The 139,093-nt window shown below is 32.2% G+C and overlaps 8 protein-coding genes, 4 long non-coding RNA genes, 1 other non-coding gene and 1 pseudogene across 29 annotated transcripts; 5 read left to right on the forward strand and 9 right to left on the reverse strand.

Moving 5' to 3' along the window:
- The first annotated feature begins 9,054 nt into the window (after positions 1 to 9,054).
- Positions 9,055 to 11,928, forward strand: LOC146900784 (uncharacterized). Its single transcript, XR_015022296.1, has 3 exons — positions 9,055 to 9,804; positions 10,134 to 10,388; positions 10,623 to 11,928. It is a non-coding gene; the product is annotated as an uncharacterized LOC146900784 (long non-coding RNA).
- A 19,536-nt stretch (positions 11,929 to 31,464) lies between these two features.
- Positions 31,465 to 32,608, reverse strand: LOC146900785 (tRNA-methyltransferase non-catalytic subunit trm6MTase subunit). The gene has a single exon (XM_085734823.1). The coding sequence runs from the start codon at positions 32,376 to 32,378 to the stop codon at positions 31,653 to 31,655; it is 726 nt and encodes a 241-aa protein (XP_085590949.1). The 5' UTR covers positions 32,379 to 32,608; the 3' UTR covers positions 31,465 to 31,652.
- Positions 32,609 to 51,746: 19,138 nt separating this feature from the next.
- Positions 51,747 to 56,573, reverse strand: LOC146900786 (uncharacterized; annotated as a pseudogene).
- On the forward strand, positions 56,460 to 62,579 carry LPPEPSILON2 (Phosphatidic acid phosphatase (PAP2) family protein). 2 transcript variants are annotated; one of them, XM_085739420.1, is made up of 6 exons: positions 56,460 to 56,549; positions 57,775 to 57,972; positions 58,811 to 59,161; positions 60,350 to 60,572; positions 61,438 to 61,511; positions 62,208 to 62,579. In XM_085739420.1, the coding sequence occupies exons 3-6, from the start codon at positions 58,832 to 58,834 to the stop codon at positions 62,430 to 62,432; spliced, it is 852 nt and encodes a 283-aa protein (XP_085595546.1). In that variant the 5' UTR covers positions 56,460 to 56,549; positions 57,775 to 57,972; positions 58,811 to 58,831; the 3' UTR covers positions 62,433 to 62,579. The 2 variants fall into 2 exon arrangements, with proteins under 2 accessions (XP_085595546.1, XP_085595545.1); XM_085739419.1 differs by lacking the exon at positions 57,775 to 57,972.
- Positions 62,208 to 67,047, reverse strand: LOC146900788 (uncharacterized). Its single transcript, XR_015024231.1, has 2 exons — positions 66,909 to 67,047; positions 62,208 to 62,699 (listed from the first exon to the last, which is right to left on the reverse strand). It is a non-coding gene; the product is annotated as an uncharacterized LOC146900788 (long non-coding RNA).
- Positions 64,594 to 67,309, forward strand: LOC146900789 (lipid phosphate phosphatase epsilon 1, chloroplastic-like). The gene is made up of 4 exons (XM_085739418.1): positions 64,594 to 65,040; positions 65,347 to 65,569; positions 65,967 to 66,034; positions 66,903 to 67,309. The coding sequence occupies exons 1-4, from the start codon at positions 64,696 to 64,698 to the stop codon at positions 67,137 to 67,139; spliced, it is 873 nt and encodes a 290-aa protein (XP_085595544.1). The 5' UTR covers positions 64,594 to 64,695; the 3' UTR covers positions 67,140 to 67,309.
- LOC146900790 (GTP-binding protein Era-like protein) lies at positions 67,102 to 72,232 on the reverse strand. 2 transcript variants are annotated; one of them, XR_015024230.1, is made up of 10 exons: positions 71,809 to 72,232; positions 70,423 to 70,568; positions 69,705 to 69,845; positions 69,523 to 69,636; positions 69,319 to 69,444; positions 68,334 to 68,432; positions 68,038 to 68,139; positions 67,765 to 67,845; positions 67,509 to 67,646; positions 67,102 to 67,419 (listed from the first exon to the last, which is right to left on the reverse strand). XR_015024230.1 is itself a non-coding variant. In XM_085739417.1 (10 exons), exons 1-9 carry the CDS (start codon positions 72,161 to 72,163, stop codon positions 67,560 to 67,562), a joined length of 1,251 nt encoding a protein of 416 aa, XP_085595543.1. In that variant the 5' UTR covers positions 72,164 to 72,232; the 3' UTR covers positions 67,102 to 67,419; positions 67,518 to 67,559. The 2 variants fall into 2 exon arrangements, 1 of the variants encoding a protein (XP_085595543.1); XM_085739417.1 differs by having other exon boundaries at positions 67,518 to 67,646.
- Positions 72,233 to 75,275: 3,043 nt separating this feature from the next.
- Positions 75,276 to 79,279, reverse strand: LOC146900791 (uncharacterized). 6 transcript variants are annotated; one of them, XM_085733280.1, is made up of 5 exons: positions 79,103 to 79,265; positions 78,660 to 78,724; positions 77,746 to 78,468; positions 76,921 to 77,361; positions 75,276 to 75,805 (listed from the first exon to the last, which is right to left on the reverse strand). In XM_085733280.1, exons 3-5 carry the CDS (start codon positions 78,464 to 78,466, stop codon positions 75,627 to 75,629), a joined length of 1,341 nt encoding a protein of 446 aa, XP_085589406.1. In that variant the 5' UTR covers positions 78,467 to 78,468; positions 78,660 to 78,724; positions 79,103 to 79,265; the 3' UTR covers positions 75,276 to 75,626. The 6 variants fall into 6 exon arrangements, with proteins under 6 accessions (XP_085589406.1, XP_085589403.1, XP_085589404.1 ...); XM_085733277.1 differs by having other exon boundaries at positions 78,997 to 79,124; XM_085733278.1 differs by lacking the exon at positions 79,103 to 79,265 and adding an exon at positions 78,868 to 79,081.
- A 4,807-nt stretch (positions 79,280 to 84,086) lies between these two features.
- LOC146900792 (uncharacterized) lies at positions 84,087 to 84,727 on the reverse strand. The gene has a single exon (XM_085733897.1). It carries the CDS (start codon positions 84,591 to 84,593, stop codon positions 84,222 to 84,224), a length of 372 nt encoding a protein of 123 aa, XP_085590023.1. The 5' UTR covers positions 84,594 to 84,727; the 3' UTR covers positions 84,087 to 84,221.
- Positions 84,728 to 86,710: 1,983 nt separating this feature from the next.
- LOC146900793 (Chaperone DnaJ-domain superfamily protein) lies at positions 86,711 to 93,229 on the reverse strand. Its single transcript, XM_085731366.1, has 8 exons — positions 92,689 to 93,229; positions 88,918 to 92,302; positions 88,770 to 88,842; positions 88,572 to 88,663; positions 88,419 to 88,484; positions 88,241 to 88,330; positions 87,776 to 87,952; positions 86,711 to 87,030 (listed from the first exon to the last, which is right to left on the reverse strand). The coding sequence occupies exons 1-8, from the start codon at positions 93,057 to 93,059 to the stop codon at positions 86,995 to 86,997; spliced, it is 4,290 nt and encodes a 1,429-aa protein (XP_085587492.1). The 5' UTR covers positions 93,060 to 93,229; the 3' UTR covers positions 86,711 to 86,994.
- Positions 93,230 to 102,207: 8,978 nt separating this feature from the next.
- TRNAE-UUC (transfer RNA glutamic acid (anticodon UUC)) lies at positions 102,208 to 102,279 on the forward strand. The gene has a single exon. It is a non-coding gene; the product is annotated as a tRNA-Glu (tRNA).
- Positions 102,280 to 103,131: 852 nt separating this feature from the next.
- LOC146900795 (uncharacterized) lies at positions 103,132 to 104,094 on the reverse strand. The gene has a single exon (XM_085736979.1). The coding sequence runs from the start codon at positions 104,092 to 104,094 to the stop codon at positions 103,132 to 103,134; it is 963 nt and encodes a 320-aa protein (XP_085593105.1).
- Positions 104,095 to 113,524: 9,430 nt separating this feature from the next.
- On the reverse strand, positions 113,525 to 113,981 carry LOC146900796 (uncharacterized). The gene is made up of 2 exons (XR_015023589.1): positions 113,869 to 113,981; positions 113,525 to 113,747 (listed from the first exon to the last, which is right to left on the reverse strand). It is a non-coding gene; the product is annotated as an uncharacterized LOC146900796 (long non-coding RNA).
- Positions 113,982 to 129,420: 15,439 nt separating this feature from the next.
- On the forward strand, positions 129,421 to 134,966 carry LOC146900797 (uncharacterized). 10 transcript variants are annotated; one of them, XR_015021708.1, is made up of 8 exons: positions 129,421 to 130,282; positions 130,915 to 131,019; positions 131,154 to 131,344; positions 131,449 to 131,637; positions 131,720 to 131,892; positions 132,862 to 132,892; positions 133,833 to 134,045; positions 134,276 to 134,966. It is a non-coding gene; the product is annotated as an uncharacterized LOC146900797 (long non-coding RNA). The 10 variants fall into 10 exon arrangements; XR_015021706.1 differs by having other exon boundaries at positions 129,422 to 131,019; positions 131,154 to 131,216; positions 131,297 to 131,344; XR_015021703.1 differs by having other exon boundaries at positions 129,421 to 131,019.
- Positions 134,967 to 139,093: the final 4,127 nt, after the last annotated feature.

The raw sequence follows: 139,093 nt of genomic DNA on the forward strand, positions 1-139,093 counted from the left end.
ACCCAAAATTAATGTCGCCGTAATGCAATCATTAAAAAAAATATTATATTTTGCTTAATAGCTAAGACATGGGTTCAAAATTTTTCAAAAAAAAAAAAAGATATGGGTTCAAATTTGATTGGTTAAGTTACATGTCGTTGTTTTATGTAATTATCCTCTAAAATCTATTATAAATTAGACCCTTTGGCCAACACATTCTTCACACCACAACTTCTGTTTTGTAGTTGTCTTTCATATTCCTCTCTTTTTCTTTGCGTAATTTTCGTATTAGTAAAAAAAAATACAAAATGTGATACAAGAATCAATGGTCAAAACAAATCGTAAATCAGACGTAATTAAACAACACGATATGGTATTAATTCCCTTAACAAAAAGAATTAAACATTATTAATTTCCATATCAATATGGTATTGATTTCCTTTAACAAAAACAAATGAAAACGTATTACTTAATGGCAGAGCTACAAATGAAAACGTATTACTTTTTTTTTTGACAGTCGAAAACGTATTACTTAATGGCAGAGCTAGGAAATCATATATCACGGGAGATTATTAGATAGAATTTAGAAATCATAATTGGCCAAACTAAAAAATTAAACGCTACTTGATTTACTTAACAAAAAGAAATAAAAATGTTTTGTCAAAAACAAAAGAAATAAAAATGTATTTCTTAATGGCAACGCTAAAAAATCATAATAATTGGTAAAATTAAATATTGTGATTTTACAAAATTACCCCGTAAAATATACTATAAATTAGACCTTTGGGTTAGCAAATTTTTCACATCACAATAACTTTTCATTTGGTTAGTTTTTTTTATACATCTTCTTCGTACCTCTTTACAATCCAAATGTTTTCGGTTGTGGTTTGTAAAAGATATTAAGAGAGAAATTAACCTATATATCTTCTTCGTACCTCTTTACAATCTAAATGGTTTGACTGTGGTTTTTGAGAGATAATAACAAGGACATACTATGTTACTCATTATAAATTGTTTTCATGGATAATAAGGTTTTTGACACGATTAGTTAGTTTTGTTTTATGATGTAGGTTAATCTTAATTTACTTTTTAGCTGTCTCTATTGTACAATTTTATATATCGAATTTGAATTTCTCAAGGATTGTTTTTTTTTTTTTTTGATTGATTTGATTTTTTTTATATATATAAATCAACTTAGTAGTGTTACTTGAATTGCTCATTTTTTACCGATATATATATATATATATATATATATATATATATATATATATATATATATATATATATATATATATAGCAATGATTTGGAGTAAGTCTAAAGACTTACTCTTGGAGACAATGGATCCTAACTCTATATAATATATTCCCTCAAAAAAACTCTATATAATATATATAATCATATTTGATATAAAAATTATCCTTCGTATTAAAGGTATTGCTTTAAACCACATCTCTATCTCTATCTCTATTTTAAACGTTTCCCTTAATTTTTTTTTTTTGATAGTACATGTGTCATGCCGAAATTATAAGGTGCATTTAATGTTTTTCTATTTACACAAGAAAATGTAATATCCTGGAATTCTAAGGTGCATTTAATGTTTTTGTGTTCAATTGGTACACATCATGTGATTTGTGCAAGACTTATGTAATTGACATGATTATGCAAGTTGACTAAAAGGTTTATAATGACAAAAAGAATAAATGGAATATTTTATTCAAATTATTTTTTCTATTTAATATAGTTTGATGTGACTTTCTTTTTTCCTATATAAATATAGTTTGTCAGTCTCAAGATTTTCACATCATTCAGAATTCTTACGAAAATTTTGAAATTATTCTCAAAATCTTATTGAAACACTTTTCTTCTTAACATTTTTTTATCACTCTAATTTTAAAAATTGATTCGATTTATGATATTACTCCACTACAGGTTGTATATATCTATGTATTTTGTTCAAATTCACATATTCACCTTATGATACTCTCAAGTTCTAACGGCTTATGACATGGATACCATACATCTAACCATGGAGATTTTGAAATGTTTATGTGCCAAGAGAAAATTAGAAAATGTAAATACATTTTTTTTAGAGAATGTCGATTTGTTGGATTTTTTTCATTTGTAATATATGTGAATATTTGGTTCCATATTCTATTATGATTTCGCCTTTAGATCGTTGGTCAATTATGTTTGAATATTTTTGTGAGATTTTGCAATGGTTGTGTTCGATTCCCATTTATACTTATTTCATGACAGATTTTGAATTTTTGAGTTATTTTCTTTTGGTTGTCATTGTAACACTAAGATCAAACATTTTTCTATCCACGATCTATTGTTTAATTTATTCATATTTTGATGTGTATATATACAAGCCCATGGTTTGTAATCATTTTATATATAATCAATTCATTTTTTAGACATAATTCAAAAGTACCTAATTTAGAGTGATTTTATTTGCCAATATACGACGAGTGTGACTGGGTGAGTGCTCTCAAGTTGAGATTGAACTGTTCTATAATATGATCTTAATTTATTTCTCCTAGAAACATTTATTCATTTTATATTTTTATAATTTAATAGAGAATAATTAATACACTCCAACGGTATATTTCTACAAATAAGTAAGAGTAAATTACACTACCCTCTCCTCAAAGATGCTTGAATTACACCCCCCCTCCCCTCTTATGTTAAAATATAAACTCCCCTTCCTTGAAAAATAAAATTTACACTCCCCTCCCCTATAAGATGCTTGAATTACAACTCCCTCCCTTAATAATTAAATATGTACTACACTTTAATCTATTTTAACATAAATAAATATTTGTATAATATATATTAATTTTGAATCACCATTTAAAAAATATAATTTGTTTCTTTATAATCTAAATGTCAATAACAATTAAATTTAAATATTTTGTTGTTAATTTTATAATTTAGAGTATAAAATTCACTTTTAAATAATCATACTTAATCGACTTTAGTAATTATTAACATAATTTTATTTTATTTTGGGTTGTTTCATATTTTTTTTGACAAAAGGGTTGTTTCATATTTTATAATAGGGTTTAAAATTATATGCTAATGAAATTGTGAATAAAAAATAGAGAAAGATATGTATTCAAAATTTGATTATATTGAAATGAACCCGCAATGCTATTTTTCTTTTAAGTGTGTTAGATTATTTTTTTGTTAGACTATTAAAAATAAAAAATAAAATATTGAGGGACTAAAGCATAGATTTTAACATAAAAGAGGAGGGGACTGTAATTCAAGCTTCTCTCAAGGGAGGGGAGTGAAATATTTTCTAATATCTTTTGAATAAGAGGGGAGGGAAGTGTATATTTTAACATAAGAGGGGAGAGGAGTGTAATTCAAGCATCTTTGAGGGGAGGGGAGTGTACTTTACTCAATAAGTAAACCAATCAAATTTTATAACATCGTCACATTTTAACACTTAAACCAATTACAATGTAGCATATGACATCTTTTATCTAATAATTCAATCAGATTACGTTGTTTTGTTTATTTGCATCATATTTTTTATTTAATCAAATTGCACTTTACTTATACCGTTTATCTACATATGCTTTATGTTTCTTCAATCATTTCATCTTCCTATTTCTCTTCTTTATAGCGTTGTCAAACTTTAAAAAAATTATCATGGTACCAAGATCTGATAACATCTCTTATATCAACCCAATCAAAGTTGGTTCCACCCTATTTTTCCTCATGGTGCCTATAAATAATGCTACAACTGAATTCTTTAAATATTGCATTTTTTTTTGGTTCTTAATTCCTCTGAGTTTCCATTATATTAAAAACCATCATTTTATATTCAATCATCTCTCTATTTTTTCAGACTATGTCTCTTTTTTGTTTAATTTTCTTCTTTTTTAGCAAGGAGTGAAATATGTTGGTTGTTCTTCGACCAATTATTTTTTAGTTTTGACTAAATTTTATTCTATTTTTTTTCCAGTTATGTAGATTCATTCAAAAATAGAAGCACAGGACTATAAGGATTGAAGTTCAACACTATAAATAATATTCTTTTTAAGGGCACCGCAAATATTTTAGAGTTGTATGTTTTACGAAACTAATTTAAGTTGTATAACATCTCAGAAATATATGTATATGTATACGTATACATACAAAGTTGTATATTATAGATGAATGCATACGTTGTAGAGTTGTATATATCTAATCGGACAACAAAATATTGAATGCCTTTGGCATTAATTTTTTTTTTGGGTGTTCAAAGAACTCTGAATCTACATATTTAAGGAGTTAAAGAAGGAAAAGGTCTATTCTGAGTAACTTTGGTGTTGCTGCAAATCTTGGATCTTATCGGACAAAATTTTTTTTGACAAATTTTGCTTTTATTTTAATTAGGCAATGTTTTGATTTGCATCAATTTGTTTTAATTTTGATTAGGCAATCATTAAACTGTGATTAATGAATAGTTACAAAATCAACCCACGAAATTTTTCTTTACGACATAAATTATATCTTTTCATGATTAATGAAACAATCAAGTAAGACAATTGGCTTTGATGCGTAAATGATAGCTCTTAATCTAATGACAAATTAACATGTGTCATTTTTATGTTGTTGAGCCAATCATAGTGCCTCATTTTGGTTTTATTACATCATTTTTTTTTCCAATTTGCTTCAAATAATATTTTACTTATACTATTAACCATATGTACCTCATGTTTCTTCAATCATTTCATTTGCATATTTCTCTTTCATAAAGTGTTGTAATGACATCAAGATCTGATAACATCTCTGAGATCAATCCAGTGAAGGAATCATAGAGCATATTCGTTCAAATTGTTCGTAATCCGTTCGTGATGTCAATCATGACACACCTGTTTACTTGAGAAATATTCAAATGAATAGCTCTTAAAATGAATATACATGTCAATCTATTTATAAATTAGGCATGATCCACAAACGATTACACGGACATAAATTTTATAAGGGTCCTGCTAACCGGTGCACCTGGGGCACTGATTAAGCATACCATAAATGAGAATTATTACCATAAAAGGAAACTGTTTTTGACTTTATTATAAATTAATTACACAATATCAATGCATTAACTACTATATAATTTCCTTTTTCATATCCTTAACCAGTGCCCCGGGGGCACCGGTTAGCATTTCCCATTTTATAATTGTCTACAATGATATTCATTGTGCCATTTTTCATAAGGAAAGTAAATAATTACGGGTCTTATTATCAAAACATATAAGGCAAAAGGTATTGGACCCATTTCCATTCTCATGTAAATTATTTGTCAACGACAATAACAAGAATATTTGTGAGATTTGGGAAGCTATGCGTGAGAAATTTATGGATTTCAAATAAATAAAATATCTTTGTTTTTTTTTTTTTGCATCAAAATACATATACCAAATACCGATATATTTTTAACAAAAAATACCAAAATATTAATGTGCACTCCACCATTCGTAAGGCTTAAATGCATGTTAAAAAACAAGGTCAAACATAGACACATTATGTTCTAACAGGTTGGTTGATGGTGGTTTTATATAAGGCGATTTATGTTCGTTTATTTCTTAAGAAGAAAGAAAGAAATTTAAAAGGAAGAAACAGATATGAAAAAGGAATTCGAACATGAGAGAAGATGAGGAAACAAGGTATTATGTGTTTTATTCGCAGGAGTATATGGAATAATGGGAGTTGTTGGTAATATTATAAGTTTGTTGAAGAAGTTGGATATTTCTAAGTAATTATTTTACAAAAAAAATAGATTCAATTAAAAAAAATCCACATAATTTTAAATGTCTAATGAACATATATTTTGTCAACTCAGATTTCCATCAGATTAAAAAAATCAGCTTTCCATTATCACTTGCCACCAAAGACCGAAAGTAAATGAATTTGAAATAAGAGTGGTTGAATGAAAAGATTCACGTGGAAGAGAATGATATCCAAAAACTATATTTTAAGCAAACAAATTAAACAAATGACATCTAAAAATTAAAGAAAAAATAGTTCATCATAAGTTTGTGACTTTCGAGAGATCCTACGTCAAGTTTGATCATCATATTAGACTAAGAGAATCAACACAAATGATTTTGACACCACATTTTCACCCTAAAATTAAGGCATTAGATATATGGATGATGAAAACGAACAAAGAAAAATTGGTATGAAAGTGAACAATATGAACATTACAAATGGTATGAAAGCGAATGACTTCCAATGACGAAAATTCAAGATAAAAAATCAAACAAATTACATCCAAAATTTAACAAAACAGTTTATCATATTTTTGGGACTTCCATAGAAGCCTAAATGAGGTTGGATAGTCATATTAGACCAATAGCAACCACACAAGTGAGATTGACACCAAATATTCATCCAAAGCCTGAAGGCACTGGGTATATGAGATATCACACTAATATGTTATCCGAAGTATACTCTTGCATCAACTATGTAGAACGTTAACTTATACTTGACACATTAAAATCATTTAATTAAGTATGTGACTATATGCATCCTCTTATTATGTGACATAATCATATAAAGTCAAACAGAGACACAACGTGTTCAAAAAGGTGAGTTGATGTTGATTTCATAGAGGAGGTTTATGTACCTTTATTTCATGAGAATAGAGACCGGAAATTAGAAGAAACATAAAGTACTTGCAAAAAACACAATAAGGGATACTAGGGTTAAGTATCGTATTCTAGGGTTTAGATTGATTATTGGATGCTTTGAGAATGCTCTCAAGGGTGGTATTTATAGCCTACTATGGGCTTGGGTTTCGTTTGCTTGGTTCCCAAGCAACAGTGGTATTTGTGTATTTTACGCATTTTCTAGAGGTTTCTAGAAGCTAAGAAGGGTGGCGCCCTAAGGTGAGCGCACTTAGGCCTCAGGAGCCCTTCTGGAGGGCGCCTGAGCCATTCTAGAGGGCTTAGAGCCTTTCTGGAGGGTTTTTAAGTCTTTAGGAATATTATGACGGTTCACAGTCCCCCAAGCACGATCTCGGGACAAGGCGAAGTGATGAAAATATGGGACTGGCCCTTCTGGAAGGCACCAAGTCTTTAGGAAAGTATTGACAGTTCACAGCCCCCCAAGCACGAATCTTGGGACAAGGCGAAGTGATGAAAATATGGGACTGGCCCTTCTGGAGGGCACCAAGTCTTTAGGAAAGTATTGACGGTTCACATAATGAATACGAAAAAGAAATTTGAACATGAGAGAAATGATAAAGAAAAAATGTAGTGTGTACTTTTTCTATGAGATTGTTAAAGGAGTAAGAGATTTCTTGGTAACTATTTTACCAAAAAATTATACTTAATTAAAAAAATGTCACATCATTTTAAAATATTTACTAAATATGTATTTTGTCAACTTAGTATAACAACATAGACATTTTTTCATTGTCACATGTCACCAAAGACCAAAATTGAATTAAAAATAGCATTAAAGAGAAAGACATCCAAAAACTAAATTTTTAGATAAAAAAAAACCAAACAAATGGCATCCGAACATTACTAAAATAGTTCGTCATAATGCTAAGACTTAGACTACAAAGGGAGACTACATATGTAGCATACACTGAGTTGGATCATCATATTAGGTTAAAGGCAATCACGCAAGTGAGATTGACACCATATCTTAACTTAAAATGTCAAATAAGCATTTATTGTTCAACTCAGCATAAAACATCTACAATTTTCTATTTCCAGATCCAGCCAAAGATCAAAATTGAAATGTTTTGAAATAATAGAGGTTGAATAAAAAAAATAGCACATCCAAGAAATAAAATTTAAGACATAAATTGACACCACTCTAATTCACCAAAAAATCTTAAGGCATTATGTATATGAGTCTTCTCACTTATATTTTTCTCACCATCTAATCTTGAATCCAATATAGAATATAAACTCACATATGACACATTAGCATATCTCTCTCAACTGTGGGACGCTTCGCATTTGTGATTTGTTGACATAGACAAGTAATATCATATTGGATCACTACATGGTAAAACACGTGGGTTGATGGTGGTTTCATGGATGAAGGTTTATGTTTATTTCTTACAAGAAAGGAGAGAAAACAAATTATAAATAGAATGAAGGTGAAAAAAGAATTTTAAGAAGAAAGAAATGATAAGAAAAATTATACTCATTTAAAAAAAACATTACATAATTGTAAATGTCTAATAAACATGTATTTTGTCAACTCAACATAACATTCATGCAATTTTCCATTGTCACATGCACTAAAGACAAAAAAATAAAGGAATTTGAAATAATAAATCCAAAAACTAAAAAAACAGTTCATCATAATGTTGTGACTTCTGGTTGATTCTACATTGAATTTGATCATCACATTAGACGAACAGAAACCACAAAAGTGAGATTGACATCACATCTCCACACTAAACCTTAAGGCATTAGGTATATGAGTTCAACGGTTACTCTTGCAGCCAATGCGAAACTTAACTCACACTTAACACATTAACATTTATTCCTTAAGTACGAGACTCTTTGCATCTGCGGTCTACCATCATGAACCAATGCTACTTCCCCACAAAGTTGAATCGGGTTATGATATCGTCGTCGGACCTTCTAAGGGAATCAACATTGGTATGGGTCGATTTATTGGATAAAGAGCAACCATGCAAGTGTAAGAGTTTGTTCAACTTCCACTGTTCTATTCAATGTTAGACCGTAACTGTCACTTGATAAATCACAACATATTCTCGCCTCAAGTACGGAGAAATTCTAGCCCGTGCTTGGCACGGGTCCACATACTAGTTTTATAGATTTAAGAGAGCTCTGATACTTTTATTTGATGAACCAATTGGCGGTATTAAAAGGCTTTAACATGCCACAACATCACTCTATCTCATCTAAAACAAACGACAACTATATTCAAAGTACAATCACATCACATTTGTGCTTAAAAGCTTTAAAGGCTATAATATGAATTTCTTATCCAATTAAACCTTTTGTCAAAGTGGTTTCTATTTCTCTTAAAAAGGATGCTCAATCACAAGATAGAAGATCACGTGCTGATCAAACTCACGGTTGGAAAAATTGGTCCTCTAGTCTTGGATTTTACAACACTTTGAGGAAATCGGGGTAGAGATGAAAAACAACACTCACGTAGTCACGTGACATGTTGTTTGCTTCAACAAAGGTCTATCTATCACAGATCCTTAGAGAGCGTCAGAGCGCATATAGATCGCATCTTAACTATTGATTGTCTCTTCTATTTGTATTAGGCGCACCCAACGACGAACCCATAAACTTTAAGTAGTAGTGTAGCAAACATATAGAACACACACGCGCGCGCGCACACACACATTGAACGATTGACTCGAAAGCATGAGAAAATCTCTTTCTGTTACACTGTGACATTGTCTCATCTCCTGAACCGTTTCCTAATTCTGGAGTCGTTGAAGCTGAAGGGACATCTGAGAGCAGCGAAGCATGATCTTATTCCTGAAGGTTGGGGAGTTCACACGACGCCATGGATTCATGAGATTTCTATGAACAATACAGCTCTTGAGTCTCTCAATTTATACTTGACAGAAGTTGATGTCAGAGTTGACGACTTGTTGCTTTTAGCCATATTTTGCCACCAACTTGGTGTCCGTGAAGATTACTGATGAAAGTTGTGATATCTATGATCTTCATGACTTTTCCACAATGTAACCGCTCTAGGAGATTTTTTTGGTGGCAAATACACTAAGGAACCTCAAGAATACACTACTGTATCTAGATGCAGAGGGTCATTTTATGTTGATCCGAAGGTGCCGAAATTTGAAAGATATACACGTAAGTTCCTGAAAACCTTTGCTCGTTGAAATTTCATTATTTAAATATTGATCGTTCATAAGTGGTTTAACTTGTTGATAATTAATTAAGGGCAACTTTTATTTTCACTCTTTTACACGAGCTTTACGTATTAACTTTATGGCATCATAGTTGCGTATAAAAAAACTAGCATTTCCCCAACATATAAAACACACTGCAAATGCGCACGAGAGCGTACGCGCGCGCGCGCGCACACACACATTGAACAGTTGACTCGAAAGCAAGATAAAATCTCTTTATGTTACACCGCGACATCGTCTCGTCTCCTGAACCTTTTTCTAATTTTGTAGTCGTTGAAGCCGAAGGGACAACCGAGAGCAGAGAAGTATGATCTGATTCCTGAAGGTGTCACGTGACGCCATAGATTTATGAGATTTTTGAGTATTCTCATTGTCTCAACAATCTTCGCTTTCGGCGTATGATTGTTAAAGATTCCAATCTTGGGCTTCTTGCTAAATCGTGTGGTCCATTCTTCAATCTCTTAATTTTGATATGTGCCACGGATTTTCAACTTGTGGTCTTGACTTCATTGCTCCTTGTTGTAGGTAAATTTGAAGTCTACTTTTATAGTTTTCGTTAAATGTCTTCTTGAGCTTCTTTTGAATTCTCCAAGCATGTGATGTACATAATTGTGAGCCAGGAACGCTCTCTGCCACCTAATTTCACAGGATTACTCCAGTTATGCAAGAAAATAATGACATTGGTTGACATGCAAATATTTACATTGTCTGCAGTTATTGGTTAATGTGGCTCTAACCGTAAATTTTGGGTTTTGGCAGGAATTTAAGAGTTTTGCTTTTGGAGAAAAGCGAAATTGTTTAGAATAAGGACCACGATGAATGGCTACAAGAGCTTGCTATGAATAATACAACTCTTGAGTCTCTCAATTTATATTTGACAGAAGTTAATGTCAGAGTTGACGACCTCCTGTTTTTAGCCTTATTTTGCCCTGACTTTGTGTCCGTGAAGATTATTGATGAAAGTTGTGATATCTATGATCTTCATTACTTTTCCACAATGCAACTGCTCTGGAAGAATTTTTTATGGCAAATATGGTAAGGAACCTAAAGAATACATAGTTATATCATTACCGGAAAAGTTATGCCAATTAGGTCTACCAATAATTGGAAAGGAAGTATTGCCGATAGTGTTCCCATATGCAGCTGCACTGGAAAAAAATTAGGTCTCATCTCTTCCTTGTATCTAGATGCAGAGGGTCATTGTACGTTGATCCGAAGGTGCAGAAACTTGAAAAATATACAAGTTCCTGAAAAACTTCGCTTGTTGAAATTTCATTATTTAAATATGGGTAGTGTTAACTGTGCCCTTAGGGCACATGTTAACTGTGCCCTTAAGAAACCTAAAAGAAGAAATTTTCTCTAAAATTTTGTGCATTTAAATGATAAAAAAGTTAAATATTAAATGCAATGCACACATTCCAATAAGTTTTTTCCTATATTTGAATCATTAACTTGTGCTTTGAGGGCACAAGTTAACATTTCCCTTTAAATATTAATCATTCATAACTGGTTTAGCTTGTTGATAATTAATTAAGGGCAATTTTTCTTTTCACTTTTTTACATGAGCTTTCTATATTCACTTTATGGCATCATAGTTGCGTACAAAAAAACTAGCATTTCCTCAACATATAAAACATGCATGCAAATGCGTGCGCAAGCGTGCACAGACGCACACACAAATATAAAAAAACACACACACAAAGACAAACACATTGAACGGTTAACTTGAAAGCAAGATTTATTTGATCTTGATCTTATATTTGATATACACTTTGGAGAAATTTTGTGTTTAGCTCTTTCTATATTTGACGTATGTATGGAAAAGATAAATCAAGGATTTAGAATATTTATTGTACGGTTTCATTTAGGTATAATTTTTTTGTTCATTATTGGTTCAAATGGATTAGAACAAATGAAACATATATTATTGTAAACTAGAAGTTTATAAATCATGTTTCAAATGCTGATTCTTCAGTATATTATACAATCTTTGTAGGATTGCTCAAATAATAATTTTTCTTGACCATTTATGATATAGTTCGCAAAGAAAAACTAGATTATTGAAGACTCTTGAAGAGCTAATGTATTGTTACATGGATGAACAAAGTTACACATTGATATTGCATTATATTCCCACAAGTTTCTTAAAAATTTATTGAGTTTTAAGATATCAATCTAAATGGATATCATGTTGAGAGAAAAAAAATGAGATGTTAAATATATCTACATTACGAGACATACTACGGAGAAAATAAGTGTACGGAAAAACTTACTTGTTTTTTCTTTGATTTGTACTACACTTATGTTAATGCAATTGAAATACGTTGGATTTGAAATATTTATTTGGATTTGAAAAATTATTATTTAAATAAGACTTTGTTCATCAATAAACTTATATAGCAAATGTTTTAAAGTGATTTGATATGGACAAATCTAGTTGATTGTGTCCTAGAATTATTGTGATGTCACTTGATATGAGCAAAGATCATGTTCTCAAGTTAATGATGAACAACTTGAATTGATTATGAACTACGGTATCTAGTTCAAATGAGGATACTAATTTGTTTATCTAATTATATATCATGATATTTTATTTTTGTCAATATTGTTAAACATATATATTGGGATAAAGTCAAGCATACAATTTATATCTTAGAGAAACAAGAATATCACCCCGACCATTTGGAAATGTTAGCACTACATTAAGGAAGTGTAAAATGCTCTTTATTAAGGATTATGATTTTACACATACAAGAAACTTGTGGTTTTCTTAAGGGGTAGGGGTGGGAATAGACCAGGCTAGGCCATGATTTGATAGGCCTGAGTCTGGCCTACAAAGATTTTTACAAGCCTGAGTTTGGCCTATGGCCTTTCGTAGGCCTATTTTTTGGGTCTGGCCTGGCCTATTAAAAGTCTGGCCTTGCCTGAAAGCCTATTATTAAAGTCATTACATAAATCATTTTATCTACTTTTAAATAGGTCAAATCGGTCTTAAAGCCTATTTCACTGTAAGGCTTGTATATCATTATAAAGCCTTAAAAGTCTATTTCGCTATAAGGCCTTAAAGCCTATTTAAAAAATTCATTATTTGAGTTTTTTTTTTCTTTATTGTTATGTTTAACCTAAATTATATTTTAATATAAATAAAAAATAATTTTTAATAATATGCATAAATAGGACGGCTTATCAGGCTCCGCAAGCTTTTTTTATAGGCTAAGTCTGACCTATTTACTTAAATAGGTTATTTCAAAAGCTTAAGCCTAGACTTTTTCATAAACAAGCAAGGTCAGGTCAGGCCGTAGGCCCCTGTTGGCCGGCCTGGTCTATTCGCAACCCTATTAAGGAGGCTCTTGCAACATCTCAATATGAATATCTTAAACACCGCTAATTTGGAGATGAGTATGAAGATAGACCGGGTCTTTTTACAAAGTCACCGCCAAATAAATTTTTTGAGTAACTGGCTAGTACAAAAGATTATTTTACTTTATTCGTCTCATATATAATTGTCTTCACGAGGGAGAGAGATAATGTATTATGGAATCATTTTTTCCTTATCATTGGTTTTATCCCATTGGATTTTTTTGGTAAGGTTTTTGTGGTAAAATTTTCAAATTTGTCTTTTAGTTCCTATAAACTTTCTTATATTTTTGGTTCTCCAATATTTTTTGTCACCACTTTTAATCTTCAATTTTAAGTCATATCATGCGTGCCCTTCGTATTTTTGAATGGGTTTTAAGGAATGTATAGAATATTAGAAGAATTTCTCCCAAAGCAATTTAGAATTTTTTAACAAAACATAAATTAAATATTCCTTAAAAAAACATAAATTAAATATCAATTTTTAAGTACAAAAACATAAAAATTCATATTTAATCATCCCCTGATACAAAATTTTAAACTTTTGAAAGGGAATATTCCACAATCTACTAAACACTACTAAAATAAAATCAGAATTTTCACATGTTGACCTAAAAGTATAAATAAAATTGGCTACAAAAGAGATTTGGAGGAACAAAAATTAAAGAAAAAAGTTAGAGAAACTAAAAATAAAATTTGATAAGCAGGCTAAAACCTTATTTAACTCTAAAAAATGTAAAAATGTAGCATATAAAGGACAAACTAAGAATCGTACCAAAACAAAGGACAAATGAAGAAAATATAAAAACAGTTATATATTTAGGAATAGAGATGGTATCACAAATAGGAGTATTCGCAATGCAGTTTGGTTCTGTTTTGATGCTAAATAAAAGTCATTAAATCCGTAAGATAAAAAAAATGTTATTTGACTTGGTTAGCTTATTTACGAGACAACACATAATTTAAAAAACATGCCGACAATTTTAATTATATTAGCTGCAATGATTAACTACTTTGCATCGATAGCAATTAACTCCAAATACCATTAAGGTGCATAAACAAAAGGAGCAACGATTAATATTTAACTCCAACTAGACTTTTGACCCGTGCATCGCACGGGTCTATTAAAAAATTTAAGAATTTGATGAAGATACAATATTAAGACTAAAATCATTCTAATATGTCTTTTGAGAGCATTTACAAACAAACAAAAGTATGAAATTTTATATGATTAGTATTTCAAAAGAAAACTTTTTAAATTGAAATAATACATTAATAAAAGTAATTTTGAAAATAATACATTAATAAAAGTAATTTTGAAATATTCACTAATTAGAACTTTATTAATTCCCTAAAAAAAAGAACTTTATTAATAATGTTCAAACTCAGCATCTTGATATTGTATTTGGCGTTTGTCAAAATACAAGATAAATTGATGCAATTTTTAATAAATTAACGACCAAGAAAAAAATTGACGTAATTTTTAAAACAAATTCGATCACAAAACTGTATGTGATTATGCTTAAAAAATTATTGTTTCCATTTATACAAAAATTATATATATATATATATATATATATATATATATATATATATTTTAATTTTTTTTGAAAGAATGTATATATTTCATTTATACAAAAATTATATATATATATATATATATATATATATATATATATATATATATATTTTAATTTTTTTTGAAAGAATGTATATATTTTAACGAAACCCGTGCAACGCACGGGTTATATACCTAGTATATACATGTATTCTAAACTATATTTTGCTTTCATGTCATCTCACAAATGTCCCCTTTCTAACTTATTTTTCATAAGCATTCACCATGTGGCTCTCTCTTTTCTTTTTTTTACCTTTTTTCATCTATTTACTAAATATTTACTTATATTCATTCTTATATTTATTATGTAACTTGCCAATTAAGCTTTGTAACTTTTCACCATCCATTCTTACATCAATTCTAGTACATGTGGCTCTTTTTTTCTTTGATTTTTTCATTTACCAGTTACAAGCCTCAATTTATTATATAACTTCCGTTTAATTTGGGGAAAATAAGTGCTAACTCATTCCTTTCAAAAAAAAAAAAAAAAAAACTACAAACACATTGACTGCCACTTTATATTAAAATTGTAATGGCTTCCTCTTTCAAAAAATAAGAAATAAAATTGTAATTAAAGGTGAGGATCCCTTTTAATGTTTTAAAAAAAAAAACTACCAAAACATTGAGTGCCGCTCTATAAATAAATTGTAATGAAAGGTGAAGAGATGCATCCCTTTTAATGTTCTACTCTCTAACTTATTCAGAGTTCAACCATTTAAAATTCTTCTTGGCCTCTCAATTCAACAATAGTATAAAAAGGTCGGGTGAATTAGAATATAGATGTGCCTCTTGTACAACCTTTGTTCATATAGGTGTGTGAAATTTCAGTTAGAGAGTGTTGTGCGTATTGTAGTATTGTAGAAGAAGAATGTGTTTTTTTTTTCTTTCAAATTTGTGTGATCTCATTGTGAACCTTTTTCCCCTTCAAATTCAGCAGGTGAGACAATTGCGTGCATAGTTTATCTTATATAATAAAGCTTAACCCCTATAACTATTTCTAACCTTAATATTTTCCCTCCATTTTTCCCTCCACTTTTCTGAGCCATTGGATCTTGCACATTTAGGCGCCATTCAATTTTAGCCATTGATCATCTTACTTAATTAATGTCAGCCGAATTTGTTATCAAGTTTGCTATAATTTTGGCCAGCCGAATCCTTATTTTTTAACCTAACAAATTTCATTCATATCCTCCTTTTTTTTTTTAATCAAATATTTTCTACACATTTAGGTTTGCAATTATTTAACATAACAAATTCCATCTAAAAAAATACATCGCACCAATTTTATTCCTATCCTCTTGCCTTTTTTTTTATGAAGCAAATATCTTAATTACTAAAGCTTAACCCTTCAAGCTATTGTTGCCCTAATATTTTCCCCCCATTTTTCCCTCCAGTTTTCTGAGCCATTGGATCTTGCACATTTAGGCGCCATTCAATTTAAGCCATTGATCATCTTACTTAATGTCAGCCGAATTTTGTTATCAAGTTTGCTATAATTTTGGCCAGCCGAATCCTTATTTTTTAACCTAACAAATTTCATTCATATCCTCCTTTTTTTTTTTGAATCAAATATTTTCTACACTTTTAGGTTTGCAATTATTTAACATAACAAATTCCATCTAAAAAAAATGCATCGCACCAATTTTATTCATATCCTCTTGCCTTTTTTTTTATGAAGCAAATATTTTCTACCCTAACTTACTAAAGCTTAACCCCTCAAGCTATTGTTGCCCTAATATTTTCCCCACATTTTTCCCTCCACTTTTCTTAGCCATTGGATCTAGCACATTTAGGCACCATTCAATTTTGGCCATTGATCATCTTACTTAATGCCAGCCGAATTTTGTTATCAAGTTTGCTATAATTTTGGCCAGTCGAATCCTTATTTTTTAACCTAACAAATTTCATTCCTATCCTCCTTTTTTTTTAATCAAATATTTTCTACACTTTTCGGTTTGCAATTATTTAACATAACAAATTTCATCTAAAAAAATGCATCGCACCAATTTCATGCCCACCAATTTCATGCCTTTTTTATCCTCATTTATCCTTATTTATTAATTTTATTAGGTCTGCAGCAACTTAACCTAATAATTTTCCTCTAAAATTCTGCATTAGATTAGCAGCAATTTAACCTAACAAATTCCATCTAAAATGCAGCGCACCAATTTAAACTAACATATTCCTTCTAAAATGCAGCAACCCCTAATATTTCTCCTCGCTAATAAGCTTTTTATTCATATCCTGTTGTGTAATCGTTTGTATATATCTATTGTTTTTGTGGACTTTTTTGTTGACAAGTTGTTGTACACTTATTAATGATATTTTTTTTGTTACAATTATTAATGATATATTTGTACTATATTTATAAACAATAGAGGATTTTAGGCTGACTTTTGTTATTCAAACTATACCTTAAACAATTTTGTTTGTTACATTTGAAATTCATAAATATTTATGCTTATAATTTTAATCTATATAAACTTTTTTATATAAAATATCGTTCATAATCTATATGTGTTAGCGTAATAAAAAAACGAAAAAACGGCTATGTGAATGCCCGTCTTTCCACACGTTGACATAATGTAAATCAATATTTTTCGAAATTAAAAATAAATCAAATTATTACGTGGTATATCCTGTGAAAATAAAACTATCACATACCTCCCTAAAAACAAAAGAAACAAAAAACTATTACATTCCTTAAAAAAAACAAAAAAAAAAGAAACTATCACATGCTTGAAAAATTCTATAAAAATCCTAACGAATCTTTTTCATTATAAAGGAACGAATATCTTTATATATATATATATATATATATATATATATATATATATATATATATATATATATATATAATGTTAGATATTCTCCAATCAACCTTAATTAACCCTAATCCCGCCCTTTTTGGCGGGTCTAAATATATTTTTTTTTAAAATTGTTTTGCAAGGAATTGAACCAACTACCCATAACAACACCTTAGAGCTTTTACCACTAGACCACTAACATTTTTATTGAAATATAGTTGCTTCTAAAATGGATATGTAATCTTAAAGGCTTTTTTTTTTTAAGCCACTAACACTCATTTTTATTGTGTTTATTTTCATGTTTGATTAATTTCACATAATTTAATTTATGACTTTTATTCCATGTTCTTTTTTGTTGATGCAAACTAATGTTATAATTTTCTTTTTTGAGATTTTGCATGTCGATCACTCTCAAACATCACTTAATTTCATTGTTTCTATTACTTTGAATGCAACTCTAAAATTAATAATATAGTCGCTTTGATGCTTATATAAGAAACTCTAGAAAACACGTACATCGTACGGGTTAGAGTCTAGTATTTTTAAATTTAGAACCTAAACCGTTCATACTTGATACAGAAATATTGCCTTTGCTTCCGATATCTTTTGCCTATGTGGTGTAATTGGTATTTTATATACTGTGTATTTTATATGTTATTCAATCTGTAGGTTTGAAAGGAGTGCAAATGAGTGGTAGCACATCACATACACTGAATGAGAGGATCATATATAGTGTTTGAGCATAAGCAAATGTTGATCGAGTACAAGGGGTACTTGACTCACCGATCGAACAACCAACTAAAAATTGCAACTTTATGTGAATGTAGACAATTCATTAGATTAAAAAGCCATTCACAATATAAACAAGAGACTCATTTGTTATGTTGGGTTTCTTGGATGGAGTTTAGGAATTAGGTTGCTTCACACTGTTTAGGGGTTAGTGATTGCCGTGTCTTTCAACCAAGAGGATATATATATATATATATATATATATATATATATATATATATATATATATATATATATATATATATATATATATATATATGCTTTTAAAAACATATAGGCAATATTTTAAATTTATTTCTTAACTAAATTTAAATAATACATTTTTACACGGTATTTAATTTAATAGTTTAACTGAGCGACTAAATTTTATATTATAAAAATTTTAACTAGGCGATTGAATTTAGTCTCAATTCAACCTAATTCGTAGCTATAAAAACGATAATATATAAAGATCTAAGTTCAAACTCATAATCTCTAACTTTTGTGATTATAGTTATTAGGCGTACTTAACCAAAATAAAGTAATCAAACTCAAATAGTTAAGGGGTTTCAATTAATAACAATTTGTTCATGCAACTCTTTTAAATTCCATCTGAAATAATTCTTAGTCAACATTACTTCTATCACATACGAACTCTAAATTATTATTATATTCTAGACAACATGTATTTTCCTTAGTTGGATGGTAAGAACTTGACTTTATGACTTTAATAGACATGATTTAAATTTCACATACAAAAGTTGGAAAAAAAAATGGTTGTTCGAATATCATTTCTGTTTAAAATATTATTAGTGTCATTGTTATCAAAAATAATTTTCAAGTGTTCCCCAATATTTTAAAAAGAATCTATACATCCACGAAAACAAACCAACATTATTTTTTTGTATCTTGGATCCCTATAATGTTTTTTAGGATGTGTATGTAATTTACATATGATATTTAAGTTATGCACTTTGATTTTCTAAATTTGTATCCATTTTTTTGTGATGTATCCCTTTGGTACACTCATAAAATTTAAATAGATTGAATATTTTATGCTTTAATTTCTTTTGAAAAAACTATTCTTTTTTTAATATAACAAATATTTGACATTTTCAAAAGTGTTTTTATAAAAGAAAATGTTAACAAGTATCTTTAAAGGATTTGTTAAAATGTCTGAAGAAAAATTTGTCTTGGGAATGATCCATCCAACGCATTGAACAATTAAAAAGTAATTTTTTCTACATAAAATTTATAGGTTATTTCTATTTTAAAACCCTTTCAGAAACATTTTTTTTAAAAATCAAACAATAATTCAATAGACCTATCAAAACTTTAATTTTAAATAAAAAATTATATAAACATTATGATCAAACCCGTGCAACGCACGGGTTATATACCTTGTTTACATCTATCCTTTTGGTTTATACGATTTGTAAAGTTATTCCCTATTTTTAAGGTTTTGGTGAAATATTTTATGGATGTTGGGGTTTGTTATTTTATACAATCTACATTATATAATTTTTTTAGGTTAATTAAAAAATGAAGAAGGAAAACGGACTGAGTGAAAATATAACCAAAAATGGTTATTTTTGGTTGATTGAGTGTTGCTCTAAGTCTGCAGTTTATTTGGTTGGGTGGCAATAAAACCACAAACAAAACTATACACGGTAGAATGAAAAAGTAATTTGAATACATTCAAACTAAATACGATTTCTATCGATTTTTTATTTGGGTTAATTATGTTTGCAGTTTTCTATTAGGTTGAATCGATTTTGGGTTAATCATTAATCACATACCAATGTTTTTAATTTTTATAACAGTTTTATTGTGCTTCTGATGGAGAACGCATTCCGTGTCTTCAACCCAACATTTTCATATTCAACCGGCAAGACTAACTTCTCCAACAATTATTGATGTATGACTTTAGGGGATAAGTAATTAAGAATATTGTCCATGCAAGGATAGCCTAGGACCCCTATTATTTCGTAAGTTCACATTGTTAAGTTATCCTTTTTTTTTTTAAAGGTCATTGTTAAGTTATCTATCTTTCTTTTTTTTTTAAAGTAAAATAGACATCTTGTATATCTGAGGTTGTTAGGCTTAGCTAAATCCTAACGCTAATTAATCGAAGAAATGTTACACTTTCAAAAGTGAATTAAAATGTGATAAAAAGTTACACTTTCAATTTCATACGTACGTAGTAGGTTATTTATGTAATAAGATATCTAATTTTCCTTTATTAATTTACTAATGAGTACAAATATAGTGAAGGATAACTGAAATATAGTGGCAAATTTTATCCCTATGTAAGTATTGTTTAGCATCCCTGTCTAGACCTTTTTTCTAATCGTTATTTAGCATCCCAAGTCCCAACCTTTACACCAATGGAACATTCATGAAATTTTGAGAAAATTATTGAGTGCACTAATTTTCATGATACAACGAATTTTCACGAGCTAAATTGTTTTTGTTAAAGTTTTTTTCTCTCTTGCAAATTATGAAAAAACGTAAATCAAAGAAAATTGATGTATTTAAACCAAATTTTAAACTAATTAAATGCATCAATTTTAATTGACTCACTTTTACTTATATTTTGTAAGGAAAGGAGGATTGATCAATATTAGATAAATTAAGATGCAAGTAAAGGTATTAGTAGTTAAAAAAAGTATATCCTCCGATCACTATTATAAACAAAAATCTATATTTTAAATTCATTCAATTAATGATATATATGATCTTTATTATAGCTTACATACATCATTTAATGAATTAATCTAAAATGTTGATTTTGTCTTGTAATAGTGATAGGGGGTGTAATTAATATTTTAGTATTCTTGTTAACACTAATTTATAATACATGTGAAATTCCGAGTACTCTCTCTTTCTCTCTCTTTTCTTTTCCTCAAAACTCTAACTTTCACCACTTTTTTTTATTTACCGAAGAATGGTGGTTTAAGGTTAATTTTGACTTTGAATCACCCTTTTCAATTTTTTTTTCTTATATCTAAATAAATAATTTCCACATATTTTCAATATTCTTTCGTTTGTTTTTGGGATTTCATCGTCTTAACACGACTTTATTTCTTTTGATCAATTTCCCATTTTTGTACGACATGTTTTTTATTTATCGTCTTAGTTTGATATTTATTTGATTTAGCTTGAAGGCTTAACTTTGATCAAGTGCAGATTAATCAATGACTTTGACGTTGTTAGCGTTGTAAATCCGAAACTATAAGTATTTCGAAGACTTGAATATAGTCATATTTATAGGCATATATATTTAGGAAACAAATCTGATATTTGAAAATTATTTGAAAATGACTGTCGGCTTAGACCAAATTCAATTCAAATTTGAACCTATATAGATGAAATGAAATGGAATAGTAGAGTAATGTAAAGCTAAGGAAACTCCAAGCATGCCACCCGCATGACCAACATCCCTTAATTCATTACATTACAACAATACTAGTAGTATTTATCTTTCTTCACTCTTGCCTTTGTTGTCAGATATTTTTGAATACAAAAGTCCCATGCTTCCTTTGTTTAAGGCCCCACCTTACAGCACGAGCCTAACAAACATTAGAGACAAATATATCAGAGGCATTGAATTGAGAAACCAATCGTCCAAGCTTATTATTTTCATCAAGGCTATATCCTATAGCTAGTTTAATTTACTGAGTTTAGCCCTCTCTAGAACAAATAGTATATGATATGTCCAAATAATGTTTGGTGAATTATTGCTTGATAGTTTTGGTTTGAAAGAGCAAATTAAAGTGATGAATCAACCAAACACTTTTCTTTCATATATACTAATGGGGTTATATACATATCTATAGCTATACCCTAAATTCTCTAGTGCCTTTGCTTTATAAGAAACTTCAATTAACTTATTGGATTAATTAACTTAATCTCCAATTGTTAGTTCAAGGTATGCAATGATTAGTACTTGATACTACGTTCAGCCTTTATGTAATTAGGTCAACAGGCTGAAATTACATGCATGCTAACACAGTACTAGTTAGTACTCCTATAAATTGAACTTTTCTAACCCGCATATATATTGGTTCTTTTTTGTACTGATTCCATGAAAATAGATACTCATTTGGTCAATGGTCACCCTGTAAAAAAAAAGATACTCATTTGTCACAAAAGATATATCATCAACCTTAGGGTTACAGGATTCATGGAAATAATGATACCCTGGTCATAAATAATGATATATACATCATGGAGATCATGTGACAACAAAGTAAGCAAACAACCATATATATATATATATGAAAGTTAATTAATTAAACCTATACATGTAACAAGTATGAACCATTTGTTACTTCTTTTTCCTCCTGTGCCCAATATTATCATGAGATGGGAGTACTTTACTTACTTAATCTATCGTATTTTTCCTGCTAGACTCGTGGTGCTGTGAACATGACAGTCTTTCCTTTTATGTTAAATATAATTGATTTATTGTCCTATTTTGTTTTGTTTTCTTATGTATTTATATATTAATTTTGTTTTCCATTTTCATTGCTGTTTTTTACCAGAAGATATACAGTAATTATATATTTCCTTTTCACTTAAACTACAAAAACACATTGGGACTCGAATGTGCTTTAATAATCATGTTCCAAAGCTTTCCATAAATGGATGATCTGTGACACTGCTGGAAGATAAGCCAGTGTTTTCGTTTGTCATTTAGCTTTCTTTGTTCATGGTGATTCAGGGAAGAAGAGGTGTGTATATCTGGCACTCTGAGTTAATGATTTCTCTTCCTATGATTGGTCACTGTGGGGGGGTCTAGGTATCAACTTCAAAATATAATATGCTTGCAGAATTGGGTATTGAGATATTGTTTTGTAAACTTTATCTCATTGATAAAAGTTTGACGGTACAAGTCTACCATGTGTTAACTCATTGATAAAAGTTTGACCGACAACCTTTTGTGATGGAGTTTAAATTTTATCCGAGATGAAGTTCAAGTCTTATATGGTTGAATGTGGAACGGATGTAAAATGATTGTTAATATCATTTTAATTGATAATAAATTCCTTATTCTCCAATTTTAAAATTTTCATTATGTTGTACCCAAAAAAAAAATCATTATGATAAAAAAATTGTGATATTTGTAGTCTTTGCAAATTATAGGGAAAAAGGTAAAGATGGGAATTTTTGTAGTATTGACACATAAATTTGGATTAGATAATGACAAAGGAAATAAAATATGAACACCCTTTTGTTTGAACCTTAAACATAATCATGACTTGGTTCTGTTTTTATGTGGTTTAATAAAAATAAGTGGGTTTGAGAATATAGAGCTTTGCAAGCAAGTGGGTCCTTAATATAGACATTTTAGAGCAACTTTGGTAGAAGAATGTGTGAAGAAAAAGTATAACACACCCACCTTTGTCCCTCAATTATTTCTATCATTAAATAAATACGTTCCAATTTTGCTTTCTTTAGAAGAAGGACTATAGAAGGTTTTCAACTTTATTGAATAATGAATAATTGAGATTTTTCTTGCAAAAATTCTCCAACCAATGGATAAGAGGAGCTGCTAGATTTGTTTAATGTATAATGCCTTTGTTTCTGCCTTCAATAAAGGAATAGTTTGTTGGTACCCACCACTAAAATATCATTACAACAAATAAACCATATGACTTCTTCTAACTTTCATCATACTCTCATAAGCCTCCTCAAGGTAAATTTAATTGAGGACCGTTGAATGTATATAGAATTGATTTTGATATATTTAAACTATTGTTGGTTTTCCATTTAAAACAATTTTAATTATTTTTCGAAGAAACCAAAATTAAAATATAACAAAGAAATCTTAATATATACAGACGTGCCAAGAAAAACAAGTTAAACAATACAAAAATCAAGCCAAACAATCCACCAAAGTAAAATAAGAACAAAAGACAAATCATAGCCAACACCAAAGGCTAGAAGAAAACCAAAATTCCAAAAGGAAAAAACGGTCACCAAACCAATAGACAAGGATATCTATGATTAAACCCATAATTGAATCCTTCACCGTATATTTAAACCAACCTCAAGATGAAAGTTTGATTTTATCTAGACCAAGATGAACATCGGATTTTACTGGGTGACATAGTTTTTTTGGTGACATTGGTGACATTAGTGCATTTTAGATGAAATAAAATGATTGATGAATAATTAAAATAAATTATTTAAATAAGAGATATAAGAACAATGTCACCAATATCACCAAAAATCATGTCACACAAGTGCTACCAGATGAACATCACACTTCCGAAGCTGAAATATCACATTATTTTTTACTTTTTAAATAGACTGAATAATTGCTAGCCAAATAACATTTTAATTATTTCCCAAAACCCTACATGACATAAAACATGCAATCGATAAGCAATGAAATAAATTCATTCACACATTTATTGTAGCAAAGCTAAACAAACACTCCCTAAAAAAACCTAAACAAACACTAAAAAATAAATGCTTCTCGTGAAATGTTTGTTTACCCTTTTTCATGAAAGTAATTAAAAGTGGCTTTAGAAGTTGAGAATTTTGCATATCCCGTGAGAAAACAAACCCAACATTGAACTACTCCAATAGTGTTTGTTTGTGGAAGTAATCATAACTATCCCATTAAAAAGGAAAAAGAGTAGGAGAAGAAAGTAACAAAAAACATTTTAGAAGGACGGAAAGTTTTGGCTGGATATATATAAACAAATTTATTTATCATCAAGATTATAATGTCGACAGAAAGTATATTAAAGTGTCTTTTCTAAGTTAAATATCATAGCAAAGGACAATTGATCCTACGCTTTTATAATATGATCAACATATAATTTCATAATGATTGGGTTTAATTATCCACACGAGAGACCTTTTGCTTAAAATATCAAATAACAAAGAAATAAATTTTCTAAGTTAAATATCATAGCAAAGGACAATTGATCCTACGCTTTTATAATATGATCAACATATAATTTCATAATGATTGGGTTTAATTATCCACACGAGAGACCTTTTGCTTAAAATATCAAATAACAAAGAAATAAATATTGTGAATTGACAAGACAACTTTAAAAACAAGGCGTGTGGTGACAACTTATTAGAAACAAGATAGATCAATTTTGTAGTTAGCTATGATTTGGTAATACAATGCATAGCAATCCTGTATGAAATGATAGTTGAAGAATGGAATATTGCTATGGTCTATCTTTGGACATTGGGGGTTTCAAATGAGTGATTTTTAGAATATCAAAAGTTCTCATTGCTTATGGATTTATATGAACAATATGCTAAATAAAAAAGTGTATATTTTGAATGATATTTGGAAGAGTTATGCTTCTTCCAAATTTATTGCATTTTCCTAAAAATTATTACAAAAAATATTCTAACTTGTCTAAATTTATTTCGATATAACCATGAATCAAAGGCAAAATGTTTGTTTTGTGTGTCTTCTTCTCTCTCTCAATCTCGGGTGGCTTTTAAGGTACACAAATTGTTAAATTTGTGTACCCATACACAAGTCCATTTGTAACCATTTATTTGTGGATTTAAAATTTAATGGATAGGATTTTGCAAGACATTATAAGATATGGTATATCTTTGATGGTTATGAAATATCAATTTACCTTATGTACCATTTTGAATAACTAAATTATAAAAAAAAAATGATTTTATTCCTATAAAAAAAAGTGATATATTGAAAATTTAATAAAATGTTTTGCTATTTTCTTGTACAAATACAATGATTTATATAACTATATAGAACTAATGAATTTTTTTTTTTTCAAGGTAATAGTTGAAATTTTTGTTATGAAGATGTTGTGAATAAGTTATATTAACTTCTTTCTTTTTTTTTTTTATAAGGGATGTCTTTTAAGGATCATTTTACCATTAGCTCAACAATGCCAGAGTGTACTTTTTTACAAAAGAAAAAAACATATTATATCTCCTCCTTTAAAAAAAACATATTATATCTTTAAACATTTTTTTTAGGGAATATTATATCCTTAAACATTTTTTGTTATTTATAATTATACATTTTTTTTGCAGCCGTCGGCATCCATAGTTCCATACAGTAACAATTAAATTATTTTCTAAATAACTAATTTGCATTATAATACCAAAATATACTAAGGAAATAACAATTTTTTATTATAAAATAAGACGGAGGATGTTTTTGAGGAAATTCTAAACTAAAGATATAAGTTTTTTTTTAGGGCTAAACGAAAGATATAAGTTATTAACGTATTTAATTTTTTTACCATATGTTAAGGAAATGACAAATTTTCCTCAAAAAAAAAAAAAGGAAATGACAAATTACTCACTTTAATCAACAAGAAAAAATCACTCATTCTTCATTATTAAATATAACATTTTATTCTAATTTAATCATTTATAATTCTAAGATATATAGTGTAAATTGATATTTCATAACCAACAAATCTATACTATATCTTATGATCTTCTTGCAAAATCATATCCATTGAATTTTTGAACTCATAAACCTACAGTAGATAATGGACTTGTGTATGGGTACACAAATCTAAACCATTTGTGTACCCTAAATGCCACCCTCAATCTCGTATATTGCAAATGCAAATGGTTTATGCATACATAGATGAATCATCTCTTCATTTCATTTTCATTGGGCATGGGTGAAGAGTCAAGATCCTTTCTATTTCTTGTTCTTTCCATTTTTTGCACTATCTAAGTCTTAGAAATATAAATGCAATGATGTGAAATATGGTAAGTACAATTATTTTTTGTCAAAAAAAAAAAAAAGGTAAGTACAATTATTTAATATACATTTTAAAACTCTTCAAAGCTATAGTAGTGGAGATGAAAAATATAGGGACAAAATAGAGTGAAAGCATTAATATGACTTCTTTCCTAGTTAGTATGCACTGGTGCAAAGATTAATTAAAAAAAATGTTATGAATACTCACTTTTAAACATTTTCTCCAACACTAATTATTTTTTTTGGTGAATTTTATGTGGCCTTTATTTTCTAAAATGTAAGATCTACATGAGTTTAACTTAATATAAAGAGCAAGTAGATAAATGTTAGAAATAGAGTGTGTGTGCACTCATGTTGTCTCTTATATGAATGAGATGTGCAAACCATGATGTGTATTCGGATGAATTAATATGTATTTCAATATTTTTTGTGTTTGTTTTTTCTTTCTTTGATCAACATCTCCTTGTAATTGAGTTGTCGCACCCTCGCATTCTTGTCAAAGTTAACTTCCTTTACCGCTGGAAAAAAACAAACAAAATGTTCTTGTGTAAAATTTTAACCTTGTTAGCATATTTAGACGAAATTCTATATATTCAAAGGTTTTATTAGACATTTTAAAGCGAATAAATGATTGTATCATATGTATTGTTAGAAGAAACATTTGTTTTGTCAAAAAAAAAAAAGAAGAAACATTTGTTATTGACATGTTCCATTTACTGCTTGTTTGTTTTTGCTGTGGTTCAATAATAATCAATATCCAACGCAGTTCAAGATCAAAGTTACAATTTGTAGTTTTTTTTTTTTTTAAATCATCGTCAATTAGCATGTGAGCTCAATTTTTATTTTTATTTTTATTTTTAACCGAACATACTATGTATTAAAGATATATAGTTTAGTTACCACTAGCATTAGTCCCATTAGTATATATAGTTGTAACCTCCCCATAAGTGGGATAACTTTCTCATTTGTAATATTACATTTCACTATCAATAGAACAATTCCATAAGCTTTTCTCTCCTTCATCAATGGATGCCATGTTTTCTAACATGGTATCAGAGCAAATTTGGTATCCTCCTTGAAGGATTTTTCCGCTGCATTTTCTCGAGAAAATCCAATTTTCTCACCATCATTTTGTTTCTTTCCTACTTCTTGTTCTTTTTCTCTCTGTTCACCATTCCTTTCCCGAGAAAATTTCTTCAAATCGCTTCAATTTTCTTTGTTTTCATTTGTGATTTGTTCAATCGATTTGTTCGATTCACATCTCAATTTCATCAGATTCTCGTCCGAATTTGGTTTTTATATTGTTCTAATCAATTTTTTTTCCCAAATCCTAGTGTTCTGCGATTTCGTGTTCTTTCTTTCCAGAACACTGATTCCTCTTCTTTCTGTTTGATTTCCGGTTCAGTTTTCTTGATCAATTCGAATTTATTGTTTGAATTCTTGATTGATCAAAATTTCTGATCTATGACTCATTCGATTGTTTCTTGAGTCTGTTACTATTCTTGCACTTTTGTATCAGATTCTTTGAAGGATAGGTTCTTTGATTCTGTTTTGTGATCCTTCTTTCATCGCCCTCTTTTATTTCCGATCCGTTTTCGGTGTGCCTTGAGTTTTGTGTTGCGATTTGGTTCTTGCTTCTATTGTGCTCACAAGGTGTTTGATGAAAGTCCTCATTGGAAGAATGATTGGTGTTGTGTTCGGTTTGACAGTGCAGGTTGCTTGTTTTGAATGTTTTATGGAGAATTCTTGATTCTGGGAGTTTTAGATGGAGATTCAGTTTTGCTTTCGTGTTCGACAATTTCTACGACTTTGACGGTGGCTGCCGTCGAGATTGTGTGATGTTGTTCATTGTTACGATCAATTATTGTGTGATCTCTGTTGGCTTCTTCTCTTCAAATGTGATTGGTTTTCTGACTTGTTTTCACTCCATGTTGTGGTTAGCATGTGTTCTGTTACTCATTTGGTTCAAAAGTTCTTCCGGTTGCTTAAGAGTTTTGTTGGATTTGTGATAACTCTAGCTTCCCTTATATGTTGCTCTGTTTGGAAGATTAGAAGTTGTATAATCTTTTCTCATGCAAGCTATTTTTTGAAAGTTGTTACTTCTTGTGGTTGTGGAAGTTCTGTCTGGTGTATTGTAGCAAGTGATTTTTGGGATTTGGAAGTTGTTATTCCTTGTTTTTTTGAACCCTGCAACATGTTGTTATCTCCCTAAAGTGACTAGGCACTGAAATGAATTCTATCATGCAATTAATTTGTGGCCTGAGCATTGACTATGTTTTTGGAATAAGGCTCTTGGTCAAAGTTTGTGCTTCACTCGGTAAAGATATGAAGCTTCTTCTATAGCAACTTCACACTCTGATGGTGTTAACTCTGCCACATTAATTGTTGTGTTTATCATCTAGATTGCATTCTATATGCACACTTGGTTGAAGACATAATTTGGGTTGGATTTTCTTTGATGGTTGTGTTGCTTCCGGTTTTGGATCCAATATCACCAAGCTGTGAATTTGGTTCTTGGCAAAATGTCTCTCTATATTGTCTTTTGGCCTATGGTTTGATTGCATCAACATGGTTTGTTTTCTATGGTTTGAAGACACATCACATGGCTATGCATCTCTATTGGCTTGCATTTGTTTTTTTTTTTCTTGTCTCGGCTCGGCATAGGAGGGCATCACTTTTTATCTTTGGAACCTTGGTCTTGTATATGACCTCCTTCCATTGTAGACTATGGCTCTTCCTTGCACTTCCTTTTTTGGATATCATCATTGATTTTGGATATCCTTGTTCTTCTTGTCTTGTGCTTCTATCTTGAGTTCTTGAGAACTCTTGATGGTTAAGCGTTGTGCCTTAATTGGCTTTGTTGATATTGGCTTCTACCGGATGGTGGTTAAGCGTTGCTTGGATGCTTATTCCTTCAATTGGTTCAACCTTGAGTTGTGGTTGCTTCTTGTTGGATAAGCACTTGTTTGATGACTTTTTTTTTCTTTTTTTAGCCGATGTGTTTCCGGCATCTTTCCTTGTATCTCATTTGCTTGATGCATTTCCTTGTATTTTCTCATTTCAAGTTGGAAGTGTTTTGAACACCTTCCAACTTGAGGGGGATTATTAGAGATATATAGTTTAGTTACCACTAGTATTAGTCTCATTAGTATATATAGTTGTAACCTCCCCATAAGTGGGATAACTTTCTCATTTGTAATATTACATTTCACTATCAATAGAACAATTCCATAAGCTTTTCTCTCCTTCATCAATGGATGCCATGTTTTCTAACACTATGCACCATCTTCACAACTATTTGAAGAAGAAAATGAATCTGTCCTAATTAATAGTTAAGACTAAAATTATGGTAATTTAAAACGTGCCCATAGTAAATAAATACCATTAGTAGTTTATTGTCTAAGTAGAATCCAATACATTTTTAAATAACTACAGTAAACTTATTAATCCATTTATTTATTTGAAGAGAATATGCAACATTAAAATAAATATGTATGATCCTATCCAACCACGTAGTTGATACGCTTTCAACCATTCACATGAGTATATTTAGAATACAATTCCATTCCCTTACTTTTACTACAATCGAACAAGCAAACAAGTTCCACATAAAGTTCTGTTTTTTCTCTTTAATATTTACAACAATGGTTATAGAATAAGATCACCATTCATCCAATTCTTTTTGAAAGGATAATTCATATTAATCCCTTCTCATTTTCATCAATTAAACCAGCACCTATTTGTAACCTCAGAACATATTCCCCAGTTTCATTTTTATTCTATTCTAAATATATTTTCTTTAAAGAAACTCACATTCATACATGAAAATAATTACTCCCTCCGTTTCAAAATGAGTGTCGCTTTAGCCAATTGCACACAGATTAAATAATGGAATAAAGTAGTCAAATGTCATAGCAATTTTACCAAATTATTCTAATCAACTATTGGTTTGTTTTTCATTAAAGAAAAAATAATACTTTGGAAGTAGTGTAACATAGTATTAATTGAAGGGTACAATTGAAAAGAAAAAGTTATTATTGCATTGAAAACCGAAAGTGACATTCATTTTAAAACAATTTTTTGGCTAAAGCGACACTTATTTTAAAACGGATGGAGTATATTACAAATTCAAACTCGTAAATCTTCGCAAACACTAAATTTACAACTTTTCACTGAGTTATACTTAAGAAACATAACTTGTTACATTAGATATACACACACAACCCATAATAATAATAATTAAAGCTACAGAAAGTTAATTTAATAGAGTTTCACTCATGGAGAGAGAAACTATAGAATAAAAATGGGGAATTTAAATTTAATATTCTAATATAATATAATATGATATGATTTGGGGAAAATATTAACACTGTACAGTGTACACTGCAGATGAATCAGATAGTACCATACCATAACTCTTCTAGATTAATATTTCTTTTTTTCAAATGGATTTTGATTTTTGAGCGCTTTTTTTTTATTGCGATTTCAAAATCTAAAAGCTACACAGTAGTACTATTGTGAACAACAATGGCGGAAGATTCTTCTCTCAGAAACCTCATTTGCTTTGCAATGAAAGCGTCAATGGCGCGTTGAAACTCCTCATTGCTCAGCTTATCTTGTGGATACAGATTCTCTTTCGAAGTTTCTAGAAGCTTCTCTGTTTCCGATCGCCGGAGCTGTTTTCGTTGCTTCATCTTTCCAGCTTCTCCCTTCCATTTCTCCGACTGACACCGGCGATAGTTTGCAAAATCGGAACATACTCCGGTTTCGCGATCTGGAATCACCGGAGCCGGAACTGTTTCTGAAATAACTTCTTTGTCTTGACACGTCACCTCCGTTGTAACCGACGGAAGATCAACGGAAGCGGAAGGAGGAGGATCTACGGCGGTGGAAGGAGGCTGGATGTCGCGATCTGAAACGGCGATGCGGCAGTTCATTAACTCACGGTAGAGTTTACCGGCACCGGAATGATCTTCGGAGTTTTCGTCGGAGAAACGGCCGGATTGAGCAAAGAGAGCGGCGATGATGACGTTGGAGACGGCGAAGATGAAGAGAGGATTAGCGGCGAGTTTGCGGAAATACTCGGCGGAGATGGAAACGGCGAGAGGGAGGCGCGTGAGAGTCCAGGAAAGAAGGAGAAGGACGATGCAAAGTTCGAAAATGCGAATGGTTTTGGAAATGGCGGCGAAGTGAGTTCGAATCGCGTTTGGTTTAAGTGATTCCATTGAGAGAAAAGCAGTTTGTTTGGGTTTTTTAGGGTTGAGAGTTAAGTTGTTAATTGGTTAAAGATGAAACAGAAATTAAAAGTGAAAGAGTGAGAATAAGTGAGAAGATGCAAACATAACATAACATATATGATGATAGTGTAGTGTTGTGTTATGATGTGATGTATTGTTGCTGTGGGAGAGTCACCACTTTCTCTTATGAGAACCCTCTTTGGCCTTTTATAGACTCTCATACCACCTTTTCTCCTAACACTAATAATAACTCAAAACATGTACACTTGTTTTTTTCTTTTCTTTTCTTTTTCTTCATTCATTCATAACTCCAACTTCAAAATATCCATGCCATAATTCATTATTTTATTTTAATATTTGTATGTAAATATTTATCTCTATATATTATAATTTATTCATTTTCTTCTACATCCTATCAATATTATTTTTCAAGAAAAACTAAATTAGCCTACTAAAATTAGCACCGGAGAGAATCGAACCTGAGACCTCGAGGAAGAGCACAATCTTAGGTCCTAAGGCAATTACCACTAAGTCAACTCAAGTGAGTTTACATCCTATCAATATTATAAAGGTGATTACAATGGTAGAGCAAGTCTTGCATAAACACAACCCTAAATAAAATTTATTTGGACACACACATATAATTTTTTTTTACGGAAGGACACACACATATAACTGATAAAATTTAAAAGAGAAATGATATTAAATGATGTGACTAAATCATTTCTCTTTTAAATTTTCATTCATGTATGTGTGCCTAAATACTTTTTATTTGAGGTTGTGCCCAAGTAAGTATTTCTCACAATGCATGGTAATATAAGTTTGGTTGGGTATGTATACTTCATATCCACTTATTCAATGAAATGTACTATTTTTATAATAAAATAAAGGGAAATGTTAACTAGTGTTACCATAACACTAGTTAAGAATCTTAAATAGTAATTTTTTTAATGAAATTTTGTGTAACTAGTGCATTAGAAATTGCAAATTTTAACATTTTTAAAGAATAATTACTTAATTTAAAATATTTAAAGAGTGTCTCGGAGACACTCGTTAACAAGACCCTAAAATAAATTTAAATGTTATAGGAAACAAAATTTATCTACAAAGTAAAATATCTAACTAAACTCCAAGATACATAACGAGTTTATCTATTTTTTGAAAGCGTGAAATTGAATATCAAATATATGTTGTATGTTTGGTTGCCCAATATATGCATCCGCGAGAAACTAGAGATAAAATATTTTGAGGTAAAAAAAAACTATTTAAAGGGCAATCATCGTGTAACAAGTGATCTTTCGTATGCACAACCAAACATTTAAATTTAAGAGATTTATTTAGAGGTGTATTATTCGAACAAATTTTTGTGAGACATTTTTTCAAATCATAAATTTACAAAAAAAAAATAAAATAGATATTGACAAGGAACTAAAACAATAAAAAGAGAAAGTAAAAATATAATGTAAATATGAGAGAGTGTTATGAATAATATTAATATGATGTGGATGTCCATTTCCCTACGGCTTTCTATGTTCTTTAATTCCTGCGAGTGAATGCATATATTCATTGTTATTGGCACTTAGTCTTATGGTTCTTCATGTACTTGTAACTTACCATATTTGTGTCTTATAAATAGGACTTATATTTCAATGTAAAGAACACACTTGTGAGAAGAATAATACACAAAGCTCTCATCTTCTTCATTTTTGATCTTGTCTTTTTAGTTTATTTCATAACAAAGAAAAAGTTATCACAAATGATTGTACAAATATCATTTTTCATTCGTTTATATGTCAATTGTATTGCACTATCCTGATAACTACATTATACATTTGACATCAAAACATTGTTGTAGGCAAGCAAACTCATCAGTCATCAATCATATCATGTATAATGAGTCATGAATACAACTTAATAATTTAGTCGGTCGAGCGAAGCTTATGAATCACTACATTAATTTACCTCCTAGTAAAAAATGTCATCAAAGAGGAGTTTGGACAATAAGCCGTCATAAGAATGAAGCATTAGCTATTGTATTGCAATTTCATGCTGATTTGAATTGAGTGTGGGCTATTAAAGTGATCAACCTCTAGCTCAAAAATGAGGTTATCAAAACCCAAGTCCTTAATCCAATTTACTCAAAAATTTTATTAGGATATTAATCAATAACTGTTGTTCAGTTTCTGAAGTGCAGCTTCTGAACAGCAGCTTCTGAAGTGCAGCTTCTGAACAGCAGCTTCTGAAGTGCAGCCTCTGAATATCAGCTAGCTTCTGATGTGTAGCTTCTGATGTGTTCAAAAGCTGAGTCTAGTAACAAACTGTGGTTAGCTTGTTAACCAATGTAGTTAGTTTGTTAGAGGAGTTTGTTACAACGTCTAGTTGTATATATACTCACTCATGTGTTGTAAATAGAGAGTGTGTGTGAATCAATAAAAATTTCCATTAGTTTTCTCTCTTTCAGTTTTACAAATAATTCTGTTATTTCTCATCTTGCTTAAAATAGCTTATTCTTCATAAGCACTTTTGCTGCGCAAAGAACATAGTGATTATTCTAACAATTGGCATCGAGAGCCTGGTTGAATCTTGGGAAACACGAGTGAAAGTGAGGTGTGTGTATTGATTTCTCTGTTTTCCTGAGATTTAGCAAGATGAACACAAACGGTTTTGGATCAAATATCTTGATTCTTGATGGCAAGAATTGGGAACGATGGAGCGCTTTGATGAGATCGTTGTTTTGCGCGCAAGATGTGAGTGATCTTGTTCAGAATGGGTTTGAAGAACCTCCTGCAAATGCTACTGATGTGCAGAGAGCTGCATTCAGAGAAAACAAGAAGAAAGATTGCAAGGCTCTGTTCTACATTCAACAGAATGTTGATAATCAGCACTTTGAGAAGATAGCCAAAGCAACAAGATCAAAAGAAACATGAGATATTCTTGATAATTATCACAATGGGGGTGAAAAGGTGAAACAGGTCAAGCTGCAATCATATAGAAGGAAGTATGAAATGATGCAGATGGAAGAAGACCAGAAGGTGAGTGATTACTTCTCAAAGATTATTGAAATCGTGAATTTGATGAAGAACTGTGGTGAAAACATCTCTGATCAGATGGTAGTTGAAAAGGTGTTGAGATCTTTAAGCCCAAAATTTGACTTCATAGTAGTAGCAATCCAAGAAGCAAAGGATGTGAAAACTATGAAGAGTTGCAGAGTTCTCTTGAAGCACATGAACTTCTGGTGATTGATAGAAGTTCTGAAAGATCATCTCAGCAAGCCCTTCAAGCTCAAACAACAAAGAAAGAAGGAAATCACAAGAACTCCAAGAAAGGGAAGGTTAAATCAAACTGGTCCAACAATTCAAAATTCAAGGCTGATAACAAAACTGAATCTTCTAAAAGAGGAGGTTTTGGAAAAAAATCAGAACAAAAAGAAGGATTTTGACAAGAGTAAGGTTCAGTGTTATAATTGTGACAAGTATGGACATTTTGCTGATGAATGTTGGTTCATGAAATATCAGAATACTGAAGAAGCCGATATTGCTCATGGAGGTGACCCTGATGCAGTGTTGTTAATGGCTGCCACATGTGAAGATAGGATGAAAGGTGAAGAGTGGTACCTTGACTCTGGGTGTTCTAATCATATGACAGCTCATAGAGAGTGGTTAACTAATTTTGATGCTAGCAAGAAAACTAGTATCAAACTGGCTGACAACAGGAAGCTTGCATCAGAAGGTAGTGGTAACATAGTGATGAGGAGCAATTTTGGTAGTAAAGTCATAATTGAAGATGTGTTATATGTCCTAGATATGAAGTGTAATCTGATGAGCATAGGTCAACTGGTGGAGAAAGGATTCTCAGTTTCAATGGAGGGTGAATCATTGAAATTGTTTGATCCAAAGAAGAATCTGGTATTAAAATCTACTTTGTCAAAGAACAGAACCTATAGATGCAACATATCAAGCAACATGATGATGTGTATGTCTGCAACTGTCATTGAAGATGCTGAAGCATTGTGGCATTTGAGGTATGGGCACCTAAACTTTAGAAGCATTGGTGAATTGAGTTCTAAAGAGTTAGTGAATGGTTTGCCAAAATTGAATGCCAAGAAATCCATATGTGAAATATGTGTAAAGAGAAAGCAAAGTAGACTACCCTTTGTATCTGATGCACCTAAAAGAGCAAGTGAAGCACTGCAAGTTGTTCATTCAGATATCTGTGGCCCATTTGAGGTACCTACTCTTGGTGGTAGTAAGTACTTCATTACCTTTATTGATGAATTCACAAGAATGATTTGGCTGTTTACTATTAAGCTTAAGAGTGAAGCTTTGGAAACATTCAAAAAATTCAAAGTGTTAGTAGAAAAGGAAAGTGATAAATCTATTAAGATTTTGAGGACAGATGGTGGAGGTGAGTATACCTCAAAGGATTTTGAAGCTTTCTGCACAAGTCAAGGAATTGTTCATGAAGTAACTGCTCCATATACTCCTCAGCATAATGGACTTGCAGAAAGACGAAACATGACTCTGCTAAACATGACCAGAAGCATGTTTAAGCAGAAGAATTTACCACACAAGTTTTGGGGTGAAGCAGTAACTACTGCTGCTTACATTCTAAACAAGTGTCCCACTAAGAAGCTAAATCTGAAGGTGCCAGAAGAAGCTTGGTGTGGAAGGAAGCCCAGTGTTAAACACTTAAAAGTGTTTGGTTCCTTGTGTTATAAGCATGTACCAGATGCTAGAAGAAGCAAGCTAGAAGATAAAAGTGAAATTATGATACTCATAGGGTATCATCCTACTAGTGCATACAAACTGTACAATCCTGTGAATCAGAAGGTTCATTTCAGCAGAGATGTGATAGTGAATGAAGTTGAGAAGTGGAAATGGGAAAATGAACCTGAGTACAACAGTGAAATCCAGCAAAGCTACATATACCCTGATTCAAGTGATAAATCAGAAGGTGAAGATGATCATGAAGTGACTGCAGATGATCAAGAGGAAATCATAGCACCAGCAAGACCTCAATGGAACAGAAATCCACCTGCCAGATTGACTGATTGTGAAGTAACCTCTGATATTGCAGTGAATGATGAAGGTGATTTCATTCACTTTGCATTATTAGCAGATGTTGAACCAGTTAATTACAAAGAAGCTTTGAAAACTGATGTATGGAAAAGAGCTATGGTTGAAGAACTGCAGTCAATTGAGAAGAATCAAACCTGGGAGCTAGTTGACTTGCCAGACAAGAAAAAGAAAATTGATGTCAAATGGGTATTCAAAGTGAAGCTGAACCCTGATGGACAAGTCTCTAAGCACAAAGCAAGATTGGTGGCAAGAGGTTTTCTTCAGAAGCAAGGCATAGACTATAATGAAGTGTTTGCTCCAGTTGCTAGAATTGAAACTGTGAGGTTAGTCACTGCTATTTCTTGTAAGAATGAGTGGTCACTCTACCATTTAGATGTAAAGTCAACATTTCTAAATGGCCCACTGGAAGAGATAGTGTATGTATCACAACCACCAGGTTTTGAAATTGCTGGGAAAGAAAATATGGTGTATAAACTGCACAAAGCTCTATATGGATTAAAACAGGCTCCTAGAGCATGGAATAAGAAGATTGATCAAGTTTTAACCCAAATAGGCTTTGAAAAGTGTTTAGTTGAGTTTGGTGTATATGTTCAGAAACTTTCTGATGGAGGAACTGTTATAATCTGTCTGTATGTTGATGATTTACTTATCATTGGTAGCTCAACATTAGAAATTGAGAAAACTAAGAAGAAACTGAAGCAGGAGTTTGAAATGACTGATCTGGGTGAACTTTAATTCTTCTTAGGAATGGAATTTGTGAAATTGAAAGCTGGGATGGTGATGTATCAGCAGAAATACATTGGTGAATTGCTTGATAAGTTTGAAATGAAAAACTGCAATACAGTTTCAAATCCATCAGAAACAAACTCAAAGCTGGATGAATGCATTGAAGAGGAGAAAGTGAATTCCGCAATGTTCAGGCAAATTGTGGGATCTCTGAGGTATTTGTGTAATAGCAGGCCAGACATATGCTACTCAGTGAGTGTGATCAGCAGGTTCATGCATGATCCAAGGAAATCTCATCTGATAGCAGCAAAGAGGATTCTCAGATACATAAAGGGCACCATAGATTTTGGTTTGTTATTTCCTTATGGAGCTCAAAGCAAAGTGAATGAGCTCATTGGATATTCTGACAGTTATTGGTGTGGAGATCTGACTGATAGGAGGAGCACTTCAAGCTATGTGTTCAAATTCAATGGTGCTGCAATCTCATGGTGCACCAAGAAGCAACCAATCACTGCACTCTCATCATGTGAAGCAGAGTACATAGCTAGAACCTTTGCTACTTGTCAAGCACTTTGGCTGGATTCAGTGATGAAGGAACTTAAGTGTGAAGTGATGAAGCCTTTAACACTAAAGATTGATAACAAACCAGCTATAAATCTTGCTAAGAATCCAATCTCACATGGCAGGAGTAAACATATTGAGATCAGATTCCATTTCATTAGGGAGCAGGTGACTAATGGAATGATTGAGCTGCACTATGCCCCACAGAACTGCAAATTGCTGATGGTTTTACAAAAGCAGTGAAGCTTGACAGATTTGAATTCTTGAGGAAGAAATTAGGTGTTTTTAATATTCAGCAGTTATGATTAAGGGGGAGTATTAGGATATTAATCAATAACTGTTGTTCAGTTTCTGAACAGCAGCTTCTGAAGTGCAACTTCTGAACAACGGCTTCTGAAGTGCAGCCTCTGAACATCAGCTAGCTTTTGATGTGTAGCTTCTGATGTGTTCAAAAGCCGAGTCTAGTAACAAACTGTGGTTAGCTTGTTAACCAAGGTAGTTAGTTTGTTAGAGGAGTTTGTTACAACGTCTAGTTGTATATATACTCACTCATGTGTTGTAAATAGAGAGTGTGTGTGAATCAATAAAAATTTCCATTAGTTTTCTCTCTTTCAGTTTTACAAATAATTCTGTTATTTCTCATCTTGCTTAAAACAGCTTATTCTTCATAAGCACTCTTGCTGCGCAAAGAACATAGTGATTATTCTAATAATTTTGATGTACGAAAATCATTTTCCTTATTTTAAAAAGTAGTGGAGAATTGTAGTACATGATTATGTATCATAAAGATTACAGTGCTATCTTGGTTTTTAAAAATGCGGTAGTTTTAAATATAAATTATAAAAATAAAACTAGGTGTAAAGGTTCCAAAGTCCAAACTATCTAGACATGATCCTTACCCATATCGCATAATGAGCATGGAATTAGTCAAACTGAACAATGTTAATCCCAATTGAAATTAAAAGAGATGGATGTATAACAAACTTGTACTTGTTTAATTATGGCCAAAATATACCTCTCATGGTTTAAGGACTGTTGTCATGTTTTTCTTTAATAATAGAAATCACTTAATCCCACTCCTCACCCGCTGATTGAAATAAAAATGGGGGGTGGTTTGGGAAAAGGGGTAATATGGGAATAAATCTGGCTGATGAAGGCTGGTGGAATATATGATAGTATGGTATTTCACGTGAAGCGATATATTATTGACGGTGCAAACTGCAAAGTATTACAGCTTGGTGCTTTATGTTCCTTTTTAAAGGAAAAACATTCAATTAACAATTTAATTTTGAAGGATATATTGATTCTTGTGAAAGCTAAAAATTATCGCAGAGTTTTTATAAAAGGAAAATGGTTACTGACTAAATTAGTCTTCACAACATTATTTCATCTCCTCTCAATAAAAAATAAAAAACATTATTTCATCTATCAATTAATATAACGCTTTTGGAAAATTACTATATATATGAGTATGCAGTCTTTCTTTTATCCAATTATATCTCCACCCATATACAAGGAGAATTCAATCATGTGATAATTTATCCTCTTAGACCTATGTGTCGATCACACATTTGATATATATTTGGTTTCATTTTATAGGAGTCAAAATTTATTTAAAGATAAAGAATTGATTTTGATATGTTTGCTTGTTTTAGAGTAAAAATAATTGTCTTTAAAATTAATTATACTTAAAAGTTAGGATTCATAGTTTTTTATTTTAAAATTGATTTTTATACACAAATTTATAGTTTAACTCACTTTTACTATACAAATCATTTTTCATTTAACCCAACTTTAGTCAAAATAAATATTACAGAATCAATTCGCTTAAAGCCAAACATACACTTAAATTTTCAAATTGGTCCAAGAGATGCGGTTAATAAGCAAAAGGTTGTAAATGCATTTAACGTGTCGGTGTGCATGTTTGAATTCACAATACTCCTCTTCTCCACAATATAATGTATGTGGATTTTGTGGTTTGTCTCTTTGAAACAAAACCAAAATCAATTTAATGAATTGTTAAAAACGTACATGTCTTGTGTGCATGTTTGGTATCACATTGACTCACCATAATTTCTGAAAATTCGTTGTAATACCAAGAACATTGTCTGTTCGGTCAATTGAGAGTATAGAAATTCAACTCAACCCCATTCCCCTTGTCATGTGGTAACCCTTTATTCATGTAATAACACTGCAAAGCCCAACTAGGAAACATTCCATACTTCCAATGGTTTTGAACTTTCTATGTCATCTCTACCACTAAAACAATCTTCTTTCCCACTTGTCTATAATTAGGCGAATCTATGCTTCAAATCTGATTTCATTCACAGTTTGTAAAATAATAGAGAACGTTTATTTTATGCCGATCAAAAGAATAAATTTTAATCACCATTTTTTCAAGTAAAGTTCACAAGACAAAACATTACTAATAAATTATGGAATCACATTGATAATCCCTATGAAGTAGTTTATGGTACTACATACATTACATACACACGAGACTACAAATAATAGTACTACTAGTGTCTAGTGCTTGAAAATATGTGGATTATAATTTGGAATTAGGGTCCAAAATTTTGAAAGTGCAATGCAGAAATCCGTACATTATTGAACTTTGCTACTAGTACATTGCAAGTTGAAAAATGTGACCTTTTTTGTGGGTTTACAATTTACATCTATGACGTGGCGTTCAAGGGTACCTCAGCAGAAGGGCCCTCATTATTATTATTTTATATATTTTACACATTACCTTTATTTTTTATATTATTACTGTGTCTGTATGTACTGCAATATGTCAGTGCCTGACCATGTCTGTCACAATCTCTAAAATTGTTGGTTTCTTTGTTCGTTGAGTTCCAATATTGAATTTTTTTTTTCTTGTGACCTTGTCATTGTGATTATGTGATTGTGATTTTCCCTCATCACTTTGCCAGTTGCCACTGCACAGCATCAGAACACAATATAAACCACAATCTTTGTATATTTGTCACAATATAAAGTTTTTTTTTTAATCATAATACAAGTTCAATTTTGGTGAACTAATCATAATACAATTAATTTATTGGTTATGCTAACAAATTCCTTAAAAGCATTGTTTAAGTAATTTATATTATGTGATTATAGATAAATTGATTCTATTGAGAAATGAAATATGTCACCTGAGAAATTAGACACATAATTATCAAAAGTGGTGTTCTTTTTCAAGTCCTGGCGTGTGTCAAGTATCAAAAGTCGCTTCAGATTGACATGATGTTTCAAAATTCAAAGGTTTGAATGAATACATAGCAAAATAATTAATGCCCTGAAATCAATTATGAAGTGAAGCTGAAGTTATATAATAAGACTTTGACCATAAACCACGGCACCCATAACAGTACACAAGTTACCTTAATAAATTTTATGTTTGAATAAAAATGAACTATAATTCGCATAATTCATGAATTTCCTTCACCCAATGTATTAAATTTTGCATGTTTGCAAAGATAGTAGAACAAATTTAAAAGAGGCATGCACCCAGCATAGTAAGATGTTGACGCTGTGTAGGTAGGTACTGTGGCTAGTTTTATCCGAACATGTATGAATTTAGAATCAGTACTGTTTTGAATCACTGTTAATCAAGGACACACACCTAATTTACTGTGAAATCAGAGCTGAATAATAATGTGTCGCATGGCAGCTTGCTGTCTTCATTTCTCATCTTGTCCTATTTAAATCTCCTTCCTTCCTTCCTTTGCTAATAGGTAAACAAATAGTTTGCTAATTTAATTTGAACAGAAAAATAATACCATCAGGATCTGTCTTAACTCTTAATTCATTTTCTCCATATATCAAAGAAATATGTAGATCTCTTCTTCTTAATTATTGCAATTTTCTTCTTCACTTTTTAATATTAACATCAATTGACTCTAATGATTTCTCTTATAGTCCCTCCGGCCACATTTATAAGCAAAAAATTACTTTATAGATTCATTGAATATTTAATGTATTTGATATATAAATGTGACTGAATGGAGTGCATAATTAGATCTCTCCCTATGAATTGACCGCAAATTTTATGCACATGTGACAATTAGTCTTATAATAGAAAGATGTTTTTTTGACAAGATTGTATAGAAAAATATTACTAGTAGTTGGTACTCCCTCCGTCGTACAATAGTTGATATGTTTGATATTGTGCACTTTTGACCTAACATATTTTGACCATATTTTTTACTAATATATAAAGATAAATAATATCATATAAGATGTTGTTATATTCGTCTCAATGAATATTTTTAAAATATTAAATTTTCATAATTTTTTCTAATAGAGAATTAAATATATTAAAGATAAAAAATATGCATTGATATGTGTAACACGGTCAACTGTATCACTTAATATGGGACGGAGGGAGTAATTTATTAGAAGTTGAGAAAATGTTAGTATCCGAGAATGAAACATGCACTTTTAATCTTATTTGACATTCACTAATCACGATCTACTCTACCTAAGACTATTAAAATTAGAGAAATCATATTTGTATAGTTACTTTATGACAAATTTAAAAATAATTATTTTTTTTGTAAATGTTAACTTGTGTCTTTAAAGGCACATGTTAAGGAACTCATTATAGAAATATACATATGAAAAGTCGTGCAATCAATCTTAAATGTTAGGGTCTTGCTTGTTGAAGTTGGTTTTGAAGTTGTTTGTAGTTTGTTGTTAGTCTCACATCGCTCAGGTTCCCAGACTGTCGATTGTATAAATATGCTTGAGTACCCTCCTCCTTTGAGTTAGCTTTTAGGATAAGATCCAAGCTTATTTAACATGGTATCATAGATTGGGTTGTGGGAATTGGACCCAGGCTCACGCTAGGCGTGAGGGTGGGTGTTGAAGTTGTTTGTAGTTTGTTATTGAGTTGTGGGAATTTGTTATTGAGTTGTGGGAATTGGACCAAGGCTCACGCTAGGCGTGAGGGTGGGTGTTGAAGTTGTTTGTAGTTTGTTGTTAATCCCACATCGCTCAGGTTCTCGGACTGTCGATACTACAAACACAAACAACTTCAACACCCACCCTCATGCTTGAGTCCCCTCCTCCTTTGAGCTGGCTTTTGAGCTGAGATCCAAGCTTATTTAACATTGCTAACCTGACAATGGTTAAGGAATCTACCGGGAAATGGTTAAGGAATCTACAAATAGAAATTTTGTCTTGGAAATATATCTTCAACACCCACCCTCATGCTTGAGTCCCCTCCTCCTTTGAGCTGGCTTTTGAGATGAGATCCAAGCTTATTTAACATTGCTAACCGGGCAATGGTTAATGAATCTACAAATAGAAATTTTGTCTTAGAAATATAAGATGTTATTTTTTATAAAGTAATGATTACACAACTTTTTCATGAAAACTTACTTGTTTTGGATGCTTAACGATTGCCCTTGGGGCACTGGTTAGCATTCTCCTAAATGTTAACATATGATGTTTTCCAATGTAAAGTTATTCTTTTTGGGTTACTTAACATGTTCCCTTAGGACATAAGTTAACATGACCCTTATTTTTTTTATACTTTGATTGTGTTCTTACTTTCTATCTTTATTGTTTTAGTTTTCATATCAGTAGAGACATTTTGTATATTTTTACTGTTCTGTAAGTTGTCTAAAAAAAAATTAGCCAAAAATTCTTCAAATAACATACATCTTTTTTTTTTGGTAGTGGCCGGAGTTTGAACCAACTGAGCTAAGCTCACGAGGACAAATAATAACATACATCTAAAACTAAGTCTTCAGGTCTACAAATTGTCTTTGATTATTCATTATTTTTGTCCTAGTGTAACCAATATTTTTCTTAACACAACCATCAAGTTGGGTAAGATCTTACCTAATCGACAAACTCTTTCTTAAATGTTCGCATTTTTAGGGTTCAAACTGATCAAGAATCCAATTAAGATGAAAAAAAAACTAGATGTTATTTCATCGTTTTTTTTAGCAAAGATGTTATTTCATCTAAATTGTGTTGGGTATGTAACCTCATATAATTATCCACACGGTATATGGGCGAAAATTAAAGATATACATTTAATCGTAAATCATAATTCCAATTTTTTACTCTCTCCGTCCAATATTAGATGATCTTATTTGACAATATATATATATTATGATCTAACATGCTCTTACCATATTTTTTTATTAATATAAAAAGATAAATAATATCATATAAAATGTCAGATTCATTTCGATTAATATTTTCAAAATACTAAATTTTCATAATTTTTTTAATAGATAATTAAAGATATTAAAAATAAAAAATATGCATTGATATGTGTGACAGAATCAACTGTATCACTTAATATGGAACCGATGGAGTATTTATATTTGTATTATTTGCCGAGTTGGGTAACTTCAACTTGTAACCCAAGTGGGGGCATCAAAGTGGTGGAACATGGCTTAGGATTTTAAAAAAAGAAAAAAAATTATATTTGTATTATTCATCATCCCACATTATCATTAGAGAGCTCACAAATACAAAAGAAAATTGTTGTTGACACATTTGGTTTGACTGAGAAACACATGTAAAAGACGAAAATGCCCCTCGGTAGTTAAGTGCCGAGGAAAAATAAAACCGGCGGCAGTTAACTACCGAGGAAAACCTCGGCAATCAACTGCCGAGGCGTGCTGAACATAAACAGAAGCAGAAACTCAGTTTTCATTTCAGTTTCAAACACCAAAACTTCTCCAATTCCTTCAATTCGTTTTTTGAGCAAAATCAAGTGAATCATCTCCATTTAATCACAAGTAAGTACCTTGACTCATTTTTAATCATAATGTTAGTTTGTGTAGGTTTTTTTTTAAAAAAAAAAATTGGTAGTTTGCATGTGGTTAGGGTTGATGTTGGAATTGAAATTTTGATGATTGCATGTAGTTTATAATTGAATGTAGTTGCTTTAATTGATGTTTGAATGATGTTAGAGTATAATGTGGTTTTGAATGGTTGCAAAAGAACACATTTTGAGTATGTTTGAGACTTTGCACACAAAGTGTTTGATAAAATGCCTCAATGACAATTTTATTGATTATTTAGTTAGTTTAGGTTATGAGAATTATATTGAATGATGTTTAGGTTATTATGGAAATGTTGCACATAAATTATATTGAAATGATGATTATATTGAATGGTTTTAGGTTTAGTTATGTTTATGTTTATGTTTATTGAAATGTGAATGTTTATGTTGAAATGATGATTATAATGATTATATTGAATGTTTATGTTTATATTGAAATGTGAAGGTTATAATGTGAAGGTTATATTGAAATGTGAATAATTATATTGAAATATGAAGGTTTAGTTTAGATTATATTGAAATGATGCACACAAAGTGTTTGATTAGGTTATGGAAATGATGTAAAAAATTTAATTGTTTGTGTAGATATGTCTGAGCAGGACCCGATTGATCCATCTAAGATGATTGGTGGTAGGCGTGCGATGACTCAAAGCCACCGGAAGGAGAGGCAAAGGGGGCACATCCCGAAGAGGGGAAGAGGTCAGAGGGGGGGATGGTTCAGGGACTTCTCAGGCTTCTCAGGCTTCTCAGGCTACACAGCCTGAAGAGTCGCAGGTGGTTGACCTGACCCAGGAGGTGGAGTACCTGAATTATCAGGATCAGGTACACCACGATGTGACTGATGGTGGGTATGACCAAGATCATATATCAGAGCAGCAGCATATACCAGACGATGATGACATTGCAGCAGCGGCTGCCCCAACAGTGTTACCTTTGGAGCCTGCCTTTCCTGGAGGACCGGAAAACATATCTCTGCTGCACTCTTATGCCAAGCATGTGACATTACCGCTTTGGTATAATTCAGATAACATAAGTTTTATTTTTAATTATCTTAAATTATTTTCTTTATATTTTCTTTATTTCAACTTTTATTCTTTTCTTTATGTTTAATTATGATTTAAATTGTTTTTGTTATGTGTCTTTTTAAGTTTTAAGTTTTACATGTGTTATGTCTTAAATTAAAAATACGTGCGACAATTTAAACTTGTGTTTTTTATTTTTTCTTTTGTTAAGTTTTATTTTGTTTTGCTAAATGTTTACATTGTTTAAACTATGTTTTTTTTCTATTATTTCAGGTTCGTGAGGAGCGTGTTGTAAAACCGATTAATCACGGGGCTAAGATTTTGAGTCTCGGATGTCCAAACGAGCATCAGAGATGGTTTTGGGATCCGCTTATGGAGAGCGGGTTACACGATTTGGTTTACATGGGCTACGCCACTGTACCTCATGCTTTGCTGATGACTCTATGCGGGAGGTGGCATCCCGAGACCAGCACTTTTCACATGCCCTTGGGGGAGATGACTGTGACTTTGGATGATGTCGCATGTCTTATGCATCTTCAGATTGAAGGGCGGATGTTGAGCCATCCAAAGAAGATGTTGAGACATGAGGGAGCGGAACTAATGGTGAGGCATTTGGGTGTGTCGCAGACACAGGCAGAGAAAATTTGCGGTACAAAGCATGGTGGGTACATTTGTTATCCGAAGCTGAGGGAATTATATACGAGGTACCTTGATAGGGCTAACAGATTGGCGGATACAGAGGATCCAGAGGAGCTGCAGGAGTTGGAGAGGCTTAGGAAATTTTGTGTGAGGTGTTATCTTTTATATCTTGTAGGATGCTTGTTGTTTGGTGATAGAAGCAACAAACGCATCGAGTTGGTCTATCTGACAACCATAGAGGACGGCTACGCGGGGACGCGTAATTATTCCTGGGGAGGGATGACAATGGCATACCTATACAGCGAGTTAGCTGAGGCCTGTTTGCCCGGAGACAGAGCTCTTGGGGGAAGCGTGACACTGCTCACTGTAAGAAACTTATAAATGTGAACCTTAACTTTTATTTTTTTTGTTATATTTTCGTGCGTAATAATTTATAAATGTGATTTGTTTGGTTTGTGCAGGCATGGTTTTTGGCGCATTTTCCTGGCTTTTTCAGTGTTGATCCCAACACCGACTATATTGAAAACTATCCGGTTGCGGTGAGGTGGAAGCTACAAATGGGTCATGGAGAGGGGCTGACGTATCGCTCCTTGCTTGATCGTATTCAGTTTGATGACGTTACCTGGATCCCGTACAAAGAGCACAGGGAGATCCAGGCATTTGAGGAGGTTTTCTGGTATTCAGGCTGGATTATGTGCGGTGTTTGTAGGGTGTACCGTCACTTGCCCGAGAGGGTTTTGAGGCAGTACAGATACGTCCAGAGCGTCCCTAGACATCCGACGGATGTTGTAGAGCTGCCACCGCCTCAGATTGTGCAGGCATTTGTTGACTTTCGCACTCACACGCTTAAGGAGCCTGATTGGGGTGAGCCGACAAGAGAGCAGACATGACGTATGAGGGAGGGCTATGTGTTATGGTACACTAAGGTGTCTCACCCTCAGATTTTGCCACCTCTTCCAGGAGATCTTCTGAGGCCAGCAAACGAGGAGCAGATCATTGCAGAGCAATGGGAGCGGTACGAGGGGAGAAGCTCGCCTGATACCTATGACATGGTTAGCGGCGCTGGTACCTACGCTGATGCGCAGATGGGTCAGGCGGAGGTCATGAGCCCTCATCAATGGTTTCAGGCCATGGGCCATGTTAGGGAGCAGATCGCGCCGATATTGGCCAGGAGGCGAGGCTAGAGGCCGAGGAGGCCGCAACAGCAGCAGCAGCAGGACCAGGAGTAGTAGTATTTTCTGTTTATGATAAATTTTTAGGACTTGGTGTATATTTCCATGACATTTGTTCGTTCCGTTGTATTTTCATGACATTATTTAGTTGGTTTGTATTTTGATGACATATTATCGTATTTTAAATATAACGGATGTTGGTAATTTCCGTTTATTTGTCGCATCAATCTTGATAATTTATAATGTTGGTTCAAAGGTTGCTTAGTTTTTTATTCGGCATTGAAATAATATGCCTAAAACCTTTAACAGGTTGTGTATCAGCAACAACTTCTGCCATTTCTGGTTTTCAAGACGCATCAGTAGTTTAGTGTCGGGGAAAACCTCGGCACTTACCTGCCGAGAAAAATCTCCGTACTTAACTGCCGAGGAAAACCTCGGTACTTAACTGCAGCCGGATCCATTTTCCTCGGCAGTTAACTGCCGAGGAACATTTTCGTCTTTTACATGTGTTTCTCAACCAAACAACATATGTATACAACAATCTTCAATACAAAATCATACTCGTGATATCTGCGGATAAAAGTTGTAATTGGCGCATATATTTAAACAAATGAATGGGTATGGACTGATTTACCCACTAAATAAATGGGTGTGTTAAGCTAGCTACTCGTACCATAAAGTCGTATATGTGCTCCATAAAAATTCATTAGTAATTCTATTATCAAAATATGATATATTATTTTTTTGAAATAAAAATATGATATATTATTTTTTTGAAATTAAAATATGATATATTATTGTTGATGTATTACGTACTATGTAGTAATATTTATGAACAAATAGTTTTTTTAATTGTTATTTAGTTGATAATAACAACCATTGCGTCAAAAAAAATTACTTATTTTACAAAATTACATTTTTTTTTGACAAATCAAAATTACACTTTATAGACAATTATTGTGTAAAAAAATAATCAATCAATGGGATTAGATGCAGGAAATCACTATTTGTTTCCTTGAATATTTTCTCTTCTTCGCTTTTGTGTACCTTCTCTTATTGTCTTATAAAAAGATTTCTCTTGATATATATTTGTTGTAAACTTATAAGAAAAATTTCAAACATGAGCTTCAATAATAATGATTTTCATGTAAACCAAAATAATAATTATAATAACAGTCATTATAAATATTTAAAAATATTTCAAAAGTTTATAATAAAAATATTTCAACAGTAATTTTTTTGTTTAGAAAATTTAGACCATTTGTAAAGAAACATATAATATTAATTGTGTTTTTGAATATATTTTTTCGGTACAATTTAGGTGACTTGTGTCGGAGACTCTAGAGAGCCTCTTGTTTATACGTATATCAAAATCTTGAGCATTGTTTTGGAGCGAATCAAATGATTCAAATTGTTGAACCAAGAATCAATGAGTTTGTCGGTTGGTTTGATCTAGTTACATTAGAGTCTGGTCAAACTAGTTGACCTATGTAGATATGTTTATGTATTTGTTATCTAGTTCAACCGTGAATGAATGAGCAAATTGAATTAATTAAAACATGACCACATCACTTATTGGTTTGATCTATCATTTGATTTTTAAAATATTGATCTTAAAATACGAGACACAAAGTATTTTTTGTTTTTAAAGAGTCTAGCGGCGAACCTCACACACAAAATATCAATAAATGGAGAATTATAGTTTCTAACCCGCGTCTCAGAATATTAAATGTCGTTACGGTCTTTTACTTACCTAGCGGAAGCTTCAATTAATATCAATATCGATCATGGAAGGTAGTATATCATATATATGTGAAACTTTATCACAATGATCTTGAAAAGGGATTTTGTCTAGAAAGCAGAAGCTTCTTTTTAGTTTTTATGGAATAGACGTGACATTCTTACTTGAAAAGTGTCTATATGGGGGAAAAATAGAACATTTGTAAATGTTGGTATATGATACTTTGTGGTGTTAAAAAAATCTAAACACTAGTCACTAGTCACTACAATGGAATTATCGTGCGGTCTAAATAAGCTTTGAAAAAAGATAACTTTGACTATTGTGTTTCAAATCAGTGATCTTTATTTTAAAGGCTTCATATTCTATTTGCTGCTTTTGTTCTGAAAATGAAAATTATCGTGTTGTTCCTATGGAGGCATGGTAAGGATCATGGGCGTGATATTCTCTCATGTGTAATATCTTAGAAAAATAAATAAAACATGTTTATTGGCTTCACAGCTCTGTTAGATATTCCAACAAAAAAACCTATTTTATAAGATCAAATGACACTATGGTTACAAAATTAGTTTGACACTAAATCTCATCCATTCATCACATTTAATTCAAAGGTTAAAAGCTATCACTAATATAATTCTCCTACACCATTTTCTCTAATTAAAAAAAATCTTTATCATAAATTCATTATCAATCATTTCTTTTTTCTCTATTTTTATTACTTATTATTCTTACTTAGGGTTAAAAAAAAATGCTTATGGTTTATTGAGTCAGTTATCATCACCCATAATTAAATAGATTGCAATAAAAAAGTCACACATTCAATCAAAACAGCAATGGTGAAAGAAAAAGAATCATTTTGGTGTAGCTCTAGTTTATATGCCTAGAAAATATAGAGATTTTAAAGGCTTCCATAGATAAAAAAAGTCTTCATATAGTACTGTTTCTTGAAAGTTCCATAATTTCTAAATTTCTTGATATTTTCATATTATTATGTATCATTCTTCATCATTATCTCTCTCTCAATTGGAAGAGACTTGTCCTCAAGTCAAGATTTTCTTCTTTGCTCTCGAAACAACATCAATAATCTCTTCTGACACGGGATGAAATGTGTCAACTTTAAAAACGTGTGGGACTATCATTTTGGAATCCTTATGCAGTTCAAGAATAAAAGTCATACTAATATCTTCCTAAGGTGCCTTAAGAATTGGACAATCGGTAAAACAAACGTTAAAATGAAAAGTTTTAGAGATTTTATGAAGTCGCCACCAAATTTATTAAATTGGGTATTTGGAAAAACTATTCAAAATAGCTACTTAATTGCAAGAATGATTACTAGATACTCCATCTAATCTTAAATTATAAATAAAAAGTACATTTATTTAGTTCAAATTTAGACCAAATACACATACATTTTTGCTTATACTTAAAACGAAAACCAATATTAAATAATTTTATTGAGTTATCTCATAATGTAGATCCAACTTTAATCATAATCAGTTGAGCTTAATGTCAAAAAGAATTGAATTGGATACTTAACTTATAAATGACAAGATCTTACTTTCACTTCAATTATTTTCTCAGATGAAATCCTCATTATCTAATTACATAGTTATTACAAAGTTCTTCCAATCTTTAGCTATATTACTAATGTAAGACATTCTTGAAACACCTTGTGACGCAATAAAATATACACAAATCAACATAATGGAACCATGCCCTACACCAATGAGAATTAACCCAAAGAATTACTGCTAACCCAATGATAACTGAAACATAAGATGCAACACAGCTCCAATAGAAGGACTCCATATCAATTGCAGTCTGATGTTGCGTTATCGATGCTGGTGGAAATATGGAGGTATGATTGCAGATTATATTGATAACAGATCCACAAAGATCTGAATTACCTCTATAGTTGTTCTCATCAATGTTTGCAAACTGCATTGTGGTTGGAATTGTACCAGAAAATTTGTTGTATGAGACATTGAATATGGCTAAAGACTAAAGAGTATAAATCAGTTAGGTTTTGAGGTATGGCACCACTCAAATTATTGTAAGAAAGGTCTAAACTCTCAATATTGATCAAATTGGAAAAGGTTCCTGGTATCGATCCTGATAATCGATTGCGCGAAAGATTCAAGGCGATAATTTCTCTTAGCTCTCCAATCTCTGGTGGAATGCTACCACTCAAATTATTACTTGATAAATCCAATCCAGTCATTAAGTTCAAGTTATTTCCCTTGTAAGAGAGATAATAATTCTTTGTTCCGAACTCAACTTCTATTGTTTCATAAGATATCATGTATCTATCAACACTGGGATGATTCAAGCTCAAAGAGGAGTTATAGAAATTGTCGAAGGTATTTCCCGGGGCGAACCAAATTTCATCCATTCGAAGAATGAATGCTACTGCAGTATTTTCATAAGACTGAATTTTATCCTTTGAGTCATCATCATACTCAACTGCTGCTGATCCTATTGCAGTAGTTTCATACTCCACCATTCGAAACGATATATTATTAATGCATGAAGGTATTGTTTCATTAATCCAATTATGTGAGAGATCCATAATTTTGACATGTTCTAGTTCACACACAGAGATAGGAATTGGACCTGTTAATTTATTTCCTGCCAGTAAAAGAACTCTAAACTTTGAGAGCCTGTTGATCCACTGTGGAATATTTCCAAAAAAATTGTTGTCCCTCAAGTCAAGTGATGCTAATTGTGTTAGTTGAGACAAAGCATGTGGTATATTACCTTGGAGAGCATTCTTTTGCAAGTATAAGAACTTCATGTATTTGAAGTTATTAAAGCAGTAAGGTAAATTACCTGATAAATTGTTTTCAGAAAGGTCCAAATAGTTAAGGGAAAATAGGTTGCAAATCTCATTTGGGATATCACCTTGTAACTGATTCTTTGACAATGAAAGTACACTTAGTTTTGTGAAGCTTCCATTCCATCTTGGAATCCTGCCAGATATCATATTGTTTGATATGTCCAAGGAATTTAAAGAAGACTTGTTCGACACTCCATCTTCAATTTCTCCACTAAAGGAGTTGTTGTTCAAATACAACCATCTTAATCTTGCTAATTGTAGTTGACTACCTATATTCTGAATTTTCTTGCAGTATTTTCTATGAGCCAAGAGGGAAAATTCCCTGATAGCTTGTTATGAGAAAGGTCAAGTAGCTGTAGCTCATGCTGATAACATAGAAAAGTAGGAAAAGTTCCATTTCTTCTAGAATTTAGAAAGCAATTTTTAAGTTGGAAAACTTTTAATTGAAATGTAGTGTGCCATGATGGATTTTCTTCAGTTTCCACATACAAGTTATTGTTTTTCATTCGTGACAGAAGGAAAACCTCAAGTTTAGAATGATTAGTCAAAGAACTGAATGAGAAAATTCCATCAAAGTTGGTATCAAAGAGAGATAGATATTCAAGAGACTTGAGACTAGTGATGAAAGATGGAATATTTCCCACAAAATTAAGATCCTTCTCTAAACACCATCTAAGTGGGTTTTAAGATCTAACAAACCCAACTTTTCTTTCTCTAAACACCCTTCTAATTCCTTAACAAGAATCAAAACAACAACAACAATATCAAGAAACAAAAGTAATTTTTGACAATAATTCTCTCCATTTAGTTATATTTTACTATATAAGTAAACTTTGTTCTAGATATCCTCTTCTGCTTCCTTTGTGACAAAGTGTGGATCATGTATATACAATACTAATTGGTAAGAGAAATTAGACCAAGTACAATAATTCATGGATTTTTTTACTCTATTATTACCGGCAAATTTGAAATTTCCATACAATTTCACCTAATCAAAATTGTATAATACTTTTTGAGAGTGAGTTAATTATTAGAAAAAAAATACACGTCAATGTTTGGAAGTTTCATTTGCTTGGATTGTTGTGTCACTATCGTGTTTCTTTACTTGTGAGGACATAGACTATAACGAATAGTTTTTTATTTGAGGGAAGACTGTAACGAATAGTTCAATACAAGGTAGAAGTGATGGTAATTAAAGACAACGACAAATACAATTTCATTTGCAAGAAAATCAACCGCACGCTTTCTTTAAGCGTGACCATTTACAATATAGCATCTTGTATTGGGTGTTTAAATGGGGAGAAAATCTTGTGTGGTCCTGGTCCACACAAGTGGTCTTTGGTCACACAAAGAGAAAAAAGAGAAGAGAGAGAAGAGAGAAGAGAGAGAAAATGGAGAAGAGAGAAGAGAAGAGAGAGAAGGAAAAAACTTGTGTGTGTGACCAAACCAAAATTCTTGATCCTGGTCCACACAAGTGTTTCTCTTAAATGGTTAACATCGTTCATTTTGTAGTAATAAGTACAATTTCTTCAACCCGGTACCTAAAAAAATTTACTAAATAGATTCGACAAATAGTTCTATATTATTATATTTCAACAAAATTTATTTATATCATATGATTTAGGGTGCGTTTGTTTCAGCTTTAAAAAAAATAGATTTTGGGTTAAAAGAAGCTAGAGATTTTTTTTAGAGATTTTTAAAAAAATCTAAAACTATTTTCGTTTGCCTACTACCCATAAAAATCTATTTTTTAAAAAAAATGAGTTTTAACATGTACATGTGTTATCTCCTTGTTGTTGAAAAAAAATAGATTTTGAGAAAAGCTAATCCTAATAGCTTTTTATTTTAGGATCAAAATAGATTTTTTTGATAAAATAATTTTTCTAAAAATCCTAAACAAACACTTAAAAATGAAAAAAGTGATTTTTTTAAGGAAAAAAATAGATTTTTTTTGGAAAAAAAGCTTAAACAAACGGAGCCTTATTAAATAGGACTTGCTAAAAGTGATGTGAGATTGGATGCTTTCATAGACACTGTTTTCTATAAACACCTAAATGTTATAATCCCTATTGTAAATAATGAAATTTTACTATTATATTAGTAATTTGTAATTAGTCTATTAATCATTAGTGAGGCGTTAAGTTAGAATAGTATATATAAACACATTAGTTCTTGTAGATTATTTCTCCGTGAAATATAATATTAAATTTTCACATGGCATCCGAGCTCCCGATCTATGGGGCTTTCCTTCCACATAAACCCAAGCCGCCGTCTTTGTGCCTCTTTTGTTGCCTTCATTGCAGTTTCAACCACAAAACGATGTCAAAGCACAGTTCACCGCAGTTCACCGCAGTTCCCGATCTAAAAAAAGTTACTTTTGGATATTTTAATAAGATAAATACATAATTTCCAAATAAAGTTTATACATCCTTCAAAAAAAAAAAGTTTATACTTAAAGTTTTTTAACAAATGTCCTGAAAACACTTGTTAACATTTCTCATTAATATAACATCGGTGACTAAAAAATAATACTATAAGTTTTATAATGACTAAAGATATATTAAACACAAGTTAAAACAACACATTACAAACTTTTATCATATTGAATAGTTTTCTTTTTATATATGATGTTTGGTAGATAAAAAATTATACATCTTATAAATTCTAGTGTTAATTGTTTAAATTGACCCTGTAAAATATGCGATGTCTGAATAACGATCATGTGAAATAAAAAATACATATTCTAACCCTGTAATTTGAGATTCTTCTTATTTTTGACCCTATAACATACACCTGGTTCAAAAAAGTGATCTAGAAATTGAATTTTATCATGATTTTTTTCAGGCATCTTTAGTTTGTGTTAAAACATGGCTTTACACAAAAAAAATAGATTTTTCCGACTATGGACAAATTTATTATGAATTTTTATTCCCCAAATTATGAATTTCATAAACAATTCATAATTAATTCGTATCTCGTTTAAAAATTTCAAAATTTCATGGTGAAGGTTTTTATGATGTTCTAACCATGCCTACAAAATTAGAGAACGAAATTTGACCCATGAGTATACGCTTACTCGAACAAAATTGCAATTTCACACGTTTTGGTTGAAAAATAAAAATAAGTCGAAACGTCTTTGAAATGCTACGAAACTTTGCAAATCCTTTTTATGTATTTCTATAGATGTCTCTGCAAACAATCTTCTAAGTTGGAGTTTTCGTTGTTTTATTTTTTTTATTTTTTGGTGCTTTAAAAATTCATAATTAATTCGTCCTTAGTTGAAAAATTATATTTGTTTTTATGTAAAGTGATATTTTAACGTCCTAAACATGCATGAAACAAAAATCATGAAAAAATTCAACTTATAAGTAGCTTTTTTGGACTTCAACTATATTAGAGGATAAAAAATATTAAGAATCTCAAATTACATGGTTATAATATGGTTATAATATGTGACATGAGGAGTACTACATTGGATAACCCAAGACACGAAAACCACACTTGTCCATTTTTTAATCAATTCAATTCTTGAATAAACTTCTTGGTGCTTTCCTAGCTAGCTCTTTCGAACAGGTAACATACATACCTCACATTCATTTTGATTTTTGTTGTTGCTGGAATTTCTTTGATTCCTTTGGCTGCTGTAATTTTTGGAATTGGTGGATTTGAATTTTGAAATGGAGTTTGGTTTCTTGTTGTTTTGGTGCTCGTATCAGAATTTATGTGGATGTGAATTTATTAGAAATGGACTTGAATGCGGGGTGTTTCCTCTTTGAGTTTCTTGTGCTACGTTTGAGTGGTATTTTGTTGTTTTCTTGTTGAGAGAGATTTCCATTTTTGTGATATGAGAATGAATGAAATGGAAAATTACTGAATTGAATTATTGTAGGAAATCATTCATTTTGAGTATGCTTATTCAATGAGAGGAGATTTTGGTGTATCTGTGCCACTCAAACCAGCTAGCTGCATACATAACATGATAACTTGACATATATGTTTTTTTTTTTCTTTCTATAGGCAAATGTTAATTATCAGTAATTAGCAGTTATGTTGTTTTTACTAGTATTCAATCAGGTGGACTCTCTTGGGAACTTGGGGGTAATAACTAGCAAATTATATAAGAAATAGATTTAAATATGTATTAAGATAGTTCGATTTGATGAAACTAAATCCCAATCTTGTTGAAGCAGCAAAAATATTTGTGAAGCTAGCAAGCAGATAGGCGAGTCCGAGTATGAGCTTATTGATAGCGCTGTATCTTGTACTTGTTTTTTTGCTGTGCTTCATCAACATTGTCACCTCTGTCCTAATGTACTGATTGGGTTGGTTCGTTGTTCATTAAAGAATCCCAGATACAATCGGAATGTAAAATTTTGTTTTTTCGTATAAGTGGATTGTCATCTTTTCCAAACAATTATTACCCTCTATGCATTCTAACAAATGTCAAAGCCATTTGAAAGAATCCCAGATACATATTAAGTGCATGGGTTCGTGCTGAGAACTTGTTTTATTCTATTTAGCCTACAGCTAACCACTGTGTTTTTTCAACCATTTTTTTTAACAACTTTTGTGACAATTTTCTCTTTCATACTCATTATATTTTTACTTTATCTCTCTTTTGTTCTGGTTTTGTGTCAATTCCTCATTTTCTTTGTAAATCAATGATTGTCCCATAAATTATCATTGAAATGGTTGTTCAAATAACACAACTCTTTTTTTAATTCGTTTAACTTTTTAGCGGATCAAACAAATTAGCACATTATCCCCATGTTATTTTATCTTGTGAGACACGAACCAGGTTTTGGTGTGAAAATGCCACCGTCATCAATTCAAGCGTTGTTGTCTTGGACCGCACTATCATCACACGTTAAACAAGTACTACGTTGGATAACCAAAGACACGAAAACCACACTTTCCATTTTTTAATCAATTCGTGAATAAACTTGCTGCTTTCCAATTTCGTATATCAATATCCTATCCTAGCTCTTTCGAACAGGTAACATACCTCACATTCATTTTGATTTCTGTTGTTGCTGGAATTTCTTTGATTCCTTTGTAACCCCTTTTATGCTGTAATTTTTGGTGTGTGATGATTCTGAGAATTGGTGTATTTGAATTTTGTGATTGTAATTGCCCCTTTTGAATTTTAGTTATAAGTAATTATGGTAGTTTAACATGATATGAACTTTAAATCTTCTAATTATAACTCCTCTTGGGAACTTAGGCGTAATGACCAGCAAGTTATATAAGAAATAGATTTAAACATGTATTAAGATAGTTCAATTTGACGAAACTAAATCCCAATCTTGTCGAAGCAGCATAGAAAATTTGTGAAGCTAGCAAGCAGATAGGCGAGTCCGAGTGTGATCTAGATTTATGTAAAACTTTTGAGCTTGTTGACAGCGCTGTATCTTGTACTTGCTTTTTTGTTGTGCTTCATTAACGTTGTCACCTCTGTCCTAATGTACTTATTGGGTTGGTTTGTTGTTCATAAGAGAATCCCAGATACAATCGGAATGTAAAATTTTGTTTATCGTAGTTGTATAAGTGGATTGTCATCGTTTGCAAACAATTATTACAACTAGTTACCTCTTCACTTAGACCCTCTATGTATTCTAACAAGGGTTTATAATATATATCAAAGCCATTTGATTCTTGTTTACTTATTCATGTTATCTTATTTTGATTCTTTTTATTCGAGTTACACATTATAGACTTGCATAGATTAGGTTCAATTGACGGTACACATTTAACTTAAGTGGATGGGTTCATGCTGAGAACTTGTTTTTTTCTATTTACCCTACAGCTAACCACTGTCTTTTTTTATACATCAGGTTCTTTCAAATTCAAACTTTATGCTGCAATCTTTCCACATGACCGCAACAGCCACGCTTTGCTATAATCCATCTAACAATTTTTTGAGGACAAATCAGCCTAAACAAAGATACTTGAAAAACAATTCATTTTCTCCTAGTTTATCTGCTTCAAGATCATTCACTTGTGGGCTTGTTCCTTTCAATCTCTGGGTGAAAAGTGCGATGGATGGATTTGTAAGAACTGCTCAGAGAGATGGAAAGAGTGATGGACATATTGAAGTGCTTGAACAAGAAGCTTTCGTTGATAGGTCATCTGAGTCTGAGCCAAAGTTTTTGTTCCAGGACGTGGAATCAACTCTTAATCGACTGGTCGGTAATCCACTTCCTTCCTAAATTACCACTCCATGTTAGCTTGGCTTCTACTGACCTATATTGTTTTTTCTGCTCATTTATCTTTTTCTATTGTGTGGAATGAGTATAGGATAGAATTTTGATATGTGATTTTATTGAAGAAATAGACTGGAAACTTTTTCTCCATTCAGAATCCAGAGATTCAGATTCATCAATATCCGTTGATGATATAATTATTGCAAAAGAAAGGAGACAAAAAGATTTTAAAACTTGGTTAGCAACAATCATCTGTATCCATTCTTAATAGCTTAAGGGCTTATCACTACCATAAAGTCCAAACTGGTTGAACAACCAGAGTGAATAACTTGGATAACAAACCGACAAGGTTGCTATTTCCCGAGCCTATCCTATCATACAAATCTAAAACCAACTCTAGTGCTTTGGATTTTGGAAGTGGCCTTTTTTTCAATCTTCATATTTAGCTGAATGTAAAGCTATAGAAAATGAGCATACTTTGATATAGTCAAGGACTGCGTTCTGAATATCACCACTCCTATTGAGTTCCCTGTTGTTACTGATATGTTGGAATCATGCACATTTATCTATATTTCTCAAAAAATTTAGCATCATTTGGAAAATGTTCAGGGTGTGGTGTAGACCTACCTCATTTTCCTTCTTGGAGCAATTTCAAATAATTAACAATGTTTTTGAGAATGAGATCATTGCATCCATGATCGTTCTGTTTGCTTCCAAGTGCTGTCGTTTAGTGAAGAAATATACAAAACAAAATCATCCACAAGACAACTCTGCTTTGTCAAAAGAAAAACCATTTGGAACTAAAAAACCAAGTTTAGATTCTTAAGGCGGCATTTGAGTTGCATTATTTTGTTAAATATGTTTCTATAATAATTATGAAAATATCACCGTTATTTTTTATAAGGAAATGATAAAACCATAAATTTGTTATTTTTACCTTTTCTTCACAACTTGAAATAAGAAACAATAATGTAAAGATAAGTTAATATTGTGTAATTGTAAAGGAAAACATATGAATTAAAAAATGACAAACCATAGCTTGCCCATATTAAAACTGAAATTGCAATGAAGTATTTGAGTGCCAACCTTAGGGAGCTGCCATTGTATTATATTAAGTGAACATTAAGGTATGAGGGTGTTTTTATTAACTAACGTTGCTGTTGTTTACAGAGCAAGTGGATAGTAAGTGCCCTCTTTGGTGTTTTTGTTATTTGGAGGCATGATGCAGAAGCCTTATGGTTTGCAGGGGGGTCTGTTTTAAATGCAATGCTTTCTGTTTTACTCAAACAAATACTTAATCAGGAACGACCTTCAACTGTGAAATCTGACCCTGGGATGCCGTCTTCACATTCTCAATCCATCTTCTTTGCGGTCATGTTTACTATCTTGTCAAGTAATTTCTCCCACCTTTTATTTCCATTCAAATGATCGATTACAAAGACAAATTGTCCCTGCTTTGTGATAAGCGCTTGTCTGTCTAAATGCATTATATTATGTATTCTTTAGAAAATGGATAAAGTAATTTTTAAATGAAGTTAACACTAATAAAACAAGACTATGCATTCTGTTCTTTCTTTATGTAGCATATATGCTCCTCATTCTGAAAGCTCAGAAGTTTATGAGAGCATAGATCTGGTGAAAGGAACTGATATTAGTTTGTTGTTTGTAATTGTAAATTATGTGATGTGAAGTGAATCTCTAGCAGTTCCTATATATTAAATCCTATATGGTTAAGAATTGATGTGGATGCTGTCAAAAAATTAATTGATGTGGATAGTTTGAAGTTTGAACTTGGTTGAGCAAACTTAGCGTGTGCTTGTTTTTTGTAAATGATGTCTGTTTTCTTGTTTAATTGCACATTTGTTCTCGTTTTTGTTTTAAAAAAACTAGAAGTTTTAGTTTTTCTTCTACATATCTTTGACAACAGGAAATTGAGTGAAAACAAGGGGAAGTTTTGTAATTAACAGTAAAAACAGACAACATTTTCTTAAACCAAATAGATATTTGACTGTCAATTTTTGCAATTTCGTATGATTTCCATTATCTCTGTTTTGTTTCAACTGTTAAGAATAACCAAATAGTTGCCAGAATATTCATCTAGAAGAATCAACTCAGGGAGAAAAAATTCTTTAGTTAGAACTATGTCTTCTCTCTACTTCATGGAAATGCAGATGTGTTGGATTTCATTCTTATTTTTTCCATAAATACAATAGAATTGCATGACTATATTTTTATATGTTTCTTTGGTGATCATGCAGGTGTTGAATTGTTAAGTATCAATGCACTCACCATTACCAGCAGTTGTTTGGCTTTGGCATTTGGTTCTTATTTTGTAAGTATATAGTATGTCCAATTTAGTTTACTAGTGTATCTTTTTTATTCTCGTATCCTTGGCGTGATACCTTACTCTCTGCTTTTTTGTGTACTTCATGACATTGGTTACCTTAACTTTCCATCATAGTCTTAGTTACTACCTCATCCATTAGGTGCATCATGTTTACATAAATTTGATCTCATACAGGGAGAATATAAAGCTCCCTCTTCACAAGAACTTTGTTACAATAAAAACGTTTGAAATGCTCTAAAATCTATCTAAACATGTATTGTGTTTTGCATTGACACTAAGTGACTAGTATCAGAATCGAACATCTTGATTAACAGTATATCAATAACGATAAACAAACAAAATTATCAATTGTCCCCAAGATATCGCTCAAGTGGTTGAGTGGTGACATCCAAAGGATTTTGAAAAGGAGATTTAGAGTTCAAATCCTAACTACTAACATTATATACTAAAAAACTGTCCTCGTGAGCTTAGCTCAGTTGGTATGGACAATGCATAATATATGCAAGGTCCGGGGTTCAAACCCCGGCCACTACCAAAAAAATATACTAAAAAACTAACATTCGCTTAGTATGGTTCAAGTGGTAGGTGGTGTGGCGGACTCTTAAATATGTTTGTTGTCCATTTAGTGCACATAATATGTTTGCTGAGTCTCTTATTCTCATGCTTATTCTTTGTTTTCAGTCATACCTGCGGGTGTCACAAAAACTTCATACAGTGAGCCAAGTGGTTGTTGGAGCTGTTGTGGGGTCAACTTTCTCTATCTTGTGGTATTGGTTATGGAATGCATTTGTGCTAGATGCTTTTTTATCCTCTTTGTGGGTCAGAATCGTTGTTATTTTGGGGTCTGCAGTACTTTGCTTAGGTTTTCTTTTACATGTGGTTCGCAATTGGCTTAAAGACGAATGAAACTTGATCAAAATGTGTTATATCATCAACATTGTACCATACTGTAAATGTAAGAACTTGGGCCATTTTATTGTTGATCATTGTAAAGTAGAATTTTGACAAAATATATTTTCATCAATTTTTCATTAAGAATGTTTAGATATCAAATGAGTCCTTAACAACTGCTATGCGCTATGCCCACTCCAACATATCACTTCCTCTTTTCAGCAATGTTGTTCTATCCTGAGCTGGAATAATGAGCCTTAATTGTCCTTATAGCATATTAATCTACAATGTAAGCAAATAGGAAGTATTAACACAAAGTACACAAGTCATGTTTTAGCAAGAAAAATGCTAATTTTTACGAAACAAAACCGAAGAATGCACTATGTTAGGTGGTTAAACCCACAACCCTCCTGTATTGTGTGAATTGCCAACTTAAAATTTGGTTGACTTTTTATTAAAAAAAACAACGTTCTTGTGTTCTATTTATTACGCATTCGTAATAAACACCAGCTCTCTAGCAATTTTAGTTCACTGGAAATAAAAAGAGAGCGCTTTGTGTATTTTTGCTTGCGTGTATATTGCTTGCTTTCTCACAAAAATTCGGTACTCTTCCCTTGCTCACTGCATGTGTATTTATAGGCACCAATTGGTCTACTACATACAAAAAAAACTGTCATTCTTTGCATAAGTGTTGATGATATTATGCGATTATTTCCCATTCATTCTTTCCCCATGTTTTCTTCTACCATTAACTTACAATTTGTGAAGTTATATTTCAATTTTCTTGCTTTACATGATCTCAAGTTTGTTTATGCATCAAAAATAAACCAAAGGAAAGACACATGAAGTCTAATAGTTACTATGGCTAGGGTTGTCCGTCTATAAACTTCCTTTTTCTCTGAACATGGTGCTTCACCATTCCTAACATCATGGAATGCATTCAAATATGATATTCGCTACAGCTTATGTCAGATTCAATTTTCGTAATAAATCGAGTTTATTTGATACGAATTTAACATGAATATAACAACAACCAGGAGCATATCACTTTGGAGTCACACTATAAATAGCGGGTCTTTCCCCACACATGATCACCTCACTTATTCACTCATTTGCTACATGTTAACACATTGTCTGGCTTTGACATTGGAGTGCCTTTTGCATTACACCCCCGTTTGGAGGAGCGTACTAACAGAAGCAAGGAATGTCAACAGTTGGAGTGAAGAATACACTGCCTACTTAGGTGGTACACCTCTTGCGCTCAAACAAGAACATTGATGTCCACCGTGAGGCCTTGGTAAAAATTACCTAGGCCTAGAGACTCAAAACATGGCAAGAACTAGAAGAAACCAAGTTCCACAAGAACATTATTGACAAAACAACCCAAGTCATCATAATCATGAATCAATCATCCGCTTAGAAGGACAAGCTCAGATGGACTCAATTCAGACGCCAAAATTCTCTGCTTAGAAGGCGAGTCAGAGGATACACATGACTTGCTTGGACGTCCATGATTAGACGCTAAGATCATAGGATTAGCTCTTAAGTAAGAGTAATTTCATTTCTCTTTTACTTTTCACTTTGACCATAGGATATTACCAGATGATTATCAGAGAATTTGCACACTTATCAAACACATTATGAGATAAATTGTTCTTTTATATATTTTGTTATCATCATAACTTGTTAAGGATCATTGTTCTTCAAACCAGCTTAGTTCTTACATACTCTAGCTCAATACTATTTCGTGTTAAATGTGCAAAACTAAAGTCAAAGTTAGTTAGGACTCAGTCAATTTCTATAAATAGTATCTATATTGTAAAATCCATTCAAGTAATCAATCACAAAATTTGCAGAGCAACGTTTCATAGAAAGCTCTCAAAGCTTCTTGAGCTCGAATGGATTCTTGAACTCTTAACACAAAACATCTTACAATTGATGTAAAAACAATTTAACTTTATCTATTCTATCTTTGATGGTAAAGAATAATTTATACATATATCATTTTGGTGTTATTAATTTAGACATGACAAAAATGCTCAAAGTGCACTAGCTTGTCTTTATCTTGTGAGATGCCATACAGCTTAATTTATGAATATGCGACTTTCATCAGGGATGTCTTGTATAGCAAATAATGACAAATAAACAATTGCATTGGACAGCAACACAAGTCAGAACAAAAGACACCATGGCCACCTACACACAATAGTTTCTATATTTAACTAAAAATTTGAAATTTTTATATTGTGTGCATTGTGAATTTGGTATATCAAGATCAATGAAAATACTAGTCTTTTTATTCTTTTTCCACATGAAAGCAACATCCACCTTTTGCTACAATCCATCTAACAAATTTCTGGGGACAAATCTTCTTAAACAAAGATACATGAAAAATACTTCATGTATTCATCGTTTACCTTCTTCAAGATCATTCACTTGTAGGTTTATTCCTTTCAAACTTTGGGTGGCAAGTTCAATGGATGGATTCATAAGAACTCGATACAGAGACGGAAAGAGTCATGAACATGTCAAAGTGCTTGAACAAGAAGCTTTTGTGGATAGATCATTTGAGTTTCAGGCAAAGCTTTTGTTGCAAGAAGTGGAATCAACTCTTAATCAATTGGTTTGTAATCCATGTCATTCCCAAGTTACAACTACATGTTATCTTGGCTTCTACCGATCTAGATTGTTTTTTCTTAGTACTAAGATTTCAGATTGAAGACATGTCCGATGTCTGACACAAATTAATGGTTGACACCGACACAAGTAGTTACATTCAATTATTCCATTTTCTCAAATTATTACAAGTGTCGACATGTCAGTGTCGTGTCTATATTAGTGCTTCATAGACATGAAGTTAACATTATGGTGTGATGGTCTTTTTATCTTGAAAGTTTTATAGACTAATGAAGGATGCCGTTGTTTACAGAGCAAGTGGATAGTAACTATCCTCTTTGGTGTTTTCATTATTTGGAGGCATGATGCAGAATCATTCTGGTTTGCTGCAGGGTCCATTTTAAATGCAACGTTTTCTATTTCACTCAAACAGATATTGAATCAGAAAAGACCTTCAACCCTAAAATCTGACCCTGGAATGCCATCTTCACATGCTCAATCCATCTTCTTTACTATCATTTTTATCATATTGTCAAGTAATTTCTCTCACCTATGATTTCCATTCAAATTATCAAATTACAAAGACAAATGGTTTTTAGTGTTTTATATCTGCATTTTAAACCAGAATAAATATTTATCTGTAAGTTATTAGCAAAAAATAAAACTATCTGGAAGTATGTGTTCTCACTTGCACCTCTAAAGTGTGCAAGTCACTCTAAAGAGTAAAGTTAATAATATTATTAATAGTTGATGAACAAATTAATGTTGATACTATATGCATATACATAACAAATCACGCATGGTTGAAATATCAACTCTTGATTTTTCCACTTTGATAACTACTTACGTTAGAGGAAATCCTACTTGCAGACGTGCAGTTTTTTCTTTTAAGTAATCATGACCTAATTTTTTGTTTCTTTGATGATGCTGCAGGTGTTGAATTGTTAAGAATAAATGAACTCACCATTAGTGGTCTGGCTTTGGCATTTGGGTCTTATTTAGTAAGCATATAGTATTTCAATTTAGTGTACTAGTACATCCTTTATTACCGTTTCATTTGTAAGGTACCTCACTTTCTTCTATTTTGTGTGATCCATGACAGACAATATTATACTTTTTTTTTTTTTTAGGAAGCTAAATTAGTCCACCCAAATTGACACCGGTGAGAATCGAACCTGAGACTTCAAGGAGGAGCACACTCCCAGATCCCAAGCCAATACCACTAGGCCAACCCAAGTGAGTGACAGACAATATTATACTTAAAAACCCAGATATTTTGGACTAGCGTGTTAGGTGCTCCCTCTTCACAAGAATTTTGTTTCAACAAAAAAGTTGGCAATGCTATAAAAAATCTATTTAAACATGTATTGCGTCTTACATTGATACGGTGTAATTAGTATCACACTTGAATATCTAGATTACCAATATATCTGTACCAATAAACAAACAGCATTATCAATTGAAATTGCTAGCTAAAGTCTAAAATGGCCATTTAAAGGTAAAATCTATAGTTGAAGTCTATATATAATTTCTATTGTAAATGGGTTCAAGTCCGAATTCTTCTTTTGATATGCTTAGTTAATTCAATCGTAAGTGTTTTTCTTTGACCTTGCATGAGATGTACCTCCACTCTAAATAGATAACTATTGTATCTCTAATAACACAAAGTAATCCATATTTGCAATGTAATGTTAAAATGCATGATTTCTGGTAGTTGAAGCTGTTTATAGAAAACCCTTGTTAGATTTATTTGTTATCTAGAGTATGCAGCTTGTTCCTTGTGCCATGACCTGAATCTCTTAATTTTAAGTTTACTGTCACGATATCAAATGTCAAATGTCTTATTCACATACTTATCTATGTTTCCAGTCATACCTTCGGGTGTCGCAAAAACTTCATACAGTGAGCCAGGTCGTTGTTGGAGCAGTTATTGGGTCCATTTGCTCTATCTTGTGGTATTGGCTATGGAATGCTTTTATGCTAGATGCTTGTCTATCCTCTCCGTGGGTCAGAATCGTTGTTGTTTTGGGGACTGCAGGAATTTGGTTAAGTTTTCTTTTACATGTGATTCGCCAATGGCTTAAAGATAAATTAAATGAAACTTGATGAAAGTGTCATACAACATTAGCACTGTATTCTACCATGCTGTGGGGGCTAAAGCATTTTATTTTGATTCATTCAAAATAGAATTTTTACAAATGTCTAGCTATCAAATGAATCCATGACCACCACTATACGTGAAAAGATTTATGAACTCGTTTGAACATTTTGAATCATAATGTGATATCAACCCATACTCGAGACAGTTTGGTGTTCGAATACGATCTTCACTCCTGTTGTAGAGCATTAACAAGATTTGCTTAACAAAATTGATCATTGCACATACCTGCAACGAGAGGAAGGGTGTTAGTGTCCACCAAAATCCGTTTCAGTCTGTGTTTTGATTATTCATAATATGATAGGATCTTAACTTACATAACTTACATAATATGATACAAGACTGGCGAATTTCCCTCACCGTGCTCATCATACAATACCTATTTGACCTCCATAACCAGAGTGCTTAAGAAACCCTTCGTCTTGTCGCCAATTTTCTTTAACCTTTACTTTAATCTGTTCAAAGTTCAAACACCAGTGTTGATGACGATTGTACCACAGTACCAATTGAAGCTCGTGATTAATTTATGAAACAGAAAAATATGGAGATCAAGGTTAAAGTGTAAATAGGCACCTCTAGAAAAACTTTTTTTTGTAGAAAATCTTCAACGTCAAGACGCGCAGCTGTTGCAAGCAGTTTTAAAGTTTTTCCTTCCTGAAAGTAATTGAGCACAACATACATGTAGGTTACTGCTAAATGATATCAAACTCGGTGTTAAATTAACCTTAAAACTAATGCTACAACAAAGCCAGAATCATAATAACATGTTGGCAGTTTTTTCGCTAGCCCGCAATCAATACCATAAGTTCACAAGTAATCAACTGAATTTTGATATAAGTGACATACTTTTCCAATAATGATAATTTTCTGCGAGTTTCTCTCAACCAAAATCTCCACCTGTATAAAATCTTTAGCATTTGGTCGAGCCTTATAGCTTATAACATTCACCTGGAATAATTGGAAACAAGAAAAAACAATTGTGAATGTATCGTATCTATGAAAAGAAAAATAGTTTTTTTTTTTTGACAAAAAATAGTTATTCCTTGAATTTCTTTCTAGCTTTCCTAAACCTTTTGCAGGGTGGGGAGTCGGGAAGTGGCTAAATTAGTAAATCGTAAATAATAAATGAACTTAATGACTACCTGACACACATAGGGGATTTCATTTCGATATTGCAAAAATATCTTCTCTCTAACAATTTCAGCGACAAAAAATCTTTCTGGATGCTCACTCACAGCATCCTGTGAATTCAGGAACAACATTAAGGTAAGCAACTAAGCATTGCATATAAATGAAACCAGTATGCAGAAGCGTAACTAAGATATATTCAGGTGCTTGTAATATTAACAGTTGATGATATCATGTTATAGTGATAGCTGTGGTATGTTCAATAGTAGCATGTCAGTGTTGGTGCAGTGTCTGCACAGACTATTTGTACTATTAGAGCATTAAAGAGTATGTCGTTTCTAATGTACGCTGTCACTTGAAGGCTTTCTTTTTCCAGTTTGACAGTACAGGAAATATAACATTCACAAATCACGATACAGGTGTGATTACACACTGGTTGCAACATGCGCTGAAATCTTTCTCCAGTCTCCACAATAACATTGATGCATCTCATGTCGTTAGGCGGTTAACCATATCACGTATTTACATGCTCAAAGATTGATAAAAAGAATATGAAGCAGTTAGTTTATACTTGATAGACAAATTCAAAAAATACAATATGACTACAAAAAATACAATATGAATACAAAGCAGTTAGTTTCATATCATATCTTTACACAATGAGCAAATTAACTGGTATTGTTAAAATCAAGTAATCAATAGTATGTGTATTTGTGACTGTTGTTCACGTTCATATATCCGGTCTGCTATACCTTATTGAGGTTCACCATAAGCCCAAGGGTACTAGCAAGGTTTGACTAAAGTTCACTCTAAATTTAAACTGTAAAATCAAATGCAATTACTCTTTCCATATTCAGGAGCGTAATAGAAAAATAAATAATCCTTTCGCTGTCTAATGGGCTTCCTTCTTTTATCTCTATATATAAGTGAAATGAGACCGTGATAATGCAACAATGGACATTTAAACAAGGGAAACAAAATTTTTGACTTTAAACATGCCTTTGGATAATAAGCTGGTCCGTTAGGAAGCTTTGAGAGTATCCAGTTCTTGACATCTTCAACCCCATGACCATACTTGGCACTAACTGGAATAACCTCATCAACATCAGTAAATTTTGTATACCACTGCAAACACAGGAAAAATCATGTCTGTACCAGTTGATTAAGTTATAAATACTTAAATACTAATAAATGAATTCCAACCTCAAGTTTCTTTGCAACTTCACCAGGTTTGATAAGATCCTTCTTGTTCATAATCAATAAAGTGGGGGGTTTATCTTTGTGGCCTCCTATGGCTTCTTCCAACACTTCATCAATCTAAAGAAAGAATGCGATTCAGAAAAAAGGAGAAAGAATGCAATAGTCTAGTAAACCAAAAACCATACTTTTTCAGGCGTTTTACATGCATCTACGAGAACCAACACACAATCAGCATTAACTGTAGCGCTGCGAACATTTTGCATCATCATTGAGTCTAACTTGTGCCTTTGTTCTTGTAGAACACCGGGAGTATCATAAAGTACCATCTGCAATAGATTCATAGATCACATAAATGATGATAAAACATAAACGCTGTTGTACATGCATAGCAATGACGGGTTTATTATTAATTCCTCATGAAAAAGAACTATTATAACAATCAAATAGACTCGGTTACCTAGAACCCAATGGTTGAACTAACGAATTTCAAGATGTTAAGAGAATTATTTATCGATTTGAATTTCCACATTCCATTATATTACTGCACAGCATTTTCAATTGAAATATTGATATCAGATCATTAATCTCTAAATGGGCAAGTTAGAATAATAACTAAGAAAAACTGCATCGCATATATAATGTCTTTTTCATGGTTTAGAATTTCTCATGTTGAGATGCTAATAAAACTTTTTGAAATATGGAAAACAATGAACACAATGTCTGGAAGATCACATCTATTTTGGAACAAAATCAATACAAATTATGCGTATCATCATGCATTAGAAATTTGAACTTTGATATTACTCACGGAATGAAGGCACGAAATCAAGAGGCGAGGGGTTCAACATAATACATTTGAAGATAAAATCAAACAGAAGAATAAGGCCGCACTTAATATTAAACCTGATAATCTGAGCCAGAACATATACAAAGAACTCGATGCCTTGTTGTTTGAGGTTTATCTGTAACTATTGACAACTTTTGGCCAACCATTTGGTTTGCCAGTGTACTCTTCCCAACATTTGGTTTACCAAGTAAAGCCACATATCCTGCATAACATTTTGACACACATAATAAGCAATGCAACAAAGGCAAAATCTAGCAACTTCCCCAATCACGCATATAAAAACAGAAAACCTTTGAATTCCAAATCCTACCCCCTTAAAAAACATGAACAAAGAAACCCAACATCTAGCTATATTAGAACAGCAACACGGATCAAAAGTAAAAAATACGGAAAAACGCAAACAGAGAACACGTAATATTTGATCACAGAATTCAGCCAATTGTGCCTACATTTCCGAGTGCAGAGTGTCATGTTTGATTTCAATGAGAGCTTAGTGTATGTTTGGTTTCACTTTTGGGAGAGCCAAAATTGATTCTAGAGATATACAATTGATTTTGACATGTTTGGTTGCTCTTGAGCACTGGACCGTCAACTTCGCAATTCATCACTTCGCCTTGCCCCAAGACTCGTGCTTGGAGGGCTGTGAACCGTCAATATACATTTAAGGGCACAACGCCCTCCAGAAGGGCCCAACTGACCTTGGGCGCGTCCTCCTAAGGGCGCCACCTCAGAAGGCTACTAGAAGCACCTAGAACGCTCTAAACATGACTTAGGGCCCAAGTTGCCTGGGGCCTAAGTCACGGAAATATAAGCCCAAGAAAGGCTATAAATACCCCTCTGAGCATTCTCAAGGCATGACCAAAACAGTTTCTAAACCCTAGTTTTAGATATTGTACTCACTGCAAGTACAACCACAATTGATTTTCCCTTCAAAATTTATTCTGCTTGAAGCTAAGATTTGTAGCTTTTTGATTCTAGAACTAATTTGTACATATAATTTATTGTTCAACTCTCTTTTACATAAATTAATTTACATTCAACTCACTTTTACATAGAATCAATTTTACAGAATCAATTCACTCAAAATTGATTCTTGTCAGTTGTCACCACAGAATCAAACATACACAAAGGGTTTATAGTTTATACGGTACAACTTGTGTTTAAATACTACAACGTCCAGTTTACAACATTGCCCCTAAACCGTACTTACTTATGAATAAACTACGAGCCATATCCAACAGTATAATGTTTGTCAATAGATTCATATAAGTAACGAATATTTTGTTGACTTCAATAAAATACCTAAATGTACATCATATTTTTTTTTTATTTCAGCACCTCAAAAATATTACTAGCAACTAATTTCCACTGCAAAAAAAAAAAAAAAAGTTTGTTTAACGGTAATAGTGTGAATGAATTTGAAAGAAACAGAAAAAACAAACCGCTTTTGTGGTTAGGACCACAATCATAACCGAGTTCTTCAGTTTCATAATCATCGAGCAAGCCCAAATTCCGGTCAGGCTTCATGCTGAGGGATAAGAAGGAACTGTCATCGTCTATTTGTTCATCATCTTCTTCTAGTTCTTGTTGAAGAAGAAAAAGCTCTTGTTTGGTTGGGAATGCTTTGGAGGGAGAGTGTTTGGTTCGCCAACAGAGATGTGGCGTTGATTCGGTTCGGTTACGAAGGAAAATGGTTGGGGTGGTGAATCCAACGGCGAAGAAAGAGTGTTGAATTTGAAATGTGGGAGGAAGAGTTGAAGTTGAAGGTGAAGGTGCACGAAGAAGGAGGTTCTTCATTGTGCCACTACTACACTTCTGTTGTTTATCTAAGATAATGTTTAAATGAATTGAATTAATTTTTTTGACAGCATCGGTTTTTTTAAAAGCGTATTTATCTATTTTCGAAGTCACCGCTTTGTCTTTTTTTTTTTTTTTTACAAAGCTAAAGAAAAATGAGAAAATAAAGAATAATTAAGGTGCGTTTGTCTTAGCTTTAAAAAAAATAGATTTTGTGTTAAAAGAATCTAGAGATCAATTTTTAGAGATTTTAAAAAAAAAATCTGAAGTTATTTTGTTTGCCTACTACCCATAAAAATCCATTTTTTTCAAAAAAAATGAGTTTTAACATGTACATGTGTTACCTCCTTGTTGTTGAAAAAAATAGATTTTGAGAAAAACCAATCCTAATAGCTTTTCATTTTAGGGTCAAAATAGATTTTTTTGATAAAAAGATTTTTCTAAAAATCCTAAACGATTACTTAAAAATGAAAAAAGTGATTTTTTTTAAGAAAAAAATATAATTTTTTTTAAAAAAAATCCAAAACAAACGGGGCCTAAGTGTGAACAAAGTCTTGCACGCAATTTGCAGGATTTGAAACCGACGAAAACTAAAACCATCATAAAATTGTTTAAAATCTCGTAAAATAGATCTATGACTTTTTTTATATTTTAATTTTTTCAAAAACAATCATATAAATGAATTGGACACCACATTTTAACCAAAAACCTTATGTATTAAGTTTATGGATTCTTTCACTTATAAAATGTTCAACATCTATTTTTTCCTTCTCAAAAAAAAAAACATTCTTTTTTTTTTATTCAATGTTGGATTGTTTGCTCACGCTTATATACTAATAGCTAGGAAGCATGTACAACTATTTCCTTCTCAAAGGATGTGAGCAACTTGAACTAACCAATCTTGATGAAGGATATTTTTGATTGCTTGGATCGAAGTAACATATTTGTGAAACTTTAGTGTTTAATCAAGGAGGATATCAACACAATGGAGAGAATCTGCGAAACAAGTAATGTCATGGTAATTCAACTCCTTGGCCAACATAAACCTCTAATAAATAGCATGTAACTCAGCATGAAGAATATAAGATGATCATTGATACGCTTGCAAGTGTACGAGTATATCGATGTAATAAAGAGTATCGAATCCACAAGAACTTGTGACTATTGGGATGGTTTTTCTTCCTAAGTGATAAGAATATGTTTTTGGTTTTGAAAGTTTATGTTTGTTTTGGTTTTGAAAGTATACAAATAAATAAAGTGTCTTGGAATCATGGAGTTCATCATTACAATGTACAATTTTTAGTACCTAATATTTTCTAATGTCATAAAAATCATTGCCTAAAGATGAGGTAACACTCTTAAAAATATCTTTTGTCCTATTGCAAGAACGAAAAGTGTGTCTTATCAACATAACTCCCTATTCTCATGGTTTCTATGTTTGTAAGACACATTGCACCTTATTATCCCTACCATCCCCAACAAAACAAAACAAAGATTATTCTCATGCTTCAAAATCTTTGTCCGACTTCATATTTCCATACACTTTATTGTCTTTCAATAAGAATGTTGTCTTTAATTTAATAACAATGAAGCTAGATTAGGGTTTTGGGTTTTCACAGCAATAGAAAAGGATCATGGAAAGTTCATCATAAGACTACTTTTCTTGATTCAAAGACAAGAGATAACTGTCTCATTAAAGTGATGAGTTTGTTGCTAAAATAAATAAAGAACTTGATGAGAGAGAGAGAGAGCAATGTGAGTATGAAATAAAGGGAGAGAAAGAGTTTTCCCAAAATAGTTCTACAAATATAATTTCTCATATATTTAACCCTAACTATTTCTCATATATTTCAGACAATAGTGTAGTGGAGCAATGTTATTCATAAAGGAAAACTTGGGAATCAGCGACACACAACAAAAGGTTTAGTAGGAGTAATTAAATCTAGGTGCATTAGTAGGATCCTTAACAGTCGGAAGAACCTCTGATGACATTGGTCATCGTTGCACAATCTTCTTAGCCTCAATACTCTTCATCATTGGTGCTATTCTTTCTAATGAGGTATGGTCCAAACTACAGTTTTTATGGTTGGAAGATGTATTTGTGGTGTTGGTTTTTCTCTTTTGATAGCACCGGTATATTCAGTTGAAATTTTTTATACTTCATCAAGAGGTTTCCTAATCTATTTGTCTAAACTTTGTATTGGCACTGGAATCTTATTGTATTATATATCAAACTATTTTTTGGGAAAGTATTTGAGTTTGACGCTTGGTTGAAGATTAATGCTTGGAATTGCAGCTTTTCCTTCCCTTGTTGCAGCTTTTGGTATCTCAACAATACAGAGTCACCAAGGTGGTGAATTATGCAAGTTCTATTGCAAGTTTCAAATACAACACAAGAAGCAGAACTTTGTTTCAAGGATATGAAAATTGCAGTTAGATTAAACGAAAATTGCATTGATGAAAAATTGTTGAAGAAAAACCGACCAAATCGTATAAAAACGAAGAGTCTTATCCAACTGAAGGGATAAAACACGATGCCTCAAAAGTTAAAGAAAAAAAAACTTAACCATGAAATTTTTCCCAATTTCACATCCATAAACACGACGTGTAGAAAGAACATAGAGCTTTCTTCAGTAACGGGATTTGTAAAACTGATCCAAAAATAATGGTATTTGCTACTGCAGCAAAACAAATACTTCATAGATAAAAATAGGGAAATGCTAACTTGTGCCCTTAAGGCACAAGTTTAAAAGCTAAATGTAGAAATTTAATTTTGGAAATCGTACATTCAATGTCTTGAAAGATTAAAAACTTATTTTTTTAATACAAAACACATGTTTTAATTCTTTTTATAGATCCTTAACTTGTGCCCTTAGGGCACAAGTTAACATGACCCATAAAAATATTACAGTCAGCTGCATTTTATTTCAATGAAAAGAGCCATAACCATGCCTGACAAACATGGTTATACTTCCAGAGTTAACAAATTACTTTATCATCAGGGAACCGAGCCAACTGAAATATGACACAAGCACACCAGATTAGAAACCAGAATTCTACCAGGTTGTGCATGCATCATAGCTTGAACAGATTTCATTTATTAAACATCAAATATCGAACTTCTTCTGATGAATTAGAATGCTCGAAGGATCAAGCATAAAGAATATACACGCTCTGTGAAATGTATCGGATGCAAATACTTATTCTGCTCGCAAGAATCGGTAAGAAAAAAACTATATGGTATTTATCTTATCAACGTGGACCATACCATTTTACTAATCAACCATCTAGACTTGCAGTGGAAGGCAAAACAATTTGTACTGAACGGCCCAATATTTATGCACATACTCAAAATGCCGCAAAATTGTAATTGAAGTATGAGATGTATAAGCCACATAGTAGCATGTAAAACTTTTATTCTCCTCTCCTACCATAACTAGGCAAAGTTAGTGTTGGTGGAATATTAGTTGGCTCCGTCATCGTGTTCCGAAACCTCATCATGGTCTGCAGATGTTGATCCTTTACTTGATGGGAGATACGACCATGCTATTGCTGTAGTACCAAGTACAATGGCAGTAGTAATAGAGCCCCAAATCCATTTCTGCCTCCTAGACCTTCTTTGTCTCTCACGCCTTGCCGTCTCTAAACATGACAGAAAATGACATAAATGAGAAAAAGTGGAGCAAAGCAGGCTAAAAATAAACTAGGACATATATTTAAGCAAACAAGGTACCAACAGAAAACAGAATATCGCTTGTGTAAAAATGTCATAGACAACAGCTAATTGCATACCCTAGAGAATTAAAAATCTGTGGATTGACCCACTAAAATTATGTTCAAATCATGATCTAGCCTAACATGATATGTAGATAGGTAAATGGTAAATACTAGTAAGCAAATAAACACTGCTCCTACAAATGTGTTGTTACATGAACCTAAAACAAAGATCAGAAGGAAAAGAGATACGGAAGCCAAAATATTTAGAAAAACAAAATGCATGTTAATGCTCTAAAGAAACTTCAAAATAAAGCACTTGTAAAGAGTCAAAGTCGTTTCAAATGCATACCTTGCGATTATAGTACATGCCATACTTCACTAGTATTATTACCAAGTTCAAATCCACAAAAACTAAACAAAAAATGATAAACGGTTGAAGATATATGGTTTGTCATTTGGTCTATGATTGCAATAAGACTGCGTATAAGTATCAACTTATGAGCTTACATATTAATAATTATTTAATATATCTACATTTCATAATAAATGATGGATTTCAACTTCTTCGAACAATTCCCTCTTTGGTGGAGTTGGGGGTATAGTTTATAGTGGATTTTAAGCCCAATTAACATAGTATATTACATATTATTTACATAATCAAACATTGGCCCTACCCGCGGACAGACAATGCTGATTCTCTAATAATGAAATTACCATACCATCAATTACCATAATCCTGATACTAAGTGCCACCCGGTCTTTATAACTCTTGAACAAGTATGCTTGTGTCATTTTCAATTACCATAATCCTGATACTCAGTGCCACCCGGTGTTTACAACTCTTGAACAAGTATGCTTGTGTCATTTTAAATGCATAATAATGGGAATTTTTGTTGGAAAAGTAAAACGATAAATAAACCCGTCCTAGCTAGGAGATACATAGATGTATTTATGACACATAGAAAACATGAGTGTGTGTGTCTCTATTTATATCGAGTTAAAAGTTGACGAAGATTAAATGCAATTCACATAAATCTCACCTACTGCCTCCTGGTTCCTCTGAGACATCTCTCTATTCATGGTCTCATAGTAATGAAGGCGTTCCAATAGTCGAGAAATCTCAAAGTTCTTTGAGTCTAATTGGGTTTTCATCTCTGTCTCCGCCTCAGCCCTAGCAGTTCCTCTTCCAATGGCGTTTGATATGAACCTAGCAATGTAAACCTGCTGACATAGATCATCTACAGGATCAGAATCCAGCCGCCCACCTTCTGCAATAGCACTAAGATCTGCAGGTAAAACAATTCCAACAGAAGATAACCCTTCTCTGATTCTCTCCCACTGACTTTGCATGCTTTTAATTGATTCTTCAATTTGCTTTCGTTTCTCTATCTCCATCAATAGACTCAACCTTATTTCACGCAATTCAGCATCAACATCACGTAGTCGTAGAGAACCTTGAGTGCCACCATCAGAAGAGAGTTCTACAGGATGTAAATAAAGATCCAAGTAAGCGAATCTATGAGATGAAATACTCCCAAAACATCCAGATATCCTTTTTTCCTTCGCTTTATCATAATTATATGAAATATGCATTGAAACTGATAAATCAATGACAAATTTAGGATATTTGGTTATCAAATCAAAGACAAATTTAGGATATTCTGTTATCAATGCTGCAACAACAGTCATAATTGATACATCCAGAAAATATGAGAAAAACGACAAACAAATTAAAATATGAAAAGCTAAATGGTCCTAACATCATGCCGAATTACAAACTCTATTGAATAAAACATCTGTGGTTTGTCCAAATGCACATGTGCAATTGCAAAGAACTAAAACAGAGTTAACCTGGTTTATTTTACCTTCCCAAGCGTCAAAAAACTCCGCAGCAGTGCTATACTTTGCAGAGCGTTCTGTGCCGGTATTATCCTCTCCATCCGTGTAACTTGTGAAACTCATAGTATCACGTGGATCATAAAAGTCCTCACTCTCACCATCTCTCTCCAAATTCAACGGCACTAGCTTTTCCACATGCTTTCCATTAGGATCACTACTACTTTCATTTTCTCTGTTCTCATGCCCAACATCGCCACCATTGCTGATACTAACTTTGGTATCTTGTACTCCATTATCTTGCTCCTCCTTAAGAGGCTCAGGGTTCACACAAGTAACTTGGAGATCACCAGCCGAACTAGAAACCACAGTATCAGAGCTCTTACCACTAACATTTCCTTCTTCACAAACCTCCTGCTTAGCCTGTACATTGGCCTCCGAGAAACTCTTGAGAAGCCGCGGCCCACGGCGTTTGTGATTGATGATGTAAGGAGAAGGCGGAAACGAGGAAGTTGAATCTTGAAGAGGAGAATCTGGAAGCGGCGTCACCTCAGGAGTGGCATAGAGTGACGGCTTTAATTGAGGTCGAGTAGGCGGCTTCTTTCTAGCAGTTCCAGTTGGTTCACTACTCCTCCTCTCGAGCTTCTTCGAATTAGGAACAGGCACCGAGGTGGAGGCAGATTTTTGACCCGCCCTCGAACCTCCCGGCTCAATTAACCTATCAAATGCTATAGCAGTAAATGTCGGCATAACTGCACAAAAACAAATCAAAATTACACATAAATGTTTAAAAAACGTTTGAGTAAAAATAAATAAGAATCATGCTACACCAAAGCTAATTAAATTTAAATACAATTTTTATCAAAAATCACACATATAACAACAGCAACAATTAATCCATGATTGAATTAAATTTAAATTGACAAAAATTAACATTATATACCTAAACAAATACAAATTGAGGAAACAGAAATATCAGAGAAAACGCATAACCCTAACCGAATACACCTGACAGAAACAAATCATAATTCTGTGATTAATTTCCAACAAAACAGAAGAAGAAAAGGAAAATGAAAACGGAATGCAATTGAAAATGTATCATATTATCATATATTGTATCCAATTGAAATCGGAATCAGTAATTTATGAACCTAAGATGAATTCGTGCGGCAACGAAAGAGAATGAGAATTTGCAATATTAAATAATTTTTTGTTTTGAATTGGGGAATAATAAGAAACGAGAAATGAGGAGAAAAATAAGAAAATGAATAAATAAAAACCTTGTGGTTGCGTGGGGAAGAAGAAGGAGTGGAAAAGGACTAGGAAAAAAGAAGAAGAAGGTGCATAATAATAATATTTGTTTGTGAGCGAAAATGGTTCCCACACCTGTGGAATATAAATCTTCAACAAAACGCAACCACAACAACTATCTCTCTCTTTTATTCCCCACCCTATTTTTTTTTTTTTTTTTTTTTGGGAGGGGAATTTGGTGGCAACCTTCTCCGCTTTTCTTTTAGGTTAGATAGAGAGATCTGTTTTCTCCTCTTCTATTCTATTCTTAGTTTTTTTTTTTTTTATTTATTGTCAGCCAAATATATTTTTATTTTAATTATTTATTTTTAATTATTTATTTATTTTGTTTGATTTTTAATTAGTTGATTCTTAGTTCTTCTTCTTATGTGTGTTGTGTGGCCCGTGGGGGGTGCTCGTGGCATGTATGGGTCAGTCCATATGCCTCACCAAGTGCGTCATTGATACAACAAGGACATAATTGACTTTTTATTTTTTAATCAATTTCAATCCATTTATCATGTGCAACAATATGTATCATATAAATTGACAAAATAGAAATTAATATATATGCAAGTATCGATGTTTGATAAGAGACGGGATTCTGATGTTGAATTATTCACTTATTTATTTTACGAGGTGGATTTTTAGTCAATATTACTCGACAAGAAAATTAGTAAGTAAGTAGTATATGTATAATTATATCATAATATTTGAATTGATTTCTGGCAAATAAAGAAAAAAGGGAGTGTGAAGATGTCTTAGAAAGGACACAAAACAACAATGATAAGGAAGAGTCGTCAGGGGGCACATTTGCACGGGGTCTTCTTACTTTAACATAAAGTCTTCCTTTCATTTCTTGCTTTTCTTGTGATGACTATTTGATTTCATTAGCTGAATTAATCAAAGTTATGCATTTTGTCCAAGTAGCGTAGGTGAAATCCAAGTGTGAATCATATATATATTTTATACCAACCAAAGTGCTGATATCACGGTTGTTAAAACTTAGAAGCAATAGCAATTGGCCGTGTGTCCATATTAGGGGCAAGCATGCCTTAGTAAATCCAAGTAAAGTTTGCAACGAAGAACCTATTTTATCGTTTTAAGATAACTTTTGAGATAATATTTATAGTAAGTACTAAGTAATAGACAAATGATTCTTTAAAAAAAAATATAATAAAGAAATAATATTTGTACAATTATTTCTTAAAACAAAAAATTGTATAATTATTTTAGAGTATTGCTAGCAACACTATCTTTCAACACTTTCTCTAACACTTACTTTTTTTATTCGCTTAAATCATGGTGGGTCTCACACTTTAGAAATGAGTTTCATTAAAAGTGGTGGGTCATACAATAGTTCATCCAATAAGAGAATGAGTGTTGAAGGGAGTGTTGAAAAGAAAGTGTTTCTAACATTCCTCATTATTTCATTAAAGTTTTGGAGACAGCTCTCTTTCTCTTATATTCTCATTGTGCTTTTGCCCTCTTTCTACTCTTGTATTTGTGTCAATACCTATATTATATTTTTTTGTTGCACCATAAGTTGTCTTAAAAAATTATTGTTGTTGAATTGGTGTCAATACCTATATTATATTTTTTGTTACACCATACTCCCTCCAGTCACTAATATAAGCAAAAATTCACTTTTTAGATATCAATAAATTATGTATGTACTATATATATAGACCGCATGCATCATTTAATGAATGAATCTAAAAAGTCAACTTTTGCTTATAATAGTGACCGGAGAGAGTGAGTTATCTTAAAAATGGTTGTTCAAATAGCATATCTTGTAGTAGTAATAAATAGCCTTTGGTTTATTTAAATAAAACAAGAAAGGCTAAATTACCTTTTTGGTCCTCTAACTATTTATTTAATTGGTATCAGATTGGTCCTCTAACTAAAAATTGATTTATTTCGGTCCCTTAAGTTTCTCACCGTTACTACATTTAGTCCTTTCCGTTAAATTTAATTAAAAAAAACATTAGGTTTTATACAATTATCATCTTCATTCAACTTCTTCATCATCTTCCTCATTCACCTTCATCAAAAAAACAGCAAAACAAAAATTTGGAAAATAAAAAAAAATTCTTCATATAACTTGAAATCACTACTCTATAAACACCTAATTTTTCTGCATCTTCTTCCCCTTCGTCAACATCATCTTTATCACATCATTATCATCCTTTTCATCATCATCTTCATCAAATCCCAGCAACCAAATCAACCAAAATCTCAAACCCCCAAACTCAGAATCGAATTTAAGAAGAAACCTCATATCAATTTTGAATTTAATTTGTCTTTCAACAAGGAATCACAATCGAAAAAAGGTTAGCAATTGAGTATAGAATTTGTTTTATGTCATTCAAGCAAAGCAGATTTATCAGATTCAATTTTATCCCTTTTTGTTTTCCCCCCTTTCAGAACCCTAATTTTATGTTGGTAGTGCTCGATTTTGTTGTTGTGGTTAATGGGTTGTTGTGATTGTTTGTTGTAGGGTTTTGTTGTTGTTGTTTGTTCATGTTGCTGAGTTTTGTTCTTGCTATTGTTGATGGCGTTCTTCCTATTTTCCAGAAATTGATGAACCCTAACGTTTTTTAATTAAATTTAATGGAAAGGACTAAATGTAGTAACGGTGAGAAACTTAAGGGACCGAAATAAATCAATTTTTAGTTAGAGGACCAATCTGATACCAATTAAATAGTTAGAGGACCAAAAAGGTAATTTAGCCAACAAGAAAAATACGGTTGTGATATAGTTAGATATTGATTAGAGTTGGTTTGAATGTTTTATATTAGGATATTTAGAAGTTAGTTGTGCTTAGTTGGGGTTAGCACTTAGCACCCTCTCTATTTTGTAGTCTTTCCATTTTCTTTATAAGTACATTATTTGGTCACTATTATAAACAAAAATCAACATTTTAGATTCATTAATTAAATGATGTATGATGTATATAATAAAGATCATATACATCATTAGTTGAATGAATCTAAAATGTAAACTTTTGCTTATAATAGTGATGAGATGATATATAGTTTTGAAAATATAAACACAAAAGTGTGACATTAAATGAGTTTAAATCTTTTTTACATACCCCAAAATATTTATAAAAAAAAATAGTAAAGGAAAAAATAAATGGAGAGTGAAAAAGAAGAGATTTTTTTGTTTGAAGATGCTAAATTAATCCACTTAAACTGACATCAGAGATAATTTAACCTAAAATTTTGAAGAGGAACACACTCTAAAGTCACAAACAAACATCATTAAACCAACCCAAGTGGGTTAATAAGGAGAGAATCTTAACTCGATAAGTTGTTAGTTGCTATATTAGTTAAGTTAGGATCCCTAGATAAAGTGATAATACATACACGTTTGTAATCAATTTTTTCATACTATCGATTCTAAAATCAGTCTTTCTATCATTTTACTTTTTCATTTGTTGGACTCTAACCATGTTTCACGACAACGATAGGATCATAATTTTGTGGAAGTTTTAAAGTATATTTTGTATTAAAATCACAATGACATGTTATAATTATGGGTCAATCTAAACATACATTCAATGTGACTTATTTATAGAAATCAATTATGTGTAGTGAGCAAAATATACTGAGATGGATTTCAGATTGTGAAAGAATAGGTGCATATGATCATCTTCACTGCCACTCTCTCCAAAATACTAATCCTTTGATATTAACAAATCAAAACATGGACGGGAGTGCTAAGAACACTCTATCTAACACTCATTTTTTTATTGTATAAAACTTATGTGGTCTCATACTTTAGAAATGGATAACACAAAGTGATGAGAACCACATGAGTTTCACGCAATAAAATAGCAAGTTTATTGCAAAATAGACATATATTGAAGGTCTCTCTTTGGGTGAAAGTTATTGTAAAATAGATTCCCTACAAAGGATAATCTTGAAAGTCGTGGAGAAGCCTATTTAGAGTTACAATGTGTTAATTGTTGTGGATCATTTGAATTTTCTCAACATTTATTTGTTGAATATGAATTTTTTGATAATGTTTTGGAATTTAATTTTTACTCCCTTCAATTCTAAATACATGTCGCAGTCAATCACTTCATACATGTCAATACATAACTTTGACTGTTAATATATTTAATGAGGAATGCTAGCAACACTCATTTTTCATCACTCTCTCTAACACTCACTCTATTATTGGATAAAATCAATGTATGTCCCACCACTTTATGTGGGTTCAATTTTCAAAGTGTAGACCCACAATTATTTAAACCAATAAAAGAGTAAGTATTAGAGAGGGTGTTTAAAAGAGAGTGTTGCTAGCATTACTCATATTTAATTATCTATAGTATAATATTATAAAATTTTAATATTTTAAAAATGTTTATCGAAACAAATTGAACGACATCTTATATGCTAACTTTTATCTTTATATGTTAGTTAAAATGTATGATCAATGTAAGTTATGTGAATAGCGTACATTAAAAAAATACAACATATGTTTTGGAACGGAGGAAGTAATTGGTTGATGTTAGTAGTACAATGTCAAATACTATGTTGGAACATGCTTAGCCTTTTGGTGGTTTATGTTTTTCTCATAAGGTGCATCATGAAGTGATGCATTTGGATGGCTAGTGCGTGAGCTATTTGAAAAGCTTGAAATATCTTTATCTTGATAAATATCTTTATCTTTTAAGATAAATAACTTGTCTCGAGTAAAATTGTAGAAACTATTAAATCGTAATATTGGCGGTGGCTTAAAATCCATGTCAATGTATTCAAGTTTGAACTTCATCAATAGTGACGCATCATATTATTTGTTTGAGATCATTGGCTTGAGTGTCATATTATATTGCTTTTGGGATCTTTTATGTTTTGGCTTCAGTATCCTTGGCCCTTGGGTAGTTTTTCTTTAATATAATTTATTGGTCTTTTCATAACAAAAACTAATATTTCTCATTTTTCAAAATTGCATAATTAGAAGTTACTTTCATCTTCTCTAGTTTAATCTGTACTTAATTCCATCAAAGAGAGAACGTAATAAAACTAAATTATTAGAAACTGATGAAACCAACATATGAACTTGAGTATGTTTGCAAATGAATCAAATTGATGAATGATATTAATAACAAAGGTACCAATCTTCTACCTCTTTTTAGGGTACTAACAATACCAACAATATTCAGTATACAAAGATTAAATTAATCCAAAGCAATCAAGCTGTATCACTTGTAATAGATAACTGGTTTATTGGAATTCAAATCCCACATGCCTCCTTCCTTAAGATACTCAATATACCTTGCAAATTCAGGCCTAGCTGTTGTTTTCTTTTTCCTACGAAAATCCAAGAAGTTGAGAAGTGGATGACTCTTTTTGTTACTATTACTATTAACCTTCTTTGTGGGGTTTCTTTTTAGGTTTATTTCCCCAAAAGTTGAACCTAGAGTCATTTTTCTTGAAGTATTGGATGCTCTAGTAGGCATGCTTGTACTTCTCTTGAACTCATCATGCAAAAGTGTTGTGGTTGCAGATTCTTTCCCTAGTCTCTCATATCTCCCATTTCCAAGGCCTCTCCGAGTTGTCAAAGATCTAAACATGGCTGAACCTTGAATCCTCTAAACCCTGAACTTTTTTGTGTGAAAGATGAGATTTTGATAGAAATATTAAGTGTGTGAAGAGGTGAAGGGAAAATGGTTGGTGAGAATTGTTGAGGAGTTAAACTTGGAGAAGAATAGCATAATGGATGGCTTTTTATATATGCATATACAAGGTCAAGTTTGGTTTGCTAGTAGTTTGGACCCTAGTGGTCTTTCTATTCTCAATAATTAATATAACATGTTTGAATGATTAGGATATTCCTTACTTATGTTGACTTTATCAACGTTCCTATTATATGCAATGAAATTGTGAGCTATATATTCATTGCCACGAAGGTCCATAAAAAGTTGTATCTTGTTCTTTCCATTTATTTATAAATATGAAAATGACATTTATGTTTTTTTGCTGTATGCCAATCTTGATTTTCTCAGTCAAATTGCCCCCAAGACTCAACAACATTGCCATTGTTTGTATTGCATTCAAATGAAATGACAAATTTATTGAAACATTCGAATAAATTTATGAGAGTGGACCAGATCAGCTGGAACGATGATACAATTCAAATATATAATGTTTTAATGGCTTGGTCTTGATCACTACTACCTGCAATTTGTGAATATTATAAACGACCAAGACCTGTTCATATATTTTTTTAACAAGAATTGTTAATTTTTTTGTTTGACAGAAACTAAGACTTGTTCATGATGACGTTGTAGATTGAAATAGTCAAAATTAAATCCATCTAAATGAGTTTAAGCCTTTAAGGAAAGGTGGACTCATTTATGAAGGTAAACAAAAATGTACGTATTAACCATTCAACTGACCAAAGATGTATAATGATTTTTTTAACTACTTTTTTTTCTTAAAAGGTTTTTAACTACTGCTATAGCTTTCCTTTTCTTTTTTTTTTTTTTTATTGATAAGGAGCAAGTAATATAGCTATTTATGCGACTGCAGACAATTTGTTTTATAAAACTTTCCTGCCACTTATTTGGACCCATTTTTTTTTTTTTTGAAGGAATTTGGACCCATTTTTTATATTGTTGGGTTTTGTGTTTATTCCAGTTCTAAGCTTCACAATTAAAATCTCCAATATCTTCCATGTGATCTATTGAATAATCGAGCTGATAGCAACCAAGTACCTTACCTTGACCACATCCAGTAACACAGATTGGTAGAGACGAATCACACAGAAAACTAAAAGTTACAGTATTGTATGTGTTAGTAATTACTTCTATTCTGTTTCTAAATATTAGATCCTTTTAAGAAATTTTCCTGTATTTCCTTAACAGGACTCCCTTCAAATTTTGAAGTGTATTGATCACTTATTTATCAAAATACTCCTAATTATTTGACATCTTTTGTGTAACTAATAAGTAAGCAGTAAAGACTATATGAACTATGAAGGAAGGATAAATAATTTCTTTTAGAAGTCACTATTGTTGTGTTAGCCAGTAGGATTTTTCAATCAGAAGATTAAAATGACTGTACTTACAAATCTTTATTTAACACTTTTGTCCACTGACAATGCACCCACCAATTAAAGTATCTTGCCAGACCAAATCTGGAACATTTTAAAGTTGTAACAAAACAGCAGGGGACATATCCAAGTGCCTTTGTCTCTGATTAGCACCACAAGTTGACATGCTCATGCACTTTATACTTCATGCCAATCCAATAAAGGTTTTCAACTAACCTCCTAAACGTAACCTGTGTCCACACTCCACTCAAAGGTGCAGTATGAAACTCGACCGAACGATAAGGAAAGGAACCCAACTTGATTTTCTTTGGATGACCCAAAATTCATTCTGAAATGAGTAACCTGGTATGGAGTTGGTTTTTTTTCCTCAAGATCGGCAATTATCTCCTGGAGATTAGGGACCATTTTGAGCACTGTGAAACTATAAACAATTTTAACCTACAAACTATCCACTAACTTATAAACTAGTAGTTCAAACTTATTTTTGCTAAATATGACATATTGTGCAATAACAGTAATCGTTAGTTTATGATTATGAGTTATTAGACATAAACACTAGCAGATGGATGTAGCACCATTCACTCAGCAGTTAGTTAACGTCTCAGTTCAGCAAGGATAAAAAATGGTGGTCGACAATTTTGTCTAACTAAACTATTCGGTAACATCCACAAAGATTACAATATTTCGCGCAGATTGAAATGCAAGTCGGGTCATATATGCTTTCTCTATCTATCTATTTACTTGAATTTCTAGCCTCAAATGGGATTAATATTTTCTTACATTAAATATTTAAGAAATATTATTAGAGAACGTGGGACTATGATAAAATAATTACTGACGTATTCAACTGTGGGTTGCCGAATCCACAAGAGAACTACTAGCTTGAAAAGGGGGACAATTCGGAAACATAACAGGGTGCATTATCTTTCTTCGGAGTTGAATTTGCTCCATGCGTCCTGAAAAAAATGACAAGAAATAATGCCAAAATGAGAGGCAGGTGATAATGGCTAATAAATAAATCTCAGATGTTCAACAACACTGTTTATCATCCGGAAAACCCGTTACAGAGTACTGAAGCAATTGGATTCATATTCAAACTAGACAAGTAATGAGTATACACAAAAACAAGTGGTGTTTTTATCTACCAATAGTCTGAATACAAGGAATGAGTACGGACCAAAGTAGTATTATAATACTCAATCTGCCTGAAATTCATAAAAATATACTATTATAATTCATATTGCAATAATTACGATTTATAAGTTCTCTTAATATTTTTAGAAGGAATGAGTACGGACCAAAGTAGTATTATAATACTTAATCTGCCTGAAATTCATAAAAATATACTATTATAATTCATATTGCAATAATTACGATTTATAAGTTCTCTTAATATTTTTAATTTGAGTTGAATTTTTATATTTTTAGTCGATGCTCCTTGAATGAACATTTATCATTCAAGCTTGGATATGAGGTTTAGAAAAAGGAAGATTAACATGTGTCTGCGCTCTTGGGTCTGCATAGTTTTATAAGCTGATATAATGTGCATGTGCACCTGATAGATTTCAAGTTCTGCAAAAGCATTATGGTTTGCTTTACTGCAGTTAAACTATGATATAAAATAGTACCACAACCAAATTGCGTATGTACATGGTTAAAATAGATCAAAAAAATAAGTGAAAGACGGCATGCCAAACAAACCTTTAAGAGATCAAAAACTTTTTCACATATGTATTTGTGTTGAATACTTGCTCCACGTTGCTGTAATTTGTCGGGATGGACGCAAAGAGTGGCCTTCCTGTAAGCTTTCTTTGCAGCAGCAGAAGTAATAACGTCTGTGAGTGGGATTGGCTGCCACCCGCTGTCAGGCCCAAGGATCTGACAAAGTAGAAAAATCAGAAAAGAAGCTATGTATAGAGTCTTCCCTTAACTAATATTCAGCATAAGAACCCATAAATGTCTCAAACAGGAAAAAATAAAAAGAGGGGACATGAGGGAGTCATGAATATCCGGAATCAGGGTCAAGCAACCAATTGATTAAGATTCATTTGTTGAAGACTAACTCATTGGACCTTTAAATACTGTGAGCATAAGAAGTTGGGGGTAAGGGAAGAGAGGAGAAGCATATGCAAAGTTATTTCAAAATTTCAGCATAGGAACACCTACATATTGCAAGGTTGAAAGTAATGCACGCAGGTTTCCTTCTTTTCCACTTGACCACCTCCTGACTTCAGTATCCAGAGTCTCCGCTAATTTCTGCCAAGAGCAAAAGAATCAACAATCAATGAAGCATGGACAACAACGCAGAAACTTTAAAGAACAAATGTATAGATAGAGATGTTACAGTTCTCTCAGCTTGCTCCTTTTGAGCTTGAAGGTCACGCATGTTCTTTTCTTCCAAAGCTTTTGCCTAATATTTCCATAAAACTCATGTTATGATCATTTTATTACAACTACAATTTACATGTCAAAAATATCACAAGTTTGGAGATCTTACTGCACGGTCAGCTGTTCGACGACACCTCTCCAGTCTAGCTCTACATCTCTGAGCTGATTCGCCTTCTTCTGATCTCCCGGAAAATGAGGAAGCTGAAAGCAAAGACAATAGCTGGTTAGTACTGTATCGAGTGGAAACATTAAAACATTCATTGGCAGTTTATAATAAAGCACAGCAGAGGTGTTACATATCACATACCACCATTAACTGAATACGGATATCTGGAACCGGTGGCAGAGCTGAAGTTACGAAACTGTGAATCCAGCATATCCTGCAACTCCATTCATTAGAAATTCAGTAGGCAATTACGCAATTTAATCACTTACAGAGTTAAGAGGATACTTACCGAGGATGAGCCCTGTCTTCCATCATTTCTGGAAGAAATACCAAATTTATCAGATACAGATCTCTCTAATCTTTCTCTGGACCCAAATGCAGCTCTCTCAACCTTTACTTTTTCCATTGCACGCTCTCGAGCCTCTGCAGTTGCTCTTTCTACAGCAGCGCGTTCTGCCTTCAATCTGGCTTCTGCAGTTGCCTTATCCGTGTACGATTTGTCTCTAGCCTCAGCACAAGCCTTTTCAAGTCTTTCCCTGGCCTCAGCCAGTGCTCTTTGTCGAGCTTCAGCTGTTGCTCTATCAAACGCAGCCCTTTCTGCTCGTTCGCGACCTTCAGCATATGCTCTATCACGAGCCTCAAAAGTTGCTCTATCAACAGCCGCCCTATCTTTTTCTCTTTCCCTTTCCCTCTCAGCCTCCAGCATTGCTCTGTCAACAGCCATTCTATCTTTCTGTCTTTCCCTTTCTCTCTCCAACTCTTCTATCTTTCTGAGACGTTCTTTTTCCAACTCTCTTTCTATTTTTTTCTTTTCATCATCTTTATCTACTGAGGCAGGAGTTTCGCTAACACGCTTCTCTTTACCTTTTGTGGAATGTGCTGCACAAGACCTTTGGGAAGTGTTGTGAACATTTACTTCTTCTTGAACTGCAGTAGGTTCGTCCACTGTTGTGTTCTTTATGTAATCATCACATGTGTTTACTTGGCTTGACGACTTCAGGTTCCTGCTTCCTTCCTGGTTTAGTGCAACATTCACATGATGTTGAATCGTTCTACTCTCACCCAATTCATGACCAATTTTCCTCTCTTGACTTCTAGAATCTAATTCCATTTGAGGGACTGCCTTAGCTTTCTCAGAGCATGCCTGTTCACTGCTAAAACAAAGTTCATCAGTGTTTCTCACGCTACAATCCACATTTCCTGATTGTGTCCCAGAGCCCTCTTCTTTTCCTTGGGACATTTCAAACAATGTTACTTTCCCACTAGCTCTTAATTTTTCAACTCCTACTTCTTCCAATTTCCTTCCACCAGTCTTGCAGTCTGTTCTAGCTTCTCCAATTTTATGATCAGCAACAGGTTCTAGAGATACCCCTGGTTTTTGAATATTTTCCCCATGCAGTGCTTTCCATGTCCCGTTGGTTTCTTTAGCAAACTTCATGCTCGTACCTTCTCTATTCACTTCCATTTGCTCCAAAGCTATATCAAACCCCTCATCTTTTTCACTACTACTAGCAACTTTGGGTGTCTTCTCAGATTGACAGCAATGACCATTCTCATTTGATATACCTAAAGTTCCATCAGATGTTTGGTTTAAAAAACTCTCAGTTTCTTGTTTCATCTGAGCCTCATTTCCACTACGTCTTTCTAGCTCTTCAAGTCTATTTCCTTTTCCGTACTCATCAGAAACCATTCTAAATTTTCCTTTACTTTGATCTTTTACACATGCCTCGTTTTCCCCCCCATCAAATGCCTCTTTAGTTTTTGGCTTGTTCAAACCTGGTTCAAAGTCTTCTTCTCTGAGCCTCTTTTCATTCTCTACTTGCCCATGAGCGTGTTTTGGGCCTTCACCACTTTCTTTGTTTCTAAAATAACCTTTTTGGCTTTTCTCATTTTCTTCACTTTCACATGCCTCTTTGAGTCCACTTCTGTTTTGTATCTGTTGTTTGGAGATGATTTCATTCTCTCTTTTGCAAGTTACATTTTCTTCTGGCTTATCCAGCTTAATAGCTTCATTTGATCTTCCTTTAATTTTCTCAAGCTCCTCAGAATCTTGGGCTCTTTCCTTACTCTCTGCTGCTTCATGAGCAAAAGCTTCTCTTTGAATATTTTCACTTTCTTTCATTATTTGAGACTGCTTGTGCTTTTTCACACCCAGTTGTTGCTCTCCATTTTGTTTTAGTTTCTTCTCATTTTCTTCAAGCTTCAAGCTGAACAGAACTTCACTTGGTTCTTGCCCATCAACCTCTTTTGATATCTCACCTTCCACTTGATTAGCTTTAGTTGCTTTCTTTTCAGTTTTTCCACGTTGGTGGGTCATTCTAATCTTCTCACTCTTTTCAAGCTCAAAAACTTCAGTAAATTCATCATTCCTCGCAGGCTCTCTCGGCCTGTATTCCACATTGGATGATTTAGATCTCCTAATGGTTTTGCCCTGTTCGTAATCCCCTCTTGCTGCTTTAGATTTCTTCTTGTATTCGTCAGGCTGATAACTTTCTAGATGTGCTTTTACCTTTTTGCATTCTTCTTGGACACTAGATGCTTCTCCTTCTTTCCTCCATTGCTCAAATGTTCTGGCATCTTGCACCAAACTCTTAGTATGGTTTATGGGATGAATTACCTTCTGAGATTCTTCTGTTCCCACCAATTCAAAAAAATCAGTTGCTTCTTTCCATGTCCCAACTCCAATACTTTGATCTGATTCTTGAGATGACCTGGATTCCTTCATGTGCTTTTCCTCAAACATGTTTAAATGTCTTCCCTTTTCTAATGGTTCTGGAATTACTGGAGCAGCCTTCCTAGCTTTCTGACTTTCATCTGTGGCAGAATTTTTCATTTTGCCAGATCTCCGATCGCAAGTCGCTGGCACTCTCTCATCATACAAACTATTAAATCTAGCTATATTCTCGCTCATCTTTGCTTCATTTGATTTTACATCAAAACTTGACTTTATGTTGCTTTCAGAACCTCTCTTTTTTCTACCCTTCAAATCTTTTGCCCTCCTAGCTTTTGCTTCTTGTCGGTCTGTGGCTTCTTTCACAACATAAGCAGATGAATTAATATCAACCTCCACATCAAAGAAAGGCGGCGAACCATCACCCAAAGTGTCTTCAGAATCAATCCGCTCATTGTTTGAATGAGATTCACTAGCGTATCCCTTGCTTGGATCTAACAAAGGTGGTGGCCGACAAGGGGGTGGCACTTGAGACGGAATAGTTCTGAGGCTGACGTCAGACACAGTTATGAACATCTCACTGGAATGAGAATCATTCCTGTTGCGTCCATCATCCAGATCAAGATCACAACAGTGAATCTGTTCACCAGAAGTAACATTACATGAACGTGATGTCATCTTCTCGGGATGATTTCTCTTTCCCCTGCCTGCATTAAATTCCATATCAAGGTCAATATCATCCACAACCTGCAAGGATGGATCAGACCTACGAAAGACCATGGTTTCATCAACTACACGAGTAACACCAGGAACAGCATGCAACTGAGTTACGCGAGCTTTCCCATTTGACGTATCTTCATTGCTTGTACCATTGACCTTATGATACGAAATGTTAAACTCGGTATTTCCATCAACAGACTGGAAAACACCTCCACTTGATACACCTTCATTATATCCAAAATTGCCCAAGTCTCCCGAGAACGAATCGGTTTCTTCTGGACTCCTACAAACGATAGAAGGATACTACTAAATTATTGTAATTCGCAGCATCATATTCCAATTTTAGTAAATTAAAATAAATTTTGAACAAAAATAATACTCAAAGCAAAGCCAAATAAAAAATTAAACAAATAATGTAACAAAAAACTTATACTAGTTTAGAAAGCCTTGATTCGTCGCCATTAACCTAAACACCTCAACCTCGACATGAAACTAAATTCACAGACTATAATAGTAATAATCTAAAACTAGAGTAAAAAAAACGCTTGAAAATTTTCAATTCGCTTTAAAAAAAAAAAAAAAAAACCGTTACACAAAAGGATCATGCATTTCATCAAAAACTCATAAATAAAACGGTAACATTAAAACCTCGATCGCATTCATACATACCAAACTTCATCATCTTCTTCATCAGAATCACCTTCACGAAACAAGTCTTCATGCGAGGACCAAAAATCGAGTCCACCGGAGCCACCAAACACCTCAGCATAGTCAAAAGCGTGTCGCCGGAAGTCAAACAAAACCTCACCGGCGTCAACCGCCGGAAGATCCAACACCGGAATGGAAGAAGAACGTCCGGCATGAAAGCTGGCGAAAATCTCGCCGTAGTCTTCAAACCTCGGTGAAATGGAAGAACCGGTGAACTTCGGAGGACCACCGTAAACGTCGTCGTATAGAGTACCGTTGGAGGTGAATTTCTTGGGAAGCGTGAGAGAAACTTTGTTTGGTTGGTGGTGACGAGAATGCGTTACACTTTCCATTGAAGAAAATGTTGTTAGGTTAGGGTTAAAGTTTCTCTCTCTTGTTTTGTTTAGTTTCTCTCTCTAGGTTGTTATGGCTGTGAGTGCAGACACTACTACTGTGAAAGCGTCAGAGGAGGAGGACGAAAGAAGAAAAAATGAGTGAAGAAATTGAAAATGGGAAAAAAGGTGGTGGTGGTGAAGACGTGGAAATGACTAAATTGGGCTTGTGTTTTTTGTTTTTTTGTTTTTCTCTAACGAATTTTTTATTTTCGAAATTAAACGTGATGCGATGTTGTACAGACAGCGATTTATTTGCGAAAAATATAAATTTTGAGATAAGTGGAAAAAATGACATGCATTTTGAGATTATACTAGACCGAATTTGTGATTAAGGGTAAATATTAATACAATTAATTAGTGGAATGGAATCATTATAATTATTAAAAATGAAATTAGTTAAATAAAGAAATGAATGAAAGGTGTAGCCGGTGACTACGCGGGAAAGAGAAATAGTTGTTGAGGCCAGCGTCAACGAGACGGAGACATCCTTGGTATGAGTACTTTTTTAACGCTTGAGAATAATTAATTAATATTAATGATAATAAAACGCACAAGCCATAAAGTGCTTCCAATGTCTTACATAAATCACAAACTTGTCTGCATTTGAAATTGAACTAGTGCTGGTTAGATATTATGGTGGGTAAGATTCATGGTGTATAGTTTTTGAAAATCAAGTTCAAATAAAATTGTGTTTCAAAGATTAATTTTGGACTCAAGAACACTGGTAATACTTCAAACGGTGATTTTTGAACAAATACTTTAAAAAACAATAATGGAATGGCAGTCTGATTTAAAAGTGAATCAAGTTACTTTCTTTTGAAGTCATCCAACGGGATTTTAAAATATTCACCAATCGATTGCAATTATTGTAAGAGGATGTCCGTTCACTTTTGCTAATAAATAAAATTCTTCGCACATCTGGATCTATTTTAAAACATATTATTATGTACTATGTTTTTCAAAATTTTCAGAAATTAATATTTAGTTTTGAGTAATGTAAAAGTGATTTTATTTTAATATATTCATAGTTCATAAAATCAAGCTAAAAAATTTAACGGCGATTAGACTTCCATAATGTGACAAACTAAGCTCTAAAAATATAGCAGAGTTAGATTTTTTGAATGAAAATTTTGTCATTTAGTATGATCTTATTTAACTTGAATGATTAGTTTTCACAATTGCACGTAGAAAATACATGATTTATGAAACAAATGATAAATTCAAATTTCAGCTGATAGTCAGAATATATGGAAATAAATGAAGAATAAAAATAACAATGTTCTAACCAAGTTGTTTGGGCTCCAGTGGCAAGGAGCTCCTTCCAAGGACGTACCCGGGGAATACCGGGTTCGATTCCCAGGAGGAACAACGCTTGGCCAGTGCGCATGTCTCTACGCACGAGTCGGATTAGTCACTCACCTTTGGTGGGTCGGAAACCGGTGCGAAAGCCAAAAAAAAATAACAATGTTCTTTTTGACGGAAGCAATAACAATGTCCTTGGTGGTGGGAATCTGGGGATCTTATGTTAGTGCTATGAGACAAAACCAAGTTCGTAACACTTGTTGGAAAGGACAAATCCAAATTAAAGCGCGACCCACTCATACGTAAGAGCGGGATTTCCTCCGTGTAATTAGAGTTGATAATAAATTAGTGAGGGAGATAGTGTATAAAGTTCCTATGATTCCGTCCACAAGTTTGATAGTTGAGACTAAAACCTACTTTATTAATTCGGATTCAAAATGTCATATCTCTTATCAGTGGTGAAGCCAAAAAATTTACAGAGCCTGGGCTAAAAATACGTTACTTTCTTCATGCGAATAATTTCACATATTCTGCAGATAATTTCACATTTCCTGCTGATAATTTCACATTTCCTGCGGATATATCTTTCCTGCGGATCCTAAAATCCTAGTATTACCTCACCTGGGAACCTAAATCCTTGGCAAAATCTGCAGGAAATGGCTAGGCTGGCAAAATCTGCAGGAAATTAGCCAAAAAATCTGCAGGAAAAGCTCAAAGTTGTAGTAATGGCTGGGCTGGCTACAAAGGAAAGTTGGAGCTGAGCCTGGGCACTAGCCCAGACTAGCTGGGGGGTGGAATCGCGACTGTCTCTTATTCTTGTCATTGTTGCTATCATAATTAAATTTGAGGATATGAGCCATGAATGAGAAAGTGGGGAAAGGGTGGGGACAAGAAATTTAAAGAATGAATTGTTAGAACAAGGATTAAGATTTTTCATTATTTTTATTGAAGTTTCTTTTAATGAAATATGCATCAAATACATCACTCAAATGTGGATGAAGAAGAAAGAAGACGATTTTTTTTTACGAGAGAGTAAACTTAGTGCGTTTCATTCATGATAATTGTTTCGATACAAAATGGAATTTTATTGAAGTAAACTTAGTGCATTTCATTCATAAAACCATTTTTTAAGATTTTTTTTAAAACTGAAACAATCAGACTCAGAAAGGTTCAGGAAGGCTCTTTCAACTTTACAAGAGATATTAAAATACAACTGTATTGAATCTAAATTTTACTATCCAATAAAATTCTACGCAACTCAAGAGATTAATCTTTGCGATTACGCTCATAAATTTATATACTAAAAAAAACATCTCATATTCTCATCCGGTGGAAATGCAATGTCCTTTCAAGTCAACATTGTGCTGAAAGCAACCATTTCACCAAAGTGGAGCCCATTAATTCTCACCCACTTAGATATGGCTCTACCTTTATGATGGCATCTATTCGAGATAGTTATTAGGCTTCAAGTTTAAATGCTGGAATCATGCGTCTCTATCACAATCTTATTCTCAAGGTGATACTCCAAGATTGATTGAGTTCATGCACATGCCAGTTGCATTACAATCTTAATGATCTTGTATTGCAAACATTGCCCAACCAACCACTAGCTCTACGTTTCAATTACCATCACATTTAAAGTCCCTTGTCTTATCTCATCCTACTTGAAATTATACAAAAGGTTCCTTATAAAATTGGTTTTCTCCGTCTCGCGCCCCTAGTGTTTCTGTTATTAACTACAAAATCAATTAGTACTTTAATTTACTAATGTTCAAAAGACTTATTGGAGCCTCTGCCCTAATTATCCGGTGTAAGAAACTCTAATTTCTCTCTAAACTTCTTTTCTCCTTCATTCATCGAGGAGGGGTGGTTTTATGTCATTTTTTTGACCTAGAATCATCCCTCTACATCTTTTATCTATCTTCTTTCAATCTAAATAAGTGGTTTTCACATATATCAAGTTTTTTCTTTTGTGTTTTTTGTGATTTCGTCGTCTAATTGCAGCGTTGTGTTGTTCGTCGTCTTGTGCAATGTTTGATTTCACGTCTTGTCACGGTGTTCGTTTAGTTCCTATTAAAAGATCGACATCAGACAATTACAAATTCAATCAATGATTTGGGTTTCAACGTTGCATATTCGGAAGCATGGGTATTTCGGTGACTTAGATTTTGTCATATTATTTGTAGGCATTTTGTCGTTGTATGATATTAACTCGGGTGTTGTAAGTTTGTTCGCAGATTCACCATTTACGTTTTTAACGATGTTTGTATCGGATGTACTCTATCAATTTGAATTAATGAATGAATATCGTTTTGTTTTTGTCAAAAAAAAAAAAAGACTTATCGATTAGGCTTCCTTTTCTGCGCTGGCTAGCTGAGTTGAGTATACACTATGCATAAAACTTGTAGCTAATCGGTCATCTATCAATATATAATAGGCCAAGTTATATCAGAAGTTTTTTAAGTTATTTAATTGTAATAAATTTGTCTTTTTTCGTTTCACTTAGGTCTTTTAAGTTAATTGATTGTAACAAGTTTGTCCTTTAAATTTTTCAGTACCAATTAGGTCATTTAAGTTATTTAACCGTAACAATTTTAGGATTTTAGATCTTAAAAATGTAAGTTATTCGAAGCTAAAAAGTTTCAATTAAATAATTTAAAAGACCTAAGTGTTACGAAAAATACTTAAAGGACTAGCTTATTACAATTAATTGACTTAAATGAGATAAATGGTACGAAAAAGACTTAAAAACCAATCTTAAATAACTTAAAGGACATGCGGTGCAATTTAACCAATATAACATATTGCATTTCTTCTTCTTTATTTTTCTCTATTTTCAATCTCCACCGTTAAAATACATAAGTCACTTTCTTTTACAACTTAACTTACATTTTCTACTTTATGTTGATGGTTGAGATTCCGTTTAAAAAAACTGAGAAAATTTTCGGTGGAGAGAATTCAAATACATTATAACTCTCTTTTTATCATGAAATCACAGTCCTTGTTGTAATTTGTGATGCATATTTTAAACTTTGTAAATCAAAATAATCTCGTCTTTTTAATTTATTTATTTAATCAAATGAGAACTTCACTTTTCTTTTTTCTTTTTTTGACAAGAACTTCACTTTTCTTGATTTGTATCTTTAAAAATGATTTGTTTGACGAATAAGTATGTCAAAAAAGTTATAAATCATATTCAGATATATTTTTGTTAACTCCGATTTTTTATTTTTAAAAATTAGCAATTAAACTTTTAAGAATTCAAATACTTATACTTTCATCTCTAGTGGGGAACACTACTTCAAAAAAAAAAAAAAAAAATCTCTAGGGGGGAACACGCTACTTCTTGAGCTATACATAGGACAAGCTTAGACTTGATTTTTCACCACTTTACACATAGAAAACTCTTGTATTGTTCTTGTTATTTTAATAAAGTATTTTAGTTTCTTTACTTCTTGGTTTCTTTTTATTTTATTTTTGTCTACCAATGAACTTTTGTGCGTAAACTCCCTTTGATTTTGGAATTGTGGAAAGAAATCACAATGACAGATTTTTCATAAAATCTCGAGCTTTTTTGCTGTATTTTTTTAGATTTCATCTTTCTGCTTTTAAAATTGTGGCATATGATTATTTGAGTTTGATTAATAAAAGTGACAATTGATATAAGCATAACAGGACCAGATAATCATATGTTTATATGAATTATAAGCATGGTTGTTCTGACTTGGCCAATCAAGGTGACGATTAAATTAAGAATTACAAGATTAAACAATCGTTTAATCATAATAAAACCTTTTCAAATGAAATGAATAATTATAACATTATAATTCATAATCATATGAATCAATCTTTGTTGAAAGGAAAATGTATATACTGGATCTATAAGGTGAAACAAATATTTTATAGTGTTAATTTGCAAAGCAATATAGAGGCTTGGGTTTAGATCTATCCAGTGATGGAAACCCTTAATCATAAGACAATTTTATCATTACATATTTATAAAAATAGCTTCCATGCAATTTTAAGTCATTCATGTTATAAAACCAAAAAATACTTTTCAATTGCATACTTAGGAGAAAAAGGCTACATTGAGATTCACAAGTTCATCTGAGATCAATATTTTAATTACGATGATAGAATTGTACACTCACGGGCTTATCAATCGATTCGAAGAAAGAGAAGGAAGATGGACTCTGCTACATATGTCAATCGGGTAGGAAGTATCGTGTATGGTGTGGTTTTGTAGTGTGATGGACTTAGCATATGCGATTAGCATAGTGAGTCAATCGATGACAAATATGGATCATTAAAAGAAGTTTTGAAATGCACAAGAACAACTCAAAAGGAATATGTTATGGAGGGTTTTATAGATGTGGATTATGCAAGAAATATGGACACTATGAAATCAACATTTTTTGTACTATTAGTTGAAAGGCAAATCAACATTTTGTTGTGGCGTTATCTACGACTCAAGTGGAGTACATTTTCCTTGTTGAAGGAGAAAATGAAGTTATATATATGGTTCAAGGGTGTGATTGGGGTGCTAGGAATTAGTCAGAGATGTCTGAAGGTACACTGTGATAGGCAAAGTGAAAATCATTTTGCAAATCACCAAGTGTATCGTGAGAGGAGAAACACACATCAACATGTGTTTACATTTAATTAGAGTTGTGGTAGAATCTAAGGAAATTATTGTTAAGAAAGTTGTTTCGGAGGACAACTCGACAAATGTGTTCACTTAGTCATTACCTAGACCAATGTTCAAACATTGCTCAGACTTAATCAGTTTTGTTGAAGAATAATTATAGGATTGGAGAGAGTAGTAAGTGGTTGATGGGTAAAAGTTGAGCATAATCACTTATTTGAAGTCAAAGTGAAGATTGGTGAGTATGCCTTCAAATTCGGTGTTTCAGGTTTTTGGATATGATGATTTAATTTGGCCTTTATAGGTGATTCAAATTTTGTTACTTAACTTAAATATCTTGATGGTTTTAGAATGAGATTATTTGAATCAGCCCCGTAGGTGGTTCAAATTATGCTACTAAAATTATCTCATGTCTGCATTACGTATGAAGGGATTCAAATCATGGTAAAAGTTATGATATGATGATTCAAATAATGCTTGATTCTTCAAACAAAAGTTGCAGAAATCGCATATTAGGATGTGCAAAACGTGGAGAACGCGGAATAGAATAAGAGTTCAGGTTGAGAGCAACTTTGGGAGCAATTTGGGATGGGAAAAAAGTTGTAAACACCTTGAATAATTAAGGATCATTAAGGAGAGAATTCAACCTTTCTATCGAATCCTAGAATGAAATTTACCAAAGGTTGAGAGAAAGAAAAATAAAAGAAAGGGTTAAATGATGTTTATCCCCTGACATTTGGATGAGTTTTGGTTTACCCTCTGTAAAAAAAACTTTAGATTCTAATTTGGATTCCAAACTTGTAATTTTAAGATTCTTTTGTTTTGGACCTTTGTAAATTTTGATTGTACAAAATAGATGATACGACTTGGGGTAAACTAAAATTCGCTAAAATTATACACAGGGCAAAAATACATTTAAATTTTGAAATTGGATGCCACGAAAGTCCAAAATCAAAAAATCTTCAAATTACAAGGTCGGAATCCGAACTTTTTTTTATAGAGTGTAGACCAAAATGCCCAAATGACAGAAGATACACCATTTAACCCTAAAAGAAATTCATCCTGAGATGCTCTCAATCCAAATTGAAGAATTCAACATTTGTCCATTCAACCTATATTGTGATTTTTTTTATCTCTTGTAATGACTCATTGATAATTGACTAAAGATTTGCTCTCTTTTGTAGATATATAGTCATATGTTGGGTGGATCTGCGCTAACAAACATAAGTGTTATTTCTACTCTCTGTATCTGTTTTTGGTTTGATTGTTTTCATTTGCATATATATGTTTTAAATTTGTTCATGGTTGAACCTTTATCTACTTGATCATTTGGTTTGGTTGCCATTGCCCATTTGTTCTACTTTTCCCCGTCGAGAACACTCAACAATTAAAATTATATCATAAATCAGTTGGTTAAGCACAACTTTTTCGCCAAAACAAATAATTAAATTGACAAAGGCCATTCTCCAAAATCGAATAAAATTTAGTTATCCGACATTTCCCTTTTTTCCCATAATAATTTTCTGTTATAGTAGAACATTTGTGTATATTCTTTTTGACACTTTGGTGAATGTATGTCTCCATATATAGCCCAAAAATGTTGGCAATAAAGGCAGCACCGTTTAACTTCATTCAAATTGGATGCTCTCTTTCAGTTTTTTTCTTCTTCTCTATATTGCAAAAAATAAAATGCAGGAGCGTAAAAAAATTAAGAAATAGTAATAAAGAGAAAAATAAATGATTAGATTTAAATTATGGGACTTAATAATTTTGTAAATGATGGGTTAGTACATAATATTGGAAATTTGAAATCAAGATAAATCATGACACATATGGTCCAGTACACGATAAAGGTGAAGGCAAATACCAAATCCAAAGAAAGGTGTGGCTAATTGGGTCCATATGTCTTCTACTTTATCTTGAATCATGTCTACCAAAGCTTGTATTCGTATACTCATCATTCTACCACTTAATAATACTACTCAATTCCTATTAAAAAAAAAAAGTGCTACTAAATTCTTTCTTGAATGATGCAAAAACCAATCAATATACCTTACTAGCTCATCCACCATACTTATTTGTATTTATGGTATATATTATTTATAGCTAAATGCAAAATACTATAAAATATTTTTTTGAGAGGAGTAAAGTATAATACTATCTATTAGTCAATGCTTCCACAATATGCCTTGTATGTTTCGCACGAGTGAATGTCACATACTGTGATTGCCACATGCCTATTGGCTATTGCTGCCTAGTTGGCCTTAATTTGAAAAACAAACATTCATTTTCTTGTGCGGACGATTATATTGCAATTGCATAATCCAATAAGGCAATGATCCAATGACTCTAATGAAGTGTTAACACCAACTACCTTACTATGTATAAATAAATATGAACTAAATCTTACCAATATATGAACCGGTCAATAAGAAGTTAGTTCAAATCATGCAATAACGTGAGTTTAACTTTCATTGTCATTAACAAAACTTTGTTGGCGGATGATATGTAAATATTTTTGCAAAACGCTTTATGAACTTTGAGGTCATAAAATGTTAGTCCTAGAATGATTTATAACTTAAAAAACTCTTTATTTGAGAATTATATATTCAATGTAATTTTGTTTACTGTTAAAAAAGAAAATGGAATTCTGCTAAATTTATCTAATTTTTTCGAAAGGAAATGCATTATTATTATTTTTAGATAGAAAAAAAAGGAAATGCATCATTTCAATTGAATTGGTTAGAAGTTTAAATTATTGGGATCTTACATCAGTCCCTTGATGCTTCCTAAGTAAGTTATTCTGTTTCACTATCTAACAAAACAATACCAAAAAGAATTTGTTTTCATTATAGCAAAGTACTAATCAAGCAGATTTTCTATTCCAGGGAGAGGAGGAGGAATTCTCTTTGGGGACATTTTAAGGAAAACATTATTAAGGGAGATGGATAATAATGATTTAACATGTGGCCTTGTTTTGTTCAATACCATGCCAACACGTAACAATAAAATGTTATTCAGCCAATAATAATTATGAATAATTAAATCTCTGTCAACCATGGTGCTCCAGTAGTGGGATACAACTTCCTTTCAATAATCAAAACAAAACGATGGAAACACAATTATAAATACTAAAATGTAAGAAAACTAAACATGAATTCCATTGTCGTCCAGCGGTTAGGATATCTGGCTTTCACCCAGGAGACCCGGGTTCGATTCCCGGCAATGGAATCTTTTTATTTGATAACTTTTTTTTTGGTTTAACCCTTAATGTTTTTAGGGACTAAATACTATTTTATCTTTGGATCCGAAAGTTGGCTTCTTCATGGGATTGAGCTCATAAAAAATATTTCATTAAATTATTTGTCCAATTTTGTGTAAAAAAGTTATAATGCTACAGAAAGGATATATTTATTATTCTGCTTATAACATTTATTAGATGATGAATGCCAACAACATTTATTTTTTTAACATTTTCTCTAATACTTATTCTTTTTTTATAAAATCCATATTGTTTCGCCATAAACTAAAGTCATTTTTAAAGTGTAAAATCTACATTGATTTCATTTAATAAAAAAGTGATCGTTAGAGATAATGTTAAAAATAGAGTGTTCATGGCACTTATCTTATTATTATACTCTATTTGTCACTTAATATATGACTCATTATTATATTACATACACTAGATAATCAAATATATATGTTTTTTTTTCCTTCCGATGTTACAACCTATTGGTTTAACTGTGAGAAAGTTTTATGTGCAATTCTGACTTCGTATTCATATCACTATATTCTTCTTTATGTGTATGTTTACTTGAATATGCGTCGATGAAACCCTTAAATAATGTGTTCCCTATCAAATATTGTGTATGTTTATTTGAATATGTGTCGATGAAACCCTCAAATAATGGGTTCCCAATCAAATAAAAGTCCTATCTTGCTCTACTTGTATAATTTTTTTGTTCTTATTTATTTGTCATTTTAAAACAATTCTCATTTTTTTTAAAGGAAAACAATTCTCATTTATTGACATGTTTTGATTCTACTTGAAATTAGAGATTTTTATTTTTGAATGAAATATGCTCATTGCATTTCATTAATAATGATTGTTTCAATACAAGTTGAGATATGATAATAAATAATGGGACTAGCTAGAAATGTCGCCTCTCCTGCAAGTGCATGAGCAGCTGCATTTGCTTGTCGCCGAATGAACTCTACCCGAAAGTTTGTGAAGAAAGCGGAAAACAAAGCTTTACAAGATGTAATGATATTACCAAACTTGGACACGTCTTCTCGACGGGAATGAAAAGCATCACAAGTTATTTTAGAATCAAGCTCGAAATCGATATTATCAAAAGACATATCGCTAAGCCATTGGAGGGCTTCAAATAATCCCATGGCTTCACCTACTGACACCTGATATATGCAGGGAAAGCTGATCATTTTTGCCAAGACAAATGCACCTTCCACGTCACGAATACACACGCCAATCCCCGTACGGTGAAAATTTGTCGAAAAAGCTGCGTCAACGTTGCATTTCAGCCTTCCGGAAGCTGGTTTCTGCCATACACTCTGATGTACTGCTGGAACAGCAGCTGCTGCCAAATTGTGTGATTGATGCGTGGATGGGGCTGTTGCAGCAGTTGTGCGCCTTTCTGGTGTACTGCTGTTTGCAATCTGCCAGTCCGTGATCAGAACATGCGCACGATCAACAACGACAGCAACAACTCCAGTCACGTCCTCCCACACCTTCAAGTTCCGGTGTTTCCATAGACTCCACACAGTGGCTGCAAAAATTTGTTTCTGCGTTGTAGGAAGGTCTGCAAGCAAAGCAAATATGACATCTACAACATTAACATTATCCACAATTGCATTATGAACTTGAGTCCAAAGACCTGATGACCTCCAGACTTGTATAGCAAAAGGACACGTGAGGAATAAGTGTTCCAAGTCCTCATAATTGGACTCAAAACTCACACAATTCGTAGGACATTGTACTCCTTTGTCATGAAGGCGAATTCGAGTAGGTAAACAACCTCTACACATCCGCCAAATTAAATTTCAGATTTTAGGGAGTACTTTAAGTTTCCAAATGCACGACCAATGACCAGGACGACGAAGATGAGATGAACCAATAAGCTCTTCGACACACAAACGATAAGCACTTTTCACAGAATACTTTCCGTGCTTTTCAGCTTTCCAAATCAGACGGTCAGATTGTACTTGAGCAATAAGAGGCGTGCTTATAATTTTATCTGCTAAGTCGACACTGAAAACCTATCTGATAATGTCCTCATTCCATCTCTTCTCATTTGGCAGCATCAAATTGTCAATCGTCACCTCACGAATATACTGTGCACCCACAATATTATTATCAATACACTCACCATTAAGAATCCAAGGCTCTCCCAAAATGCGGATACTCTTACTTGCACCAATACTCCAACATGCTCCTCCCTGGACAATGAAACAGGCGCGCATGATACTACGCCAGACATAGCTGGGGTTGTGACCAATGGTGGCGGTGAGGAAAGCATTGTTGGGGAAATACTTAGCTTTAAACATACGAGAAACAAGGGAATCTGGTTCCGTCAAGAATTTCAATCCTTGTTTGCCCAACATGGCAAGGTTAAAAGCTGTAAGGTCTTTAAATCCTAAGCCTCTGTTATTTTTATGCATTGATAATTTCTCCCAGCTTAACCAATTTATTCCACGTTGGTTAGTACGACCATGACCCCACCAGAAGGAATTCATCATTTTTTCGATGGTGTTGATAAGAGTAGCAGGTAGCTGAAAAATGCTCATGACGTACGAGGGAATAGCTTGCAATACAGACTTAATCATAACCTCCCGGCCTGCTTTAGATAAACATTTACTACTCCACGAATTTATCTTTTGCCAAACACGGTCCTTAATATACGTGAAAGTGGAGTTCCTGTTCCTACCAATCATATAGGGTAGTCCCAAGTACTTACCCGTACCAAGGATGACCTGAACACCTAGAATTGCAGCAAGATTATTCCTCAACGGTTCCGGCACATTGCGGCTGCAAAAGATTTTAGATTTTGGTAAGCTAATTGCTTGTCCTGATGCCGATTCATACGTGGAAAGGATATCTTTCATGACATGTGCTTCACTTTCAGTTGCTTTAAAAAATAGAAAACAATCGTCAACAAATAAAAGATGGGATATAGCAGGAGCCGCTCTACAAATCCGAGTACCAGAAATAGTTTCTCTATTCTCCGTGTCTTGAATAAGCGAAAAGAGGCCTTCTGCGCATATAATGAAAAGATATGGGGATAAAGTATCCCATTGTCGAAGGCCACGACCTGGAATAACAGGACCAACTGGCTCATTGTTGACAATAACAGAGTAATCCACAGATTTGACGCACATGCTAATCCAATGAATCCACTTACTATTAAAACCCATTTTAAACATCACTTCACGAAGGTAATACCAATCCATCCTATCGTAAGCCTTGCTTATATCAAGTTTCAATGCAACATATCTATCATTACCTCGTGTTTTCGTTTGCATAAAATGAATTACCTCTATTGTTGCCATAGCGTTATCAAGAATAGAGCGACATTGGACAAAGGCAGATTGGTTGTCAGAGATGCATTTCGGAAGGACAACCTTCAGCCTGTTTGCAAGAACTTTGGATATCAATTTGTACAGCACATTACAAAGCGCAATCGGACGCCAATCGCGCATAGAGGTCTGCGAGTTACCTTTGGGAATGAGAGCAATGTTTGTCATGTTCAAATCAGGGGGAAATTGACCGGAGTCAAGCCAGGCACAACATTCTTTGAATATATCATCACTGCATAAATTCCAAAAGTATTGATAAAAATCCGGGATAAAGCCATCAGGCCCGGGACATTTATCAGGGTGCATAGAAAACATAGCATCATGAAATTCAGCTTTAGAAAAAGGCGCCGTAAGGAACTCATTATCAGACGCAGAGATGGACTGACGTATCACATTGATAACTGAAAGTGCAGTATTATTCTGTTTTTGAAAAAGATCAACAAAATACTCTTTGGCAACTGCACGCATCCCTTCAGTATCTGTGATTTTATTTCCAGCATTATCATTCAAAGACAAAATTTGATTTACCTTTTTCCTTGCCGATGCGGAAGCATGAAAAAATTTAGTATTTCTATCACCGTCCTTATACCAATGTGTTTTAGCTCTTTGTTTCCAATATGCATCATCTTGAGCAAGTAGGTGTTGCATCTTTTTACGCATATCTAGCAGCTGAGTTTGCGCAGCACCTACATGGTTATCACGCAACAGCTGCAGTTGTCGTGAGCACTCTTCAATGTTAGTTTTAAGTTTCCTGCAATGAGTTCTACTCCATAGTGACATATCTTCTGCGCATGTAGTAAGTTTAGGAATGATGAGATGAGATAAATTCATGTTCCAAGAATCAGTGACTATATCATGAAAGCCTGGTTCAAGTTGCCATGCATTTTCATACTTGAATTTATGTCTAGGAGGAGGAGCACGAGGCATATAGGACCGGTGCAACAAAATTGGATAGTGGTATGAATCCGGGGCAGCAAGATTTTCTAACATGGCATTTGGAAAAAGATGAAACCAAGCATTGTTGGCAAGGGCTCGGTCTAGTCTCTCTTCAACAGCTCGTGGAGTTCCCAAACTCTTAAACCAAGTGAACGGATACCCTTCTAGAGGCACGTCTGACAAACCCGAGTCTAAAACAGCTTGACGCAAGCCGTTAATTAACCATCGCGGTTGTAGAGCACGTCCTCTCTTCTCACTGTCATCCATTATGTCGTTGAAGTCATCAATAATGCACCAAAGACCTGTATATTGATTAGATAAATTATGAAGGAAGTTCCACGCGGCATGTCTACGTTCCCCATTGGGGTACCCGTAGTAACCGGTAAGCCTCCAAGTGCCAAGAATAGAGTCAATAATTTCAATAGTTATATGATTGTTGGAGTAATTTATAAGATTTCAATTTAAAGAAGAACGCCAAAATATAGCAAGACCCCCGCTTCTACTGGTGCAGTCAACAGAAAAGCAAGAATCATAACCAAGAATATAACGGAAAACTTCAATTTTATTTCGGTGGACTAAGGTCTCACTTAAGAATAATAGATCTGGATTGAAGCGCCGGATTAGGTACTTTAAATCTGGAATCACACTAGAGCGACCTAAACCCCGGCAGTTCCATGCTACAAGACTCATGGACCCCGGTATGCCTGAGTTTCAGGACCTGCCGATACAACATACTCATCAAACAGTGGATTATCCATTACATCCATATCAGATATCCCCCCATTGCTAACATTCATTCCTAAATTAGACATCCCATTGTCCCCATTTGCAGACACACTAGCTTCAGCACATTCAACAGCTACACCCTTTCCATTATTAGCAGCCAGCATCCTCTTTCTTTTCCTCATCTCTGATCCGGTATCCATAACATCATCTTCGACATCACCAGCAAGGCGTGTAACACCTATGATAGTCAGAGGGGCTGCAGGTAAGCCAATGACAAGAGAGCGGGGAGAAATAAACTCCTGATGGAAGGTACCTGCAGAAGAAGAATTAAGAAGATGAACCGGTGTCATAGAGGATGAACCAGCACCATTACATGCCACCACCGTATTCTGAGCGTCAAGGAAGTCCTGTTTAAGGGAATTGATCTCCTGATGCACTGCCATCATCCGACCCTGCAAATTAGATAGGTTAGGCGCAACACCAACAGAAGAATCACCACCAGACATTTGTTGTTCGCCTGAATTAGTACTGCCACGAGAATTCACATCAGGGATAGGGTCCTACTGCCATTTGTTACTAGCTGCAGTACCAACACGACGAGCTACTGGTTTGAGGTCAGGTCCCCACCCTCACACACCATCATCAAAATTGATCTCAAAGAGCTTAGGACACACTTTGTCTGTATGGCCAAGAAGACCACATCTGTAGCAAAAAACACCGAGTTTTTCATATTTGAAAAACACTGGTACATAGTTTCCGTCATTCACACGAACCTTCCATTCTTTCTTCAGCGGTTGAGTAACATTCAGCTTGACTTTGATGCGCATGTAGGAGCTGTGCACAGTATTCCGAATATCATAAGCTTTGAACTCACCCAAAAATTGGCTGATACCTTGACCTACCCTCTGCTGGATAAAACCAAATGGTAGGCCATGTACCTGCACCCACATGTCCATGTGATTCAGGTCAACACTCAGATTGACAACACCCAGAGCAATCTTTTCGACAACAAGATGGAAGTTGTCGTAAAGCCATGGACCATCTTCCATGACCTTAGCCGCATCCATCTTATGATGAAATTGGAACAAGTAGCGCTCCCCTTCAGCCTGCAAAATGGTAACACGCTTGGCAGGATTCCAAGTGCTAGCCATTCATTCAGCAAAGTAAGCAAACTTGATTTGTCTGTCTGCCAAAACACGTCCGATCAAATAGTCTTCTAGTACGGGTGATGTAACGCCCTCTTTGTTATTTAATTATTTTTCTTGAAATAGAGTCGAATTATATGATTTATTTAATTATGCTGGTATTTTATTGGGTGGTTTTATTATTTATTAGACTATATTTAGTAGAGAATTGTAATTATTAGAATAAGTAGATTTGGGGGTTGAAATAGAAAGGAGAGAGTTATTGGGCCTAATTAGATTTAAGAAGAGAAGTTAGTATTATAAATAGAGGAGATATTAGGTTGAAAGAGAAACAGATGCAAAGACAAGGATTTGGAGAAAACAAGGTTTAGAGAGAAGAGAACAAGAGGAGATAAGAACCAAGAGAGAAGGCTGCCAATCAGTAATTCTAAGGTAAGGGTGAGACTAACATTCAGTATTATTAAGTCTGTAATTCTGATAATTAGATTTAACATGTTGTAGGTTGAGTTTGTGAGAATTTGAGAATTAGGGTTTGAAGTCGTTATAGGTTTTTAGTTGAATAGGAGTCTATCAAATTCATGTCCAGTTGGTGTTCAGTTCATAGAATAATCATAGATAGAGGTTTCTATCAATTTTCGAATTTGGGTTGATGAAAATTGGGATTTAAGAGTGATTCTTAAGTGAAAAACGCATTGTTAAACTGATTTTTGAACTGCTGAGAAGCCCAAAATTGGCCACCGAATTGTCAAAATCGGCCACCAATTTCTGATCTGAATTTCCAGTTCTAGTTCTGCAAAAATCGGCCCCCGATTTGTCAAAATTGGCCACCGATTTTCTGTCGGGCCAATCTAGAAAACATTCACATTTATCACCCTTTTCCGTTTTGAATTTGTCTTCGATGTAAACATGAAAGTTTTAGATAATTGTGTTAGCTTTTTAATGGTCTTGGTTTGGCTCAAAAATAATTTTTAGATTTTGAGTTATGATGAAAATACTCCAAGTGGGTCTTAGTAAAACTTTATGAAAATTCAGCATAACTATTTCTAAGTTAAACCAAAACTTATGGATTGTCTCCAAACTTCAAAGCTTGTGTACTATGAGTTTAATTAAGGTGTTTAAGAGTACTTAACCTATGCTGTGATGAGTCTAACTAGTGGTAGGTTGCCTTGAATTGTTGCCTTGCGATCCTTTTCGCACATGTAGTCTTGAGATGACCTCGGGATAGGAAATGAAAGTTATTGATGATGTTAGAAGCTGTCCAGAAGACCTGAATTAAGATGATTAATATTAATAGTAATGTGATGTTGTTAAATATGCACCTTAAGTATTACTTATGATGATCATGTTGATGCGATGCATTCTTTAATGATTATATGATGTATAAGAGTTGTTATTTGCTGCATATGTTGCTGTTTTGCTGTTGTTGACCATTAATGTCATAAAGTTGTAAATGTTGGTCTAAGTTGTAAAGTTGTAAGATGTCGTCTAAATTATTGGAGTCATATAAGATGTTCATGATGTTCAAGATGTTTAAGATGTAAGATGTTGAGTCCATGCATACTCATTCAAAGTTGAGGGCTTGATGCCTAGGAGCCTTTTTACGCTCAAATATGTTGGGGGCTTGATGCCCTGGAGCTTTTGCTCAAATATGTTGGGGGCTTGATGCCCTGGAGCCTTTTTACGCTCAATTATGTTGAGGGCTTGATGCCCTGATTGGTACCACATGCATTTGCATTGTCAAGATGATTTAAGATGTTAAGAGTTGCATAGTCGAGTCAAAGTCGTCAAGTTGTTAAAGATTAATTTACGAAGTTGATTATGAAGTTGATGTCGATGATTAATATGAAGTTGTTTATGATGATGATATGATATTACATGATTATTATTATAATATGTTGATGATGTTTATGTTGTTAAATGTAATTGATGAATTATATGCTTAATATTGTTGTTTGTGAAATCTCACTCCTTCTGCTTGAAAATGTTGCTCTTCGTATGTGTAACTTGCAGGTAACCAAGACTAGTTGCGGTCGTGAGTGGACTCCTCACAAGTGTGTGTCTTAGGTGCTCTGATACGTAACGGGATGGGAATTTTGTTGTTGCTTTCTGTTCCTTACGTATTATTTTAGAAGTTTTCAAGAATTATTGCTGAACTAAGATTTTATGTTGAGACCCTTGTGCCAAAGATTATTTAAGATGTTGAATAATTCCGCTGCGAAGTTTTAAATATTATGTTGTTGGATTTTGAAGGATTAATATTTATTTATTCCGTTTATGATTTGATGAAAAGAAATGTGACATTCTGTTTATGTTGAGAAACTCTGATTTATTTTACGAAATTTTTATGTTGGGAAAACGGGGTGTTACAATTGGTATCAGAGCAGGTCGATCCGTCAGGCCAAGTAGATGAGTCGTTGTGTCGTGTGACGGTTGAATACTGTCGTTGTGTTTTCTATTTAATAGTTATGTTATATTATGTGATCATGTTTAACTGACTAATTTTAATGTGGTTTTTGTGTATTGTCTGAAGTTTCTATTTTGTTATATATAGTTTAAGATATTTAGGCAATAATTAAATTCATTTTCTCCTGTGCTCTGAATTTCGAGGACGAAATTCTTCTAAGTTGGGGAGAGTTGTAACGCCCTCTTTGTTATTTAATTATTTTTCTTGAAATAGAGTCGAATTATATGATTTATTTAATCATGCTGGTATTTTATTGGGTGATTTTATTATTTATTAGACTATATTTAGTAGAGAATTGTAATTATTATAATAAGTAGATTTGGGGAATAGAAAGGAGAGAGTTATTGGGCCTAATGAGATTTAAGAAGAGAAGTTAGTATTATAAATAGAGGAGATATTAGGTTGAAAGAGGAACAGATGCAAAGACAAGGATTTGGAGAAAACAAGGTTTAGAGAGAAGAGAACAAGAGGAGAGAAGAACCAAGAGAGGAGGCTGCCAATTGGTAATTCTAAGGTAAGGGTGAGACTAACATTCAGTATTATTAAGTCTGTAATTCTGATAATTAGATTTAACATGTTGTAGGTTGAGTTTGTGAGAATTTGAGAATTAGGGTTTGAAGTCGTTATAGGTTTTTAGTTGAATAGGAGTCTATCAAATTCATGTCCAGTTGGTGTTCAGTTCATAGAATAATCATAGATAGAGGTTTCTATCAATTTTGGAATTTGGGTTGATGAAAATTGGGATTTAAGAGTGATTCTTAAGTGAAAAACGCATTGTTAAACTGATTTTTGAACTGCTGAGAAGCCCAAAATTGGCCACCGAATTGTCAAAATCGGCCACCAATTTTTGATCTGAATTTCCAGTTCTAGTTCTGCAAAAATCGGCCCCCGATTTGTCAAAATTGGCCACCGATTTTCTGTCGGGCCAATCTAGAAAACATTCACATTTTTCTCCCTTTTCCGTTTTGAATTTGCCTTCGATGTAAACATGAAAGTTTTAGATAATTGTGTTAGATTTCTAATGGTCTTGGTTTGGCTCAAAAATAATTTTTAGATTTTGAGTTATGATGAAAATACTCCAAGTGGGTCTTAGTAAAACTTTATGAAAATTCAGCATAACTATTTCTAAGTTAAACCAAAACTTATGGATTGTCTCCAAACTTCAAAGCTTGTGTACTATGAGTTTAATTAAGGTGTTTAAGAGTATTTAACCTATGCTGTGATGAGTCTAACTAGTGGTAGGTTGCCTTGAATTGTTGCCTTGCGATACTTTTCGCACGTGTAGTCTTGAGATGACCTTGGGGTAGGAAATGAAAGTTATTGATGATGTTAGAAGCTGTCCAGAACACCTGAATTAAGATGATTAATATTAATAGTAATGTGATGTTGTTAAATATGCACCTTAAGTATTACTTATGATGACCATGTTGATGCGATTCATTCTTTAATGATTATATGATGTATAAGAGTTGTTATTTGCTGCATATGTTGCTGTTTTGCTGTTGTTGACCATTAATGTCATAAAGTTGTAAATGTCGGTCTAAGTTGTAAAGTTGTAAGATGTCATCCAAATTATTGGAGTCATATAAGATGTTCATGATGCTCAAGATGTTTAAGATGTAAGATGTTAAGTCCATGCATACTCATTCAAAGTTGAGAGCTTGATGCCCTGGAGCCTTTTTACGCTCAAATATGTTGGGGGCTTGATGCCCTGGAGCTTTTGCTCAAATATGTTGGGGGCTTGATGCCCTGGAGCCTTTTTACGCTCAATTATGTTGAGGGCTTGATGCCCTGATTGGTACCACATGCATTTGCATTGTCAAGATGATTTAAGATGTTAAGAGTTGCATAGTCGAGTTGAAGTTGCATAGTCGTGTCAAAGTCGTCAAGTTGTTAAAGATTAATTTACGAAGTTGATTATAAAGTTGATGTCGATGATTAATATGAAGTTGTTTATGATGATGATATGATGTTACATGATTTTTATTATGATATGTTGATGATGTTTATGTTGTTAAATGTAATTGATGAATTATATGCTTAATATTGTTGTTTGTGAAATCTCACCCCTTCTGCTTGAAAATGTTGCTCTTCGTATGGGTAACTTGCAGGTAACCAAGACTAGTTGCGAACGTGAGTGGACTCCTCACAAGTGTGTGTCTTAGGTGCTCTAATACGTAACGGGATGGGAATTTTGTTGTTGCTTTATGTTCCTTACGTATTATTTTAAAAGTTTTCAAGAATTATTGTTGAACTAAGATTTTATGTCGAGGCCCTTGTGCCAAAGATTATTTAAGATGTTGAATAATTCCGCTGCGAAGTTTTAAATATTACGTTGTTGGATTTTGAAGGATTAATATTTATTTATTCCGTTTATGATTTGATGAAAAGAAATGTGACATTCCGTTTGTGTTGAGAAACTCTGATTTATTTTACGAAATTTTTATGTTGGGAAAACGGGGTGTTACAGGTGATGAGGCAGTTTTGGAGGCTAGGTTTAGGGTTAGACCTTCGTCAGCTAAGGTCAAACCACCAAGGTTGAGGCCGTTTGGATCCATAGGGCAAGGAGCGACAGGAAATTGAAAACAAAAAGGTGGGCAAAGAAAGCAGGAAAGATTGAAAGCAAATATGTGTATTGCGGCTATTAGGGTTAGGTTTGCGATGAACATGAACACCCATGAGGGTTGATATAAATAGCAACAGAAAGACTCATCTATACCATACAGAGACACCCAGAAGCTTCTAGAACATGGATCAGATGCAGATCAAGCTCTCACATGAAGAATCCGGCCCAGGTGAATGGCTGCAGCCCATAGGAGGGAGCAAGCAAAACCCTAGGAGAGAAAAAAAAACAAGAGAGTTTATATTAAATAAACATTCTTTATGATTCAATTATTTAATCAAAATATACATTGATCCTACAATACGATCTAGCTGTGCATAAAAATTTCTCACCCAAATGATACATTATATTCATTGGTAACAACACTGGGTGCAAAAAAATAATGCTTCCCTTTACCATGACGAAAGGTTAAAAAAGTAACGATTTTTTATTAAAGAAAAAATAATGAAAATATAACTAAACAATATTCAATTCTTATGATTATCAAGTTTATTATATAACCTCCTTTAGAAGCGTCTGAAAGGAACAAACACAATACACCAATATAATCAAGAGGCATTTAAAGGGTTTTTAAATTTTAAAAATGCTTAACATAAAATTAATTGATCAAGAGGCATTTAAAGGGTTTTTAGATTTTAAAAATGCTTAACCAATTCAATTAATTTTATGAGAGAGTGAACTTTATACACTATAAATAGATCAAATTATATCCTATTTCTTAGATGTAAAGAGAAAAAAATATGGCTGAAACTTTAAAGTTTGTTTATCTTCTGATTCTATTTATTTCCATATTTCTTATCATTATAATATCTCATTCTACTAATCCTCGCCTTAAACAAGGCTGTGTAACGGATAAAGACTGTCCAAAAATTGCAACAATTTATAAAAGGTGTCGTCATGGCCAATGTGTACAAGTCTTCTGAATTTGAGATGAGTGAGTACTTGGGCTTGCAAATGAATTATACAATATACCTTATGCTAGAATATTCCAGGAGTTGTCATATAGTTTTTTTTTTTATGTAGCAAATAATTGTATTTTTTTCTTCTTAATTTCATGGACTTTGAAGTTATGATATTGTAATCTAAGATTGTGGAAATGAAATAAAATAAAGCAGCAAAAAGTTTTATGTATAGTGTCCCCTTATCTTTTAAATTTGGAGGTATTGATAAATTTGTAACAATTGTATTCAAAGTTCATCGAAGTAATAAAATAAATTTGTCTCCATAGGACTTGTTTTAATGTCGACTTGGAAATGTAATTATAATTAGGGATGGCAAAAAAGGTCAACTCGCTACGTCAGCAGCCCGTTTAAAAAGGGGTGGAGCGGAGGAGGCAATTAGAGATGTACGGTTGAAAATCTCACCCCTCCCCATTTTATGGCGGACTTGCGGGTGACCCGTCAATGTTTTTATAAAAAAATTATCATTTAAAAACTTCACATAAACAATGTAAAAATATATAAATTTAAAGTCAATTTAAGAAAATCTAAATAGAGTGTTCATAACATTTATCTTATTATTATACTCTATTTGTCACTTAATATATAGACTCATTATTATATTACGTACACTAGACAATCAAATATATATGTTTTTTTTTTCTTCCGATGTTACAACCTATTGGTTTAACTGTGAGAAAGTTTTATGTGCAATTCTGACTTCAAATTCATATCACTATATTCTTCTTTATGTGTATGTTTATTTGAATATGCGTCGATGAAACCCTTAAATAATGTGTTCCCTATCAAATATTGTGTATGTTTATTTGAATATGTGTCGATGAAACCCTCAAATAATGGGTTCCCAATCAAATAAAAGTCTTATCTTGCTCTACTTGTATAATTTTTTTGTTCTTATTTATTTGTCATTTTAAAACAATTCTCATTTTTTTTTTGAAAGGAAAACAATTCTCATTTATTGACATGTTTTGATTCTACTTGAAGTTAGAGATGGTAACTTATGATTCTATAATTGAATTTTACACTCAAATTTACCGTTCAATAAACTTTCACATGAATAAAAACAAACATAAATCACTTTACTTTCAACTCAATTTTAGTTTGAATGAATGTTATAAAATCAATTCACTAAAAAAATTCATCACATAACCAAACATATACTTAGAGATGCAGATGTACTTGTCAATACTGAAAAACAAAGATAAAAACCAAAGACTAAACTATTGTATTTTAATTATTTTTTACTGAAAATTGATGTAATTCATAGACAAAAACGTGTTGGAAAAGCTCATAATAAGATAAAAAGATTGCTAATGATTGCCACACTGTTAAAAGAACTAATTGTTGCCGGTGTTTCGTCGTTTCAACTAGCGTTGTTTTTTTTTTTTGAAGGAAAACTAGCGTTGTTCTAACATTTGTTTTGCTCCTAAAATAGGCTTTCAAAAAAAAGTTACACTCCATCAATTTTTTTTTAAGTATCATTTTAGCATAATTTTTTCCCTATTTAATCACCGTTTTGATAGTTTAATGATATAATTTATCAATTATACTCTTTCTCAATGACTACTTTTTTTTTCTTTTTTCTACTGCCCTTTCCTTTTCATCAAAACTAAAAACAAATAGTTTTTTCAAACAAAATTTGTTTTTTTATTTTATTTTGCTCCCTATATCAATGGTTTTATGATAAGATCAATTGAATAGTTAAATTCCAAAATGACGCTTAAAAAAGAACATATGAAGTTAATTAAAATAACATGTGATTTTTTTCATTTGGTTGTATTATTTTGTTTAAAATTGCATGGTTAGTCGATGTATCAAACACATAACATGATCAAATAATACTATTTTTTTTTGTTTTTTTTGACAAGTACTATTTTATTTTGTTATTACGTGTGTATCAAGTATTTATCCTATCCCGGACCTATCTTATCCCTATTTCTTAAAAAAAAAAAAACCTTAAAAAGAAATAAGTTTGTATAAAATTATGACGTAATTATTCCACCAAAGAAAAATAACAACTTGTATATCCAAGTTTTGTCAAAATAAAATTTGTATATCCAAGCTCAAATAATGGCAATCGTGTCAATACAGGTGCTTGGCACACGCTATAGCTTTAGCAACCCAAACCTAAAGCAAAATCCTTAGCATAATCATGAATCATGATTAATAGACCTCAGAGCAAAATACACCAAATCATCACAAATTATATAACCAAACATAAGCACATGGAGATCAAAACTTAAGGTATCCAACAAGTAATGCAATCATATATTTGAACGCGAGAAAAAAAATCAAATTTTTTTGTTCAGAATTATTCATTTGAATGAGAAAAGAAATCATAAAAAGATAATAATAATTCAATGGTAAAAACAGCTCTAGAAAATAACATAAGTCATGACTCCTTAAAAAAAAACATCAGGCAAGACCATAAACCAACATAAATATACCTACAACTTTTTTTGAATAGAACGATTTTATTAAATAAGGGGTGGCTGTAAGTCAAAAGTCACAACTGCAGAAATACAAGGAGTTTTTTCAACCAAAATAAAATCAATACCAATTTTAAAAGAAAATCTAGTTGAGGAATGAGCTGCTTGGTTAGCTACACGACGAATATGACGAAAAACCAAGCTTTTAAAACTAGAAGAAAACCTTAGGCAGTCCTCAGCTACATCACCTACATAAGAGCGGCGGGCATTGTTTTGATCATTAATCTCGGCAATGAGAATTAATGAGTTAGATTCTGCAATTAGATTAAGGAAACACATATCCTTCGCGAATTCGATTCCCTTAACTAACGCCACACCTTTTGCTATTTATGAGACATGAAGTATATGAGTATACCAACACCTAGCTCCAACTACCATCCCCTCAGCAAATCACTGCTGCCAAGCCCTAATTTCCTTCCTTATTCGACCCTGCAACATCATGGAGGAAAATAGAATTAATCAATTGATAATTCCAATCACCATGTTCAGGATGCAAGAGGTCCGCCACAACATTAAGCTCACAATTCAAGGGTTTCAGAGACCAAATTTTGTATCCTTCTTGGCAAGATAACCAACTATGCTCCCAAATATTAATGCTTAAACCATTTCCAATTTTCCAATAACTACCATGATCTAAAACTTCAGAACGAGCTTGGATAATACTCTTCCATGTGTAGCTAGCATTAAATCCAATTTTTACATGAAGAAAATTAGATCACCTTTTTTTTTTTGAAGGAACCTTTCAAACACCTAATGAGCAAGCTTTCCTCACAATCTAAGATTCGCCATCCTTGTTTACCTAACAAAGCCAAATTAAATTCTTTCAGTGATCTGAATCTCATACCACCTTCCTTCTTTTGTTTACAAACATCATTCCAAGCTATCCAATGAATTTTGCGTTCACCTTGTTGGCTGCCCCACCAAAGTTTGCTAATCATGTTCTCAATGTGGTTGCATATGCCATCAGGAAGCTTAAAACAACTCATTATATAGGTAGGAATTGATTGCACCACAACTTTAATTAAAACCTCTCGCTGCAAAAGACATGTGATTTCCTTTCCACCCCTTAAGCTTCTTCCAAACTCTATCCTGGACAAAATTGAACATCTATTGTTTGGACCGTCCAACAAAAGTCGGTAGTCCCAGGTACTTCGACATTTCACCGCCTTAATTTGTATTCAATCTTGGAACAAATTTTCTTCTCTTCAGGAACATTTCGGCTAAAGGAAATTTTTAACTTGTCCAAATTGATAAGTTGACCAGAAACAAAGAATAAGGATATTAAACATAACTGCAACTTAACATAAAAGAAATTGTAAGAAAAGTAGAATTTAAGCATATACTAGTTTGAAACCCGTGCCTTGCACGGGGAAATTTGTGCTGTATTTTTTTATATATATTTTAATTTATGTTGATAATATTTGTTATAAAAAAGAAGTACAATACATGTTAAAATGTATGTATACATATACAAAGGGGATACACATATCTCCTACGTGATTTTTTTTTATTTCATTGCTTCCCTTTATTAAATTATTTTATCATTTTGGTCTTGAGGTTTGTTAAAGTTAGAGTAGGCCCAGTGAACGTAAGCAGAGATCTCATCCATCGAAGATATCATCACACTAACATCGGGAGTTAAACATACAGCCGTACAGGTAAGTTAACTCTATACCAAGTTAACATTATTAAAAGTACTTTATTATTTTTATGACATTTTTTTTTATCTTATTTTCCCAAAATTTCAAAAAAGAAAATCTATATTTTGATTAATATCAATTGAAGTGAGTTCTATTTAAAGAGGGTTCAAAAAAGAAATCTAACATGCTTGTTCACAATTAGAAATGGAAGATCCTTGATCCAAAAATCAATGTGATATACAGAGGAATCTATTAAAAATATATCAACTTGTAACCATCTAAATCAATTTAAATTGGAAAAACTTGTGTTAAAAAAATGAAAAACTTACATTTCATTGCATAACTAACTTAAGAATGAATTAACAAACTAATATATATTTTATGCAACCTTCGATTTTTCAATACAATTTTGGGAGAAAATCTTGAATCAACAAACCCTAGCAACAATCATGAATTGACTATGTTGATGAACTATTTCAATGACAAAAAGTGCTTAGCTATTAATGTTTAACTCTATGACAACAATTTTGGCCTTGAAGTTGTTTATAACATATTCTCTCTTTTTTTCCAATAGTACTTATTTAACCAGTAATGTCTGAATAGAATAAACAATAGCCTCTTAGTCTAATAGTTTATATTATTATGATGAAGTTATTTAATTTCTTAATATATAAAAAAATTCACCAACCAACATATTTATCTCAAAATCTTATGGGAAAATAACAACCCATGGAGTGAAATGATACAAATTTCATGGTAAATCATTATTGCCAACCCTTGTAAATTTAGAGTCATACACTTTGCCTATCTTGAAATTGTCTCTACTAATACGATAATATTGTTAAGTGTTCTTCACAACATGGAACATATTAATACTATAGACAACACATTCCCTCAATTATGTTTGCAAAGATGTATATGAGCCTCTTTTTGGCTATTGCAGGAGTCTAGTTTCATTGAAGAAAAAAAATCAAAATCGAAAATTAGATTTACCAAGAAACACTTTTAATTTAGTATAAGAACACTAAAAACAACAAATTAATGATAACTTCAACATCCGTTAGGATCATTTTAAATGAGTGTGACTCTTGAGATTTTGATATTTCAGTCACATGACATGTTTTAACAATCTTCACCATCATAAAATAATTCTAAGTAAAGTTTATGACGTTGGAAATCATGACAATATTTGGGTTAGTTGTCATGTCAAAAGACCGACAAAATAAATATTTAGCAAAACTATGGTTGCAAATTATGAAAATGAAAAAAACAAAACTTAAGGAACAAATAAATCTCTTACGAAAAATAAATAGTTAAAATCGTAAAAATAACTACTATTGTTTAACCCCCTTTTTTGTTGTCTAACACTACAACATTTGAGTTGGCATCCATGGTTGCAAATCATGATCATATTAAAAAATATAAGTGAAAAAAGCATAAAAGAGTAATAGTTTAGGAAAATAAGTAGTAAAAAAGCGCATAAAGATAGTGATCGAAGGACAAAGAAATAACTTTTTTTTTACAAAGAAATAACTTTTTTACTAAGATGAGTATGCCGAAACATCATGCATTCTCACCTTTGTGCCTTATATATTTATTGGATGCAAAGATCCCTCTTAGTCAAAAGAAAATTCAAAATCGATTAGAAATAATACGACAATTAAATGACATTTAAGGGACAAATCAAAATTGATAATCAATTACTATTAGCAACACCAATTTCTTTATGCATTAATTTACATATCCAATTTTATTCAATTATGTTTAAAATGATATGCTATTAAATTACCATTGGCAATCCCCTAAAAAAACAAAATTAACCTTAGCAAAAATCCCTCCCCTAGTTTGTGATCTGCAATTCATTTTATGTTATAAAGTCAAATTTCTACTTTCTAATAATTGAACGGGAATGCTATATGTGCATTGAATTTTAAATTTTTGATGATGTATCTTTAATGAAATGATAAATTACATTGAATGTAAAAGAGTGTCCATTTGTGAAATCAATGCAAGAAGAGAGGATATCTGTTAAAATATTTGGTACATTTGAACCGTTGATTTGAGCAATTTAATTCATGTAAATCGTCTTAAATATAAATTTATGCTAAGTCGAACTATTTTTCATTAAATGCACTAATTGATCTTGTCCCAGCTGTTTTTACTGTTGTCTTAAATTTTAGCAATTGAACATAATTTTGAATGGTGGCGAAATTGACAAAGAAAGGTGCTTAAATTAATTAGGAAAATGATGGATAACCCGTTTTCAAAAATTAAAAAATTAGAATATTCAAATTTTTAAATTAGAAGTAAAAGTTTATTGATGGTAGATAATGATTTGGGAAATTACACATTGGACTTGTGAATGAGAGTTCAATAGATATATTTTTTCATTGATTTATCCGGACTAATTGTCATATGTATAAAAGTAGTATGCTTTGAAGGATGAATATTCTTAGAAGGAATACCCAAGTGAGTTTGATTTCTAAGGTTTTGAAATTTCAAGCACAATTCACATTCAAACAATCATCGCTATCAAAAAGTAATCATATTCATTTTTTTGAAAAGTAATCATAAGCATGACCCGTGATAAGTAATTGAGAAAAATCTTGACAATATTTGAATTGAAAGTAATTGAGAAAAAATTACAAAAGAAATCTATGAGATACATTGGTGTACACCATATACAAAATTAACGCATTAAGTTTTATTTTAATTTGTCATTTAAAAAAATTTGCACTAATCAAGAAAAAAACATAAAAGAAATATAGTATTTAACTAAATAAATAGTATCAGAAAACGTGTTTCATGTTTGAAAAAGAAATTTCACAAATCCATTGAAGTCTTGGTTGCAAAATAAAAAAAAAAATATAATTTTTTTTAATAAATCCATGAAAGATAAAAAGATGAAGAAATAAAATAATTAACAAAATAATAAAAAATAATAAATAATAGAAAAACTCTATGATAGTTGTACTTAGAATACAAATGATAGTTTTTTTTTCTTCTACGGAATTCAAGAAAAAATGTGTCCTTTTCACATTTGAGTTGCCTCTATTTATAGGTTGAAAATACCACACTTTAGAGCCTAAAAATTGTTCAAAATTGAAAATCAATTCAAGACATTTAAAACTATTAATAATATGTAATGTAATGTAATGTATGCATTATATAATTCCATCTATATACATCAAAATTCAGTTTGTGATTTGTAGAATTTGACATTATGAAAATCTGATCAAATTAATTGGTTTTATGGAATATTAATTGGTAATTCAAATCCAGTCATTGTCAACTCTAACTTTTAATTTTTTGTGATTTGTGAAATTAAGAACCAATTCCATAACATAGTGAACAAATTTTTGTACGCTAATAGCCTCTAACTTTTATTTTCCACGCTAATAATTTTTTCACACGGTAAACTATTTTTAAGGTCATTTTTTCACATAATATTTTTTTTTGGTCAAGTCACATAATATTATTCTACATGTAATAATTTATACAATTGTTTTCTTTTTTTTTCTACATGTAGTAATTTGTATGGTCATTTTTACCATATATTAATGGTATTATATTTTTTAAATTAAAATAATTTTTAGGATCGTTTTTCACAGGGTATTTTTCTACGTGTAAAAATTTGCACGGCCTTTTTTTTTCAAGTGATTCTCAAGTTGTTGAAATTATTACTTTTTTTTATGCTCAAATAAAAAATTAAAAAATAAGTTACACACCATTTAAAATTATGTCTTTTATTTTTAATTTCTTACAATTACTATTTTTTGCTTGATCAAATAAAAAAATTAACAAATCAATCAGATGCAAGTTAATTCTACTAGTATGGAAACCCGTGCCAAGCACGGGCTAGAATTTCATCCGAATTTCAATATTAGATTAAGATGTGATAACATTCTCATGTGTTTGGTTGCTCTCCGTATAATTGGTTGATCCACACCAATGTTGGTTCTCCCGTAAGGTCCAATGATGGTATCATAGCTCTATTTGACTTTACCAAGAAGCATAAGTGGTTCTTGGTTGTAGATTTTGGATGCAGAGAGTCTCATACGTAAGGGAGAGATGTTAATGCGTTAAGTGTGAGTTAAAATTCCACATGAATGCAAGAGTGGATGTTGAACAACATATAGGTGATATGATTCATTCCTAATTCCTTAGGGATTAGGGTGATGATGTGGTGTTAAACACATTTTTGTAGATTCTATTTATCTAATGTGATGATCAAACTTAGCGTAAGATCCAGAAAAGTCACAACATTACGATGAACTATTTTTTTAGTTTTTGGATGTCATTTATTTAACCTTTTTATCTTAAAATATAATTTTTAGATGTAATTATCTTTCATGTGAATGTTTTCATTCAGTCTCTATTATTTTAAATTCGTTCACTTTTGCACTTTGGTGACATCTGATATTGGAAAATTATATATGAGTTATGTTGAGTTGAAAAACAATACATTTTTATTAGATATTTAAAATTATATGACGTTTTTTTAATTGAATATAATTTTTTGGTAAATAATCACCCACAAATCTCCAACTCCTTCAACAAACCCATAAAACTACTAACAATTCACACTATTCCATATCCTCTCATGAACAAAACACACAATACTTAGCTTTTTCCCTATCTTCTCTCATATTTAAATTCCCTTTTCCTGTATGTTTTTTCTTTCTACTTTCCTTTTTTTTCTCATGAAAGAAAAGAACATAGACCTCCCTCCAGGAAACCACAATCGACCAACCTTTTGGAACATGTCGTGCCTTCGTTTGACCTTATTTGATTAGGTCACGTAATTAGGGACGCGGATAGTTGCACACTTGATTAAGAGATGTTAATGTGTCAAGTGTGAGTTAAATTTTTATATTGGATAGAGGAGTACATATTTTGAACAACATATAGGTGAGATGACTCATATACCTGACGTCTTAAGGTTTTGGATGAAGATGTGATATCAATCTTGCTTAATGGTTTCTCTTAGTCTAATATTGTGATCAAACTCAAAGTATGATCCTTTGAAAGTCCCAAAATTATGATGAATTATTTTGTTGATTTGATTTCATCCTTAATTTTTATTCAACATCCATTATTTTAAATTTATTAACTTTGGTCTTTCGTGGAATCAGACAATGGAAAAATGCATATGTATTCTTCTGAGTTGACAAAATATATTAGAAATATTGAAATGATGTGGTGTTTTTTTAATTGTGTCTAATTTTTTGGTAACAACAAACCTGTAAAATTATCAGCAACTAACTTTATTCCTATACTCTCGTGGCTAAAGCACACACTTTTTTTTTCCTTTACCATTTCTCTCATGCCAAAATTTCTTTTCATTTTTTTTTAATTTATTCTCTCTATTCTCATGAAAGAAACGAACAAAAATCTCCTTTCATAAAACAACCATCAACCCACAATTTTTTAACATGTTGTGTCTCAGTCTGACCTTATTTGGCTATGTCATCATATTACATATAAAAAGAGTCTCACACTTAAGAGAGAGATGTTTAAGTGTCATATGTGGGTTAAAGTTTCACATTGAATGTAAGAGTAAATTGTAACAAAAAAAATATAATTGAGATGACTAATATATCTAATGTCTTATGGTTTTGGATGAAGATGAGTCTTACTTTTGTAGCTGATCTTAACCTAATGTAGTTATCCAATCCAGTTTAGGCTCCCCCCAAAAGTCATAACATTATGATGAACTGTTTTGTTGGTTTTGAAAATCATTTATTTATTTTTTTGTCATAAATTTTAGTTTTTGGATGTCATTCTCTTTGATGCAATTTTTTTTATTCAACATCTATTATTTCAAAAAAATTCACTTTTGGTCTCTGGTAGGATTTAACAATGGAAAATTGTAGATGTGTTATGTTAAGTTGACAAAATACATGCTTAAACATTTTAAGCGAAGATTTGGTGTCAATCTCACTTTTGTGATTGTTCTTAGCCTAATATGATGATCCAACTCAGTGTAGGCTTCCTTTGTCGTCCCAACATTATGATGAACTATTTCATTAGTGTTTGTATGTCATTTGTTTGATTTTTTTTATCTTAAATTTAGTTTTTTTCATGTCATTTGCTTTAACACAATTTTTTTTATTCAACATAAAGTTCCTTCACATTTGATCTTTGGTGGGATGTGACAATGAAAAATGCAGATGTCTTATGTTGAGTTGACAAAATACATGTTTATTATACATTTTAAAATGATGTGACATTTTTTAAATTTAGTCTAACTTTTTGGTAAAATAATTACCCAAAAATCTTTAAATCCTTCAACAAACTCATATCTCCTCACAAACAACACAAACAAATCTTTAAATATTTTTTAATTTTCTCTCTCTTATCATGAAAAAAATAAACATAAACCTCATTTCATTAAACCGCTTCTAACCCACCTTTTCGAATATGTTGTTCCTTCGTTACACTTCGTTTGCGTATGTCACATAATTACAGACACAGATGATCACACTTATTAAACGATGTTAATGTGTCAAGTGTGAGTTGACGTGCTACATTGGATGAAAGAGTAGATTGCGAACAACATATAAGCGAGATTCCCCATACGTGATGCCTTAATTTTTTTTTTTGACGTTATGATGCCTTAATGTTTTGTGTAAAAATGTGATGTTAATCTAACTTGTATGGTTGATATTGTCTTAATATGATGATTCAGCCCGGTGTAGGCTCACCCAGAAGTCCCAAAATTATGATAAAAATTTTTTATTAGTTTTTTTATGTCATTTGTTTAAATTTTTCATCTCAAATTTCAGTTATTGGATGTCATTTTCTTTCATGCTATATGTTTTATTCAACCTCTATTATTTCAAATTTCTTCACTTTTGTGCTTTGGTGGCAATGGAAAATTGTTGTTGAATTGACAAAATACATGCCTATTAGAGTTTTTTTTTAAAACAATCTGCTTTTTTTTAAGCCTAATTTTTTGGTAAAATATTTACCCAAATATCTCCAACTCCTTCAACAAACTCATAAATTACCAGCAGCACACTCTATTCTCTATACTCTCGCAGACAAAGCACATACTCCTTTTTTCTTTATCATTTCTATCATGTTCAAATTTCTTTTTTGTCTTCTTTCTTCTTCTAATTTACTTTATCTCTTCTCATGAAAGAAAGGAACAAAACCCTTCATCCATTAAATTACCACCAACCCACCTTTATTTAACCATGTTATGCCTTCTCTTTTATTTGGCTACGTTAGCTAATCACAAATGGAGAGAGTCTCACATTTAAGGGAAATATCTTAATATGTCATATGTGAGTTAAAGTTTCACATTAGATGCAAAAATAGATCGTGAGAAACATATAAATGAGATGACTCATATAACTAATGTCTCAAGGATTTAGAAAAAAGATGTGGTGTCGATCTCACTTTTGTAGTTCCTCTTAGCCTAATGTGATTATCCAACCCAGTTTAAGCACCCACGGGAGTCCCAACATTATGATGATATTTTTTTTAATGTCATTTGCTTAATTCTTTTATCTTAAATTTTAGTTTTTATATGTCATTCACTTTGATGCTATTTTTTTTATTTTTATGTCATTATTTCAAATTCCTTCATTTCGGGTCTTTGGTGAGATTTACAATTGTAAACTTTAGACGTGTTATGTCGAGTTAACAAAATACATGATTATTAAACATTATAAGTAAAAATATGGTATCAATCTCATTTGTGTTTTTTTTTAGTGTGACTATTTTTAGTGTCGGCTCCCCGCAAAGTGTCAACATTTTGATGAACTATTTTGTTAGTGATTGAATGTCATTAGTTTAATTTTTTATCTTAAAATTTAGTCTTTGTATGTCATTCGCTTTCATGCTATGTCACTTAGTGTTTGTATGTCATGCTATGTTGACATTATAAAACAATGAAAACAATTCATTATTTTGATGAACTTTTGAGCAACCACACAAGTGAGATTGATACCACATATTCAACCAAAACCTTAAGATTTAGGTATATAGGTCATATCATTTATATGTTGCTCAACATCTAATTTTGCATTCAGTGTATAACTTTAACTCGCACTTGACACAATAACATATCTCCCCTAAGTGTCGGAGTCTATGTGTCTATGATATCGAGTTATAGCCAAATAAGGCCAAATGAAGGAACAACATGCTAGAAATGGTGGGTTTGTGGTGGTTTCATGCAACGATATTTTTGTTTATTTCTTTCGTGAAAAGAGAAAAATGAAATTAGAAAAAGAAAAAGATGAAAAAGGTATTTGAACTTGATATAAATAATAAGGGTAAAAATTAAATTATGTGTGGTTTGTTCGTAAGTGTATAGTGAATAGAGTGAGTTGCTGTAATTTTTATGGATTTGTTGAAGGAGTTAGAGATTTTGGGTAATTATTTTACCAAAAATTAAACTCAATTAAAAACGTCACATCATTTTAAAATGTCTAAATTACACTCAATTAAAAACGTCACATCATTTTAAAATGTCTAATAAACATATTTTTTTCGTAAGCTCGTCATAACACATGCATTTTTCAATTGTCACATTCAACCAATTGAAATCAAGGATTGGAGCTTGATTAAAATACGATCTATTAAATTCCATTCCTAAAACTTTTTTCCGGTTTTTTATCGGCACCGTGATGTTTACGGACGTTTTTAAGTTTAAAATAGCTCCGGCGTTTTGTTTCATCCCCCATTAATTAAAATGCTATCAAGTCAAAAAAAGGAAAATAATTCACTGCACACTGTTTCTATTAAATTTATATGTTATAACGTTGAGACCATTGAATTAATTAGATTAAACGGTTCAGATTTGGTGTAAGTCTTACATTTGATGTCAACGGATCTTGACTATATTATATCCTTAACTACTATAAACAGACAAAAAAAAAAAAAGAATTGAATATGTTTTTCTACCCTATAAAATTAACAACTTTTCACCAACAATGCATTGGTCAAAGTGGCAAGGGATATGGACCCTTTAAGCAGGGTTTCGATTCATGACTCATACATATTGAAAAATGTTGGAATGAGAGAATCCACCTTATGTGCCCCAAAAATTTCCCAACGAAGATCAATCACTTCTAAGTGGTGGTGGAAATTTCATACAAAAAATTCGCTTTTTCCCAATTAAAAAGTTTAATCCCTGTTTTTTAAGAAACTCAATATTTTCTCGATATTTCTTATCTTTTTTATGATACGTATGTTAGAGCATCTGCAATAAAGCACCTCTATTTGGATGAATAAATGAGTCTCACATGTCAACACCTAATAATCACTCACTTCATTCAACGTAGCACTTCAAAAAAAAAAATTATTGATTGGGTCTCACAAAGAACTATATATCATTATATTTCAAAAACATTTATTTATTTTAAAACAATTTATTAAGCATGATCCACGAAAAAATAAAGAGAGAGGATTCATCAACGGACACTCATCTCTATAAGCACCCAACAATTGTACTATACAATAGGGGGTGCCTATTTAGCTCAGTGTTAAATAGTTAAAACATCCACCATTGTAAAAGGTCTTAGAAACCTGTGATTTCAAAATTAAGTTCATGATTGCTAGTTAATATTGGCGATAGATGTGCTAGGATATTGTGATTTCGAAATTAAGATTGTGATTTCGAATCAATATTGTGTATTTTGAATATTAGTAATTCCTCCGTTTCAAAATACATGTCCAATTTTTTCAATGTGCACTATTCACTTGACTTACTTTGACCATACTTTTTAACTAATGTACAAATACAAATATTAGCATGTAAGATGTTGTTTGATTTGTCTCGACAAATATTTTTAAAATATTAATTTTTATAATTTTTTACTTTAGATAATTAAAGATATTAACGATCAAAATTGTGTATTGGCATATGTGAAGTGGTTGACTTGGACATGTATTTTAAAACGGAGGGAGTATATGTAATCCCATATGGGGGTTGCCTAACTGATATTTGCCCACGGAACAATTTAATTTAAAACGTATAAGTTGACTCAATTTTTTTTTTTGAAGAGGCTAAAATGCAATATATTACCACAACAAAAATGGCCTTCCTAGCACAAGGTGTGCCACAGAAGAAACACCACAGTACAAAAAGTATTCGTAACAATATTTACAAAGGCAAAAGCCTACCACCAAAAAGCGAAGAAAGAAAAAAGAACAATTAGCCTATTCCGAGAATTGAAAAAGGACTTAGCCACCAGCCATGATAATTGAGGGGAAGACTGACATAATTCCCCTTCAACCACATGTAAGTTAGTGACTTGATTTTGTCCACCACCTGTGAAATAGAGCAATTCATGTTATTAAAAATCCGATTGTTTCTTTCTTTCCAAATCTCTCATACTGTTGCAAACCAAATAACCTGTATAATAGAACGGCGAGACAAAGCCACACCAGCGATATAAGTTGACTCAATTAAAATGGAATGGGGTTTATGGTACATAAATGTTATTAACTTGCACTTCCTCTTTTAAATTAGAATATTTTTGTGGTACAAAAAAAAATTATGCCCTATTATGGTGTACTTTTTTTTTTTGGTAGAATCTATTAATGTGTACTTAATATAAGAAAAAAATAATATGATTTAAAAATTTTGTTAGTATAAGGTAATAACTACCACATTAAAACTGCTCTTAAAATAATTACTACTTTACAATTGTCAAACAAAAAAATTAAATATTGAACTTTTTTTTGATGTAAATAACTGTTGAAAATTATTTTCATAAAAAGATAGTATAATAACTATAAAAAAAAGTACCTCTTTTTATTTCATCTACTAAACTAGATAGGAAAATGAATGTCCGTACGTTTTACTATTTTGCCCCTCTGGGGGTATTTTCGTAAATTGGTAAATATCCATCTCCCCCCATATATATATGTGAAAAGGAAAAAAAAAAAAGAAAAGGGAGAGAGAAACGGGAACGGGAGAAGAAAGGGGGAACGGGAATGGGAGGAGAACCATTCTCCTCCGTCGCGAAAAACGGCGGCGCCTTCTCACTACTGCTTCATTTCCATTTCCTTCTTCAGCATGCTCAAAAAAAAAACGCCTTCTCTCTAAAATAAAACACACCACCGCCGTCAACCTCGCCGTTGATCTTGCCGTCGCCGCCGTCGAACACACTGATCCACGATTCTCCATCTTTCATCAGCATGCATGTCACAGATCAAGCCTCAATCCTCTTCTCCTCTACCCCTCTCCCTCAATTTTCACCTTGGGCTTTCATTTTTATTCAAATTCAAACAATAATTTTAGAGAATTGAATTTTTCAACTTTCTAATTTTTATTCAATCAATCTAATTGCATGCAAGTCTCCAGAAAGTTGTTTTTGTGATTTTAAGGGTTTGATTTTGTGGTTTTGGTTTGTTTTAGGTTCAGAAAAAGGTTTTTCAGAATTTTATTGTTCTTGGATGATTTTCATTTTCTGGGTTTCTGTTTGTGGCTTTTTTTTCATGCTTTCATGTGTATTTTGGTGAGTTGGTATCTTAATGAGGGTTTTGTATTTGTTTGGTGAACGCAGAAAAGGGAGGAAGCAGGACAATTTGTGACTGTAGCTGAAGACCCTTTTAAATCTTGCGTAACAGTTTTCATTCTTCTTTAGAAAGCGGGATGTGTCTGATATTGTGATCTTCAAAGCACCATCTTGGTTGAAGGTATATTTTACTGGCACAACAGTTCAATTATTGCAAGTTTTTGGTCATATTTTATGTTTATGAATTATGATGTTTATTGTTTGATCTGGCTTATGGTGTTTCATTTTGAATTGTTGAATTTGAATTCATATACTTATATATATTTCACTTGTGGTGTGAAATTGTTGTTGAATTTCATCAGGGTTATGTTTGATTTGAATTTAATTTGATTTGGAATTAGTTTTGTGCCCTAATTTTGTGTTTGCAATTTCAGTTTTGGCTTCAATTTGTTGTGTTAGTGTGTTTTTCTGCTTCCAATTTTCGATCTTTATCGTTTAATTAACATGGGTTTTGTTCATTCTTTTAAAATAATTGAGCTTTTTTCTCATCTTGATAGTTGAAGCCCCAAAATTACTTTGATTTTAATTGGTTAATCCCAAATTGGTGTTGTGTGGTTCATTGATTGTGCATTGTGAGAAATTTAGAAGCATTGTATAAGTTGATTCAATTCAAATCAATGATTTGTGTCCTGTTGAGAATTGTATGAGTTTATCTTATCACATTATTTTAATGATTTTAAGCTGCAATAGACATTTTCATATTATTTAAATAGCGATGATTCTATCAGATTTTAACTTGAGAAGTTCCATTAGACTTGATTCCTGGGAAGTTAGGTATTATTGGCTTCATAATGTGTGGAACAAATTTTCAAGCCGTGGATTTTGGAGATGTCAAAGGTCACTGCTTGAAGAGTTGAAGTAAATTAGTTTTATTCTTTCTTTTTTTGATCATTTTGGTTTTGTTATTATATCATAGCAATTTTATTGTCATTTTGGTTTTGTTCTTAACCAAAATGAATTTAACTATGTGTTCCATACAATTTTTTTTGAAGCATCATTGACTAAAAAAGGATCTGCATCAACAATGGGCATTATTAAGATCTTAACAATTTGAAGTATTATGACTATTCCATAATTTTCTGTTTTTGTTTTATAACAATAATGATCATAATTTTGGTTTACCTTACTTCTGCAGTCATTGATTGGTCATTTTGATTTGGATCTGAACCGGGTTTTTGATATTGTAAGTTGGATCTCTTCAGGTGTCTATTTTCCCAATAAACTCAGGTGCCTATCTGCATTATCATTTATTGTTGTATTTGGCTACTGACGGATGTTTCTTATCAGATACTTGAGTGTTTTGAACTTCAGCCAGATAAAGGTAGACATAAATCATATAGCTCATGCGGTACAGAAGCAACGAAGTGCATCCATCGGTGATTTTGAGATTTTTCATGGTAGCGGTTCAAATGTTTGGAGCGTAGTTGGATCTGGATTGCTGTAATATTTTTTTAAAAAAGTTATGCGAATTTTTGTGTGAGCTTCTAAAAATAGAACTGCTAATTTTTGTGAACTTGGCCAGTTAATTTGGAGTTTGAATTCTTTAATCCTTTTGCAGATGTTCCTTCATCAAATGCTCTGTGGAGTTGCTTATTGTCATTCACATATAGTTCTTCATTGAGACTTGAAACCACAGAATTTGTTGATATTTGGCGCACTAATTCAGTAAGGCTTGCAGATTTTGGATTGGCTAGGGCATTTGGCATACCTGTCAGAACATTTACACATGAGGTTTACTATTATTTACACATTTACACATTTGGCATTTGTTTTTTCTTAAAGGGTTTGATTATTGAGCATGCTTAATTATGATTGTGATAAAATTGATGATGTTTTGTTTGTATGCAAAACAGTTGAGCATGCTTAATTATGATTAGTACTAGATAATATAAAAGTGCAAATTATGATTGTAACATACATGTGATATAATTCATGCTTTCATTTTTCAAAGAGTATAAGTTCAAATGTATCTCTATTCTCTAAAATTTGTTATGTCCTATAATTGTACACACATTTGATATATGCCTGCATAAATATGAATTTGTTGGTTGCGAAACCAATTAGATTGGAAAGCTTACTTTTACTACTTTAATACTGTCAAGTCTTATATTTTTATATTGGTTATGTGATTTATAGTGATTTTATGAATTGAGCTGTTCGATTTTACAAGTTATGTTGCATCAGTCAGCTTAGAAAGTTAATATCTTAAGCTTGGAAACTCCTTTTCAAATGGGACCAGTTGCGTTTGAAAGAGGACATACAGTAGTTTCTTCATGTTTAATTTCATAATTTTATAATTTGCCTATATGTCCCAGTTGCTATTTAAATACAGCTGTTCTGTCACAGAATTTTAAGGTACATGGTTGACTTTAGGTAATCCAAAACTTGAGTTATATGAATCGGCTTGAGAAGTTGTTTTTCCAAGTTTATGTCTATCTTCTCATCAATGTGTATGTTATGTTGCAGAGACAATGAAACATCATGAAGAGTCTTAATGGTTATAAGGTCATTGAATAAACAAAAACTTAGGAACACTCTATTAGAACTTCTTTGATTTGAGTTGTGTTTTTTCTCTTCCATTTTAAGTCTTAACTTTTCTTTATTTTCATGATGCATGTTTTTATTTCCATTGCATTAATCCTTGGTGATGGACTATACAACTTTATCAAAATTATATATTTTAGTGCCTTAAATTTTCAGGCCGGCATGAAAAAGAGGGATCACAATGCAGGTAAATAAATGACCTTTTATCACTTTTTGCAGTAAAAAAGCGTATTAACAAAGCTATTTATGCTCTGATAATAAGTCTAAAAAATTAGTCACTTCAAAAGTGACAAGTGGTTTAGGTCATTATACAAGTATATGGATAATTAGTTAACAAAACCGTAGGCCATGATGCTAGATAACTTATAATTTTAAGATCCTAAACTCTCACATTTTGTCTCCTCTAGCATGGAAAAATTTTCTGCACTATTTTGCACAAATCATACTTAAATATGAGTGTTTTCAACCTTGGTGGATCAATTGAAGATGAAATAAGGTGGAAGTGCTAGGCAGCCGCCTTGAAACTAACCTTTGTTTGGAGGGAATATGAAATGTTGTTTTGAATGTGATTGTTCTCTCTTGGACATCCTTTGTCACCAATAGTGGTGATCAATTTCAGTGTTGCTAAGCTAGCTTCTATTATCCTTTTAACTCAACATGTTCTTACATATTTTAAGATAATTTCAAGCCTGCAATGCTCATGGACTTTGTTGTGTTCCTTTATATGATACCTTAGGTATGATCCCACCTTCTTTGGTATCTATCTACCTACTGAACAATATGAGAAGTGATTTTGCCTTTGATTTGTGATGACACAATTAGAATGAATAATGTTTAGTTGAATGTAACTTCTACGTACACAAGGAATTTGTGACGGGTTCAAGAATAACCAAGGCAGGTATTAATATAAATAATTAGTTATCAATTATCGCAACATGGACTTGCTTTTTCGTTTGATTTTTGTGCATCATATCTGATTTCTTGCTTTCCTTGGAGTTCTATTTTTTCAACTATAAGTAGTTTCAATCAAAATTTAGGTGTCACTATATTGTTGTTGCTTGCTTTTTCATTAATTATAGTCAATTGTTGCTCAACAATGAGTGGTTGTGGTTATGGTATCTTTGCAGATATTAAAATGGTTTGGGAAAGATTTTGGAATCAAAATTCTTGACAAAGTTCGTTTAAGATGGATCATCAGAAGTCAAAGGAACACTTGATTTTTAAAGATGGGGTGAGAAAAAATAAAGCAGCAAAGGCTAGACTTCTTAGAAAAAATGTTCTCCAAGTTAAGAAAACAAGAAGGCTGAAAACAATGTCAAAAGAAAATGCTTCAATCTCATGTAAATGTTCTATTTTTTTTATTCTTTTTTATGAATATGAAGTTTGCATTTTCACTCATATTCTAATCTTTTGGAAATTGTATTCTGGCATGTATATTTTGTATAATATTTCAATGACAACTTCACTTCGTGGTGATAATAACCAACTTCGAAATAATACTAACATGATCACAACTTCTACAGCTGCATTACCTAACAAACCATTAATATTTACTGCTGTGAATTCTAAGGTGAATCAGAAAATAGAAGAAAGTAATGTTACCTCATCTAAAGTCTCAGAGATTCAAATCTCTACTCCTCCGCCGAGTAACGAAGCAATGCAAGAATCAATCCACAACAGGAAGAAATGGATAAATGATGAGGAGAACTCTTCAAAAGTGGTGAGAGGATTTCGTAAGCTTATATTCTTTGGAAGAAGGAGTTGAAGAACCTTTGTGGATTGATACTTTTTCACAGAGGGGTTCCCATGAACTTATGAATTGTTCATGGAAGTTATGAGTTCTCTTTATCCATGCTTTTGGTTATTCAATATTTCAAAAGAGAGTTTACTTTGTCCATTATTAGCTCAGTAGAAAGTGTTTGGCAAATTGAATTATTTGTTGTTATTGAACATACTCATTCATGTGACATGGTAGTCATGTGGAAGATTGTAGATAGTTTCTAGCTTCCCACACCTTATAAGAATAATACCATGTGAATTGGAATTGCTATCATACTAAGGAAGGATACCAAGTATAATACATTTTCCATGTTTTAGAATAATAATATTTTCCATTAGAACAAATTTCCTTCATTACTTTAAAAAGTTTATAGCAAAAAAGTTTTTCGGTTGGATCGAGGTCCACTTCTGGAACCGCACCCGCATTAGTAGATGTAATGATCCTTTTTAGTTTATAAATGTGCAACTTTGACTGTTTATCATTTTAGAGTTATTAATCTGCAACATTTACATATATGTTATTAGATAAATTTATCAACATTATTAAAAAGAGTAGAAACCTGAGCGCAAATACGAATCGGTTTTAGTAATAAACAGATTTTCCAAATTCTAACTTATTCAAACATATAATAAAGAATTTCAAAACCATAGTATTCTAATTGCCCACGGGTACCCGTGGGTAAAATCCGTCACGGGCATGGAGCGGGTAGTTAAACGGGTATTTGACTACCCATTTTAATATGAACACAGACACGGATTTGATTGTATCTATAACCACGGGTACCCATACCCAATAATAAATTAAGTAAATTATTAAAATATCTTTATATATCATATCTTATTACTTAAAGTTGTAACATTATTGAAGAAAATTTTACCGCCCACCCAAAAATCCTCAATAATAACCTATTTTTATTTTAAATTTTTTTAATTCAATCTTATTAGGTTTACCGTTTCCACTTCATTCACATCATAAAATATATAGATTATCTAAGAATCATGAATTTCATATGGATTATGTATGATTTATGAAATTTTGAACGGATTATGTATGGATGTTTAAAAGTTGAGGTTTTTTGGTAATTAAAAAAAGTTTTTATTTGTACCAAAAAATAAATAAATTCAAAACTCCATGGGTACCCATAGATACCTGAATACCCACGAGTACCTGTATAGTGGGTACCCACGAGGTTAGATTGACTCTGCATAATGCAGGGGTGGTGGATCGGATCAAGTACACAGTTCACAATTATTCTACTAAATTAACTTTACAGTTATTGAGTTGTGGAAAGCCACTACTTTTCCAATGCACGTTTAGCCTTCTCAATTGTTGTCTTTGCTGCAACTTGCTTTGCATCTCTCTCTACAAAAAAGGTCCTTAACGTTTTCATTTGTTAATCGTGATAAGTCGTTTTGAACATTTCATTTTCTAACCCGTGATGCAGGAGTACTCTAAATATTGTGTTATGGTTTATAATTATCTGTTATTTCGCAATCTATCCGTCCGATATAATATTTTGTCAAAAAAGTAGCTAACCCCCGTGCGAAGCACGGGTTTGTAACTAGTTATGGAAGGAAAAAAAAAGGTGGTCGGTGTTGAAAATGTTTTTAATTAAATGTAATCTGTAATTTGTTTTATTTTACATACATATACATCAAAAAATAAATAAAAGTATTGGAGCGATTAATATAGACGTGGTCCAAAGGTCGACCTCCTTGTTTTTAGTAAACTTTACTAATATATTCTTTTTGTTCTTAATTTTTTTTTTATAAAAAATGGCAATGGTCTACCTTAGACCTCTGGTTAGGATAGAAGAATTTTTATTCATATCATCTATGTGTTCCTCGGCAGAACAAAATGGATATGCCATAAAAGGAATAAACTATTTTTATTTTTAATTATGATTCCATTTTAACCAAAACGGAAAAATGTCTACAATTAATGTGTTTGATTCTACCCATTTTGAAGGCCATATTCATGTCTTTCTTGCCCAAGAACATAATGGTGCACTAATCTTACTTGTTTAGCGTATAAAGGATATATTTATTTACTGGGATTAGTCTTTCCACGTATCAATTTGCTAAGTAATACTCCATCAACATAAAGTATCAGTTAGAAAACTTTGTCTTGACTCTGAATTATATTGATCAAGTTGAAAGCCTTGGAAGTCATATAATGCAGACTCATGCTCTTCAATAAAACCCTAAAAAAGTAGCATTAACAATAAGACACAATATGCATTATTTATTGATGGAAGAGGCAGGTGAAAATAATTAAAAAAGAGTTGTGTTTGTGTGTGTGTGTGTAAAATCATGTATTAATTTACAATTGGATAATGATTCATTTTGATTGGTTAGTGAAAAACAAATAAGTGACATTCCATCTTTTTATTGACTAAAATATTTAAATGAGTCATTACCCATTTTTATTGATGATAAAATGATAAAATTAGAATTTTGAATGATAAAAAGATAAATTTAGAATTTTGATTGGATGTACATTTGATTTGCAAGCCAAATGTTTATTATAAAGATAAAATTTGAATTTTGCATGAAAATCCCACGAAAAAATGATATGCACAATATTGTATATTATTAACCCTTTTAACTGAAGTATTCTTCATCTAAAGAAATATAGACAAATCAAACCCTAATTCACTTTCTATTTCGTAAATTCAGAATAAGTATCTCGGCAAAAAAAATCAAAAGAAATTTTCATCCAAATAAAGATAGGCCAAGAAAAAGGGTGAGACCAAATTAACTCTATAACCTTAAATTTTATCGATCGAAATTCAAAAAACAAAAAAAAAATAGGTTAAAATAGATAAGTTCAATTAAAGAAACAAAAATAAGGAACGAATAAATTTGTAGAAGAAAGTTTGATATAGTGTAACAAATGTTGACAATGGAAGCAACATTTATAGCAAAAAACTTAAATGCAGATGAAATCAAATAACTGAAATTGTGTAATTTGTTTGAATTACATTAAATGCAACAAAAAGTTGAAACCGAACAAATTAAGTTTGTAAGAAAAAATTATAAAAAAATAAAATAAAATACGGAGTATTTTTGTAGCAGTTTTTTTTAAAGTACATATTTTTGAAACAGTTATATTTTTGATTTGTTGATGAATATGAAATTATTATTAACAGATACGAAATAATAATTTCCTCCAAAAAAATAAGATACGAAATAATAATTTTCAAATAAATATTAGATGCTATGTAAAAATATAAGACCAAAATATTTGAAGACTATGGACAATCCTTAGTAGCAATGAAAATAGACCAATCAAATATATGTAGCACAACAATAATTGTTAGGTTGAATATCTAATATGGCGATCCGAGAATGAATTTAGGATCTCTTATTTTGTGTGTCTTAATAGTGGAGTTTATCCCTTTGTCTATAGACCCAAAAAATCAAAATAAGTATCACATCAAACAAATCAAAAGAAATTGTCATCCAAATAATGACCAAAGCCAAGAAAAAGGGTAAAAAAAAACAAAATTAACTCAATAACCTTTAGATTTTATCAAAATTCAAAACACAAAAAAATTAAGTTAAAATCAAAAAAGTTAATCAAAGAAACAAAAAATAAGAAACAAATGAATTTGTAGAAGAAAGATTGATATGTTGTAACAAAGTTTGACAGGTTAAAATCAAAAAGTTAATCAAAGAAACAAAAAATAAGAAAGAAATGAATTTGTAGAAGAAAGATCGATATGTTGTAACAAATTTTGACAATGAAAGCAATATTTATAGCAAAAAAAAAACTTCAAATGCAAAGGAAATCAAATAACTGAAATTGTGTGAATTGTTTTAATTACATTAAATACATTAAACACAACAAAAAGTTGAAACCGAACCAATTAAGTTTGCATGCAAAAAAAAAATGTAGTATTTTTTTAGCAGTTATACATATATTTTTGATTAGTTGATGAATATGGAATTATTATTGAGCATATACAAAGTAATAATTTGCAAATAAAAAACACCTAAACCAAAAATTGGGTGAATTTGGCATGAAATTATATGTTATGTCAAAAAACAAAATTAACTCAATAACCTTTCAATTTTATCTAAATTCAAAAAACAAAAAAATCAGGTTAAAAAAAAAAGTTGCAACATGATTGGTTTAAAAGAATGACATTGACACATGTCAATGTAATATTGGACGAATATTTACAAATGACACAAATGACATGAATTAATTTTAATAATTTTTGTGTAACATTTACAAATGACACGAATGATATGTAAAATTAGGAAATAAGCACTATATGCATAACATACTCCTATAAAATTATGTTAAGGAAATAACAATAATCCTCTTTTTTCATTATTTTCGTAAAATTTTGTTAATTTTTTCCGTAAAATTCTGATCACTTTTGATTGAAATCAAGTGCATTAAATACTCTTATAAAATAGAGATAACATTTTAGGATAATTCATCAAATTATGATTGTTGTTTCTATTATAACTTTTTTCATATTTATTGTGTAGATAAAAGAAAACATTGGTGCATTAAACAACAATTTCAAATTCTGACTTTTTGCACAACATTTTCGGTTACCTAATTTGGATTCCAATTTTGTTTGTTTTTTTC

The sequence above is a fragment of the Medicago sativa genome, chromosome 8, assembly GCF_051527215.1.
Source record: "Medicago sativa cultivar Bolivia chromosome 8, Bolivia_mono, whole genome shotgun sequence".
Taxonomy (NCBI): domain Eukaryota; kingdom Viridiplantae; phylum Streptophyta; class Magnoliopsida; order Fabales; family Fabaceae; genus Medicago; species Medicago sativa.

What these genes read in the sequence shown, in the direction of transcription:
- LOC146900785 (XM_085734823.1), bottom strand. Translation starts at nt 32,378, where the DNA reads ATGGAATCACTTAAACCAAACGCGATTCGAACTCACTTCGCCGCCATT.
- LPPEPSILON2 (XM_085739420.1), top strand. Translation starts at nt 58,832, where the DNA reads ATGCTGCAATCTTTCCACATGACCGCAACAGCCACGCTTTGCTATAAT. An exon ending in AATCAACTCTTAATCGACTG is followed by an intron (nt 59,162 to 60,349) that starts GTCGGTAATCCA and finishes TGTTGTTTACAG; the next exon opens with AGCAAGTGGATAGTAAGTGC. An exon ending in CATGTTTACTATCTTGTCAA is followed by an intron (nt 60,573 to 61,437) that starts GTAATTTCTCCC and finishes GTGATCATGCAG; the next exon opens with GTGTTGAATTGTTAAGTATC.
- LOC146900789 (XM_085739418.1), top strand. Translation starts at nt 64,696, where the DNA reads ATGAAAATACTAGTCTTTTTATTCTTTTTCCACATGAAAGCAACATCC. An exon ending in AATCAACTCTTAATCAATTG is followed by an intron (nt 65,041 to 65,346) that starts GTTTGTAATCCA and finishes CGTTGTTTACAG; the next exon opens with AGCAAGTGGATAGTAACTAT. An exon ending in CATTTTTATCATATTGTCAA is followed by an intron (nt 65,570 to 65,966) that starts GTAATTTCTCTC and finishes ATGATGCTGCAG; the next exon opens with GTGTTGAATTGTTAAGAATA.
- LOC146900790 (XM_085739417.1), bottom strand. Translation starts at nt 72,163, where the DNA reads ATGAAGAACCTCCTTCTTCGTGCACCTTCACCTTCAACTTCAACTCTT. An exon ending in GACCAGCTTATTATCCAAAG is followed by an intron (nt 68,433 to 69,318) that starts GCATGTTTAAAG and finishes CTGAATTCACAG; the next exon opens with GATGCTGTGAGTGAGCATCC. An exon ending in AAATTATCATTATTGGAAAA is followed by an intron (nt 67,846 to 68,037) that starts GTATGTCACTTA and finishes AATTACTTTCAG; the next exon opens with GAAGGAAAAACTTTAAAACT.
- LOC146900791 (XM_085733279.1), bottom strand. Translation starts at nt 78,466, where the DNA reads ATGCCGACATTTACTGCTATAGCATTTGATAGGTTAATTGAGCCGGGA. An exon ending in GTTTTTTGACGCTTGGGAAG is followed by an intron (nt 77,362 to 77,745) that starts GTAAAATAAACC and finishes TACATCCTGTAG; the next exon opens with AACTCTCTTCTGATGGTGGC. An exon ending in GAGGAACCAGGAGGCAGTAG is followed by an intron (nt 75,806 to 76,920) that starts GTGAGATTTATG and finishes TGTCATGTTTAG; the next exon opens with AGACGGCAAGGCGTGAGAGA.
- LOC146900792 (XM_085733897.1), bottom strand. Translation starts at nt 84,593, where the DNA reads ATGTTTAGATCTTTGACAACTCGGAGAGGCCTTGGAAATGGGAGATAT.
- LOC146900793 (XM_085731366.1), bottom strand. Translation starts at nt 93,059, where the DNA reads ATGGAAAGTGTAACGCATTCTCGTCACCACCAACCAAACAAAGTTTCT. An exon ending in GAAGACAGGGCTCATCCTCG is followed by an intron (nt 88,843 to 88,917) that starts GTAAGTATCCTC and finishes ATGGAGTTGCAG; the next exon opens with GATATGCTGGATTCACAGTT. An exon ending in GTCGAACAGCTGACCGTGCA is followed by an intron (nt 88,485 to 88,571) that starts GTAAGATCTCCA and finishes TGGAAATATTAG; the next exon opens with GCAAAAGCTTTGGAAGAAAA.
- LOC146900795 (XM_085736979.1), bottom strand. Translation starts at nt 104,094, where the DNA reads ATGTGTAGAGGTTGTTTACCTACTCGAATTCGCCTTCATGACAAAGGA.